The 123202-nt window shown below is 39.2% G+C and overlaps 1 protein-coding gene and 2 long non-coding RNA genes across 6 annotated transcripts; 2 read left to right on the forward strand and 1 right to left on the reverse strand.

The window, feature by feature from the left end:
• Positions 1-2325: 2325 nt before the first annotated feature.
• On the reverse strand, positions 2326-60895 carry ANO5 (anoctamin 5). 4 transcript variants are annotated; one of them, XM_064426206.1, is made up of 22 exons: positions 60726-60895; positions 50917-50961; positions 48556-48620; positions 41987-42034; positions 35292-35405; positions 29089-29157; positions 27866-28150; positions 27396-27509; positions 25672-25787; positions 24212-24346; positions 22899-23004; positions 22749-22809; positions 20314-20465; positions 17531-17605; positions 16679-16901; positions 14170-14339; positions 13496-13593; positions 10720-10850; positions 8951-9156; positions 7927-8108; positions 6883-6988; positions 2326-6047 (listed from the first exon to the last, which is right to left on the reverse strand). In XM_064426206.1, exons 1-22 carry the CDS (start codon positions 60784-60786, stop codon positions 5826-5828), a joined length of 2784 nt encoding a protein of 927 aa, XP_064282276.1. In that variant the 5' UTR covers positions 60787-60895; the 3' UTR covers positions 2326-5825. The 4 variants fall into 4 exon arrangements, with proteins under 4 accessions (XP_064282276.1, XP_064282277.1, XP_064282278.1 ...); XM_064426207.1 differs by lacking the exon at positions 50917-50961; XM_064426208.1 differs by lacking the exon at positions 41987-42034.
• A 4327-nt stretch (positions 60896-65222) lies between these two features.
• On the forward strand, positions 65223-76762 carry LOC135303926 (uncharacterized). Its single transcript, XR_010365340.1, has 5 exons — positions 65223-65867; positions 69607-69685; positions 74192-74300; positions 75497-75583; positions 76608-76762. It is a non-coding gene; the product is annotated as an uncharacterized LOC135303926 (long non-coding RNA).
• A 1523-nt stretch (positions 76763-78285) lies between these two features.
• LOC135302203 (uncharacterized) lies at positions 78286-83441 on the forward strand. The gene is made up of 3 exons (XR_010363904.1): positions 78286-78358; positions 79624-79771; positions 80132-83441. It is a non-coding gene; the product is annotated as an uncharacterized LOC135302203 (long non-coding RNA).
• The last annotated feature ends 39761 nt before the right edge of the window (positions 83442-123202 follow it).

Consider the following 123202-nt stretch of genomic DNA (forward strand, 5'->3'; position numbering starts at 1 on the left):
GGTTAAGGAAGGGCCAACATAACAACAAGGCTCATTTATTTAGTGCCTCCCGGTGACAGAAGCAGTTACTATGGCCTCTGCAGCTTTCAGCACCAAAACTGAAATGCTGAACAGTGTTGGATGCTTTGAACACCCAAGGGCCAAGCAAGGTCAGTCAGTGATTTAAATACAAATGTTTCTGACAAGCTAACAGCACTGGTTGGTTGAGGAGTCAAAAAGAATATTTAAAAAAAATCCTACCCTTACCAAATGGCTCAGACTGACTCATTTCTGACTGAGAAAGCATAGTCACTAATTATTGCAGGGGAATGTGCGTATGCACCTTCCAAAAATTGATATGGCTGCCGAATTTCACATCCTACTCATCATCTCCCAGCAGATTTCTCAGTACTTGCTTTAAAAAAACCCTTCCTGAGTTGCATCTGAATGATGTAAGTGTTGTGTTAAGACAATGATTATTTAAAACCAGAATGAGACTTAATTTAGCTACTCCTTTTTAAGGATGCCAAGGCAAGAACTGTTATGACCACCCTTAAGAAGGCAGACAGACAATGAAAAGTAGCTGTGGCTTAATGAGGTTACACAGTAATTCATACAGTCTGGAAATAATTTTGTTATCCTTCATATGGCAGTGATCATCCGTTTCCCCCCTTTACTTCTTTCCATCTGTTTAGGGAAGGAAGGCTTTTTAAATAAGTCCTTTGTGAGGGCTCTCCTAACCCTCTCTGGATACAATCTCTTGCCACACCAGATGTTAGGACCCCGACCCCTCTCCTGTGCATCCCAGCACTGTGCCCTAAACATTTAAGACAATATTTTGAGAAAAACTGTTTTTTATTAATTTTGAACATTTTGAGGAATATTAGACAAGATTTTGTTTCCCAGCCTACACATCTCAACCAAATTGCAGACTTCAGATGCTGGCATATTGTTTCTCCCACATCTTGCTGTTCTTTCCCACTAATCCACTGATTATGGAATGGGTTTCTTATTTTTCTACTCCTGTAAGACAACATATTTTACACCATTTGAGATGCAAATGTTGGAAAAATGTCTTCTATTTCAGTGCTCCCTGTATTTTTTTTCCTTGTATAGAATAAACATAGACTTATTTTTCAGAAATACTCTTTAAGCTGCATAGATCAAATAGATGCCTTACCTATTTTTCTGATTCAGAAAATAGAACCACTGAATTGTGGTGTACAAGTTTAATGAAGAAATTAAGACTTTTGAAGGGTAGCTACAATTTCTAACCATGTGGAGAGCCAGGTGGTACCAGAATTTGTGAATGTCTTCTCACAAGCTACCATGCTACTCGCTTTTATAAAATATACTTGACTTTGGCTGACATTGTACCCCCAATTAAACTTTAAATTTAAATTACCCATTTACTACAAGCCTCAGTGGAGGCAAGGTTTAACCTCTAAGAGCAAAGCCTGAATGCACCTGAAAACTCACAACTTAATATATTAAATGTCCCTATATCCTGCATATCAACAGCACCTTCCTCCATCTTTTTTTCCTCCCTCCTATCTTTATTTTGCTACCAATTTCTTCTCCTTTTAACATTTTTTCATACTTAATTACCCTCTCTCACCCAGTAGGGAGCACAGTAGTGGTACCATATTATATAATTACTCCTTGCTTGTTTTGGCCTTTTTTTTCTTCTCTGCTTTTTAATACAGAGAAGATTTTTATTCATTTAATACCTTTCTTTAATTTGCTTAAACTGCACGTGTCTTAATTTGTAATTTCAAAGTTACCAAGGAAATTACCTACCAAGTCTGGGAGGTGACCCTGTTCCCAGAATCCTGACAAGGTGATACAACAGGAGAGGTGACATGCTGAGATAAAAACATCTCTTGGGAGCAAGTCAGAAACTTCAAGCCAGATTTAATCCAAAGCCCTTCACTGGTCCCAGAAGTGACTTTTAAGAAGGATTAAAATATGTATTGTAAGACTTGACCAGTCCCTCAGGAAAGCTTCAGCCCTGCCATCTTTCCCAGTGTATGTACTCAAAACAACTGAAAGCACATGCATGTGAACCCCTTGTGCTGTGTGTGGAAATTGCATGTGTGACTGAGAACTTGAGCAGTCACCTCAGGTCCTGGCACTGCAGGAATGAAAACTATCCAGATAAGGCAGGGAAAAGGAGCCTGGCTAAAAATGGATCTGTATGAAGACAACACACACTGTGAGCTGCAGAAATCTGCATGGATATTCTCTTTCAGGAGGTGCTCCAGGTATTTGACTTTTACTTCCTCTTTTTTTACTTGTACTTCTTCTCTCAATTCTTGGAATTTTCACACACAAGTGGACAGCACATTAAAAATGAACACAGCTTTATTTGCTAGATTCAGATCTTATTAAATGTGCATATTAAATGTTAGCAGAGTATTAAAAAAATTTATTCTGACATTAGTGTATCATATATATCAGCAACATACATAGCAGACAAAAACGCCACTCAGATTACACAACAGTACAAGTCAAACAAGTGGTACATGTAGAATAGTCAGAAACTCCATCTATTTTCATTCCATTCTGTTGCCTCCAACTGACAGCACTTCATAAAAACATAAAAGCATCGTAAAAAAATTTCTAGGAAAAAATATGATAGTGTCTCATAGTAGCACTCTTCTTTTGCAGTCCTTTGCTTAGAACATACCACACTAAACCTTCCCAAGGTAAACAACCTAAATTTTAATTGCAAAAAAAAAAAAAAATCCCTGATTGTATTACATCTGAAAGGTCAATTTTGTTTTGTGTAACTAATTCTAATAAGACAATCTATTGTTGCTTAAATTACAGTAATTACAACACAGAACTTTATTCACTTTGGTTAAAGGACACTTTTAGATACTTAATCACATCAAAATAAATTATTCTGACAGGAAGAATCAGCACATCTCCAAACTGACCAGGCCTTCCTTACTTTTCTCACTTTTCAAGAACTCTTCAAGAAACTTATGTTAACCATTATAAACCCAACCATACCCAACCTTTAGTCAAAATACTGCTTAATAGCAAGTAAAGGCAAACTATTACATAAAAAGGTGTCAAGACTAATTTTTTATGTGATATTAGATTTTAGTATGACAACAGATTCTCTTTTCAACAGTTTCTCTATATGAAGAAGTAATGCTACGAATGTAATGACTTGTTTTTAAGATGCTTATTTCTTTCTAAATAAGCTGATCCCAGGGGTTTTTCCACTTTCTACTGCATGATACAACACGTACAAAACATCTGTAAATAGCAAGTGATCTTAAAAAATAAGTTTGTAAGAAGCACAAAGTAGGAGTCAAAAAATCAACTCAAATTCAGGGTCTGCATATCAATGCTGTATCCCAAACACATGGACTTCCTTATTTTCCTCCATCTTGCTCTTAAACAGCATTGTTGATTCACAACACATCTATCTGACTGTTATCTTTTAAAGGGTAGTATATTAGGACACTTTATTACTTGAAGAAAGTAATCTTCCATAAGCAGAAATAGTGCATCTAAAGCTGAATTTCCAAATCTGCTTTCAGCTTCAGTCAGGTTGTACATTTTGCACACAAATATTCTTTTGCATCTCATCACCTTTCTGTTTGAAGCATCTGTCTGCACTGCAAACAGTAACAAACCCACAACATCTAAATTAAGCAGTTTAATTAACAGTATATGTGCAAGATGCAGCACAGTGCTTTCATTGTGCAAATTGTGGTGGTTGATATGTGATTATCACTGATGGTTGATACTCTTCTTTGGCTTACACATTAAGCAGCAGAGCTAATTTATTTACACATGCATTCCTCCAACAGATCCATCGCTTCAAATATATATGAATATTCAAGAACATGATCAGTTCATCATGAACATAAATTGCGAACATGCTTGATTGATCAAGCAATCTTAGAGAATGAAGGTGAATAACTTACAGTAACAAGAAATGTACATCGGCATCAGCTCCTTGACTGGCAGCCAAACTGTGTGATGTGTGCTCGAGGTAGGCACTTAATCCTTTTGCTAAGAACAACAGCTCCACTCAGGACATGGGTTTAACACCGTTACAACATTAAGGTCACTCGCCAAGTACTCCAAGACACAGGCGAGGTTTGCTAAAACAAAATACCCTAAGTTGTGGTACTAGTAAACAGTACATTATTCAGCTGATATGGAATACAAATCTCAATTTTTCTGTGTATACTTGCGAGGAAGTATAACTTTCAAAGTGCAAATAGAGCAAAGTAATCTTGTCTACCTTGTGTATTCAGCATGAGAGAGCTCAGTAATCTGGTGTTACAATAGTCTGCAGTCTAGGCATGAACTGCTCTGCAACAGTCCACATGGCACTGAAACAGAAGTGTGCCAAGGCAGGCACGGCTTCCTAACACGGAACAGCTCTGCAGGCAGGTTCACAGTATGCTAATGCCTGCAAGCACATTTTGGAAATAGGCACTGCCCTGCAGAGATCATTTTCACACCTCTTGCCAAATGCAAAAAAACAAGGCACTAAGCATGGAAGCGTTGGTATGTTTTAAATATACAGCAAAATCACAAAAATGCCTACCTGCTTCAAACTAGAAAATGGGGATACATTCTTAAACAGCTGGAAGCTACTTTGCACAATAGGTATTACATATTTATAAACTCAGAAACTTTGTAGAAAAGCCTCCTAACAAAAAAAAAAATTAAAAAATCCTTCCCAAAAATTCAAAGGGAGAAAAAAAACCTCAACAGAACAACCCCCAAGCCTTAGGATACTATGTATAAGGAAAATAACAGCATAAACATACGTTATTTGGCATGCTTAAAATCTTTTGGATAAAAATCCAAGACCAAACCATTCAGCTAAATCAACTGGTATGGTGGTCCAGCTCCCAACCCACTGCCATGGAGTGCAGGCACGCTCCATAGTATGCATTGAGGACAGACAGACAGCTTTAGCCCTTTGCTGGCATTCATTGAGAATCCAAACAAAGAAATAAATAAACAGGCAGCTTTGGCCAAAAAGAAGTCAAACATAATCTTCCAATGGTAGTTTTTGAGAATGAGAAATTAAATAACTGTTATTCTCCAAATCACATATTTTCAAAACCCACTGCAATTAGGTGATTCCACAATATCTCCATGTAGAGAGTAAACTCTTCCATAAACTGTACCTTTATGAAAACTATGGCTTTTTTTCCCTTTCACAATTTTTTTATTCCCTTCACTATTGTATTAACTGAATTTTGTGCCTATAAATAATTCCAAGTGGAATTAAGCCAATATAACTTTAAAAATCAATTCCTTCTACAAAATGTATAGAAGTTCAAACCAATGTTTCGTAAGACATAGTGAATATAAAAAAAAGCCCCAAACCTTAATCCTTTTATCAGAAGTGTTCTATTTAAATTACTACATAATAAAAATAATAATTTTCAGCATTTTCCACAGCAGTGGTCCTTTGTGGTATCCTTTTCAGGCAGCTGGGATACAGCCTGGAATGTTGCAATTAGCAACAGGGAGAGGGCTTGGTGGTAAATCACCTTATCATGTCCTGTGAGCCCTTTGAGGTTAACAGTCCCTATACCAGGAGTCCAAATTTTAGGATTACAAGATTACATTTACTATTCAAAGTCATGGGTAAATAAAAACCAGTGCAGAAATCATACAGTTCAGTAGATTTCTTAAACTTTGAAAGCCGAGTAAAACTTTTAAAGAAAACTCTAAAATCTTTGGACTGAAAAGAGAAACGTTGAACTCTCCTACAGCTTTCAACATGATGCATACTGAGCAAACCACAGACAAAAAAGCTAGAACAAGCTAAATCCCAAAACAGCTGGGTTTTTTGGTTACATTGCTCTGGATAGCTCCATTCTCCCTTCTGTGGCAATGAACTCTTTTTCTGTGGCTCGTTTATCACCTTGGCACAGTCTCTCCTTCAGTTTTTCAAGTTCATACTCATGTAGGATCTTTTGTGTTAAATACTTTTCACGTTTTATTTTGGCTTTCACATCTGCAGGAACATCAGGGATCATCCACGCTACAAAGAATTTGACGATGAATACAACATGCTAAAAAAAAACCCAGAAAAACAACTCATTACCAAAAGAAGCACCTCTTTTATTTGACACCAAATATGTCACTTTTTGTTCACAATAAAATACATTTTATTTGGCTGTGCTGGAACAATACACACCAAATTAATGTGTATCTAAGATGTGTACGATGATTAAAACCCATCTTCTTATGCAGAAATTTTAATTCCAAACCATTAATGACTTAGCAAAGCCAAGAGAAAAGTGTCAGGGCCTGAATCTCAACCATCACTTTTTAACTCCTCTGTGTGGTTTGTTAGAAAGTTCACACAGCTGTGCTGATAACACTTAGCTATTGAGAGCTGATGCAACAGAGCAGGAAAAGTGATGAGATGAGCACTTGAACTACTTTACTCCCTTCTCCCTTCATAACTTGCAAAGCAGTGGCTTAATGCTGATGTGCCAGTTATCCAAACTATTGACTTAGCTGTTTTTAACCAATATACATCACTGCAAAATGCTGTCTGGATTTTGAACACAGTCATCTCACATATAGCTCCTTAATGCAAGCAAGAGGAGTGGAAGTGGTGGCTTTCATCTCTTACACTGGCATAAAGACCTTTTTTATTTTTCTGATTATTTTGATCAACATTTGCAGTCTCCTCAGCCATTTTCAGTTTTCCTACTCTGAGGTCAGCTCACTGAAGTTAAAAGGCCCAGTAACAGTAATCTTTTAGGACATGAGTCCTTGGTATTATCTAGGGAACAAATTGTTTTATACTCCTAGCAATTCTATGTTCTGTAGCATTAGTAACTATCTAGACAAATCACAAGGTACCAATGTCAAAAGGAAATTTTGTAGGGAACATACCTCCATAATAATAATAAAGGCCAGTTTTGCAGCAAGAATGTGCCAGAACTGCATAGTGTGTAAGTATTTCCTCTCATGATCTGGAGGATATCGATAGTCTCTGTACCTGTAGCAATGACAGACATGCAGAGGTGAAATGTCACATTCAGCCTGGGACAGATTACAAGCTTAGTGACACTTACAAGCAAGTACAGTTGTCACTTAAGGAACCTTTTCTTGTTTTAAATGGTCTGTTTCCTTTTGCAGAAAAAGGTTGCTTCTCAATTTGTTTCTATCTTTGTGTTTGCTTGAACACCCTCACACGCAGCAACAGAGCAGAGATGAGGATGCGTGACGTGAAATTTGGTACACAGGTTACTTGTTTTTCAGGCAATGATCAAATAATGCAGGACAGGATGATGGGATGTATCACAGGGTAATGAATAAATGTGACACACATGAGCAGATTATGGACTGGACAGATGCAGGGTTTCATGAAAGGACAGACTTGAGTGCATGTTCTACACCACCAAACAAATGTTGCTGTTTCCAAAAGTGCTGGGGTGGTTGGTCTGGGGGGTTTTTTGTTTGTTTTGAGATTTTTTCATCCAGTCAACACTCATTTTACCATTTCCAAATGGTAATAATGGTTTAAGTACCATATCTTATTTTCAGCTTTGCAATCTAAACATTTCCTTTATTCTGCTTTCTTGTCCACTTATTCAGCCTAAAAATCTTGAACATATAGGCTGAAGTTTGCAACTTTAGGGACATAAATCTCCTTCCTCACTCAAAAATCAATAGTGTAATTAAGTAAACAAAAAAATCCAATGAAGAAAAAGCAAAATGCAAGTTAGCAATGAGACTTTTAGTGGTGATTTTTTTTTGAGGTGACTGTTTTTGTTATTGGCTTGATCTTTTACCACCTCAACCATCACCTTATCAATAGTGTAAATATTACCTCTCACAGTTTAGAATTATGAGAATGACATAATTTATTTTCTAATGGACAACTTAGACTTTAGTTGATTTTTTATGCTGTATTCTATACAAAGTGACACCAACCTGCATATGACAAAGTTCTCTGGATTCTCTTTAGGTTCATTTCTCGCAGGAAAATCTGAGATTAGAAACACTGACAAACTGTTGTTTATGTATCCAGACATTGGCGAGTCTTCATTTTCAGAATAAGCATAGTAGTAAACTAAACGAGGAATCATATCGGACGTGAATGCAACAATGAAAGCCTGAAAAGAAATTGGAGAAAGAAATAAGGAAAGTGGCACACAAAAATTGTAAGCAGATTTATAAAGGTGTTGTGGTTCTGTGACTCTGGCACTACCCATAATCTTTTAAGAAAGGGTGAGAAGCATGATTGGAGCACTTCACCTTGGTAAAAGATGCTGACTGCAGCCTCAGCACATTTTTCCTGGAAGCTTGAGATACTTAAGGTACTGAGGTATCGTGCTACTATGGCAGTGGGTTTGTTGCCTGAGACACACTAAAAACAGGCATCTCTTGTGCTCAGTAGGCTCCTTTACAGTATGTTTCCAATAAAATACTGGCATAGCATTTAGTTACCAGTTTATAAAAAATACTTGGAGCCACTGGTCCCATAGATGCATCCAAGAGCAGACCAGAATTCCCACAGAACAGGCCACATAGCAACAAGGACGAAAATGCATCTGGCCCACAGGATTCATCCACCTTTCCCCTACAGTTCCCTCTGAGCAATCAGTGTGCTTTATCAGACTAAGCTTCATACTGGCTTATGCCATTCCAAAAGGCTGGAAAACACAGACAACTGAATGAAAGGTTACAGCCAATAAAAGGTGGAGCAAGAGCTGCACACTGCCAACATATGGACAAACCAAACCACTGAAATGGTTTGATGGTATCTTTGTAGGTTAACATGATATAGTGTTGATGAAGGAGAAAAAGCATCAGCTGGTTTTTAATTCTTCACATTTTGATTAACGGAAGAATCAGTGTTGATGTAGCACAGCGCAGGGGTTTTGGTTCTCCAACTTGAGATTTCCCAGCTAATGCATCACATACCTAAGTAAGTAATAAGTATTAACATGCTTACATTGGTGACAACAGACAGGATGGCCATCCCGTTGAGGATTTCCTGCCATACTCCTATGCTATGTGCTTTCGCAGCCACAGGCCTTCTGTACTGAGTGGTCAGTTTCCAGGAGTCTACACGAATCTCCAGGATATTATTCATCAGAGCAAGAAGGGGAGCCAGGGGAAAGGATGCCACAAAGAGAGTAATGAATCCAAACTGAATGACTGCAAGAGAGAAGAAAAATGTGTCAAAATCTGCCCTTCCAGAAGTATCCTCAGAGTGACAGGGGTCTACCACTAGCAGACAAATGGAAAACTTCTGCCAGGGTGCACAAGTCATCTTCATCCCTGGCCTGAGCTAAGTGACAATCAGCTCCATCCCCAAGACTTCTCCAGTTTCTTCACGCCCCCATTCAGCAGCACCCATAGAAATTGGCACTTGGATCCTGCGAATTGATGCTGCCAGCAGTGCTGGATACCAATCCTTTCAGGGTGCTGCAGTTCTCATATGAATGGAGTGTAACTGTAGGGGAATTGGGATGTATTCATCAATCAAATTTCTCAATTGTTATCAGGCCAGTTTTGTTCTCTTGCAGTTTGTATCATCTTGCTCTTCTTTTACTTATTGGCTACACACCTCACAACCTTATCTCCACCTGTTGTTACTGATTTAATCAAAATATTCATAACAACTCTATGCAATAGTTCCATTGGTGAGTGCTGACATTAGTTTAAGAACTGCAAACAGAATATATAAATGAGTTGTTACCAAAATTAAGTGTCTCAGTACAGAATGTGATAATCCTCAGTACACAGCCAATACTGCCACTATAAGGAAGAAGGAAATAGAACATTTTTTCTGGTTTAAGTAGTGTATAAAATAAATTCCCATACAGCAGTCATTCACTCTTCCATTATTTCAGTGGCAAGTTCTTCACCTCAGATAAGCAACAAAATTCCTACTAGCTTAGCAGCCCTTGGACAATGCTGGAGCATAGTTCTGATTCTGGAAGAGCAAGGACATGACTGGCAACAGTGTATTCTGAGTGTATTAGTTTCACAAGACCACAGCCCTGTATCAATTAAAGTGATAATAACATTATGCATCTCTAGAACACTCCAAACTATTTCTGCAGAAATAAAACAATACAAAGGTTCATTTTTCAACAAAATGTATCCTTGTAACAACCAAATATTAATTTCTTTAAAGTATCCTTTAGATTTAGCTTGCTTCAGTTTTGGTTTCAGTTTCTCAGGTTTTGTAAACTACTGTTATAAACTGACATGCTCACATTACCTTTGAAAGCCCATATTCCCTTGAGCACACTCCCTCTGCTGGTCTAAGGGAAGCACTGATCAGTGACTAAAGCTGAAGGGATTCTCCTCTAGCCACTTCCTAGATCTCATGCCTGCAGTACCCATCCTTACTGCACATTTGGCACTCATCCCATACTTAAAATTTCCACTGACATCAGCTAAGAAGATTCTTTGGAACAAGAAAAGAACAGACACAGAGGCAGCTGGCTGCACTGAGAATAATGTTCCCCATTTGAATGAGGAAAACAAAAAGTCTTTGCAGTGTTTCTGTGAAATTGCCAGCAGTTCAAGATGCAAAGACAGCTTTTTTTAAATTGAGCTGACCTATTTAATGATTCCCAGCAGTTAATCATCCTGTTATGCAGATGAAAGTGGTGGCAACCCACAACAATTAATCGAGAAAATGTTCTTTTGGAAGTGTCAGTACAAGGTGTCCCGTCCTCAATTCCAAATGTGTAATTTTAAACTTACCCATTTCTAAATATTCATAGAACAGGCCTAAGGCTCCAAATGTCTGCAGATCATGGTCTTGCTCCCAACGACTGTATAAATTTTCAGGATTGTTTCTGGCTTTCCGACGACCCCACCAGTTACAAATCCAGCTGTATATACAGAAAAATGTTAACAATGAGAGAAGCAGATCAGATTGGCTCACTTGGTTAGAGCACTGTGCTAATAACACCAAGCTTGTGGGTTTAGTCCCTGAATGGTTTAGGCCATTCATTTGAGATCTGGACTCAATCCTTGTGGGTCTCTTCCAACTCAGAATATTCTGTGAAGTCAGAATCACAGAATGACTGGCCTTCAAGATCACTGAGTCCAACCCAGCCCCAACACCTCAACTAAGCCCTGGCACCCAGTGCCACATCCAGGCTTTGTTAAACACACCCAGGGATGGGGACTCCACCACCTCCATAGGCAGAGAACTTTATCACCCTTTCTGTAAAAACTTTTTCCTAATATCCAACCTGTATTTCCCCTGATGCAGCTTGGGACTGTGTCCTTTTGTTCTGTCAGTGCTGCCTGGAGAAAGAGCCCAACCCCACCCGAGCACAGCCACTTCCAGGGAGTTGCAGAGAGTGACAAGGTCACCCTGAGTCTCCTTTTCTCCAGGCTGAGCACCCCCAGCTCCCTCAGGGGTTCCTCACAGGGTTTGTGTTCCCAGCCCCTCTCCAGCCTCGTTGCCTCCTCTGGATGTGCTCAGTGTCTCAATGTCCTTCCCAAACTGAGGGGCCAGAACTGGACACAGCACTCCAGGTGTGACCTCACCAGTGCCAAGTACAGGGGAAGAGTGACCTCCCTGCTCCTGCTGGCCACACCATTCCTGATCCAGGCCAGGATGGCCTTCCTGGCCACCAGGGCACACTGCTAGCTCATGTTCAGCTGGCTGTGACCAGCACCCCCAGGTCCCTTTCTGCCTGGGCACTGTCCTGATGGGCACTGTCCCCAGCCCAGAGCATTGCAGGGGGTTATTGAGGCCAAAATGCAGGACTGGGCACTTGGACTCATTAAACTTCATCCCACTGGACTCTGCCCATCCATCCAACTATTCCAGGTATCTCTGCAAAGCCTCCTACCTTCCAACAGATCAACATATGCTCCCAGCTCAGTATTGTCTGCAGATTTACTAATGAAAGACTCGATCCCCTCATCCACGTCATCAATAAAAACACTGAACAGAGCTGGCCCCAGCACAGGGCCCTGAGGGACAGCCCTGGTGCCTGGCCCCAGCTGGATGCAGCAGCGCTCACCAGCACTCTCTGGGCTGCCATGCAGCCAGTTCTGAACCCAGCACAGAGTGCTCCTGGCCCAGCCCTGGGCTGCAGCTTTTCCAGGAGTGTGCTGTGGGAGACAGTGCCAAAGGCCTTGCTGGAGTCCAGACAGACACATCCACAGCCTTTCCCACATCCACCTGCTCACAAAAGGAGACCAGGTTGGTCAAACACCACCTACCCCTCCTGAACCCCTGCTGGCTGGCTCTGACACCCTGGCCATGCTGTAAGTGCTGGGTATAAACTCAGTATAAACTGTTCCATTTCCTCACTGGGTACTGAGGTCAGGCTGTCTGGCCTGTAACTACCAGGATCCTCCTCCCCACCCTTGTTGTGAATGGGTGTCACACTGGCCAGCTTCCAGTCACCTGGAACCTCCCCAGTGAGCCAGGACTGCTGGTAAATGATGGAAAGTGGCTTGGCAAGCTCATCTGCCAGCTCCCTCATTTCTCCAGCCCTGGGGTGGATCCCATCTGGTCCCATGGATTTATGAGCATCCAAGCAGCTCAGAAGTTCCCTGACTGCCTCCTCTTGGATAATGGGGGGACCAACTCTGCTCCCTAACACCATCTACCAACCCAGGAGGACAGCTGTCCTGAGGACAAGTCGTCTCCTCACTAAAAACTGAGGCAAAGAAGGTGTTAAGCATCCTCACCTTCTCCTCATCTGCAGTTTTTAAGTTCCCTCCCACATCTAATAAGGTTTGTTCTTACCCTTCCTTTTGCCATTAATATATTTGTAAAAAACATTTTTTATTATCCTTTACAAATGTTCCCAAATTTAGATCAAACTGAGCTCTGGCCTCCATAACTTTTTTCCTACATGCCCTAGTGACCCCCAGAAATACTTCCTGAGAGACCTACCCTCCTTCCAAAGATGATACATCCTCCTTTCATTCCTAAGTTCCTTCAAAACTTCATTGCCCATCCTGGCTGGACGTTTGCTTCATCAACTTGTCTTTCAGCACACAGGGACAGTCTGTCCCTGTGCCCTCAAGATCGCTGTTTTGAAGCATGCCCACCTTTCCTGGAAGGTGGGCATGCTTTCCCTTTGTTTTTAAGGGCTGCTTCCCAAGGAACTCTGAATAAGTCTCTTAAATAGCCCAAAGTCTGCCCTCTGTAAGTCCAATGTAAAAGTCTTATTGTTCTTCCTGATTTCCCCAAATACTAAAAACTATGTAATTTCATGATTACTGTGCCCCAAGCAGCCTCAAACCACCACATCTCCCACCAGCCCATCTCTATTTGCAAACAACAGCTCTAACATAGTCCCTCCCCTTATCTGAGCCAGCTTCTTAATACAACATGCTTTTACAAGCATGGCTTTCACAAAAGAGACCAAAAACCTTTGTGAACTAGGTTCAGAATTTGTGCTTAATTCACAGAATTCTCCTTATCTTCCTCACATGGCAATCACTCCTCCCAAGAATTTCCTCTGGCTGTGAGATGGGCACCTCGGTGTCAGAGAGAACTTACGGAACAATAGCCTCTTGGATATTTCCCCAGATCTGTTTGCCAGCCATGACTATGGTGAGCTGTGTCGTCAGTTCTATCAAACAGCCTGCAGGATCACACTGGTGGAGACAAACTGAGTGTCAATGGACGGGAACAATGGCTATCACCCAGATAAACTATATTCTACTACTGTATAAATGCAAGAAAGGAGATCTTAAAACTTGTAAGGAAAATACTTAATTTCCACATGGACTGCCAGCTAAGACACTCTCTCAGGAAGGGCTTTAAGTATTTCAAGTCTGAGACAAAACACACACCAAAACACAGCAACCATATGAAGATAGAGTAATTCAGAGAGGCTTCAGCAGGATCTGTGTGCAGCACACACCACTCAGCCCCAACAAGGTGAATCTTTTGCACTCAATGAGCTCTCAGCACCAGATATTTTTTTAAGACCCATGGTGAGACCCCCTGGTATTTCAGAACTGGGACCAAGAAAAGCTTTATGATTTTTCACTCTTGTGACTGACAGATGTTGATATTGCTGATATTGCCCTGACTAGCAACAGCAGGAACTCATTGGAAGCATCACCTTTAGCCAGATAGCCAGCTGAGGTCCAGCTCAGATCAGACCAAGCCTGCAGCTGGAAATTTACAACTGTGGAGACTGAATTCAGAAATTAAGAAAATCTTACCTCTTCATTTCGCCAGCGATTAAACATGTATGTGTAGGCACCTGGGTAACCAACAAACTTCCCTTTGAAGAAGGCAACATAGAAGCAGGATGAATAGTAGTTGACAAACTGGAACAAAAACATTTTCATAGTGAGCCTGTTCTCATACTCCATGTGAGTTCTGGGGATCTCTGTGAAACCACAAAACAAAAATTTTATGTTCCTTTATTCCCTTTAAAAGGATACAGATTCACAAATATTCATTAAGTGACCTTAAAGGAAAAAAAAAAAAAGGAAAAAAGAACACCTACAAACACTTCAGCAGATGAAGTTCCTGCTTTCAGACATCCCACCCTTACCTTACAATGCAATGTTTGTTGCATGCAGGCAAAGGAAATTCATATTTAAAACCTCTATAAAATTTAATTTCCCCTTCTTTGTCCTGTCATTAGCACTTGTCCATCCCCAAATGTTAAACTATTTTAGGAGATCTGAGATGAATCTCACACAGTAACTAGAAGGATCTCCTGTAGTATGAAGATTTCACTGTTGGCAACACAAGTTTATTTCTTAAATTTGTGGTAGAAAAGTATGTTACAATATTTTTTTCCCAACATACCGTATGTGCATATAATGAAAATCAGCAGAAACTGCATGGCCCATGTGCCTCTGAAAGATGAGGCTCATAAAGTGCAGAAGAATAGGGGCATCTTGGAGCTACTGCACATCACCAAACCTTTGCTTAGGGTTTGCTGCCTTTTGCTGCTCATTGTCTATCACATTTACATTTTTGAAGGCAGCAGGAAGCCCTAAGCATATTATTGTCAAACGTCCTGTTAAATTATAACATATAACCAATTCAAGTTGGGAAGTAGCATAAGAAAATATACCACAAACATTCAATTCCATCTGAATTGGTGAGGACCTGGCAGACATGTTGAACTCATCTGCCTTAGTTTAAAGTTGTTTCATATAACTGCTAAAACTGTTTCCAAGCTTGATCCAAGTTTGCCAGAAGAACATGAGGTATTTACTGAGAGCCTGACATCACAGTGTAGGACAGAGGAGGCAGCTCTCAGGTGAAGCAGTCTGCCTAGCTTGCAGCTCCCTAAAATATTTTTATTTTCAGTGAGTTGTTAAAATGTTGATGTGAGGCACACAACGTTCAGAGCACCAGAGGCAGGCTATCTGCTTGTCTGAACACCAAATCTGGCCTAACCATTTCAAGGAGTTCAAGAGTGAATAAAGTTTGGGCAGACACTTCTGACAGCCCAGGCCACCCGAGGAGGGCAGCAGTCCTCCCGACACCAGTGAATTGTTATGCTCCCCCTGTAACCCACAGCCCCAGGTAGTGCTGCCACTTGAGAAATTACTCATCCACACTTGCAAATCAGCAAAATAACACTGCTGAGCCCTCACGCTTACAGTTCTTGCTCCTCAAGAAAAAAATATTTAAAAAATTATGATATTCTGTTTGTTTCTGTGTTTGTTAGGGCAATTTTAGTTACTAATAGTTCTGTTTCAGTTTGGTCTGATTTGGCCAAGAGAGATAAGCAATACAGATCTCAGAGATGGTCCATGGTAAATCAAAATATACCAAATTCAACATCCCTTTGAGATTCTGCAAGGAACACTTTTCAACTCTTGACTCGACTTGCAAGATCTCACAAAAAAAAGATCAACCAACTGTTTTTATGACAAGTGCACAAACTGCAAGTACCTAGTATTTTCAGCTCCCTTCCCAAGCTGAATATATTCTGCAATTATTTCTTTCTATTAAACACCTTCAGGGACTTCTATTTCTAAATCATTAAGGACATACAAAATGAAATAAAATTTAAAGAAAATGTCTAAGAAGGGCTCTCAGGAATGGTATTTCCAGCATGCAAGCAGAAGTCAAACATAAAATACACTACAAAAGTAGGCACTCTTTCTGGGCCTCCAGCTCTGGAGCAGGGATACTGCTACCAATAGCTACTGCCACAATAACACATCTTGGACATAGCTTTTCATCCTGCTCAATCTCTGCCTTCCATCTTTGTAACTACAAACCTGTACAGCCAGAGCTAAAGGAAAAAACATAGAAAATGTACTATCCCATCCTATCTTTTCCCCCAAACTAAGAGTCATGATTATTTAGTCTTTTTTATCTTCTAAAGATTGTGATTTATTTTTCCAAATATATTTGCAGTATTTCTAATTGAAATACTGCTAGTTCAACACAGGCTGATCTCTCTTTGGTGACTCAAGATGATTTTTAACTATGTTCAGGTCTGTGATTGTTTCTGTAGACTAGTTCTAATATAAACAAGCATTATATGAGGAGAAACTAGGCTATGAGAACTAATGAAATGCAGGGAAAATGTTCAGTACAGCCATGGATACTCCTGAGTCATTGCTGCAAGCTACTGCAAGCTATAGAGCTCCCACTGTGCCTGAGCTGCGAACAACAGCCTGGAACACCCTGATGGTGTGCAATGGAATCTTCAATGACTCCTTCCAAGTTCTGCCTTCAAGTACCCTTGCTTACCCATATCAGTAATCCAGATGGCTATTCTCTCATAGAAGAAGTTCAGTATCATGATGATGACGAAATTGAGGCAGGAGGCAGTGACAGAGGTTGCCAGCTGAGGGGTCAGCAGGCCGCTGATGGGCTGCAGCGTCTGAGTGTTCTCCATGAGGCTGGCGAAGGCAGCGTACACCGCAAGGCGGTACACAATGACAGCTATCATGCTGGCTATGATCAGGGACACCTGCACAAAGGAGGGAGATCTGAGATACACTGCACACTGTAGCTATGTGCACGCAGCTTTAAAAACAAGATGTACCATCACGCTTTATATATTTTAAATTTTATTCTTTATGGGCATGAGTTTAACAGCACCGAAATGCAAAGTACACAGGCAAAAATACTTTGTTATATTTTTAAACCAACAAAATTATTTTGTTAACAAAAGAAAAGCCAACAATCTAATACCAACAGCTGTGCAGAAAAGTATAGACAGGAGATAGGAAGGATGAGTTAGATTAAACTGTCCACTCTGAAACTCACTCTGCATTCATTGTTGTGAATTTTTTTTTTTGTTTGCCTTACCACAGTTTTCTCAGTATGCCTATTAACATCAAATAAGTCATAGAGAAAGTTATCCCCATGCTAAAATATCCAATCAAATGAATAATTAATGACAGATTTCCAGTGCCTTTTTGAAAAAAATTCTTAAGCAGAATTGAAGTGCACTTTTACCAACACCATGAAATCTGCAGAACAATAATAAAGTCATGTGTTAACATCATGATTAAAAGTAAATTGTGTTAATGTGATGATTAGTAATGAACAGCATCTCTGATACATGTCAAAACGATGACTCAAAAAGATGCTCACCCAGAACAGCACTGTAGCTCCTGAGATGCAGAATCGCACAGCCTGGCTCGTTAAAGGCAAATAAGGCTCCATCTCCTGAAACAGTCAAGTACAGCACAGTTCACGTCATTCCCACATCTTACTTTAACATCAAGCAGCACACAGAGCTTTCACCATCTGTGTGAAAAGTGCTCACATCCATGGGAAACCATCCAGAACCCTGCCCCTTTTAAATGGCAGACAGAACATAATTTTGAGTGTGCTGGGATGGGGAGTGGGGAGGGTGAGGCAGGGCAAAAAGATCAGGACAGAAATGGCCATTAAACTTCTACAAGACAGTACTTGGAAAGAATGGTTGAACTTTTGCAAAATCCATCAGTAGCTAAAGGAAAAAGACCAACTTCCTGAGATAAGCAGGCCACAACTAATCCTGTAATGCTAGGTTAGCTGTCAAAGAGCTCTCAGTCTACAACGGGACTCCAGTTTTACAAATTCTTCGTGCTGAGATCCCTTAAAACTTGTCATTTGGATGTGCCAGTCAGACAGTGCTTTTCTCCACTCCTTCAATTTTATTTGCTTTTTTTAGTTGAAGTAATGGCTATGAATGTAGCTGCCAAGCTCTGCTGCAGCATCGAGCAACTGGGTCATGCCAATATCCCCAGACAACATATGAACAATTTTCAATGCTCACGTAGCTTGTGCAACCAATTCTAGTTCCTAAAATATTAGAGTACACGTTCTATGAAAGAATCTTCTCTTGAAGAACTAATGCCAGTGGAAGAAGATATAGTGAAAAATAACCTGAATTTGATAAATCTGTGGGACAAGGCACTGTAGAATGCTGAGATCCTCTTGAGCAAAGTGGCACTGACTACTACAGAAGCTGCAATCCCAAATGTAATACAGGCAGTAATGTGCAATGACAGAGCTAAAGTTTGAATCAAATGCTTCATTATTTATGTAGATTACAATTCTATTGTGATCAGCAAACCCAGATTTTAGCTACGATCTTGTTAGATAGTTTAGCACCATGAACAAGTATGTTAATGATAGCCTCAAGAACAGCAATTTTGGTTTCAGTGCACTTAAAACTTTGAATCACAAATAATGATGAAATAATTTTCTGAGTGAAGCAAAACCAGCTGTAGGACACAAAGTCACTGTCCTGTACCCACATAACCTTATTGGTTCCTGCAGAATTAACTTATTTGAAAGCACTGGCCTATTGTGTTCACTATAGGACATGCTCTAACAGAAGGAAATTACTATTACCTGTACAGGTTAGCCTATAATTAATTGGGTGCTGACAAGGATCACTGTTAAACCCTACTGCAAAACAGCCTCTGAAAAACCACTGAGACCGTAAATTGAAATGTCATAATATAAAGGCTTGTAGAGTCATTGAATTTTTATGGAAATTGTTAATGCATACTTAGAAAATACAGATGAGTGCAGTATCTCACACTGAGATAAGTATATTACAGTCCATTTCTACTTCCTAAATAAAGTTCACAAAACCCTGTCTCACCTAAGGGATTTGGATTGATTTAGAGAGAGAACAATCTTCTCCCTCAGGACAGTATACAAGCACACCTAAGCTTTTGGCTGTGCTCTGGCACAGCTGATTCACCTCCTCAGGCTACAGGTTTTGGTCCATGCTGTACACAAGCACTGCTAGCCAGTCAGCCCTACTGCCTGTCCTAACATGATCACCACCCTTGCTTGCAGAGCACACACGGGCCAGCAGCTGCCTGCTGGACAGAGCTGCCCTGCTCCTTCCCTCAGCTGCAGCACAACCACGCCAGCCTGGCAGGGTTTGGGCCTGCAGCCGTGGAAGGGGGGGTGGTTTCAGCCTGAGCATACACAGGGATGCAAACCAGCAAACAATGCATAACTGGCAGGCGTGTGTTTTCAATTAGTAGAGCTAACTAATGAAAATTAATTTACCTGAACATGCAGAAGGTAATGCTTCAGCAGAGCTACACTCTTAAACATAGTGCACTGTTATCAAAGAGCTCTGTGCAAGGTACACAGCACTAGTTACAACAGCAGAACTAATGCTGTGTATTTGGAGGGGGAAAAAAATCTCTCTCATGAGAAAAAAGATTAGTATATGTATTTCCTAATGATTAAGGAAACAAGCCTTGAAAGACAAGGCTATAGTTTTTAGAACAAAGACTCTTCCCACATTCTGGCTAAGCTTCTCTTTTTTTCTGAAGACTGTATTATCTAAGTATACTTAGGACTAGCAACAATAAGCTATTTATATGCAATTCTGTGAAAGGGAAAATATGATTTAAAAATACATCAAATGGGTGTGGTAGATATTGTGTTGCAATTCAACCAGCTGATCCTGAAATTTGTCAAATAACTCCTACCTAAAATAAATTTAAATGAAAGCAATTAACATCTAATATTTATATAGAGTGTTTAACAGAGTTAAGTAGGGTAACTAATTGTATCTCAATTATATTTCAGAGAAAGGACTGTGGCCACTTTCATCCCTCTGGTGTTCCCCAAACAAAATGGTTGTGTATCAGAAGCTAAACCACAGCTAGACCAGCTTATCACTGTAGATCAAAGTGACTGCTTCTTCATATGTTGTGTAGGGAGATAAGAATGAGTGGTTTTAAAGGTATGAAAGTTCCAGAGACTGCTACCCTGTATTGTGAAAGATGCTGTAAAAACACATAAAAGCTATAAACTTTGCCCTTATTTTCCCGATTTAATATATCAATTTCCATGTTACGAAACTTTCAGCGTACAACTGGATTTGAACACTCATCAACACAGCAAGTTCATACCTGAGTTATGGGATTCTTCTTCTTTTGGGTACATTTTGCCTCATACTCAGGCCTCAGCTGGAGCTGCTGCTGTTCCTCTTCAAAATCAACCAAATCCCATTCATATTTTAGTCTTGCTTGCCGCCTCTTCCAAAACTCCAAGAAAAGTGTAACTACAATTTGAAAATATTAAAATAGAGTCAAGGAAGAAGTGAAAAAGTTTATGAACCAAGTTAAACATCTGGCTTATTTTCTGTGGTTTATTATTACAGTGCTATTATTACAGTGTGACTCACTTATTTTTACTGACTACCAACTATAGTTCACAGATAAGACCACAATATGGATCCAGTGATTTATCAGCTAATTGAATTCCAGAAGTGGATAACAAGGTAAGATGCCAAAACAAGATATGGGTATTTCCATGGTTATGGTGACCATGTTCAATTAACTATTCTGTGTAGTCAAAAAGCAACATGGAAATAAGAACCTGATAATTCAACTAATTACTGTGTATAAACCTATAACACAAAAATATTACAACAAATAAGCAGAACAGCTTTCAAATAATATGGTCAAACACTTCTGTTGCTTTTTGATGCTTATTTGACATCATGGTGTCCTAGGTTGTCTTTATGATACTGAATTGTGTCCCCATTCATCTGTTTTGCCCAGAAATAAGTTTTGTGCCTTTAAAACTAGATCCAAGAGCAATGGAGGGGAGAAGAAAAAGGGGTGGAATTTTTTCACAGCTGTATATTCAAAACACAGAGATAAGAGCTTCAGCTCTCTCTCTCTGCAGCACGGACAGGGAGCGGGAGAAAACTCTCCTTTGCTTTTAGTTAGTTTTTTAGCTAGCTGAGGCAAAAAGTTCTCCAGACTGTGGCTTTTCTTTCTCTTGGAACTGTTTGAACTTGCTCTGGACAGAAAACCCAGAAAAACACCTGGAGCTCATGCCTGCGGCCCACTGGAGCCCAGGATGCAGCATTTCCAGCAGAGGAGGGTCTGATAAGAGACAGAGCAAGCTGAGCTACAGCCCCTGAAAAGGATTTTCTGAATTTCCCACCTCTTCAGAACAACGAGAGCTTCCACTGTTTAATATCATTCATTTTTCCATGTTTGTGAACACTTTGCTTGTAAATGAATAGTTTTTTTCCAATTTTCTCAAAGGAGATTTATGTCTTCCCCAGCTGGTGAGGGGAGGGGCCACTCAAATTCACTTTCTAGAGGGATCCCTTCAGAGGTTTCCTCCCAAATTTGCCCTAAGCCAGGACACACAGTCATTTTAAAGACAGTGAACATCTGACGATTTTCATACAAACAACAGTTGGGCTGGCTTAGGAATTTTTTAAGACATTAGAGGGAATTGATTTCATATATAAACAACTATAAAATTTATAATATTATATAACATTCTAAGAACCTTTTATAAATTATTTTAAAATGTAAACATTTTGTAATCAGATTGTTCTTATTTGAACTGGGGAAGTTTTATGGTTTAGACAAACACAGGAAAGCTTATCTTTTGCAGTTCTAAACTCTTTGGCTGGTACTTCCTGAATGACTAATCCATGTCACGCAACTGCTAGGTCTTAGAAACCAAGAAAAGTTTAGTAAAACAGCCATACAACAAAAATCTTATTAGATTTCAAACAATTCTATATTAAAGAAGTGAGTGATTATATCCTCTGATTAAAAATACACAGGTTTTCTGTTAGCACACAAGAATCTCTGCGAGTTAATGAACTATCTATATACAAGTTGAATATTTAATGACAACATTTCATACAAACAGTATGAAACAAGAGAATTGTGTTTAAGGAAGTAAGAAGCAAGAACTATGCTATCCAGAATTTATCAACCTTCATAGAGTTGAAGAAAAGAACATGTATTCAACACAATGTTCCTAAAAGTCTGAAGAGGTATCATTGGTGTGAAACTGTAATTATAGAGGCCAGAAATCCACCTACTTCTGTGTCATCAAAACATACTACAGTGCATGAAGTTCACTGGAGTAGATCCCAACAAATTTACCCATCCCAAAAGAACAGGGAATACAGCAGCAGTGATGGACCACCATCCATCCAGTGAAAGGGCACAAAACTCCCCACGCCCTCACTGGGGCACTGATGATGTGACGGGCTGAGCAGAGAGGACTCTTATATGGGCTGCATAAGGTTGGACCCCTCTGGTTACTATGGAAAGATTCAAATATTAGCAGTTAAGAATACACAATGCTTATGTTATTTTTATGGTATCCTAGGTGCCTGCTTGGGTTTTTTTAAGTCCTAATTCCTCTGTAACTTTAAATTATTTTCACTCATTCATCACTTCTGCATCTGAGGCAGAATACGAAGGTGAAGCCATTATTTCCCTTCTTCCCACTCCCAGTGTCCCTCAACAACTTGGCCAAGATCTCCTTATTGCTTGACATAAATCTTATCACATGTACTCACCCCATATACCCATGAAAATGGCAAAAAAAAGAGTTGCCACGTTGTCAAACAAATGGGAATACTGCAAGAGAATACCAAGGAACAGGTCAGCAGCAAGACAGTTTTCAGGATGAACAGCAATGACCAGTGGCTGCAGAACCAGATACAGACCTGTGAGGACTCACAGGTGGTGTTCAGTCTCCAGTATTCACAGTCTCGGTCACAAAGAGGACACATGATGATCTCTCCTCCAATTGCAGGGTCACAGATTTCTTTGCTAAGCAGGAAAATGTTGTTAAGTACCTGTTTCCACATCATCTTAAAAGCTGTTATACAAAATTTGTTTAAAAAATAAATAGAAGCTTCATTTGTTCAAAGCTCAACATTTGCAGCTTCACAGCAAAGATGCCACATCTTGTCACAATCACTGGTATTAAACAGTGGCTCGTCAGGGCAACCCAAGAATGAAGCAGCTACTACAAGGAGTAGAATTGATAATTCCCTTGATATGGGCTTTTTGGCTCTACCAGCAATGAATCAGGTGTCTGTCAGGAGCTGTACTGCACATGCACTGGAAGATATAAACCATGTCATTTCTCATCTGGTTAGCAATGACATCAAAACACCTCTTCTAAAAGCAGAGAGACCACTTCCACTTTGACAGCTGCAGTAAAATTTCCTACTTCAATTTAATGACTGTGGGTAAAATTTAGAATTCTATGACAGTCCTTCGATATCCAGACAAATCTCAACATGTACAAAAATATTCCCAGATGAATTCTTAACCTAGCTAAAGTACAAGTCTCAAAATTGTATTATTCAACAGAATAGATGAGAATTGTAACTTGTTAGTCATCTCTTATAGTTAAAACTCAAAATTTTATGGAAACCTTCTTACAAAAAACAGTGAGCAATGAGAAGTCAACCCTCTTTTCCTCTCCCCACCCCCAATCCCTGAATACAATAAATCTCTGGACTTCTGCTAAAACAAATACTATGCTTACTTAAAAAAACCCCACCAAACTGTGGCTTCTAAGATACTGGATCCCTCTTTGATGGCTGAACACTGCTGATCTGCTTTACTCATGCTTTTGGTTAGTATAAAATGATGACCTACACAAAAAGGCCAGTCTGCTCTGCAAAACAGATTAAATAGACATGCTTAATGCAACAATAAGCACTCAAACAATTTTGAGAGATCTAAGGGGTACTCTCAGGACTTCATATATCGCATCTTCTCCAATACAGAAAGATATGGCAAACAAAATATTCCTTTTCACCTACAAGTTGAGTCTTACTAATTGATAGTGACAAGTTCTGCATTAGTGGTCCACCACCTTTACAGTCAATAAAGACAGCTGTCTGCTCTGACAAGCTTTGAAAGCTTGTTACCTGTTGAGCAACAAGAATAAAATTGTTTTTGCAAGAATAAAATTTTCACATTGCTTAGCTTTTGCCCAGGAGATTTTCAACATTATACTTACCTGCTCATATTTTCATCCATTGTAAACAAGCCATAAAGAAAACAGATTAAGCCAACAACTGCTGCAAGGAATAACATCTCGGTGTAAAATCCTAGCCAGGCAAAATAGATTCCAATCTTCTCACCATAGTACTTTCTGAATACAAAAAAAAAGCAATTAACAGGAATGCAAAGCAAAATTTAAAACTGTAGTAGAGCAAACTGGCCAGAGTAAAGTGACATACTTGGCAAAATTCTCTTTTAACAGAAGAGTAAATGGATTGAGATACTGTGGAAAATGAGGGCTGAAACTAGCCATGAGAAGTTACTCAAGCTGTATGAACAAGGTGAATGATCAGGAAATATGGCCTCTTTTGTCCCTTTTTCCCTCCTAGCAGAAACTAACATTAAAATTACTCTTTTCTACAGAATAGTGTAAGTGAAGATTTACTTTCTGATTTTTCCAAGGATTTACACAAATGAAACAGCACAACAGTTTTGACCATATGGTTAAAACAAATAGGTAATCCACAGAAATACAACCACCTGTGTAACCTGTGAACAAAGCAACATTCTGTTGTATCACATCAGCTGAATCTAAGAGGTCTTAAGTGAGTTTAAATTTGGAGTTAGAACTAAGAATCAAGCTTCCAAACTAATTTTATCAGTATTTTTTCAAGTGTTGAAGTCTCAACATTTCAAACAAACCTTTAACATTTTTTTTTGCAGAGATTGATTAAAGAATCTGAGGCATTCTATGTATGTGTTTCTTTAACAGCTGAATTATCTGTAAAATAACCCCAGGAAGACTGGCTAGATGGAAAGAGGCTTCATTTGAGATAAAGCATTTTGCCACATCTCAGTAGAAAGCTCTGTCATGTCCTCCCAGGACATAGTGCCCAATGAATATCCATCTCTCACTGGGTCTTAAAAGAGGCAAACATTTCCTGATGCCTTAAGTTTTAGCTTTTATATTTTTCAGATTCTGTGCTGCTTTAGTGTGTAGCTCTGAGGTTGATATTAAGCAATGGTAAGCTCTCTTCACAGAGTAGGTAGATGAAACAATCCTTTTCTAGCTAGGGACCAAGGACAGCCTATACAAGTTTCAGGCCCAAGTGCATCAACAATGTGGACTGAAGAGAGAAAACAAGAAGGATGGGACTTTGTAACCTGAAGCTATAATTGAACAATTAACACCAATATGCAAATGGACCAGAACATATAAAAGTGTGAGATCCCGTGACCAGTCATCCATTTTGTGACCATTCTGGGATCATCCTGGGTGTAGCCCTGGCTTGGCTCTTGTGCTGCCCAAGGTGTATCCATTGAGGCCTGTTAATAAATCCCTACTTTACCCCTGTGTACCTGCATTCTAAGTCAGCCTTCTCAAGGCATCATTCCTAGCAGCATCAAGTTACAGATGAATGTCACTGTGTGACAGTGAAAAGCAAGGACACAAGCCAGCCCCGAGGCAGATCTCACCTGATAAGGACCAAAGGCTGCTCTTTGTAGAAGCGCAGGAAGCGGGCCCACTCCATGTAGAGCGTGTACCTCTCGCTGTCACAGTTGGGGTCGCTTGCCTTCTTCCAGTACTGGCACTGTGAACAATCAGAGTAAGGGGAAAACACCTCAGTGACAGGCCCAAATACCACACTGAAACAGACAAACAGGAATGATGATGCACCCCCCTTGAGACTGTGGCGTTGGTCATTACCAAGTATCTTAACTGTCAAATACAACAAAAATTTTGGAACTTCATCACTTTCCTACAAATTAAACAGCAAAATAACCACAGTTTCTGACAACTTTTGCAATTTTGTTTTGTGCCACAGAACTCCGCTTCTAGAAATATTTGGCTATGTCAATGATTCACTTTGTGTTCTTGGTTTTCCTTTTTTCTGAATGCCTCTTGATCACAAAGAAAAGTATGAAAATTGGTTTCTAAGTAGGAAGCAACCAATATAACTTTAAGCAACCTAAAGTTTGCATTTTGAAAATATTCTGAAAAATTAAATAATTATTTTTACACAAAGGCTTTTGAGTCTGGCGCACAAATGTTAGAATTTTTTCATAAGATTTCTTAGCATTTAAAGTTGGTTGTAGTTGTATAGAAGCGATTCTTGCTTTTTACTGTCTGTGGTTTTGGTAATCCCAACAGTCTCCCAGACAATTACCCAATTACTTTGGGTAATCCCAAAAGTACCTCCCAGCCTAGCATTCTAGATCTTAATCAGCCAAACTTTCCTCGTGAAAACATAAGGAATGTCCATTCACTCAATTTTTTTTTTTTCCCTAAGGAAAATAAAATATTTTCAAACATTTAAAAATATAAATCTATATATAGTATTTAAAAATGTCTTATGGTAGAATTCAGAGATACAAAAATGCAACTTAAATTCACTAAAGCATAGTGGCATCTAAAATAACCTTTAAAAACCAGAGAATTTAAGATTAAAGCAAAAAATTAAACACAACATTTATGAGGAAAAAAATTTAAAGCTAAAAAACCCGTGTAAAACACTGTAACCCATCTCTCTCTTGCTTTCTCCATGGAATTTCAGGACTAAACCCACACGTTATATTAAAAACTGACCTTACAGCAAAACTAAACACAGTTATTTGCTATCCTTACCACATTTCCAGGATTACAGTATTACAAAAATGTCCATCTCCCAATGACCTCTGCAGCCAAAGGTCACTGGGAGATGGACAAGTCACCATCCCACACTGAACTGGCAGGGTTCAGGCAACTTACCTGACTTCATCCCAAAATGGTATGACCCCAGGAGATTTTCTCAAACTGCAGGTAGTGTGCACCACTGTGTAACTACAGTATGTGTGTGTGCACACCCACTGCTGAACGTACACATCTACAGCAGAGATTCATTCCGTGTTATAACCTAAGGTACTGCTGCGTGGTCTGTGCCATCAACATTACAGGAATACGATGGAGCAAGTCTCTACAGAAATGATGTGACTGACACATACTCTAAAAACTCATCCGTAGGAAGAAACATTTCAGCACATAAAAGCCAAATAGTAGGGCTGACAGCTATGTCTTGCATGTTATAAAACAGAATCAATTACTGGGACAAATTGAAAGGTTTGAGTGTATTTTCATATCTCCTGGAACAGCAAATGTCACAGAGGGTAAAGAGTGCAAACACTGGGAAATGCTCAAGGGAGCAGAAAGCTGAAATACTTACATCATGAAGAGGATATGCAGCTGTATACGTGCCATTGTTTAGCAGTCTCTTAATCCCAAATTTTTTCTTCCCTTCTTCTGTTCCATATGGGCAACGTGTAAGAATATAATTAACCTGAGATTCAAGAATGAGAATTTCAGACCTCTCCTAATCTAAGGCTATTCAACAGAAACCTATGATAGATGTGCACTGTGTATAATCTGCAGGAACAACATGCAAAAGCACAAAGTATTTTTTCAGAAGGCCTTATCTCATATAAGAATAGTGGGGGCACAGTTGCCTTGCAGACATCCAGAAGATCAGTTCCAACAATTATTTTATATTTCTATGCAAGATGCACAGGTACCCAGGCCTCTCTGTATTTACCTTGGTTACCAAGGTTTCCATGCTCACTCCTTCCTTACATCAATATTTCCACGGGGCCGTGTAAATCTACCTGTAAACATAAGTAGCCAAATTCACATACGTACTATTCTGTTTCTCATGGATGGTGAGAAGAAAGTGCTCTCATCATTAATGAGGTACAGCTCCTGCTTGTCCTTGCTGAATGGTGCTGTGAAATAATCCGGCTCAGGGTGCATCACCTTCTCGGGCAGCCTCAGTGGGAAAAGCACACAGTCCAGGGGGTTCTCCACCATGGGGGGAATGTCGTTTTCCCTGATGGGAACTTTAATGTTCAGCACTTCTGCATATGTGATCAGAACCTCCCATGGTGCATGGATCTTCACAAAAAAAATCTTGCCATCTTCAGATTCCTGCTCCAGAAAAGTTAAATCAGACATTACACCACACTGTGTTTTATTGCAAGATTTATGGGAATATTTTTCATATAAAACATCTTGCCTTTTACATATTTTTAGAGTATTTAAAAACAAAGTAGAAGGGAATAGAAGGACTTTGCGTGTGTGTAAGCTTATCTGAGTGGTTGGTTGTTCCTAAAAATAACCTTTGCACTACTAAAAGCTCACAAAGGCTTTTCAAACTATAATAACCTCATACACTGAAGCCTAACAATTCTCATTATACTGGAAACATGAAGAATAATCTTGTCACAGGCCTCATGTAACATGTATGTTCTTCTAGTGCTACTCTGCATTCACAGCAGAAGTTGGCAATCAGAAGGGTTTTTAATATTGCTCAATGAATTCCCTAGCTATGGACGTTACAGAGCCTCAACTTCATCAAGAGTTATTTTACTCAACTCAGCCTCTGGCATGCTGACTCCACCAGTCGAAATCGCACAGTCCTCCAGTTATTACAGCAAACAGTACCACTAATCAAACATGCTCAAGGTTACAGGGTCCTTCCTCATAATCACAACATCCAGTGGGCACAGCTAATCCATTCACTGCCTTCCAAACTTGTTACTCATTGTTAGGTTGGATTAAAATCAACTGCAAGCATACCTCCCATTTATGTGGATATAAACCAAATCACAGCTATTTTGCCTTCTTGTTATGAAAGCAAAAACAAAAGTTTCCTCTTGAATCAAAATTATTCTGCTTCCACAATTCTTATCAATGTATCTGGAAAAAGCACTCAAATAAACATATTAACCTTGTTTCCCCTAAATCAATCACATGCCAATGAAATCCATGAGTATAATTTATAATATTTCTCAGAGAAAGAAAGTGGTTTATTGATTTCCAAGTCCTATTCTTTCTGGTCCTAATTTTTTTTTTTTTTTTGTTACCTTCTTGTCTTCGGTTTCTAGCTCCAAGCCAGCCTTTTGCAGGTTGCTCTCAAATTCTTTTCTCCTTTCCTGAAGAGAAACAAAGACACTTTAGTTACTGATGAAGTTAACAATTAATTGATCACTCACCGATGACCGACTGGGTTTCACTTCTCTCAGCTGCCCTGATGACAACCCCTTAAGGCTACATGGAAGCAGACAAAAACTAGCCAACACATACCAGGCCACTTTCTAGTGAGGACCAGCTTTGTGATGGGAACCCACCAGGATACTGACTAGCCACAGGGCACCCACTGGGGAGAAAAAGGCTTCTTCTGGGCTATCTGGGTCAGCAGAGAAGCAGCTGATGTCTTGTGTCTTGAGCACTTCTGACTTCAGGGGGCTGGTATGTGGGGTGTGTTTAAGCTTAGCTATATTTCCAAGAGAAAGATGAGAAGAAAAATTCTGGAAGCACGTGGAAGACTGAGTGCTTACAGCTTCATCCATCTATTTCATCTATTTATTTTGTATATTTAGTTATACAATTACATCCGATACAGACATTCAAGTACTGATTACAGACAATTCAAACAGTATTTCACAAACATCACTGATAAGACCAACAAATCACTGCATGTGCTTAGCTTGCATGAAGTCAGCATGGACTTCATGCAGAGATAACAAACCTGCCCCTGGCAGTGTGTGGTGGCTGCATGACCTCTGTGAGCTTGATATTCTTCTTGAACTCTTTTTTTTTCCAAAGTAATTCCTAAGTCATGTCTTTAGGCAAGAACATTTTCTTCCTCTCCTTCTCTGTATAATTTTTGCTCATATTGAGAGACTATTAATTTCCTCTTAATTATAGAAAATTTGCTAAAGAACTCCAGAATAACAATACATTAAGCCAAATATTGAGCCCTATCCTCTTTAAAATGCACAAGCTAGACACAAATTTATTTCTAGCTAAACCCTGCCATGCTGTCTAATGTTTCTTCTACTGAAAATCTTAAATTACAGTTTTCAAACATACTTTAAAAACCCCAAAACACAATAGTTTTCAACCAGTTTTCTTTTCCTGCATGTCAGTGAGGAGTAGACTGCCATTTTTGCATTTCAGTTTGCATAACCCACTCAGACAAATGAATGCAGACTGAAGAATAGCTTTCATAGCCCTCAGATGTTTTCCTGTGTCAGTGGCCTGGACTATATAAACTTGTGAATATGATAACTCCTGAGTTCTAGCACATGTTGGGGGCAAAACCAGTTCTGTGCACTATTTTTCCTACAAATCTGCCTAAATGCACCTGTGTAAACATGTCAGAGAACTCTGGTTTGCTGACATGATAATCAGATAGAGAACAACACAACTAAAAGGTGATTTAAGAATGTATGTTGTTATAGAACAGCTGACATCCAAGCCTAGTATCCAAAGCTATATGCTACGCTGGATTACCTTTTCTCCTAACAAAGCACACTGGTGTGTATTCTTTCTCCAGCAAACACTGGAAGAGAGCCAAGCATGTCAGCTCAGAGGCTGCTCTGCCACCAGACACCAGCCAGCTTCTTTCCAGCTGTGCAGCACAGCAGCAGACAGAGCCAAAGGGTCTGGCCCCATCTTATCTTTCCTTACAATACACTTAGTGTGACAAACTGCAGTGCTCTAATAGAAATTATGCTCTTTTAACAACCTTGCTCTTCTCTCACAAGCCCTCTCCTGAAACCCATGCAATGTACTATACTTTACAGTTAATGGGAAAAACATTTTTAAAAGGAAATCAATCTGCTGGAGAAAAAAATAAAAATCCTCCCTCTTTTCTTGCCCAATACTGGATTTCTTCATGTCACCATCAAAGGCTTACAATGGACAAAATGTATCCTTGGATCAGAGCTGGTTGTTCTTAATGTGTACTTAGAATTTTAAGCTTACTGCCCCAAACCTGATAAACTATCTCTGATGCATATATTTCTGACTCTTCTGTAGATGCCAATCTGCAGTCAAAGAGGCAGGAGGGAAGCTCTGTAAGTCATCCCATCCACCATATTATGTGGGTATCTCACATAATGTGGGATAAGCACAGACTAACTTTATCATTTAACATGTGCTGGGCTGTAATGAACCATCCCACTAAGATTAAAAAAGGAAGATCCAAAGTCCAGCAGTACTATTATGCCCAAAGCAAATACAACACTGCATAATCAGGTACCTAGGGAAGAGAGATATCTTCTATAAACCTGACTGTGATAACAGTGCTGGTACAACAACAGCAAGGTCCAGCTCCTGGTGGGTCCCTTCTGACTAGCATATTCTGTGATTCTTTAACTGTGAATTCCTGGCCCTGCACAAGACATTCCAAGAGTGACACTGTGCTGGGAAGCCTGTTCCAGTGCCCAACCACCCTCAGGGTAAAAAACTCTTAGCTCCTAATACCCAACCTAAACCTCTCCTGACTCAGCTTCATGCCACTCCTTTGAGTCCTGTCACTCACTGGTCTCAGAGAGAAGAGATCGGTACTTCTCCCTCCTCTGCCTTACAAGAAAATTGTACACTGTGATGAGGTTCCCCTTGGTCTCCTCTTTTCCAGGCTGTACAAACCAAGTGCCTTCAGCTGCCTCTCATAAGGCTTCCCCTCAAGGCCCCTCACCAACCCCGTGGCCCTCTTTTTGGACTCTCTCAGCCTCTGTCTTTTTTTATATTATGGTGCCCAAAATCACACACAGAACTCAAGGTGATACTGCCTCAGCTCAGAGCAGAGCAGGACAATCTCCTCCCTTGCCTGGCTGGTGATGCTGTGCCTGATGCCCCCCTAAGACAGGGCTGGCCCTCCTGGCTGCCAGGGCATTGCTGACTCATTGAACTTGATTGTTGTGGATCCCTTCCAACACAGAATATGCTGTGACTCCTTCTGCACTACCAGCCAAACTTCTGCAAAGCTGCATGGTGTGGTCTGAGTTCAGACTGAGCCCAGCTTCCAGCCACTCCTGCAGACCTGGGGGTGCACCTGCTAACAGGGCTAACAGCAGCAACAAGCATCTGATACCTGCTGCCCGTGCCTCCCTAACTCTGGCCTGGCTGGTACCTCTAAGAAAGCAGAGGTTTCTGTCTGAGACGATGAAAACCGGGAAAACAACTCAATAAAATTTCATTCTCTATCACTGTACCCCACTGGGGACAGGGGACTTTGCTTCCAGGCAGCATAGGAGTGGAGTTACTTTGCACAGAGATCTATCCTAATGCTCTGTATTTCTTGTGAAGACATATATTTATGGACAATAAGGATTATGTCATGGTCATACATCAATAATTTGTTAGATACTTTTATAAATTCTATTAGTTTTTTCATGTTCATATACATTTCATATGGTGGTGAAGCACTTCCACAAATGTTTGAGGCTTTAAGGAATAATATTGTCTCAAAAAATTGTAATCCTAATTTTTGTTCAGAGACCTTTGTGGTTTGGATCTATTGATGTAGCTTATAGAATGCAAGTTCAAAACAGCTGAAGGCAAGTTCAAAACAGCATTCCAGCTGAAGCTGGAATGTATCTGGGAATATCAAAAAAGTTGAAAGTTGTTCTGCATGAAACTAAGGGAGAAGATGAACAGACTGTCTCTTACATCTGTATCAGGGCTATGCTGAAACACACAAAGTTATTTACCCCATTCTTAGAAATGCAGAATAAAGCTGTTTCCTTGAGACTAGGAAAAAAAAACCCTTTGTCACAACTGTTATTCCCCTCGTATAAACACTTCTATTCTTAGCTGTTCCATTTTACTGCATCATTGTACTACCATAAAAGAAACATTTCTTTCTATGATAACTGTACAATAGCAAGCACAGTGTATGTCAGACAAATTCCAGAGGCTGCAGTTCATCAATATTTAAATCTTGCTACCACAAAGACAACAGCACAGTACTTGCATGCTAAGAAGTCTCCACTAATTTATGAACTTCCTAATTTCATAAAGACCTATGGCGAACATAACTGTAGGGCATATGCAGATGTCCCATGAACTGTGTAAAAAAAATTGCTATCTCCATGACTGTTTGTCCAGCGACCACAGAATTTATCTACACAGCCAATGACCTTCCTCCATGAGGCCATAAACTATTTTGCAAGGAACAAACATACACACAATTAAATATCACAAGACTTAATGGGGATGTTAATGCCTTCTGAGAGACAGAGATATTCTCCAAGGAAGTGCATTTTTATGTCAAAGAGGAAGGACAATATTAGCTACTAACTCTTGGGCTTTTTCCCACGTGAATCCTTCAGTCAATAATGACACCCATGGACATGGAGTCTGGTTTGGCAGAGATTCCTACTATCCCCTAATGAGCCATAAATCAGTGAGAAGGAAACTGCTGCACACAACATGAGTGAGTGACTAGACGACCATCTGACTCACTTTCCTTCCCACTTGAAACATAACCTGAATAGTATTCATTTCTTCCCTCATTGTAATTAATTCTAATATGATTAAAGGAAAAGTTTAAGAGTTGCTTTGACAACTTTTGTTTGGGTATCTTTCTTCTCTCTGCACTGAATGGACTTCTTTTCCTTCTTTTTGAAATGCATTTTGCTCCAGGGGAGAAGAAAGCATCTAGCTAGGGGGGGAAGAAAACAAGGAAACATCTAGCTAGGAGTACAGCTTGACAAAGAGTCAGAGTGAGTTTGAAAAGCATGCTTGCATATAAACCTATGGTATCATAGCTATCAGATAACCTGGCCTCCCAAGAAAATCTTTGGAATATGGCTAGCTGAGCAAAGCTGACTGAGATGCTTACTCTGGGAAAAGCATCAAACAGAGACATGACAAATTTTTCGATATTTTTCCGTAGTAAGAGTAGGATAGAGGGGCTGTGTTCTTACCCTAGACTGTATTTGGATGCAAGGACAGGCAGCAAAAGTTCTTAATGAAAACAGTATTTTTTTTCATCAAAGAGTGAAAGCAATATGCAATTTTTTTAACAACCTAATCCTGTAGTATTTTTCCAAAGGAAATTTGAATTTTTAATTATGAAATACTTCAATATGACAAGATGAAGACTGTAACTGTTCCTTGCTTCAAAGACCAATAGTTTTGATCATGATTTTGTCATAAGCATTGGTATAATTAGTTTTCTTTGGATACCCTTATCTTTCAGAAAAATACGATTACCTGAGAATGTAATTTTTTTGTATCTCTCCTTTTTAATTTTTTTTTGATCATGAATAAACTTTGGAATTTTATATTGCAGAGACTAGTTTGTAAATGTAACCTCTCCTGACGCTGAAAGAAGGCAGTGAATACAGAGAAAAAACAAATTTAAATCCTTATTTTTAAAAAATATTGTGCTTTATATAAATTTTTTTGTCTTGACTGCCTCTTGTTATACTGGATTTTTTACATAGCTTGAACTTATGTTAGCCAAGTGAGACTTTATCTGTCAGTGTGAGCATGTAACAAACAGGTGTCATTAACTGATTCCATCTGACCTATTATTACCATTCAGGCAACTGGGTCTTGCTGGCAAGTTCAAAGATAATCACTAACTGACATTTTAGAGAAAGTTTGGTTTTGTGCTCTGTTGCATAGGAGGGCTCTTATCAAAGTCACTTTAAATATTCTTCTAGAAGAATGAACACACATATGCAGACAGTAGGTCAAACACAGGGAAAAGCTCCAGGAGGACATGCTGTGTTTGTGTTACTCAAGAGTACATTTTAAGAAGAGTCTCAGAAGTGTTAAAGAAAAACTGCACTGAGTCTTGGAGCTAAGAATCTATTTCTCCTCTAGCTACAGTCAAAGGGTATGAAAAATTAGTCATTGCTGAATCTTGTTCGGATGACCTTTGCTTATTTAGACGAATAATCCTCCTTTATTTGAAAGTATTTACAGGTGCAAGTATTTACAAATATTTCTCCATAGTCTTAGCTAGACTGTTAAATGAAGAAGCAAAATAATTTGGATTACTTTTCTCCATTGTATAATATATTGCTCAGCCTAAGAAATGAAGAGTGATCAATTCAATAAACATAAACGCAAGAATCTAATAAAACTGGATCCTGACAAACAACAGTAAATTACACAGAAATGTTCATACATGGGATTGCTTTTCACATAGCTACAGATTTTTAGGTAAATTCTATTCCAGATGAGTCTAGTGATCTGAAAGGGTTAGTAATTGATATCCATCTTATTATAAATAAAAATGAAGACTTCAAAAAGACAAACTTACCAACTTTTTTTCCCATTCCTTATTAAGATCTTCCACATAGGAGAGAACAAAATCAATTCTCCTGACACCATCCCTGAAGAAAATAGAATCTTTGCTTTGATGTCTTTTATCAATCTGTAGAAGATACAGGCATATGAATTAAAAAAACAAGCACTGCTGTTTCTCTAAAATATCACAGAATGCAAAGGAGTTCTCCCATATTGCCACAGTTCTTCAGTTTCTTTACAGCTGAAGATATATCTGGGCAAGCTTTAACAAGGGCTACATCTAGTTTGAGTAATTGCAAAATTAACTGCATATGTCTGCAAGCATTACATGTAAATAACTGGTACAGGAAAAATAAATATATATATATGTTAGTGTAGCAATACTTGTGAATACTTGAAGCAGGTAGCAAAAATGTAAATTCCATGCATTTTCCTCTACATAGCAACATTCACTAAATCAACCACCACAGAGACGTATGTCCCAGCAATGACCACACATAAAGATAGTTCACAAAAATACAGGGGTGATGTTTCAACATTGAGTATTTAGTTTCATGGGAAAAAAACCACACCTAATAAACGATATCAAAATAATAGGGTAATTAGTATTCCAACTGATCTATTAAAGGTCGTATTTTAATTTACCAACATGCCAGAATGTCTTAGTAACAACACCCACTTTTTTCACTATTAGGCCACGGTAATTAATGTTAGGCAAATAAAAGACCCCACTCTCCTAGGGAAGTTAACTCATTAGGTAATATTGTTTATTATCGCATCGATATTCAGCTCTATCAAATCACATACAAGACGTACAGCAAAGCGCCTTCTATAGAAGTGAATATTCTAGTTTAAATGTAACTCGGTGCTGAGGAAAATTGCTGTTACTTTTTCAACCACACCTATCAGCAAAAGTGTATTTGTATATGGCTGAATTGGGATTTTATTTTATTAGAGCAGGACCAAAAGACAGTATTATGTCTCTGTCTTTTCCCTCTCATACCATGCATGTGTTCCCTGAGAAAGCACAGAATATTTATTTGTAACTGTGAACCTTGCTCGCAGTTAACAGAAGGCGCCACACAGTGAAGCATGTTACTACTGCAGCATACAAGCCACTTGCAATCGCATTGATCACTGCTTTACCCTCAGACGTCGCTTCAGGAACAGATTATATTTCCTTCCACTCTGCTGGAATAACCAACAAGTAGTTAGCAGGCCCACTGTTTCTCTCCAAGAATCAACTGCTTCAAGCACGTACACCCCCCAACTACAGTGAGCAAGAAATCCATGTCCTTTAAAGCTAGGAAAAGCCTCTAAACATCAGAAAAACACAAGCGCCTGCAAATAATGTGACTATCATGTCTTTTTTATTAAAGGCAAGCTGGGCTGGAATCCGTTTGGACAGTAAATGTTTTAAGACAATGGCTTCTATAATACTACTTGCTATCATCTGCATACTTCAGCAGAATTTAAAAAAAGCACTAAGAAAGTGGTTATGAGTGTAAAGCAAAGATACCAAAACACTGGCTCATGAACAGTGCATGCATGTTTCTGTAATTGGCTGGACCCACTGGGACATAAAACAACAAATGACAACCGTGTAATTCCAGAGCTGAAAAAATTACAAGTAATAATATCCACATAATTCATGAGCTCATTTTTAAATAGGCTGAAATTAAATAAAAATAATTGAAAATCCTATTGTTCCACAGTGTTGCACAACTTCATGCATCTTCACTAGACACATTAGTAACTGCTGAAATTAGACACTTGAAGCAGCCATGTATTATCAAGAACTCCTGTATTCCTATCCTAGCCCTGGGGGAGCTACAAAACACTGTCGCAAATCAATGCAGCACAAAAAAAGCTAAAACAAATTACTTCCTGAAAATGCTGCCGTCCATTCTTTGCTTTGCCTCTTCAGCAATTTTGTTAAGGTTTTTTGTTGTTTATGTTCTTGAGAAATATTTACAGCAGATCAATTAGACTACTTTGTATGGCTGAAATCAGGACAGCTACCACAGAAATGCTTTTGCTTCCAAATGCAGTACATCATCTTTCATGATTAAATGGCTCACAAAAATCATGGAATCCAAGAGCAGAAAAGAAAAAGCATTTTTCTATTCTATTTTGTACTTACAGGTTTAGGTCTTTCTTTGCAAATATGATTGTGTTTACATGCAAACTGCAAGTTCAGATACTAAGTGAACCAAGTTAAAACAGTGCACAGAACTATGCCAACATCTGTATAGAATCACCAGTACTGTAATTATTCAGCATTACAGTAAGTAAACACCAACGTACATTCTAACAACTTAAAATGTTAGCTATTGCCCCAACCACTGATTGAAAAAAGACAGGGACTTCACATGACTTCATTCAGTGCACAGAAGTTGTTCTAGTGCACTAAATTCATATACACAAAGAAGAAATAAAAAATAAGCAATACTTACAAAAAAAAGCTCCTGCGGAAGGAGCACCCCAAATTGTTTGACTTGCATACGTATAATTAGACTATTCAATACAATTGAAGAAGTATTTTATCTTTACTGCCATCAAAATTTGGTCATTTTTTAAGATGGATCAGAATCCTCAGTAATTAAAGGTCTGACTATCAATTTAAGAAGATGCAGTAGCCATTGTCAGATCTGCTTTTAGAAGGGTAATACTTATCACTTCTTTCTCCTTCTGGAGATTCTCCTTTGAGATATAGGATTATTCATTGCGGATAGTGACAGGCCGGCTTATTAAACCCATAAATTATTCCTTTCCATTTTGCTGCATTTGGATTTCACAAGGAGAACAAGAGCAGTCTTGCACATTCATGAAGGATTGTGCATACATGTGCGCTTACATGTTTAATGTGTATAAAAAGCTTGTAATTTGCATTGATTCTATCAGTGAATCATTAAACATTTGTACATCTTATTTCTTAACAGCTCTTTCCAGAACTACATAAATGCAGTTAGAGATCCTCAACAACCTGCAGTTATTAAATGAAGGTACACCTCATCACAGAAAATATTCAGAAATATCTTCCTCCTGCAATACAAGTAACCAAATTAAAACTTCCCAACACAGTACAGATAGCAAGCTAAAGCTTTTTAGTAATTATGTTACACCCAATAAGGAACTACAGAAGAGATGGAGCCCCGAGGCATATGGTGAAAACTCAAGAAGCAACAACCACAAGTCACAACAGGAGAAATTCCTACTGAACAAGAGGCTGTGGTTGAGTACATCAGATTGGGTACAACAGATTGCCCAGAGTGACTGCACAATCTCCATCCTCAGAGATAGCACAGCCTGATTAAGCTAGGACAGGACTGATCTGCACTGACTGTGCAACCTGATCTACATTTGAAGCCAGCGCTGCCTTGAGTAGCCATCCAGAGGTCCCCTCCAATCCAAGGTCACTGTACAATTCTATGCAACCACATTACTGCAAACATTCAGCATTTACAATGGCTTTCAAAATGTCAAATAAATCCATCAACTACAAAGCAAGTTACAAAACCCATCTGTTCAAAACACAAATAATGCCCTCCTGTTATCCTGTAACAGCTTTCCAGACTCATTAGTCTAGTTATCTCACTAAGAACTGTGACCACCCAGCTTGTGGACAGATGCTAATTGACTGCTGTAATGGTTTATCAGGAAGAGATAAATTTTCTTTTCATGTGGCATAAGTGCAAACTAACAGGATTCATATGGTATTATATCAATAGCTATAGTTGTTCTATATTTGATGATTTCTCTCTAGACACCCAGCAGAGGCTGGGGTATTGGACCATGTCCAAGCACCTAGGCTTGCAATCCTCACCTCAGACACAACCCAAAGCCCTGCAGTAGGAAACCCTGACTCAACAGGACAGGTAACAGGACAGACCAAGATGTCAGCAAGCAAACAAAGCGCAGCTCAAGATGAAGTAAGGCTGTAAGAGCCCATGGTCTGTTCTGCCCAGACTGGCTTGGGCACGGTGTGTAAATGCTGGCTGGCAGCCCCACACACACCCAGATCCCCGAGACCTGCTTTCAGCGCTGCTGAATGCTTGCTGAGGAGCCCTTGGCTGCCCTGCTCCACAGGTGCCTCTGAGACACCGCCCGGGGCCAAGGCAAACAGTCAGGCACAGGAGCTGGAGAGGCAAAGCAGCTGCTGGAAGTGGCAGCAACCACCAACACTGGCACAGATGCTGATTCAGTGCTTCAGAGAAGGACTGCGGGCTGCAGCTGAGCCACGGGCACCGTGCTAAATGCCTCTGCGGCCTCGCCTGCCGCCCTGGCACACTGACAGTGCGCCTTGGCAGTGTGGGCAGCTACCCCGTGAGGGGTTAGTGGTATCACAGTACCCAAAACACAAACATGCTTTGCAGATCGTACTTTAATTATTTAATTCCAGATGTTTTTATGGGACTCTGAGGGATTTCTATTTCTGGTTATCCATCCAACAGGAAATCTATCCTTTCAGGTCACTTAGCACACCCCTCACCTTGGCATGGAGCTTCCTACAAAATACACTCTGCCACTAAATATCCCAGCCCTCTCTATGCCTCTAAGACAGGGAAACTTGTCCTAGAGCAATACCTTTCAGATTATTATTTAGTCAGAAAACTGCAAGTTCCTTATGTTTAGAAGCACCCTTCCCAAATTCAGTGCCTCAGACCTCAAAGTTTCCCAAGTGTCCAACCCCACAGAGCAGGGACGGCAGGCTCAGACCTGAACACCCTTCCCCTTTTATTTTTGTATCTTGTACCTTTTTTGTGGGAAGGTGGTTTAGAGCTGCATTTTCAGTGAAAAAAGCAGTAACCAATACCAAGCAGAGATGGAGGAACCCATTAGTTTCATTAATTACAGCACAGGGAAGCACCTCTGGCTGTAACTAATAAGACAGACTAGATGTCACATTAATACCATGGAATGATTTTTATGATCCCCCATCAGCATATCAAGGCATTACATTATCATAGCTGTACATTACCAGGCAAAAAAACTACCTGAAACTACAATATTCAACTGATTTATAACATTTTGCTGGCTTAAAAGATACACTCTGCAAACAAAATATTTATTTTATTAACTGCATACGTTTGATAATCACACAGCAAGTTAGATGTAAAACAGACACTGTAAAAACCCCAAAGAACTACATTAAAACACAACTAGGTAATTTATGAATTAGCAATCTGCAGCAGAAGAACTTGCAGAGTACAAAAATGGGCAAAAATATAAGGTTTGAAAGCTGAATCAAAATACAAGAAAAGTCTCCATAACCGAAAGGGCAGAAAATATTCAATGGCTTAAAAAACAAAGTTATCACCTTCATTTAGCTACCCAGTTTGCATGGAATATTTTTATACTCCTTCTTTCCACTGAAATAAAACATGCTACAGGAAAAACACATGGCTTTAAGTGCTGCTATGCTAAATATGAATATATATATTTATGCATATATATGGACTTAAACATAACTTTATAAATGCATATCAAAATTATATAAATGTATTTCCATAAGTCAAGTTCCTGGAAATACATTTACAGAACAAATATACAGGCAACTCTCCAGAAAATCAAAATGGCATATTTCTGGTTCATGCACTCAGTTCTCACTTTACCACAGACCCTTTCCATGAAGTTCTCATCATTATTCTTCCTTGAAGGAATCCATGCAACTGAAGAGCTTACTCACTTTAAAGATGTGTATTACCAACACTCTTAACACCACCCATCCCAATTTCTAGTTATACTTCATGCAGGCTATAAGGTTGCATACAAAACTATAACCTTTCCCACTCAAAGAAACACAAAGTCCCATGTATTTCTTGTAGCTAAAACTTGCAAGCTGCTTTTTTTACCTTCGCTCATGTTTCAATTTTGAGCCACATTAAAATCTGAAAGCTTGAAAACATGCATTTCAAAGCAGTTTAAGACACCAAGATATTTGCACTGAAATATGAATGCACATAAAAAGCCTCTCAGGATAAAAGAATACATTAAACAAGAACAGAACCAAGAAAAATAAAAAGTAAGCCAGGAGAGCGTACATGTTAATGGAAGACACCAGAGCCCAAAGTAAGCAAGCAGACAGTTTTAATACACCTCAGCATGTACTTCTTCAGTTATTTTAAACAACCTTTTGTACTTTTTCTCCATAAAACAATGATTATTTTAAGTTTTCTGATATATTTGAGAATTTATATAGTTATCTGTGAATTTCAGTAAGTGGCTATCCTGAGCCTTTCCTTATTATTTAATAAAAAAAAAAAGACGCAACATATTTCAAATGATGTCAGTGTTTGTTTCTTGCTCTTTAAAACATTTTAAAGTATCATGCTGACTCACAGAACCCTCAGGCCATCAAGATAAAAAGGAATCCCACATTTGTTAATAACACCAGAGTCAGAATACATCCTATATCCCATCAAACCAAAACAATGATAAAAAAAGCAAACTTTCCAGTTTTCACCACCCATCTCAACTTTTCAATTTTGTCTATTATCCTTTTGATTTATTTGAATTTATCTCTTAAGTAATCTCTAGAAATAAATGCAAAACCATGTTCATTTTTATCAACAGGAAAAAATTGGTTTTAGAAGGATGGCATCCTTGAAACTGGAAAATTTTCTGGTGAGGGACGTTTTGGCATACTGTAATAGAAGACGCCACACAAATTCATGCAAGGAAGCATGAATACTTCTTACTGCTTACCACTTGATGTTCAGGGATGAGTAAAGTAGTCTCAGTGCTGTTTAGGCCCTGCCAGTGGCATCACGGGAAAAACAATGTTGTTAGCGATGATGCAAAGGCTAATTCAGATTTAAAAGTAAAGGCTAATTCAGAAGAAACAGTGTAGTTCCTGGTGTAAATTGCTGAAAAGCTCTTCTGAGTGACACATGGATTTTCAGTCGAGACAGTCAGAATTTAAACCAACCTCAATTCTGCAGAGCAGGTTGGTCTCTAGCCTACAGTAACAACTTTTACATGGTCCATACTGATTTTTAAGCAGTAGTAATTACAATTTTTGATAAGAGCTAAACAGTATTCCTCATAATTTCCATTAGAAAAAATACAGTCTAAACAAGTTGGTACAGATTACCATTTATAAACTGGTGAAGAACACCTATTAATAGTACTCTTATTTATTTTGATCCCAAAGAGAGAAAATGTACACAGCATAGATGACTGGGCATTTGGAACAAATGTGATGCCCCTTACTTGGCTATTTTTTAACTACAAACTGAAATTATACAGTGTACACTAAACAAAAACGAATGCAGTGAGCCAAAGCCTTAATCTCACAGTGTAGACAAGGTAAATTGGTACCATTAATTGCAGCTATACCTAATGAGACTAGTGAGGGCTTCCCAGACTCCAGTTCTGATCCACAGCCAGTGAGGCCCTACCCTGATTTTAACTGTACAAGATCTGGGTGCTTACTGTTTTCCTGTATGTTGGTGTGGAGGCTGCTGCAACATCCTCAGGCCAGACTCCACACAGGTATGACAGACAGGACAAGAGCAGATCCTCTGCAGAGCACAGCCATCCTACACACACAGCCATCAGCTCTCTGGGGTCCTGGCCCACCACTGGGGCCTTGCAGCACCGATGGGCTTTGAGATCAGGTGCTGCTATTGGAATGGATAATGGCTTACAATACCTCAGCAGTTTCTCAGTATCTAATTCTGTTAGGCAATATCTTACCACACTTTTCTTTTGCCTTGCTTTTGTGTGCTTTAAACACAAACCATAGACAGATTTAAACAGTGCAACCAAACAGTGCAAGTCCATTATGAAAACACAATAACTCTCTGTGGAATTAAATTAACTTTCAATAGAAGCAGAATATTAACAGCATTTTATTATTATTGTATCATTTACTGGTTTAGAGTTGTAACATTTCAGAAAGTTTATTACTCCAAATGTAATTTTCATAAAGTACTGTTGATTATTTTTTAAATAATATTTTTGACTTTTATTACAGTTTTTCTTGAGAGAAATCACTAAGGTCCATTCCTGTCCTGGTTACACATCAAATACATCTTTACATTCTTTTTAAATGATGCCATGTCTGGGTATTTGCTTATCTAAGTCAAAAATGTCCTTTCAGAATGCAGTAAAATAAACAGAAAGATCGATCTGTTTTTTGGCAAGGAATCCCCCTGAGAAACAGTGCAAATATAAATAGCTGCACTGTGCTCTTACCATAGGATAGTCTGAACTGGGTTTAGAGGTCTAATCCTCCTGTCACTGATGTTACAGGAAAAATTTGCACTTTAGTAGAGGACTGAGGGCTGACACACTTAACTGGGATGTTTTTCTCCAATTATACACCATAAATACTTGCCATGGAAAGTACAGTACAAACTTAAGCCCGATGAAAGCACAGCCTTGCTTTTCAACGCTGCCCTGCGGCCCCTGACCTCTCCATCGCACACATTCCCCCCCATCCACTGGTACCCTTCCATCTGCCTTTATCCAGCCTCTCCATCCCCTACTCCTCCCACCCACTGCTCACCACCTCCCCCATGGTTAGATGCAAATACAGGCTTTAGCCACCCACTGGTCCTTGCTGCCCACACTGCTTCACTCACAGACATAATTTTACTGCATCTAGTGAAACACAAAGCTGTGAGGTGAAGACACACAGCTGGGAAAGGCCTTGTACTTTCCTATGCGTTCTGTTAAAAGCTTTCCTGTTAGTCATGGGATCGTACCCTGCTCAGTATAACTGTCAGAAATTAATTAGCTCAAGTCATTAGGATTAACTATTTTTAAACTGGTGCTCATACCTTCTCCTGCGCATTTCAGGCACTCTGATAGAAACACACTGCATTTTCATGCTATGCCAAAGTCTGTGTACAGCACAAAGGAGCTCCAGTGTTGGTAACACATGACATGCAAAACAGGAATCAACTCAAATAACCCATACAATTTATTGACATGAAAACTGAGAAGGTTGGCAATGGTGGCAGAAATATTGGACTGGTCCCTCTCACTCTGGAATCCACTCTCTTAAGTCTTTAATGCACTCTGGCTCTCCCCAAAACAGCTCTCATGTGTTTTTGTTAGACTTGGAAGAAATCTAGAAGTCTTTCTAGATTTTGAAACCAATTTGGTCCATCTTTGCAATATTAATAATGGTATCTTATGTTTCTCTACTTGAAGATCCACCAGTCTGAACTGAAAAATGAACGAGTATGGTAAGTAATGCACAATGTGATGGTGTTTCTTCAGAAGAAAAAACACATCAACCAATTAATTTGGAACACCTGCAGCACCTGCTGCTCTAAAGAAAACACAGCCTATGAGTCAAGCCATAATTGTGGTAAAAATGCATTGCTTTAATAAATTTGCCAATTTACTTCTGCTAACCAGGCTTAAATAAAGACAGCTTGTTCATACATTTTTTTATGATCAAGTGACATTATGGAAAATCCTGATTAACAGGAATTTTTAGCAAGCATTTTCTTGGTGTGAAATTAATAGAAAGGTAAACATTTAATGTATAACCGTGTGAAATCAATTCCTATCTCCTTACAGGCAGAACAGGGCACAGTTCCTGCAGTCTTACTCAGACAGTAGTGCCATCACCTGCCTTTTATGAGGTAGAGTCCACACGCACACCAAGCAAACATCTCAAATTACTCTGTGCTTCTTAACTGGAATAACAAATCTAGTATAGATGGACCTCTACAGATGTTGATGAACTACAAACTGGTGATTCAATTTTACACAAAAGCTCTACTAATTTTACATTTATTCCATCTGAATGGCATGAACTTTTACTATTAGAAAATGTAATACAAATTCAAATTTTTAACCTTTCCTCCAATAGTGAAATAACTGAGTGATCTTCTTTCCTCTAAGGCACAGGAACTCTGTTTTGCCAGTGTGTTTCAGCTTCATTTACTTATTAACCTGAATAACTAATTACAATCGCTGAGCAGACACACCGTTGTATATTTTTCTAGAGTGCTTTCTGCACAAATAGAAAGCACAGAGGAAAAAAAGTTTCTCAGGTTTTATTTCATTCATTTTCCAATTTGGTTGAAAGGACTTTCAGAGGCATTTATGTATTTCTTGGAACAGGATCCCCATAAAGACTGATTCAGGTAGATCCTATTCAGGGATTGACTGAAGACACTTACCTATCCCTAACAGATGTGGCTGTCTATGTATTACTGATTTAACAAGGACATAATCTGAAGCAGTCCCCATTGCAGCACTTATTTGAAAATACCCCCTTTATATTAATTTTTTCTTCCCCTTCTCCAGTCTGCTCTTTGTGGAAAACATCTCCTTGCCTCCCCGCATGACAAAGCATCTAGAAATTATTTATGCTATAAGTCTTGGAATATGAGAAGCTGATGAAGTCCAAGTGATCTTATTTCTTTTGGTCCTGTGGGAGATCTAAGAATAAGAAAATTGAGACTCAAGAAGAAGCAGTTTTAAAAAAATTGAAAAAATCCAGGGTGAAATAGGCAAGAATGCAAAATCATGAAGGACAAAATGCACCACTGATTGGTGCTCCAATGCTTTTTGAGTCCTGGATTTCATCAAAGTTCTGTATATATTCTGGCAGGCTTCACTACAGACTGTTCCTCACTTTTTATTTTACTTGCATTGTTCCTTATATCCAAATCACACATTCCTTTGCAGATCACAAAACAAAGAAGAAGGAAAACAACCAACCACTGAATTATGGCCAGGTAATGTTTCTGCTCTCCATATTAAATCTAGATTTATTTTTTTCCCTCTGTTGGCAAAATCAACAATAAGGCCTTAGCTTTTTCTCTGTGCTGCTGAACAGAAGCATACTGTTACTGGATGTTGTGTCTTTTCTCTTCTAAAAGAAATTACAGCCTGAGCAAGATGAAGCAGTGACCTGAAAGGAAGTTGTTTTTTTCAATTAATTCAATTTCTGTTTTAAAATTATTTGACTTGAATTGGTTTAGGAATTCCAAATGTTCATATTTTTTACCTGCAGAAACATTGCTAAGTGACAAGGAAATCGCCAGCCTATCACAGAGGTGAAATCATTTAATAGAGAAATGTGCTACCTATCAAGCCAAGAACAAAGCATATTGGCCTGAGCTCACAAGGGCCTTGGTGAAAGGAGAAACCATGCTGGGATAAAAGATCCTGCTGAACTCCTACAGGAATGCATCAAGGATGTTAAAGACAGCCTAGCAAAGAACTGAGTGAAAAGAAATTCTTCCAGTTTATGCAGAAGATACAGAAGACAACTGAAGCTGTGACAACACATGAAGATAAAAGATTAGCATAATATGAAAAAAAATATTAGGGGCTATCTTACTATTGCAAATAATTAATAGAAGAACTCTTAAATATAGACTTAACCTGAATTCTAGGAAATTAATCATCAAAAACTAAGCCTGTTATGGCTGATAAGAGTGTGAAACTGGGCAAGAAGATCAAGAGTAACTCTGTAACTTTATATCTGGCTGATGCACAGAAAGTAAAAATCGTAAAAATGACAATGTCTTAGGGTTCATTGGGTAGGACAGGGCAAAACAAGAAAAGTACTAACTTAAATGTAAGCAAACATCAGATAACCACCTGATCTGCAGAAACAAACTAAGGCCAAACAAGCTGTCTCAGGGAGAACATTGAAAGCAAGAAATAAAAACCCCCAAGTTATCAACTACTTTCTGACATTGCTAATATGACAATCACAATACTTCGTGATATTTAATAGCAGCGTATAAAGAAAAATAATTATGTAAGGAAACATGTAAGTAGAGAACAAGAGAAAAGGCTGCATGAAGTTACCAAGGAGAGATTTTTGAAAGGAAAACCAGATTAACTTTTTCACAAACATGAATGTGCTGAAGATCAAAGTCTTCTCCTTTCCCACCTCATCATGAATCTTTCATCCTTCAAACAAAGTTCAAATCCCATTTCCCTACACATATGACACATGTTGCACTCTTCCTCCCATGCTTCCTGCCTTTTCATATGTCCTAAGTCATGAACTGACTTCTTCCAAGCTTTTGGTCATCTCCATCCACTCACATGTAAGTAGCTCAGAATCAGCTTATCAGGGCATGATGGCCATTGTTCAGTGAAGCATTTGATATGGCCATTCACTGAAAGTTTTCCTGGGGAAAAAGATGATTACAACTTCTACAACAGATTCAGAAGGGAACAGGGTGAACATATGAACAAGTTTTAAAATGGAACTGGTAAATTTATTAAAACATTGGGATGATATGGCTTAATGTTCTAAGAAAACAAAGATCTGTGTAATCTAGGAAGCCATTCTGAGTTCTGCCTTGATGTGATCATCTCCAATCTGGTCCTCAGAAGATACTGAGGACATGTTTTACTTCTAAGAAGCTCAGCAGAACAGCTGCAGTTTTTCAACACTCAATTCAACAGACATAATCTTTGATCAGTGCCCACGGCCAGTATAAGATGACGGAACGGCTGTTTCTTTTCCTATCTAAAACTTCCTATCTCCATCTAAGCATGTAACAACAATAAAGAAATCAGACAATAAGAATGAACATAAAATACCAAAGTAGAAATGCCATTTTCAAAATTCATATTGAACTAGTTTCTCAACTGGCCACACAGTGTTACCTCTTCAAGACAATGTGTACTGTACATATTAAGCAATGAGACACCTTGAAAAAATTTATAGCTGATGATGCTTTTCATGTTGCACATAATGAGGTACCCTAGTAACTCAAATCTTCATTTGCTTTCTCATGAACCTTGCTGCACTGTCACAAGGTTCCTAGAGCTGTGGAACTCTAGTGTGCCTTGACTTCCCCAGCAAGCCAGCAATATGATATGCTATTTCATATTAGCATGATATGCTATTTCATACATATATTATGGAATTATATATATGAAATAATAATATTATTTCATATATTAGCATGATATGCTATTTCATATTAGCTGGAAAAACATACTGGTTCTGCACAAACCAGGTACAGAACCAGTATGTTTTTCCAGCTGTCAAAACATTTCAAGACTGATACAGGAAACACCATTAAGCTCATATTGTTTTCTGCCACTACTGTGTTGTAGCACTAAAACTGGTAATTCTGAGACTCGGTGAGTGTCATGTCATATTCATGGCTTTGCTCTTTCAAAACAATACAGAAAGAAAATTTTTACATGGATAAAAAGGAGGTATAAGACAATCTAAAAGAAACAGTAAAAACTAATTGTCTTTTTCACAACAACCATTCTTCTTCCCTCCTACCAAGTAGTACATTAACACCATTCATACTGTACCTTACCTCAGAGCTGCTTGGGATTTCTGATCCTGCAGTTGAAATAGTTTCAGGTCCATTGCATTCTTCCCCTAAGGAACATTGAAAAAGAGATTCACATAAACACATCCCTTTTTAAAAAAACATTGCTATATCTGAAAATTATGTGGACCTTGAAGGCGTGGAACTAAGAAGAAATAAAGGATGGAAAATAATATTCATAATACATAAAATCTTCAAGAATGGTTCTTTGGAGGAGAAAAAATGCTGCAAGACACAATATACTCAGCCTGTACTACCTTGGTGTAACCTTGCATTCACAGAAATATATTTTTATCTGTGACAGAAAAAAAAAACAGCTGACATCACTTATCTTTCTTGTCTCAGGTATCTGCTAGGTCTAAGAGGCTTTCAACTCAGAGCTTTGCTGCCTCAGTTATGGAAGTCCAATTACCTATGGAAGTGTTTGCTAGAGATCAAATTAGGGTGTGTTTTTTTGCTAAGGAGTCAATGATGCATAACCTCAAGATTACAAATGCCCATGTAATGGAGGTATGACAACAGGATCAAGAATAGTAACATGAATTTAATTACTTAGCTTCTTGTTCAAAAAACAAACAAACCCTAAAAAAACCGAGCTCTAAAACAACTGATAAAATAAACCAAACAAAAAAGCCTGCCTTCATTTTAATGAGAGTAGTGAACTCCAACATGACTTTCCTACAAATACAGCCATTTCATCAAACACTGTTACTAAAATGCTAATACTAAAGGGAAAATCCTATTCAGTACCATCATGATCTTAAATTGGATCAAGACACTGGCTGAGTTTGTGCCTCTGAATTTACAGTCACCAGTTTCCTATGGAGAACAACTCTGAGCCCATAGGCTAGGCTCCTGCTCCAAGCAGGTTTTTGTAAACAACCACCTCTGCTGATTAGGCACACCAGTCTCTTCAATCAGGCATCTAAATTACTCCACCAGAAAAGGATAAGCAGTTTTGTAAATAGCTGATCAAAATCTAGACCGTGCACTGAAAAATGATGTCTCTTTTTTTCAGAAAAGAGGATTCATCTTCTTTCTTCATTAAGGAAGCATTGCTGAGTATAGCTACGACTGGACAGACTTACACTGGACCACTGTCAAGACAATTACATTATTTCTGCCAATAAAACAAGCCTACTATTCTTTTTATAATCTGCAAACATTTGATATCAAAATTGCATCCAGGCAGGATTTAAAGTGCTTCTTCAAAAATATATAATAAGCTACTTGAGTACAGCTTGAGTGCATTTTGTTTCCTACAATTTTTTTTTCTTTTTCGAAGTTCACTTACAGAAAACGGTCTCTGTAATTTTTACACTATACATATGATATGATGAGAAACCAAGCAATGGTATGTAAAACACAACAAGTAAGTTTCTGAATGCCAAGACAGTTAACACTGTTGCATGCTATTCTGCTAAAGAAAACTACACCTGGAAAACTGTATTAGTAGATACAATCTGAACACCAGGGTAAAGAATGGGAGCATCCCTACCATGCTCTGCTACCTGTGCTGCCTAAAGCCCTGGGAGGCAGCTGGCTACTGCAGACTTGGCCAAAGGTACCAGCCCAGGGCCCACCAGCAGAAACCCAAATATTTTGTCACACAACTCTCCTATTCCAGGCAGAAACAGTCTGGCATCTTGTCCCTGCAGCAGGGACATTTTATTTTCTATACTGCTGAGGGAACTTGAACTCATTCAATGACCTATAACAGCTTGGGGCGGGGGGGGGGTGTTCTGGATTTTATCCTCTCCGTAATTGTGTAAGTCTAATCTCAGAATAATTATAATTCAGAGTTGCAAATTTTAACTGCTTTCCCAGTACCACAGCTGATTACTTATGCAACTTGTGGAAGGAAATCCTCTTGATACCTCTGCTCCACTGGAATAAACCTGAATAACCTAGAGCAGCACATGAGAAGGTAAAAAGAGAACATAACACATGTATTAACTGAAAAGTACAACATACTCAGTATGTCCACTCCTTGTAAAACATGTAATCAGATTCCTGAACATGAGCAGCACAAGCAATGCACACCCGAATCCTGCAGGAAGGTGTAAAGAGGCCCCATCCCAGAACTGCACCAAGCACCACTAATGTAAATGCACAACTAGATCTTAACCAGGAGAGCTGCCAACAGATAGCCAACAACTGACTTGCAAATCACGTTGCAAAAGGCCTGGCTCATATGTGATACCAATGACTGACATTAACTAAAGTCTGATTTGCAAGAGGCTCCCAGCAGGAAAAAAAAAAGAAAAAAAAAAAGAAAAAGAAAGGACAAAAGGACAGAGGAAACAGACAAAAATGAGGACGGTAAAACATGGGTTAGTACAATACCTTCTGACTGTGATGGCTTGAACTTGGTGAGAATCGCAATGTCATCTTTGAAAGGAAAAAACACTTCAGTAAGAACCAGAAGTAAAATTCACTTTATCATGAACCCATTTCATAATTCTTCTCTATCCTTTCCAATACAGCCACCATATAAAGCAAAAGAATAAGCCTTGGACACCAGAGACTGTGACCCTAGACAGAAAGCACGGCACAGGCTCCTCCTGGAACACCAACATTCACCATTCAGTCCAGGCACCTTATTCAGCAACATAAATAAGGATGTCACTTCTCCTTAGCAGCAACAGACAGGACCATAATAGTTTCTACTAGTCAAGAAAGTACTTTAAAAATTCTTCATGAAATTACTGCTTGATATCTCAAGATGGGAGTAAAACAATAATATTCTGATAAAATTCTGTATTTAAGGGTATGTCCTTGTTCTTCAACACTACATGTTTTTATGTATATAAATAGACCTAGAAATATCTGCATGCCAAGAACAAACAAGGACACTTCCTAAACTAAGTGGCTCTTTATTATAAAATTTGTATAAATAGCAGAAATGCTTTGAAATGTTTTTTGTTCAAAACTAACTCCAGTACAACTCCATGACTATTAAAGCTTACTAAATTATTTCAGAAATGTGTCATTTTAGTATTTGGTCAAATCATTGACCTTTATGGGAGTGCATATATCCTACCCAAAAGAAATGGCTCTTTCCCAATAAAACTGATGTCTTCACCAGCCACACAACTCTTCACACAGCTATTATGTGCAACTCCTTAAACACATGTGCCTTGGCACTGTGCACGTTACTGTAAATAAGCAACATTTATATGGCCTATAATTCTGCAGTAAAAGGCAACATATGCTGTCTCAAACTACGCCCAACCACAGGGAAACCTACTTAGAAACTTTTGGTATGCCACCCCTAAGAATTACAGACCACTTCTACTTCGATTACAGACCCGAATGACGAGAACAACAGTAGCCCACAACACAAATTAACATTCAGTACTGAAGACTGAAGAATATAATCAAGACTGATTTTATCTCTTAAAATATAAGTAGTTTACTCACAAAACAGGTACCTTCATTACTGTAATATTATTTCTGTAACAAGCATAAAAAATGACTTCTTGTGTAATTAAACAATCAGAAATTCTACAATACTTCAAATTTGTTCACAGTGCCAGAATCACTTTATTTTTCTTCATGGAAAAACTGATGAGTTAGGAAAAGGCAAAAGTACATGTGTTCAGTGCTACTGCAAAAAAGTAATGATGGCATTGTAAATCAAGGCCTCCCATAGACCCCGTTTTCTGATAATAGCTGCAGCAAGGCAAGCGGCACCAAAAAAGGAACTGTACATTCCCTGGGAGAAATACAACCTGTCACACAGGTCATGTCCTGGCCACAACAGCAGTGCCTCAACTAGCACGTAAAAGCCCAGGACAGACCTAACCACAGGACTTCTCATTCAACTATGGGTGCACTTTGAAAAATGGTTTCAGCTTTGAAGAGCGTTTTCAGCTTCCAGCACTCTCCTAGATGGAGAAGAAGCACACTCTGGAGGACACTGGAATCTGGTCAATAAAACAGTATTACAGAGAAGTCTGCCTTGCTAGGGAGAGAAGGCATTTTAGCCATACAAGTGTGGCTGGACTGTGCTACTCATCTTCAAAAGCCAGTGAGAAAATCTTTGGCTTTTATAATAACTAGCACAGTCACAGCCATGGATGCTCCAGCCCCTTTAACTGTACCTAACCCAGAATTTCCCTGGAAGATGACAATCCTTTTACTTCAGCACCCTCAGTAAGTCCAAGTGTGCTGGGAGATGGCAAAGAAAAAAGCTTGGCTGATGATGCTGCACTTGAGGTACAGCTAGTGTGAAGATGCTGCAGTCTGGCACAGTCCAGAGTAACTCTGCATCAGAAAACAGAGCAAGAGAAGGCTTTTAAGTTTTCCTTTCTTCCAACTTCTACAACTCTGATTCAAGTGCACCAAGTACAGTTCTTAACAGATTGTTTATACCACTAAAAACATTTACGTATTAGGTGTATTATTTCTTTTGCTACTAAAACTAGAAAATCATCTGCATTTGCGCACCTAAGATCTGTGACAAAGCTATTCCAAAGGAATAGCTATGCCAAAGGAATTCAAAGGAAAAGCCACAGACAGGATTCTCATGCAGGTGTTGATAAACTGCATTGTTTAGCAGCAGCAAGACAGTATTACTGTAGATTCTGCTATTTCAGCATTGATTCCAAAATTCTGCTTTCAATTATTTCCACAATTTTCTTAGACACAATAACAGCATCCTTTTCAGCCAACAAAACCAAGCAAGGAGCTTTCAGACCACTGACACTGTTCTACATATGTCTGACACATTGGCATATTAGTTTACACACATGCCTATCCCTAAAGCAAAATTTTGATGGTCCAGGTAAAATGAAAACAAACAAACAAACCAACAAAAATCCTAACAAATCCTGAAACTTACATTGCAATTGTTATGAAGTAGCTACTATGTACTTATGAAGAAAATTCCCAATATTCATCTTTAACATGCTATGAAAGAAAACATTATTCCTAGATGTCATGAAGTTACCATCTTAATAAACCCCCTGACATTATTCGATGACCAGGCCTGGCCAACAGGAAAGAGAAATGAGTCACTCCCTCCAAGCAAGCATCACAATGACTATGGCAAGTGCTTCCATATCTAAGGAAAGCAGCTTTACAATGACTTCTCAACTAAACTTAGGCACATACTGATCACATCCTCCAGAGCTGGATGGAGCTGCCACTGGGAACTGGAAACCCACCTAACTGACTTGTAAGAAAGCAAGACAAGGTTATTACTCCAGCTGGTATTGTCTGAAGAGTAGTAACTGTGCTGCTGTGCCAAAGGTTCAGCCCTAAAATGATGTCTGAGATGGTGATTCATGCACACACAGAGATGCTTCTAAAAATTTAAAACTATCTAACAATGAAAACATTCTCAGTGAATCCAAGAAAATACATTTGGATTATTTTGAAAGAATCTTATTAGTCCCTTAAAAAGAAGACTGCGTTCAAGTATAGGCTGCTTCACTGATATATTAATTTTCTTCATGTGTTTTATCATTAAACAAGTACTTCCAGAGAACAGGTATTTATCAACATGTCAGAATTAAAAGAAAAATAACTATTTTACACAGGCATAAATATTTGGAAATCTGTTCTAACTTTTTTTTTGTTCCTAACAGTAAAAAAATCTCATTTAGCATTTGGAAAAGACACGTAATCCTAGTCCTAATCTCCAGTATAGTAACTGGGTATTTTAAATCAAAATGGGATGTTTACCTTCAGCTGCTTCCCTTTTAAAGAACCACAAAACCACCTCCCCTTTTGATTAAAAGCCACTGGAATAGCAAAAAAGGGAATATATTAAACAAAAAGAGAAGTTGTGCAAATCTATTTTTAGCAAAAAACCCCACATAGTATTGTAACACAGAACTTGAAGGGCATGTTAATGCAATTCAGGTAACAACCATCACTGTATTTTATGTACCAGCACAGGCAAGACTCAAAGCACACTGTGACATTCCGACCTCCCAGGTATCATTGTTCTGCAGAATGACAAGACACAAACTGATTAATAAGTTCAAATGCAGTTTAAAAAGAAAGCCCAGACTAGGAATAGTCAGATAAAGTCAGGTATTTTTAAACTGCACAGCACTGACATGCATGCAAGTAAGAGGGACTAGAATGACAAATATCAGCAGAACAGGGTGGTAGAAACACCAGACTGCAGGAGTTCTGACAAGTCATGAAGCACTGGGGCTGTGCTTGTCTGCCTTTAAGAGTATTTATATATTTGGGGCCAGGTTTCATCAGCACTACTGACTGCAGAGGCAAGCAAACAGCTCCAGCAATGGCCTTGCACATCCATGGAAGTGCCAGGTGCTCTTGCCTCTCCTTCAAGGTACGATGAAGAAAGAGGAACTGTGGGAATGTTTTTCATCACAACCCAATGGAACCACGAGCACACCAAGAAGTGTTAGGCACAGACTTGCTTTCCTAGCGTGCCCAGAGATACAATGAACAGCATCATTCATTACTCCATTTCTCCAGCTTCCACTGAAATCACTGATGTAAACCCTTAGGCAACAGAATCTCCAATTTCTTTCCACATTTGCCATACACAAGCACCCAAAAGTAGTGCAGGGCCCAATGAACTATTCATTCTGTGCACACACATTATGTTCCTACCCTTGTATGAGAGGTCTTCTATAGATGTTGTAAATGAAAAGGGATAAATAAACTAGGAAACTAATGATGCAAATATAGCAACATATTTTTTTTACAAAAAATCAAATTTACTGTCCTCTGCTATTCCTCAATTTCATGTTATCCACACATATTAGATGGCCAATTTAAACAGTAAATTTTTATTCCTTCTGGTTCTTTATGCTCTGCCTCACTCAGTACTTTTCTGGTTATGCTTCCAGTGAAATGCATCATTGTAAATTTTGCTATTGTATTCACCAAGTAATTAATTTTTTCACATTACACAACATAAAAATATATCAGTATAGGAAGATGTTTTATAAACAAATGCAAGACTTGCAAGACTTACAAGAATTGCAAGAATTGGCATTTTGTCCAAATTACTTTAAAAATGATGGAACATATTTGGAATTCCTATAGTGATCCCAAAGAGAAACTGTTCCTATCAATCAAGAAAATGATCAGGGCAATGGGCCAGGTCTTCCATTGCCTAAACTTTTTTTATGTAAGCACCAGTCAATTAACAGAATTAGAGTAGGCAAAGTGGTTGGCAGAACCAAGTGGCCTGGAATCCACATCTGCTAGCCATTACTTGCTGGCATGGTATATTTCTAGCACACTATAAATGGTGCAAACATAGACTTTCTGATTTCCTACCCAACAGTTAAGACAAATCCTTTGAATAACAAAACCACAGGGCCCTTTCTAATTTAGGGGTATTACAGCAAATGAAAGGACAACCATCTGCATCAGGAGTTCTACCCACATGGTTTGCTGGTTTTCTGCTATCTTGCCAAAGGCCTCAAATTTCATATTTACCCTTTAGAGCCTAGTAAAGAAGAAGAGAGTCCCTTGGGATTTCCAGTTAGAAGACTGCCCTTCATGCAAAGATATATTCACTTCCTAAAAAAATGTGTTTGGAACTTCACCATGTCTATTGGTCCTCACTGAGAGCCACTGGTGAACAAAACACCACACCTTTAACAGCTTTAGGCTTCAATGAAAAACATATATCTATATAGTAAAATTCAAGTAAACAAATCCCAATAGACTCAGCTCCTCCCACACAGTGTTTAATCTAACACAAAATGTTGTTACAACAAAATATATGTGTACACAATGTGTAACTACACTCAAACTTCAATCTGTAAATAATTTCTGACATGTTATTCAACTTTAGCACACAGCAAATAACAGTAAATCCCTCCATAACTATGTTATAACTGCAAGTACTATCCCTAGCAATACAACACAAGAACCTTCCTTCCCCTTTCTGCATTTACACACATATGCACGTGGAAAGCTATCACCAAATATAATAAAATTACTGCTAGATAAGAATATACAACCTGGTAATTACACTGCTCTTTGGTTCAATCCCCAGATCACAATAAAAACTAGTGCAAAAGTTCAGTACATTATTACCTGACCTCCTAACATCTGATCACATTTTCTCATTACCTACACCTTCCTGATGACTTGTTTAGGTTAGATGATTATTTGTCTCCTCCATGTGCATATGCAACTCATGGCTTTGAAGATACAAACTACCAAGACATGGTATTTGGTTTCTTGGTGGTTTTGTTCGTTCTTTTGGTTTTTTGGTTTTTTGGTTTTTTTTTCAAATTATATGCCAACAGTTCTCCAGCATGATTTTTGAAGGACATTTTCATCAATGCCCTTTTATCTTATCCTACTGTTTCCTTGTATCACAGTAATTATTAAGTCTTTGTTCATAAAGGTTAAAGTGTACTTCCATTTTATAATACAGTTATCAGTTTATTTCTGTAGGGAACACCTCAGAACAGCACAGCACACCAGGCAATGCCTGAGCAGCAAACTGATGGAGAGGGACTCTGCCTTACACCAGAAGAGATGCTGGTGGCTTTCTTGGTGTTTATTTGGCATTCACAATCCAGAATCTCTGCTCCACCACTGAACCAAACCATTCCTCCAGGAGCTATTGTGAGGGAGAGACAGCTGCAGAGCATTTTCTTTCATATTCTGAAGGAGAAGGTGAAATTCTTCTTACAAACAGACTAAAATGCTTTCACCTCTGATGGCAGAGCAATCACTCAGTTCAGACCTGAGGGATCTTAGAGGTCTTTTTCAACCTTAATGATTCTATGAATCCACCTTTATTTCCCAGCTTCCCAAAATGTGGCCTGAATATCCCACATAATTGCTACTGGATTTAAATGGCATGCAGGGGACTTAATCCTTCCTTTGCTACTTACTGAACTGCAGACAGTGAGTTTAATCCCATATGCAGGGTGCTCACCTAAAATGAAAATGCTGGCCAAGAGTAATTTTTTTTTTGACTGACACTATCTTTGGAAAAAAATCTGTATTTAACAGCTGCAGTGGAATGGGCTTGATGTTTTCATTTTTGCATTAAAAGCGCCAGAGCTATACAGTGATATGATACAACTTGTTGGGATGAGTTCCCAAAAGCAGGTTTTCCTACTACAAACAGGAGTTTTCTGTTACAGAGGTTTAACTTCCAATAACCAACCTGTATTTACACCGTGCCCCTGCAGTGACGAAATTCCACTCAGAAACCAGACATTGGTTGGGCTAAGAGAGTATTTTCTCCCCTGCCTTTTATACTATGAACTATGTCTAAATTCCTTGGAGCTTTTATTTCATTACCTAGGAGCAAACTATCAAACAGCTTTCCTCTTAAGAAACCCTTTGGTTTAGGCCTGTGGGAACACGATATCCCATTCAACGTTTCCACAAATAGATCAGAAATTACTACATACACTGCGCCAGTAATTAGAGACAGACGTAGTTTTGAACAGAGGCCTGTATTTTATGTTACTGGTATGAATTCTCATAAAAAAGTTCAGTATCATTTTATTAAATAACAGCAGGATTTGGCCCTGACTGCTGAGGTATTGCAAGGTGCCAACACAGCGGCACAAGCACTGTCGTGGCACAAGCACCACTGGCTTTCACCGGTGTTTTTCCACCTTTCTCAGAGGGAAATAAGCAAGATGACAACCAACTTAAGTAAGCATTTGAATTAAGATAACTTAGAGCGTTTTGAACACAAACCAGGCTCCTGGAAGTTCTGGAAGAGGAGCCATGTGTACAAAGGCAGCATACTTCAAATCAAAAAGCTGTTGGCATGGAGCCAACAGCAAGCTTCCAAAAAAAGCAGGCTTGGGACAGATCCCACAACACGCTACTGCAGCATTAACATGCTGGGGAAAAAAAAGCTCCTGAAAGTGAATGTAGACATAAGTAACCCTAGCAACATATTACAGTCTTCTTCCTCTGATATTTACATTCCAATTTTGTAGGTTCAGTTTTCTTAGGCTTTCATATTTGGGGTATATGACACACACCTTCCAACAGAAAGCAAAATTACAAACACAAAATTGGAATTTTTTACCTCACACAGATGTAATTCAGCAGGAAGCCAGGAAGCTTCCTTCAAGGTAAAAGTTTCAACACACAGGCTCTAAACAGGCAAGTTAAACTTTCTGTTGCTGGTAGACAGTTTTGCACCCCATAACCTGTTCCCCAGCGTTCAAGTTTAATGAAAAGCAGTAGTAAACCAGAAATAAATACACACATACTATCCAAATACAAACACATCTTTAAAGAAAAAAAGTAGCAGATGTTTTCTCTCCTGCCTTGTTCCTATTGACTTACACAGGCCCTGCCTGTACACATCTAGACCCTTAAGAGGTTTTTCCTAAAAGGCACAAAGCATATATTTAGGTCTATAAGAAGTTCTGCTGTTAATTTTTCTAAACAATATTTTAATTAATTTTCTGTGGGGTTTTTAACCTTGAGAGACTTTTGGGCAACAAGTTAACACAACTTTTAAAAAGCCTACTCACTTCACCCCATATTCAATTTGTTTCTGTTTAAGAAAAGTGGTTAATTAAAATTGAACTGCATTAGAATATGATCTGGTATGGAGAGTTATGTGCTACTATATGACAAACCCTTCTTAACCATCCTTGAACACTGAAACCCCTCAAATCTCCTTATAGTCACTATTTATGACTATAAAACCCCACAATGCTCATGGGAAAACTGAATAATATGGAATGAAGTTTACAAATCTGACTTCATAGAATCATTCCGTAAATAGGAATATTTTGTGTGTTCTGTAAATATTTTTTAGTCCCAAGGTACTTCAGAAGAATAACCCATGGAGAGGGCAGCTTAGTCCTAGCACTTTTCATCGCCCCCAGGCAGTGGGATGGGCAATGACTCAGGTCTCTCACATCCCCTTTGGAACAGGATCGCTGGCCAAGAGGCTGTAATATCCATCTGCTCGGGTTCCTAAGAAGCCTGCCAGCTCCATCAGGCCTTCCCAGAGAGGGCAAACCTTCGTCTGACACTTGCTGCGGACGCCTGCCTCCCCACAGCCACACATCCCTCCTTGCTGTCACCACAAAGAGCTTCTTTTGGATAATTTCACAGTCAATATTGCCATCACACCTCTCTGAAACAAGACTGCCAAATATTTTGAAAATTATGATTTGCTGCTAGGGCTCAAGGTGTTTAAAAGGGCACTATATATGTTTTTCTAAAAGAGACAGCGCAGTCAAGTTGTGAAGGAGAACAGATAACCCGAGAAGCCAACACAGGGACTTAGTGGTTCTTTCTGGCTTTAAGATTTTCACTTCTAGGACTAATGGCAAAGCATTATTTCCAAAAAATAAATTTTTCTAGGTCAGCATTTTCCTTTTTTAAAAAAGACCCTATACAGTCTTATTCTGAAAACATCAACATGCTCTTTCTTCTGACTGTTGATTCACGTTGCCAGGTGAGGGGCTGATAAACATACACTTGCATCATGTTATTTCACAAAATCCTAATATGACCACATTTATTTTAAGTAATGACATACCTTAGTGACATGAAGTGGAAACTGTAACATGGCTACAGCAAAAAAGCAAGGTCCTGACACAAACCCACTGGCTGCACATCCCCTGCCGCAGAGTCTATCCGAAGCTGAGGGGTGCCAGCGCATCTGGGACGGGGCGAGGGGGAAGAAGGCTGCTGGCACCTCCCGAAGCGAGGGGACCCGCTCTGCTCGCAGCCTCCTGGTAAGGGCAACCTCAGCTCCCGGGAGCCAGCGCCCCATCCCCGCCGGTGCTTCGGGGGAGGCTGGAAGTTTGCTGTCCGGCAGAGGGACCTTGGTATCTGCTGGGTCTTTTAAGATAAAAATCAAGCGGATTCTCTAGTTTTTGTTCTTGGCAGGGTGCTGATACGAGAACCTTCAGCTTCAAGATTTTATTTGAGGATTATAAAGATCGAGTCACAGCTGGATGGTGCTCATGGAAAAGTGGTTTTGTTCTGCTCAAGTGAAAGCCCAAGGATTAAAAGCTCGATGGGCGAGAGATCAGGATTCACCCGGGATCAGCCCCACCTCACAGACGCCGGCCTGCAGATCCTGGGGAGGAACCGGAGCCCCCCCGACCCCCCACACTACGCTCGCCTCCGCTCCCCGTGCCCCGGGGGGCAAGGGCGGCACAGAACCACGATCCCCCCTCCCCGCCCTCTCCTACCGTCGGCCGACAGAGCCATCTCGATGAGGGTCTCATTCGCTTTCTTCCCCAAGCGGTTCATGGTGGCCGCCTTTCCGCTGCTGCGGCTGGGGAGCGGCCGCGGAGCGGAGCGGTGACTCAGGGCGCGGAGCCGCCTCCTGCATGCGCACTGCCGCGGGGCGGAGCGGAGCTCAGCGGAGCGGGGCGGCTCCGCGCCGCGCCGGGCCGGGCCGGGCCGGGCCGGGAGCCCCGCCGAGCCGAGCCGGGCCGTGCCCCCGGGCGGAAGGGCGGCGGGGCCAGCGCTGTGCTGGCCTCTACGGGACAACCCCAGAAACTGGGCAGAGTGCCTGGGAGCGGCGTGCATGCTGTGTGTGGTATGGGTTCAGCTGTCCCGGCTGGGTCCCCCCCAAGCTGCTTGTGCACCCACAGGAGCAGGACGCGCCTGGACTCAGCGCAAGCGTTTCTTGCTCAGCCATATCTAAACCAGCCCTTTGCTATCAACACTGTTCTTATCACAAACCCAAAACTTAGACCCATAAAAGCTGCTATGAAGAAATGTAACTCTTAACTCGAGAGGCTCCGCTGACAGCTGCTGTCCCTGCTCCTGGAGCTGCTACCATTGCCATGTCTAACAGCCCTAGCTTCTTATTGCTTCCTTCAATCATCTGAGACAGTTTCCAACAGTCTTTGTTCAGTATATGTATTTAATACATTTTTTTTTGTTCATTAATATAAGCTCAGGCCTTGTTTCAAATGAACTTTTTGTATATTCATCTTCTGTTACCTGAGTAATCGTATTACATACCAAACTGACAGGGAGTTTTGTTACTTAGGCAGCTGTAACACAACAGCACATTCATGACCAATAAGAATTAATGGAATGCTTAATAAAAAGTTAATTAAGTCAGTCAGTTGAGTTGCTGGGCTTGTTTTCAGATCTATGTACAGTACTAAGCCTTTATTTGTGCAAAATAACTGCTTCAAGGAGTGTATTTTTAGTCAGGAGCAAGACCTAAAAATCTTGTGTCTGCTTGCTCTCCAAAGCCTAAGATGTTTAGTCGGGGTTTTAATGTCCCAACGCGGGATGGTGGGAACAAAGAGGATGGGCTTGGTGCACCAAAGGGTGCCCTGAAACATCTTGTGACTGCATACAGTGCACCAGATCACTAGGCTCTATTTAAGAGCTGTACTTCTAAGCCTTTAATTTCCTCCTAGCACTACATATCTTGGATAAATGCGTTTATGCCCACAGAAGATGCAATTAGAGTTGCTATTCAACAAGAGCCAGAAACAGCAAGAACTGCCATGGTCATTGCTCAGTTTTCCTCCTAATTGCACGCTCGGTGTTCCCAGCTCCACCCAGGAGCAAACCCAACCATACCTAAAACTGTGTAAATGCCTCAGCCAGAACGCCAAAGAAGATTTTAATGACCCTTGTAATTGCACAGGCTGATAGTGTGTTGAGCACTGGCTTTGTGCAAATTACACAGTGGCCTGTGGTAGGGGTGGGACAGAAGGATGCTCCTCCAGAATGAGGAATCTGTGGAGGTGCACAGGAGATCTGTGCAATGTCCAGTGTTGAATTTTCTTGCATATACAGAGTTGAACCAGTCATTGTCTGACTCAGTGGTTTCACAGTTTGCCCAAGTGATCTAGGACCACACTTCCTTCCCAAGTGCACACACCTTTTTTCCCTCCCACCTTCCAGTTTCACTCTGAATAAGGAATGCTGATAAAGTGATGCATGACTTATGTCAACAAATTGAACCAAATAATCATGTTATTGGTTTGTGTTTTTTGGGGGCTTTCAGTTCTACAAATCACTCCAAGCAACAGGTAAGGCCAAAATAAAGGAAGAGATGGTGAACCACACAATTTTATTCCTATAATATTAATGCAGTAGCCAGATACACCATAATATTTCTGCTTTTGGAGTACTATTTCTAATACAGTGCACACATAAACCAAAAAGCAATAAAATAAGTAGAAAGCTGTGGGTAAAAGTAGCAAGCCTCACCAAAACTGCTGGCAGTGAATATACTTAGTATATTCAGTGGCAAAGGGTAATCCTTTGTTAGTGCTAAAGGAGAACAGGTCGTTTGTATCTCTTACAAGTCTTCCTTTCCATTGATTGGCCTTTTCCAAACCATGCCTTAGGCCTTCACATTTAAAAAAAAAAATTAAAATGAAACACAAAATTGGTGGATTGGAGGACAAGATTTAAAAGATATCTCAGTGCCTATTGTTGTCTCAGGTAGACAGCCCAAGGCTGTTCAAAAGAAATCCTAAAATACAACCTGAGATGACAACTTTAAAAATTCTACTTAGAAGATTATCTAAAACTTTTGGCACTGAAGCATCTGTGAAAATATAGCCTGAGTTTTTTTGTGAGAGGTAGCAGAATGGATGCCCACGTTCGCCACCAAGAAATTCTCATGGTTTGAAGCTCGCCAAATGCCAGGCACCCATAAAAGTTGCTCGCTTGCCCTTCCCTGCCATAGCTGGGCAGAGGAGAGAAAAAAATTTGATGAAGGCTTCATGAGTTGAGATAGCGGCCAGAAGAAAATACTCCAAGGACAAAACAGCCTCAACTTAGAGGTACAAAGTGCATTTATTATTAACAAAACAGAAGAGGATAATGAGAAGTAAAAGAAGCCCTTAAACCACCTTTTCTTTCCCCCCAGCCCCTGCCTCCTTCTCACCAACAGCACAGGGAGACAGGGCATGGGGGTTTTGGCAGTTCATCACCAAGGTTTTCTTCCAGTGCTCAGGGAGAGGAGCCTTTCCCTGTGAGGCCGTGGGGTCCCTCCCACAGGAGGCAGTTCTCCATTAATTTCTCTGTCACGGTTCCACTGTCACGGGCAGCAGGCCTGCCACACCTGCTGCAGTGTGAATTCCCCCCACGGGCACACAGTCCTCCCAAAACTGCTGTGGCATGGGTCACTCTTCCACGGGGTGCAGCTCTCCAAGGACAGGCTGCTCCGGCCTGGAAGCAGGGCCCCTCTCTGCACCGGGTCTCCCACTGGATCACAGCCCTGCCCAGGCATCCCCCAGCTCTGGCATGGGCACCTCCCCAGGGGCTGGGGGTGGATCTCTGCATCCCCCTGGATCCCCGGGGGCTGGGGGTGGATCTCTGCATCCCCCTGGATCCCCAGGGGCTGGGGGTGGATCTCTGCATCCCCCTGGATCCCCGGGGGCTGGGGGTGGATCTCTGCATCCCCCTGGATCCCCGGGGGCTGGGGGTGGATCTCTGCATCCCCCTGGATCCCCAGGGGCTGCAGGGACACAGCTGCTTCACCATGGTCTCACCATGGGTGCAGAGGAATCTCAGCTCTGGCACCTGCAGCACCTCCTCTGCCTCCTTCTCCACTGACCTTGGTGTCTCCACGATCTTTCCCTCACATGTTCTCACCTACTTCTCTGGCTAGAAAAACATTGTCCATGCCCCACTTTGTTGTGATTTGCTTCTTAAATTTACCATGACAGAGATGTTACCAGCCTCTCTAATTTCCCAGTCTTGGCCAGCAGCATGTCCATCTTCAGAGCCATCAGCCATTGGCTTTGTTGGACATGGTGGAAGCTTCAAGGAGCTTCTCACAGGAGCCACCTCTGTGGCCCCCTGTGCTCCCAAAAGCCAGGCTGTGCAAACCAACACACCTAGGCAATGACATCTGTTAAAGTTTCAACACTCTGAAGTGTGTGAGATCACAGGACAGCTGCTGTGAGTGGAGGGGATCAGCCTCTCCTGGTGTCAGGCTGCCACACCAGGGCTGCTGTCGGTGTGGAGAGGGAGCAGCCAACTAGGGAGGACTCAGGGATGGATGAGGTACCCTGTGCTCCCTTGGAGCTTGCCACTGCAAGGAAAGAGTGTAATTTGTCGAAAGGGAAAGCCCAAGGGAACTCCCAGCTTGTCAGTGTTTCAGTCTGCGCTCCGCAAACTCTTCCTGCACATTACTCAGTGGCTGTTTGAGATCTGACTCGTTTCCCATTACACGCAGCTCCTCAGGGAAACCCAGCTGCTCGAACACCATGGTCAGAGGCTCAGAAACACAGCAAGGCTTGCCGATGGGCATGTGAATTTGTGTATGGAGAGACAGCTGATTCTTTGTGCCCGCTACAGCCCTAAATCCGTCAGGAAACGGAAAGGGAGTGTCATAAAGAGCTGTGGTGCGACGCGGCAGAGTGCCAACGCTTCTCAAGGGAAGTAAAAACTTTACAAAGTATGCAAAAAGGTCATCATTAGTCACCGCATTTTTTCCTACGTCATCACTTTTCAGTCAGCTGAAATTGCAGAATGCAGCGCAGACAGCCATAAACACTTACAGTGTCTAAACAAACAGATGACTTAGATAGGTGTTTCTCTTGGCCAGAGTTACTACACACCGACAAAAGCAGAAGTAGAACCCAGCGCTGGGTTTGCAGTGTCCGCAGGGGAAGGAAGGCGCAGGGCGCGGCCCCCGGCAGGAGCCGCGCTGAGGCGGCCGCGCTCCGCCCTGAGGGCACAGCGGGACCTCGGAGGGGCTGCTGGGGAGCTGCAGGCCTGCACGGCCGCCCGGGTCCCCTTTCGGCAGCACGCAGACGTTCTAGTTCTGTAATCTCGCAGTTACGCTCCCTTAACTGGATTGCCCGGTTTACAGCTGCCATCAAAGCCTTCTTAAAGCGACAGTTCAAAGAAACCATCTCACCCTCCACGCCCCAACCCCCTCAACAAAACCCCACAAACCCAACAACGACCAAAAAAACCCCAAAACCAAAAGCAAACAACCCTCCAAAAAAACCCCCCACAACTCTCCCAAAAAACCAAACCCCAAAAACCAAAAACAAACCAACCCACCCAAAACCCAAAAGAACCCCCAAAACAAAACAAATAAAAACAATCAAAACCCACAAACAAACAAACCCCAAACAAACAAGCAATAAACCAAACAAAACAAAAAACCCCAAAACAAACAAAAAACCCCCAACCCTACAAGAAAAAATTGCTTTGGTGTGTTTTGGGGAGTCGAGAGAAGGAATGTCTTTCTTGCTGGTAGAGAGATTCTTAAGGGTGCTTGAATATGTACAAAATCTGCTCAGTAACAAAGTGTGAGGCTTCATACTTCGCTCTCGTCATGTCACCATGGGCATAGTTCCACTGATTTTGCTAAACTGCTCCTAAACAGTGTAAGTGAAGTTCAGTGTTTAATTGTGACGGGTTGTGCACTGATGTAGGTACACTCCCAGAACAGATTACCGAATAGGGTGGGATTGGGAGAAGGCCACTCCATCAGTTCTGGCTCTTAAATTGCAATGTTAAGATAAGAAATTGCATCATACTAAATTCCTGTGTCGTTCTGGTGAAATCATGTGTATTTTGGCTCGTCCCGTCAATTTGGTTTCTCAGGGTTTAGTGCCCTCTGGTGGTGATAGTCTTGTCTCCTGTGACGATAGGGGTGCTGGCTCCTAACGCTTCATTTTGCTTTTTTATCTGGTGTCTGTTGATCATCCCAAGGTGATAAGTAGTTTGAATAAAGTCACATTACAGTATTTTTTTACACAGAGGATTATAGAATGAGTCACTGAGTCCGACGTGTGAAGTCAAAGCATTGAAATGATGCAGGGAGGTCAGTAGCTCTGGCAAAAATATTAACAAAATCAGTTTAGTTCAGTGTGCATTAATACCTCAGAAACTAAAGCAGAACTGAATTATAAAGATTTCGTGAAACTACAAGAGAATGAAAAACCTACAGTTACATAAGAGAGACACACAAAATTCTGTCATCACAAGCACATTTTTTAACCACAATTTCTTGTATGCAGCTTTTAATAACTTGTACATCTCTCACAAATGCCCATTTTAAGCTGTCCTTACTTACATATTTTATTACAAAGTGTATTAAATGATATCAAGAGATATCATCTTTTTGGCAAAAAATTCTAGAAAAAGCTAAACCTCTCAGTATGCATATTAGTATATTACTTTTTGCAATATTCAAACACAGCTTATGTAGCTGGCAGGGTAGTGATAGTGACAGAAATAATTGTACAAGTGATTGTCTATTCATAAGTACAGTATTGAGTGACCTCTTCTTCTCTGCTGTTTTTAACATTTTCCATGCAGAGATGATAGCTATAGTAATAGTTATAATATGAGCTTTAAGAACACATTTCATATTTGCTGTTATAAACGTTTGTTAAATTCTGTATATTTGATAGACCAATATTTGGTTTCCAAAGCTTCCATTCATTGCAGTACACATATATAGCACTCTTATAAACAACATAAAATAAGGAAGCATCCTTTCCATGTTAGCTTCTTGAATATCAAATTATCAAGCTACATATCTCTTTTCAGCTGATTTTCTTGAGTAGACTCTGCACTTTAGCTCCAATGCCTTGGCTGAAGGTTTTCATCCTTTAAAACTTCATGCAGCTTCCAAATTTGACAATTTTTGCCATCAGTCCCATTCTCCTTGTCCCCTGCAAAAGCAGAGGCATGAAGCTGCAAAGGCCTCTATCTGTGGTGGTCTAGTCGTAGGTTCACAGGCACCGCCTCTAATCAGAAATTAGTGAAGATAGATGGGCCAGGGAAAAAAAAAAGTGCAATTTTCTATGGAGATTAGTGACGAGGAGAAAAATAGCATTTCTAAGAGCAAGCAAATGAAGGTGTGTAGGGCTGTCTGCCTCAGGGAAGCCTGTTGGCTGGTCGCAGAGAAAAAGGAAGGTGACTAAGGTGTTTCTGCAATAACCTACCCTACCCAAACACACAAGTTTCCCTAGAGTCTTGGGGATGGTCATAGAGAAAAAGGAAGGTGACTGTTGGCTGGTCATAGAGAAAAAGGAAGGTGACTAAGGTGTTTCTGCAACAACCTTCCCTACCCAAACATGTTTTCCCAGTGTCTTGGGGCTGTGCACTGGCTGACACCATTTCCTAACAGCTGCATGCTTCAAGGAGCTGTTGTCTGGCCTGTGCTGGCCTGTACCCCAGTGGATGTCAAAACGCTGATATATGCTGGAAGGCAGCACAGGAGGTAAATTAATTATGATGATGGATGATGTCAGCCTTGATCCAGTACTACTCAATACAAGTTTTGTTTCTCTTTCTGACAAAACTGAGGAGTGGAAGCTCTTAGTTGCTGCAGCACTTCAGTTTCCTCCTCATTTTCGCAATTTCTCCATGCAGCTGTGTGAGGTGCAGTGCCTGTATGGTTTCCAGCCTTTCCTCAGTCCCTAGCTATAGCTGAAACCTATCCCAGCTCCTGTCTGAGTAATGCAGCACTTATTTCTCCACCCAGGGGGACCCTTAGGCAGAGTTGTCAGGGCTGCCCCAGCTGGCCTGGACAGAGCTCAGCCTGGGCATACAGATCAGTTGTGTGAGTTCTGCAAACATGATAAGCATCCAGGAGCAGCAGGAGTCATTAAACACACAGGCACCCGCAGCCACATCAAACAGAATTGGAAGCATTGAGCAAAAAGTAAGGTGGCAAATTTAAAAAAAAAGAAAAAAAATCTAAAAATGAGTACTTTAAGATCAGAAGCATAAATAGTAGGATGAAATCAATATAACGTAATAATTTATGTACAGATTCTAAACAGAAAAAAGCAGAGCCTGTGAGGAACGGAGTGAAAAAGAATAGAAGCAACAAATAAGAAAAATGTAATATTAAATTAAAATGTTAATTTAAAAGTTCAGGGGAATACCTAAAAGCCCTCAAAAATGCAAGGTGATTCATCTCCTTTCAAAGAGGTCTACTGGTGCCATCAATAAAATTTCCTTTTTTGCTGTTTACCTCTGACTTCAGGTAGGAAAGCCAAAGTGTAACACAAAGAGGCCAACATGTTATTCTGTAGTATCTGTAGAGCCAATTTGCCATTTGAACATTTTTTCAGTGGCTGCCTCTCAAAATCTTAATTCTTCTTTGTTGTCAGTTGGCTGAATACATTACAGGAGTTATGTATCTCTAATAAGAGTCAAATCTCTTTTCTTGAGATCATTGCTACTGTCCATAATACAGTTCTTTTCATGAATTGCAAATTGTATTGCTTAGTAGAAGACAAATTAATTGGGCTTTCTAACTGTTGCCTCTTGGATATCCTTTCAATTGCATAATATACGAGGAAGAGTCTCATTTGTCATTTTTTGTTCCTCTCATTTTTAAAATTCAACTTTTTCACACCAGTTCAAATGTGAAAAGAGGCAAAAATGTTCCATGGTAGTTACTAATTGGTTAATTTCCGAAATTCTGAAATCCTCAAGTCTTACTATGTTAATTGTTGACGATTTTTCCTGATTGCTGAATTTGTTACTTATCGTATACTTTTGGATGGTTTCCTTTGAGTTATATCTTCAGGTAAGTCAGTCTGCTAAAATAACTGGTATTGGTTTACTTGTCAAATGCTTGAGATTACTGGGCTTATCCTTATCTTTGAACATAAAAGATGAACAGACAGGTACTTGTTGATAGACCAATGTATTATAAAGGAGAGAAAGTGATATTTGTATAATCTGATAAACAAACTGTGGTACTGCGAGTATGTTAGTAGGTCTATTTTTCAAGAACTCCTGTTGTTTTTTCCCCAAGCTAGGCCTTAAAGTCTAGTCTTGATTTTATTTATTTATTTTTTTAATCAAACCTCAGTTTTCTCACTGTTCTCCAGCACAATCCTATACAGCTTCTCAGAGACATAGTCTGGGCTTCACGCTTTTAAACTGTGCATGGGTCAAGAAATGAGCTAGTATAAAACAGACAGCACTTTTTGGCTGGGCTTTTAAAACCAGTCGGTTGCATAGGGAGTCAGTGATCATATTTTCCTCCATGCTATTCTGTGAGTTACTGAAGAAGCTACAGTACCAAGATTTGCTAGCGCAGTGGGCTGATTCTGGCTCTGAATTTGCTCATCCCTTGTCCCATCTGTTCCAAAGGGTGCATCAGAGGAGTTAATGTGACATTACATGGGAGGGATAACGCTGGCTTTCCTGAACCATTCCTACATGAATTAAGGCAAGTGATGCTACTTCATTTTTCTGTTTAGCATGTTTTGACAAAAGTCTTTAATTATATGAATATTCAAGGCCATTTACATTTTGATTTCCAGGCGATCTCTGGAAATAGAGGCAAAGCCTTATGTCTCTTAGTGTCTCTAAGTAGAATAATTCTTAGCTCATTTTTCTCTGATGTTCCCGTAAAACTCGTCTGACTCAAGTTAATGGAGTAGGCTTGTTTAATCTCTTTACTAAAACTTTTGAGGAAAAGTTTCATAAAAGTTGACCTTTCAGTAATAAGTCTGTGGCTTCTGATGTGATTTAATTTTCCTGAGTCTGGCACATTGAGAATTAAAATGGAATGACATTTTTTTTAGAACTGTCAGTATTGCTGCTGTTATCAATCATTAGCCAACGAGGCCCCATCTTCATCAGCAAACCTTGCCTTGGCCTGCCTAATTTTACCTTTTTTTTTCTTAACTTTCACAAAGTGATGGCATTCTTAAGCTTCATCCCTCTGTTTCTATTTGTGAAATTGATATTCTCCTAACACATTTCCTTGTCATGCTCAAATGAAAGCTGAAACTGGCAGAGTATTTCTCTTTTACCTTTATGAACATCCATGTTATTTTAAAATAATATTTCTGACTGTATTTTAATATCTCCATACTACAGACCTTAGTGGTCTGTGAGTCCATCATTGTTTTTCTATCTGCATGCCCCAGAACTTACGTTTAAAATCTTTTTTTCCTTCTTCTGCTATAATGCCTTTTGTAGACATCTGTTAATATTTGTTCTGAATTAATTTTCAAGATCCCGCTTTGCTGCTAAATTTGGGCTCATATTCTCTAATACAGTGCAACTGCATATGTTTTCAGGGTTAACAGCAGTTGCAGCATGTGCTTTAATCAATCTTTCTTAACACTGGTCCTTTTAGCAGTCTTACCAGGTAGTGGAGAATTGATTATTACTATTGTTTTACTGTGGTACATCTTACTGAACTGTACAAGAGAGCTTCCTCCTCCAAAGACCAGCAACTTGAATACAGTCCTTTCCTGAAGCATGGTCGGTCTCCTTTGCTGCTTCAAGGGCACTTTTTTTTACATTTTGAGAAACCCATTTCACATTTCTCCTGTATTCTTCCACAATTTTTTTCCTTGTTAATGCCATTCATTGTTTTTAGAGCTTGAGATTTTGTAATTCTTTCTATTGCCTTTCTCTCACAAGGAACTCTTGACACATAGTTACGTTCCTCAGTGTGTTAATCTGTTGAATCAAGCGCAGTGACAATGCCTGCATGCTGTGTGAGTAGCTGGATTTGAAACTTTACCTGTGTGGATTCCTAACACTGGCTGATTTTAAAACAGATAAAAAACCATTGCAGTGCCAATTGTCATCAACTACTCTTCTATAACAGTTCTCCTTGTCAATACTCATAATTAATTTGATTGAAACAGTCCAGTGATAATATATCGATTCAAGTTTCAGTGATAAAATTATTAACAACAGGAATATCACTCTGTTTTTACACTATACACCTCAGCAGTTGCTTATCTAGCAGGCAAGGACTGTCATGAAATAGGGTCTGGGGTGAGTTGCATGAAAAATGTGCAGAGACTGTCCTCAGTTTTATTGTATGTTGTGAACTTCGCCAAATGAGCTTGGCTATGTGCAACAAATTGTTTCTAGTGATACATTTCAAGATGCTATCATTTTTGCTAGGGAAATAAGTTGGGTGTTCAGCAGGGTGTAGATGTATCTGAGCCAAATCCAAACAAATGGCTTGTCTAGGACCCTGGCTGTTTCAAAATGCAAAATAACCAGCAGGAACCATGAACAGGAAGGGGATCACAATTGCCTTACAGTCCCTAACAGTGGTGTATTTAACTCCTGTCAGAGTAACCTGACCTTAACTTAGTATTCTTTTCTATCTTCATTTGTACTTTCTTATCCTAAAACTGAACTACCTCATGTACAATTTAATGTCACCCAGTTATAAAAACCTGACCTGTTCTCCTGCTAGTTCCTTTCTAATTTTTCACTCTTGTGAATTCAAAAGGCACTGCTTTGATGTGGTCTAGTCAGCCTTGGTCTTTAGCAGCTTTGCTTCTGGACCACCTTCCAGCTGTCCTGCTGTGTTGTTGACATGACAAGAGGTAAGACTTCTTTTCTGATGGCAAGAGGCTTAAATAACAATAAGTTATTCATCCAGTACAGAGCCTGAACAAGACTTAGATACCATAGCTGGCAAGGTAGTGATTCTTATATGTGATGGGCACACTCAATAGCTAGGGCTTATTAGACATATATGTCTAAAATACACATTTAGATGTTGAAAGTGTAGTTGGAACAAGGAAAAGGGACTGGAAAGACAGACCACAGAACAAGGTATTAATTCAAAAGTTTCCTTCAATTGAGACTTTTTTTTCTTCTTAATTGATTTTTCTTAATATTTCAGAATGAAAATGTTTTCCTCTCTGTATGTAAAAATATGATTTGAGAAAAACAAGTCATCTCTCTACTTTCCTTCATACTTTACAACTTTTATTTTGTTAATTTCCTGTTTCAGTCTCACACTTCTACATAGACTGAAATTATCTATGATCCCAATAATGATTCGTGTCGGTTTGTACCATATCACATACAGTGTTTTATGTCAGTGAATGCCAAACTTTTTTTTACCAAGAATTCCTCTGGCATGTAAGTCAACTTCCCAGAGCCTTCTTTATTTCTGTTCTCTCTTTTTATCCTGCTGGTACTGCCTAGCTCTTCTTACCCACCTCCAGATCTCTTCCCCTTCCACTGGATCCTCATATCACCCTTCTTTCAATTCCTCCCTGAAGAAACCTTCCCTCCTACCCTTATGTTTGTTCATCACTCTGTCCCTGCCAGCTCAGAATATATTTTCCTCTTGAAATTTCCGTGGTTTTCCCTTAAGAAGGAGGTGAGGGCATGGTGTCAGTAAAGGGTTTTTCCTGCTTCTGGCCTTCTGCTTTTCTTGCAGAAAAGCAGACACATGTTCTTCCTTTTCCATCCCAGCAAAACTAGATTTCCTGCTTTCTGAATCAGAGATTGATGGTTCAGGAGATAGGTGCTGTCACGGCAGTCTCCTAGTGTCCAGCATTTACCCCTGGGGAGGAGGAAGCACTTTATGTCACCTTTGAATACACCTCTGTCTCTTTGTCTGCAAGTATTTGAAATTTAACGTTTGATTATATAGAAAGTTTCACATCAGACTGCTGTGGGTTGTTGCTGATCCTGTCATCCTTTGGTCCCAACATGTTCCCTTTTGGAAGTATTGCGATATCATTCAGAGAGAAAAAATATTTATCCATTTGAAACTAATGGTGGTGCAAATTCTATGGACCTAATCCTAATATGTTTAGTTTGCCCATTTTCAGATAAAATTTGCACTGAAGTTAATGGCTCAAGGTTTTTTGTTACTGTTATAATGCCATTGAAAAAGAGAAGAAACTTGTCAGAAGCATTTCTTTTGAGATAGCAATGCATTTCTTTCTTAGATGAGGAGAATCAACTGGAAAACAAATATAATTGAGAAGATCTTTAGGCATTACAGGCATTGCACAATGAATAGAGATGCTTTTCTGTAAGGGTTTGATATGACAAGTTAGAAATAATTTTCATTGCTTTTAAATTAGCTTCTGACATTTCCAGAGGTTTTGTCTTGTGCCTAAAAAGCACAAAGAAGAATATTGTCCCCAGAAGAAGATGCTATCCTATGTAATTTCTTTCTTCTTTGCTTGCAATCAATCATTCTTTCAGTGATGCTCATCTTTGCTGCTGCTCCTTGGCTGCCAGATACTTCTTGCCATATGACACCCATGGCTGTAGCTCACCATAAAATGATCATCCAGTTTGCTCGGTGCAGTCATCTGTGTATAGGGTCTGGAAAATGGTGTTTTGATTTGGTTTAATGTGAAGAAGTGTGTTCTTCCTTTCCTCCACTGTTAAATGCTTTTCAGGAAGTATTAGTGCCTTGTTTCTGGCTCTCCCAGCACACAGCCGTGTAGAAGGATGGAGTTGCACAGCAGTACCTCATGCAGCTCCCTTGAATTGCTCCTCCTGGGCACAGACTAGTTAGAAAGATGCACAAAGCTCTCGTTTGGGGAACACTCAGCAATATTTTTTGTGTGTGTTTTATCCACCATTTAGACATTCACAGTCACTGGCCTTTTTTTGGATTCAGATCTGAAATAACAGACACATCATTCAAATTCAAGGCCCAACTTTATTTTCAAGGGCTAGTGTTAATCATTTGAAGTTGATTCTTTTAGTAAGAAGTTTGCTATTCTTGAGACCTTTTTGTTCTATAAAAATGGTTGCTTATATTCTGACCAAAACAAGAGAGAATTGGCCCAAGGTTAATTATATAATGCAATGATGAAGATACTAACCTGGCAACAGAGAAATGCCAGATCAGCAGAAATGATGAGTTAGAGCTATTGCTTGAGAATATCTCCTACCCCATGGAATCTCTTGCTGTTAAACATGTTTTGTTCTACAGACTTGTTAACAGAGTCAAGATTAAGGAAAGTGACTCTAATCCACTGGTTTGGACGTTCATCTGGTGTATTCGAAAGCCAGCTGTGTTTTTCAGCCCCACAGGCATACAGGTTAGAATGGCAGGAGTGAATTATGGATGACTACAACACACTACCAAAAATTATATTAGCATATGTAATACAGAGAGAGATAATTGCAGTAGCTATACACAGCAAAGTGTGGGTGAGTCAAAAAACAGTGAGACAAATGCTATTCCTGCTGAATAATATTTGTGTGCTTGGAGAAAGAGATTTCAGTCTTCCTTTGGTTTGTATAATCTTAATATTTGCCTGGCATAATTTTTTGCCAAATCCCACTATGTAGTACAGATGTGGGATTAATGATCAATTCACATTAAGGCACAGGTGAAATCTAGGATTCAACAATTCAGATTTTATGTGCCCTGAAATGCTAACAGACTGAATGAAAATTCTTTGCTTCCTTCACATGGTAATATATTAGATTCTCAGTGATTGCAGGTTGGAATAGTAGAGATGATCAACAAGGTTGCCACAACTATATGTTTGTCAGGGAACTAGGGAGTGCAAAATAAACACATGAGAAGAGGGAACTTTTAAAACCATAGTAGAAAAGTATTACAGTGTAGTTCTCAGTCTAGAATACATATAGCTGCTGCCCTGCCAGCAGAGAGAGTTTCATCTGAATTGAAATAACTGACTTTTGGAGGCATTTATTTAGGACATATTTAAGTCCTTCTAAAAAGAAATCTTCAGTTTTTAATTTAAGCTTCAGATAAGTTGATCTCAAGCACCTCTGTGTACATAATGTCCCTCCATCAATTGTTTCTTGGTGTAACAGAATATTCAACATTTTCTTTGAAAAGGGAAAGCCATTTTGTCAGCAGCAATACAACTTTGGAATACTGACTACATCTAAATGAGAGACTTAGGGGTTATGGCAATTAGCAAATGCTGCTGCTGATGTAATCCTGTAAAACTCGATGCACTTTTGCTTTTCTAAAATTTCTGTTTATCAGCATATTAAAGGAAGCTGATGTCTATACATAGCTCTATAAATGCTGTAGTGTCTGGGTCAGTTTATTAACCTTATGGTCTTTCCTGTCTCCATTGTCCTAGCCTCTCTCTTTCTCAGAAAAAAAAAAAATTAAAAAAATTGTCTTATCAGTGCTTAACTTTGTGTTTAGTTACTTGTTGGCTAGACTTGTGTTTTGTATTTTAATGCCAAGACTACCACTTAGATTACATAACTACCTGACTCTAATTCACTCTGTTTTTATATTTGCCAGAATGCTTCTATTGTTTCTATATCCTGCTTATACAGGAATGTTCACTGGTTTCTTTGAGCTGGAAGAAGGTTATTCATGAGCTTAAAGGTAATAGAAATCTTTTTCATCGTTCCTTCTTTCTTCACCTCACAGCCACTGTGATACATTAGTGTAGTGATTCTGTGAATATCAAGTATCGAAGTTGTAAGGTTCAGCCCTAGTGCTTCCTTCTCAGAGAAATCCAGCTGCACATAGTAATATTGATGAAATTAATTGCTTACTAGAGCAAGAGCTGTGTGCAGTGCAGGGCTCTAGGTTGTGTCACAGCACCACAGTTGCTATCCATTCTGTAAATGAATCTGCTGTATTCTTTTAACAATGGAAACTAAATGCATCATGCTAAAATCAAATCAATGCCATCCCAATCAGTCACCAGGGGTCTCTTGATCTCTTTCTATCAAGGCTTTTGTTATTCAGACATTCCCTACAAGCTGTCAAAAGGTTCTACTCAATAACAACCAATAAAGTAATCACCCCTTAAAAATTTCCCCAGGGAATCTTTTTAAATTGAACAGGGAGTAATATATCTTGTAGTGTCAATAATGCTGAAAATGTTAATTTGGTTGATGCTACTATGTGCCTCCTCAAGTCATATTCCAAATGCTGTTCTGGGAAGATGACTTCTACTTGAATTCTCTCTGTTGCTCTCTGCCTGCAGCACCAGTTTCAAATCTGTGGCAAGGGCTCTCTGAGATAGGCTGTGTAACGGAAGAGTGTTCTGGTGACCTGACTGCTTTCTCAACCTTTTAAATCTAACTACTGGTAGTGATGCTCTTAAATGAAAATCAGATGGCAAGGATGAATGTGCTGATAAGACGTTCGCAGATGGCTGACTGATAGAGTCCCTACATGCAACAGAAATGTGTCCATCTGCTGAGCATAGCAGGAGTCTGATTTACTAAGCAAAGCTGATTTAACACAAGTATCAATAATGTAATTTTCTGTGTTATATAAACTGGGTAGAAAAAGATTTTACAATGCAAATTTAGTCTATTAAGGACATATCTGTGAATAAATTGTACTAGATGTTCTTTTAATTCTTGTTAATACAGGTTTGGGTTTTTTTTCACAGATGTCATTTTTGGGCATTAGAAAATATTTTTCTCTCCTGCTGTTGTGAAAGAAGAACGGCAAGTACTGACATGAAACATTTTGAGAAATTTGTTCTGTTCTTTTTATAAAAGGGAAAGCAGTCCTGCCAAAATTAAAACCTTCCAGTGACTTAAATACTTGTTTTACTGTATTATTTCTTAGATGCTTGATATTACCCTATATAAACTGATTAAGGGACTATTTCTGAAGTTCCAATTGCATAGTTATACTCTATAATCATGCTTTTATTTGTTAATTTATTAAAAAAAATTCTATCTACAGTGGACACAAACTGACAGCTTTATGTTTGACTACTGAAATGTGTTTTCAGTATAAATTTGTGGATGAGATAACAAATGCTAAAAACTTGTGATTATGAGATGTTCATTTCAGGGTTTGGTTGGGCACCAGAGCAGACTAGAATTGGTGCATTTTTTTACAGTGAGGGTGATGAAACCCTGTCACAAGTTGTTCAGAGAAGTTGTGGATGCTCCATCCCTGGAAGTGCTCAAGGCAAGGTTGAATGAGGCTTGGAGCAACCTGATCTAGTGGAAGATGTCCCTGCCCATGGCAGGGCATTGGAATGAGACGAGTTTTAACATATCCAACCTAAGCTATTCTATGATTCTGTGTCCCAGGCTGGCTTCAGCCCATCCCCATCCCCATGGAGGTGCCCGGTGCCCAAGGCTGGGCTGCCCCAATGCCCTGCTTCTGGCTGGGATGGTAGGGCTGGGCCAGCTGCCAAGGATCCCCATCGGGCACCCTGGCTGTAGCCATGCAGACAGAACAGGTGTTAGTTAAACTCCTCTCCTCACAAGCAAAACGCTGGAGCGAGGAAAGGCCATTTGCAGCAGTGTGCGTGAGCGTGGTGCCAGCTCTGCCACAGCTGGGTGAGCACTGCTGTGGTTGGCACAGGCACCTGCGGTCGTGCACGTGGTGATGGACACACTGCTCTGGGAGCCACTGGAAAACACAGAGTGGGCACAGACATAGGAAACTGTGCCCAGATGTCATGGTTTAACTCCAGCTGGCAACAAATTACCACAGAGCTCTGACTCACTTCTCCCTCCGAACCTGTTTGGACGAGCAGAATTAGGGAAAAAAAACAGTGAAACCAGTGGGTTCACTTTAATAACTGAAACAAAGTAAAATATAATGTATAATGTAATAATAATAGTAAAAATAGTGATTAAAGGGGGATGGGGAAGAAAGAAATAAAACCCAAGAAAGACAAGTGATACATAATAGCATTACATGGATCAGCACCTGCTGATCCATGCCAAACTCATCCCCAAAGCACAACCAGCCCCACTCCCAGGTAACTCCCCAGTTTACACAGTGGGCATGGCGTGAGTATCCTCTTGGCTGGTTCAGGTCACTGTCCTGGCCACGCTCCCTTAGCGGCTGCTTGTGAAAAGATGAGACACCGAGAATCCTTGACTTACGTTAAGCCCTACTTAGCAACAATAACAGCACCAGTGTGTTATTAGCATTGCCCTTATACTGAATCCAAAACACAGCCCTCTACAGCTACTAGGAAGAAAATTAATTCTATCTCAGCCGAAACCAGCGCAGTATATAAAGCGGAAGCAGCGAAAGCCCCTCGGTGAGTTTACCGCTGTTTGACGGCAGGGGGCGCTGTCAGCCCGCGCTCTGTGGCAGGGAAAAGCCTCGCGCTGAGGCGGTGGGAGCTCTGTGGGACACCGTGAGGGGCCGTTCCTGTGGGACACGGTCCGTGGGACACCGTGAGGGGCTGTTCCTGTGGGACACGGCCCGTGGGACACCGTGAGGGGGCGTTCCTGTGGGACACGGCCCGTGGGACACCGTGAGGGGCCGTTCCTGTGGGACACGGCCCGTGGGACACCGTGAGGGGCTGTTCCTGTGGGACACGGCCCGGGTGACACCGTGAGGGGCTGTTCCTGTGGGACACGGCCCGTGGGACGTGGGACACCGTGATGGGGCTGTTCCTGTGGGACACGGCTTGGGGGACACCGTGAGGGGCTGTTCCTGTGGGACACGGCCCGTGGGACGTGGGACACCGTGATGGGGCTGTTCCTGTGGGACACGGCCCGTGGGACACCGTGAGGGGCTGTTCCTGTGGGACACGGTCCGTGGGACACCGTGAGGGGCTGTTCCTGTGGGACACGGCCCGTGGGACACCGTGAGGGGCTGTTCCTGTGGGACACGGCCCGTGGGACGTGGGACACCGTGATGGGGCTGTTCCTGTGGGACACGGCCCGTGGGACACCGTGAGGGGCTGTTCCTGTGGGACACGGTCCGTGGGACACCGTGAGGGGCTGTTCCTGTGGGACACGGCCCGTGGGACACCGTGAGGGGCTGTTCCTGTGGGACACGGCCCGTGGGACGTGGGACACCGTGATGGGGCTGTTCCTGTGGGACACGGCCCGTGGGACACCGTGAGGGGCTGTTCCTGTGGGACACGGTCCGTGGGACACCGTGAGGGGCTGTTCCTGTGGGACACGGTCCGTGGGACACCGTGAGGGGCTGTTCCTGTGGGACACGGTCCGTGGGACACCGTGAGGGGCTGTTCCTGCGGGGCATGGTCCTTGGGACACCGTGAGGGTGGCATTGCTATGGGACACCGTGGCTTGGACACCATGGCAAGGGGTGTTCTTATGGGACACGCCCGGCTAGAGCTGCCACTGCCACCGAGTACTTCAGCTTAGAAAGTCCTCTGAAAGCATCCAGCCCAGCCATTAGCCCGATATATACCTCCAGGGTTGGTGACTCTGCTGCTTCCCTGGGCAGCCCGTGACAGTGCTTCACAATGGTTTCTGAGAATTTTTTTTTCTTAATTAAATACCCTTTGCAGGGTAAAACTAAACATTCCTTTTTGGTTTAAAATATTTTGAAGGCCTGAGGTGGCTCAAGGATGATGAATAATTCTAATTCTAACTCTAATTCTAATTCTAATTCTAATTCTAATTCTAATTCTAATTCTAATAGAAACCCTCTAATCTTGTCACGTTTCTCAGATGAGAAGGGAGATGGTTCTACCCAAAGAGTGAACACTGACCGTCATTTATGGAGCAGGCGCTGTTTCCAGGAGAGCTGAGAGCAGTCCTGCCAGTAGTCTTTGTTATTTTTAGTTGCACCAGGGAATGCCAGTGCCTTGGCTAGGAGGTGAGATTGCCTTGTGCTTAGTGTTATAATAAACAACCCTTCCGAGAGGGACTTGGTGGTGCTGGTGCATGAGGCACCACCCAAGACCACCCATCTGCCCTTGCAGCCCCCAAAACCAGCCATGTCCTGGGCTGCATCTGAAAGCAGCCTGGGCAGCAGGTGAGGGTGAGGAAGGGGATTCCCCTCATCTGTGCAGCTCTTGTGATGCCCACCTTTGCATAAAGGGTACTTTCTGCATGCACAGAAATCTCATCAATAGTAAAATACCAGCAAAACCTTTTGGGAAAGAATTTCTTAAAATTCTGGTAGCATGATGCTACAGAGGACTCCCTGTTTGTTTCCTTGCCATGAAATCACCAGTCTGAAACCATCATCTGTTTGCTACCCCAACCTTCAGCCGTTCATCTGGGACAGAAAGACTTCGATGTGGACTTTCACCAAGTGATTTTCTGCAAATAAATTAATACAATACCTGTTTCTTCTAATGTGGACCATGGCAAAGAATCACAGTTAGTTGTCCAGACATTGTATAAGCTTGATACGCATAATGTGGAATAAAACAACAAAGGAAAAATACTTTTAATTGAGGGAACCCTATGTGTATATGGACTCTTTTCTGTATTGATTATTTTCTCGCCCTCCATTTTAATCCTATCTGAGCATTTCCCAGATGTCAAAGTACATTTACCCCTGTAATGCATGGAGTTTTCTCTTGATTTTGGTTCTGTAGAAAAGTTCTCTCTAAGTTTTGTTGGTTCATTTTTGAGAAATCCTGCTGTGTATTTCAAAGATATACGTCCACTCTTCCTCTGGCTGTTTCATCAGCAGCTGAAATGTTGCAACAGCAAAGATTACAGACTCTCGTCAGGGAAAGCAGGCACAGGCAGGCACTTAATTGTCTGAAAGGGCACAAACATCATCAAATTCCAATACTGCAACAGCCCATTGATTTAAAATACACTATTGACAACCATTGCTATTAGGAGCATTATTCAACAATATTTGTTTAGAAGTGTATATTTATTTACAAGTGTAGATACTGTGAGGGTTTTTTCCCCTGGAGTAACTTAGTACTTTGAGTGATCCTGTTGAGTTTGCAAACATTGTATCCTAACTTCCCATCTTCCAAATTCAGGTCACTAATGACTATATCACTAAATATAACTATACCAGAATGCTGGTATTAGTTTATCACAGCGTGTGTGTGATAAATGTATGTGTAGGTTAGATGAGTGCAGTTCTTCTAGACAAGGTATCAGATGCTGTCTGGAAACAAAATGAGAACAAAATAGAGCCAGATTGGTTTCTGTGAGCCAATGTATTTCTGCCATTGTCTCCAGAAGATCCTTAGAAATCTGCTAGATCCTTAAATGTTGTGCTTTAGCATATTTGTTTTTTTCTTTTAGAATAATAAGTTCTTAGAGACTTGGCACAGATGGAGATGCCCAAGTCTCTTACAGACTTTAGAGGCAGAGGACCATTAATATAATTAGGCTCCTATTGTGCAAAGCGCTGTGCAAAAATTAAGAGAAAGGAAAATCTGTCCTCAAATAAATAATCATCTCCAAAACTCAGCAGTTTGCTTAATGTTAGAAAATGTCTGGGTAATTTTTAAAAAATACTTATTTAATGGAAAGTCCTTTTGATACATTAAGGTATTTCTGGATGCAAGGAAAAATGCAAAATTGAAAGGCAAGTCCCCAACAGGCATCTCCATGTTGAGGCTGAGGAAGCTGCAAACTGCACCTTTATAACCCAGGAGAGCAAGGGGAGAAAATATGGGTTTTGTGCATTGTTTCCCTTGCAGCCCCCTTAACTGGCAGCAGGGGAGTGGGGCTTTTGTGATAAGATTTTGGCAGACTACTTTGAATGGGTCTGTAGAAGGAAACTAAAATTTTCTTTCTGTTTCCCAGCTAGCAAGAGGTGCAAACACTTGTATTGCCACCATCTCTCTTTTCTGCTAATCCCTTCTGGTGGAAATGACTACTTAAATTGTTTGACTAAAAGTATTGCTTAATATAAACATTTCCACCATAAGCAGTTGTATTTTCTAGTTTGGTTTTGGTGCTCTTTGAGAAGTCTACTATGAACTGCACACAGCTATGGAAGCCATCTTGCTCAAATAGATAGACAAGAATGCCCTTAACCAACTTCAAGATGGAATAATTTCAGATTCAGACATAAAAAATATATTCTGGAGATGGTGTATATAATCCCTTTATTTGCTTGAATAATGGTAGAAAAAAAGTAGTTGCCATTTGCAATAATTCTGTGTCTTGAAAGATAAAAAGCTTAATTCACATTGGATATATGCATGAGAATTAGGGGATTATGGTGTTGAGTCACATTTTTAGAACAGTTGAGCTTGTCAGTGCCTACCTCACTTTCAAAATGGGAACTTCGGTTTTTAAGTGATCAATGTGCTTATTAAAGTTTGATTATAAATGGCTTTTTCAAGCACTCTGCCTTTGGAGTGTGACCATCTCTGTTACATCCATACTCCTGAAATTCCTAGAAAGAATAAAGATGTCATCTAAGTGGACCAGCTGCTTATCTTTTCCTCCAGGAAGTTCCAATGAATTGTTTTTTATTAGACTAGATTTGATTTTGGCCTTGAAAAAATTGCTGCATAATCTGCTAAGCATTTCTCAAAGGCATTTTGTACAAAAACACCTGATCTGTTTTTCAAGGTATTTTCTAAAGTAGGTTTATGGTTGTCTTGAAATCTAATCTGGAAATATTCTGGAAAAATATGTCTAAACACTTTTTACATATATTTTTACATATGTAAAAACACTTCTAAAAGAGTGTGCCATATTAATAAGACACAAGCTTTTCAGTCTTTTCAAAGTCAGGAAAAGGAGACAGTAACTCATGTTTTTAGATGTGAGATCAGTTAGTCACTACCACTCCTTATCACACTGACCTGGGAAGCATACTTGTGTCTGACAACCTGCAATTAGAGAGTACAATTTGCTTCTTGACTTGGCAGTGGTGATTTATGTGGCAAAAAAGGAGATTGTTTTTCTTATGCTTTGTTCTGTAGAATAACCTGACCATTGCCCTTCTTCAGGCAACACAGCACTGAGGCATTGAGGGTAGATCCTCAAGGGGATTTCTGTTGCTGCAGCACTAACCTACATAATTCCTAGCTTTGCATACCCAGAGGGCTAGATGAGTTCATGAAGCAGAAAAAAGACTATGAATTCTGTCACCCAGTCCTTGCATCTTGTATTTTATCTTTATATTTATCTTATATTTCATCTAAAAATGGGTTTGTAATTCAGCATGCAGAAATGGCAAAACCTGTAGGAGATGGGGAAAAGCTACCAGAGGGGGCAGCCCTGAAGTCAGTGCCTTTGGGGAGCTCCCTGTCTCTCATGGCCCTCCCCAGCTTCTTGCTACTTTTAAGAAACAAATGTTAATTTCCTCTAGGACTTAGATTAATTTTTGAATTCCAAGGATCCATATCAACCTAATGGTAAATGGTTTTTAATTTTTCTATGCAAAGAAGAAGTTCACAGGGAAGATTGAGAACAACTTGTCTTTTCGTGGGATACTCTCCTGATGAAAGGTTTGATAAGTCCAAGTTTTATAATGTGGTGAAGTTTTTGACCTGTATTTTCCAGCTCCTAAATAAATATTCCGATGACTTTATGGAGATTTCCTATACTCGCTTTCATTGAGTTGAAATAGAATGTATTGTTAGCTGCTGTCTGTGAGAAATTAAGGGGAATGTCAGTGTTACATGTAACAGGAGTTTTTAAGTAGGAAGTGTCCATAGACTTGTACTAAAATATGGAGAAAGGAATATGTAAAGGAATTCCAACCTCAGGGTGGTCAGAAGAGTCTTTATCTGGCATTCCGTAATGAAGTCTAAATAAAACTCTATAGATAGCACCTATTTTTCAGGTTGGAGTTTGAAGTGATAGAAGAGGAAACAAAACATTAAGACAAAAAAGCTCTTTCAAATAAGAGAAGAATAGCAAATACTGTCATTTTCAGAAGTGTCTGGCTAACTGCTAACTGTTACTTGAAGCCTTGCTATTTCTAAAATAGCAGAAACTGGTATTTTGTTTAGTCTGGGAAAAGTCATATGTAAGTAATTCCTTCCTTCTTACTGTGATTGTTTTTACTCCCTTGTACTTCATATTGCTAATTTGGTGTTATTTAAATCTGAACTGAGTTACCCCAGTTAAGGAGTTGGCTTAGAAACTTGAATTTGATTTGCACATCTTAATCTATTAAGTATTAACTTAATTTCCATATCATTAATGTAAGGGGGGGGAACCCCACTCCATGCCATATACTTAGTACCAGATTTATAGTATATTCCTTATATTCCTTCTATATATACTTAGTACCAGATTTAAGTGTTGGTGAGTTCTCATTTTTTTTGTAGATAAAATGGAAAATATGGATCAGATTGGTATCCTACGCTCATATTTTTAGGATCTGAGATCTAGAATAAAACTAGAGTGCTAACCATTTAAATAATGCCCTGTTTAATTTTGCATTAAATTTGTTGAAAAGAAAGGGCTATCCTTAGGATATGCTGGATATTGCTACAGTGGATATGTTTTCTGTGCTGTCCGTGGTAATTCCAGTGAAATGCTATTAATGGTGAGAGATTACTCTGTACAGTTTATGATGGTAGCCTTGTGATAGAAGCAGATACTTTCTATTACATTAATGTTCCATTTAAGTGGCAGTTTGCCAGACACAAACTTTGTATGATCTCATTCCCCATACGTGCAATATATGTGTCTCTGAGTATGGCTTTGTAGATTCATTTAGCACCTAAGGCACTTTTAATGAAAGATGGTTTTTAGGATCTCTTTGTAAAGCTTGTGATGCAATGATTTTTCATAGTGCTTCATAGAAGAGGCATTTGCAAATCTGATATTCGGTTTACTGGAGGGAGAGGGGAGAATAAGCAAAAATGAAAGTGAATTAGGTCAGAAAGCTCACATACAATCCAGTACAGCCTCATGACATTTTATCCTGCTCTTTCTGCTGAAAGTATAAGTTAAACTGATGAGCTGCTTCTGCTGAAGAGCTCAGTTGCAGAACTAGTAAAATATCCATCCACCAATGTAAGTCATCAAAACCTATTTGACAAAATACTCAATCAAGGCCATTGATTATTCACAATTCCAGAAGAATGGCATTAAGTGTGGAGAGAAATTAGTTCTCCCACAGAATAACTAATGTTGAACAGGATCCAGAAACCAGTTGTGTATCTGCCTTTGTTGGGCCAACCAGTATGAAGTGGTTGCATTGCATTGCATTGCTTGCATTGCAAATTCGTGCTTCATTTCTGGTTTAGGAAATGTAAGGGGGTGGTGGTCATGGGAAATTTATCTGAGCAGAGCAGTCAAGAAGAATGGAGGCAGTCTGAGGGGTTTGCATATGACTTTAGAAATTTACACTGAATTAGACAGCTGAAAAACAGAAAACTAATGAATGTCTTGCTTTTCAAATACAGACAGTAGTTACAGTGGTTTGGAATATTAGAGCAGACCGTCAGCTAAAATAAAGTTAACTGGAAAAAATTGTCCTAATAGTTCTGTAGCACTATTTAAAAAAAAACTTGTCAAAGCTGGGGATCTAATTAATGCATTAGATCACATTTGTTGGTAGCAGATGGAGAGCAGACTGTTTCTCAATTGGTTTAACTTACGTTAGTGAACTGGTATAAAGCAGTACAGGAGAGAAATATTGTTTAGGAATATATGAGTTGAAATGGTTCACTATTATCCAATTATCAGAACTAAAATTGGAAAACCTGACAAATATTAATGGGATAGAATATTTAAATTATTATAAACCATTATATTTCAGGAGGTATTAATCCTGAGCTTAAGCCAGTATTTTCTTACTGATCCTGCTATTCCAAATTTTTAGTCAGAATTGCTTGTACCTCTTCTGTCCATCCTGTTCTGTGTCAGGTAACTCATATTGACTACCATGCAGAACAGGACATAAAATTACATGAACCTTTGGTTTGGTTCAGTAAATATTATATTTTTCCTCTCTGGCAGCAAATGCTTCCAGAGCGTATGGAATGAAACGGCAAAAAGACAAGTGGGAAAAAAATTCAGCCAAAAATCTGTAGCAGTTCTTACTTTTCAGAGAGATAAATTTATAATGGAAAATTCTCTTGTCTGTTTCAGCAGATCATGAGACAGCAGGTAGGTATTATTAAGATGAAATATTTAATAGCTTTTTCCTCTATTAAAATACTTCTTAACCATCTACAATAGGGGACAGCACTAATGAGCATTGTTCCCTGTGGAATTTTGAACCAAGAATTTACTTAATGTATTCACTAGTGAACCCACACTTTAGATCCTTGCTTTGGTGGACCACACTTATTTAATAAGAAACCTAAAAAATTGTACTGCTTGTGACATTTTTATGTAGTTTCCTTATTTCCGGGCAAGGTTTTTTTGCTTGGTTGGGTGTTTTTGGTGAGCTTAAATATGCCATGAACTTATGCTTTTCCTTCTACATGTCAGGATCTGGATGCTGGCCCTTTGTCTGCTGTAGGCTTTTGGAGAGTCACTGTAACTGATTATCCTTCAGTAAGCTTTCTTTTCCCTCTATCCAGAGTTCAGACTTACTCACCTGTGTCCAGACACCAAGATAAAGTAACAGTGAATTCTTATCTTGAGTTTCATGGGCTTCACTTTCTAGCTCCACTAATTAGATAATCCTGTAATTAAATCTCAGAAGTGATTCCAGCTAGTGAAATGCCTTGTGAACTGGAAAGACTGGACAAAATGAAGAATGATGTGTCAGTTTCCTTTAGAAGGAAGATAGTTTCACCCTGCCATTTCCTTTATATGTCATAGCCTGTAATTGGAAAAAAAAATTATGTTCACCTTTCTTTCCTGTCTCATGAGACAGGGGGCATGAGACCCACATGCCCCATTCTCTTGCCAGGTTTGGGTGTCCATGGTCACTGGGCTATATACATGGGGAGTGCTCGTCAGCCATCCTGTTGAATTTAGATTGTTGTGTAGCAATGAACTCGGGATTCACTAGTCCAGTAAGAGAATAGAGTGGGACATGGCTTCATGGGTAGGGCACTGTGTGATAGATGGATGGATAGCTTCTGTTCTGCTCCGAGGATTCATATTTCATTCAATGCTGTTTCATCATGTCCCCTTTCAACTGTGTTTTAAAAGGAAAAGAATAGTTCCTGCTTAGCTATTTCAAAGACAGGTCACAGACCCCTTCTTTCAGGAAAGAGCTAAAAGCTGTGAATCTGCAACAGATAAAAGCATTTTCCTGCAAAATGTGAAGCACAGAGTAGGTCATGGTCACATTTCAAATGCATTCTTGCACTTACTGTTTCCTAAAACAGCTGCTTCTTTGCCCTCCTTCCCCCACAACAGAAAATGAATTCTGGAAATACTTCTCAGAAGCAAAGGGAGGCCTAAGGAAAGATTACTGACTCTACCTTTTTCTTTGTCCTCTGTCTTTCTCTCTGGTAATCTTGTGAAAAGTGTACACTTGTTACTGTAGGCTAAGCATGCTGGAGGAAGGCATGAGCAAGGCTCAAGGTTCCAGTGTGTCTTATCCTCCTGGGAGCTACTGGGTGAGGATGTTTAGTCTCTCCTGCCCCTCTCCAGCCTGCCTGGCTCTGGCCTGGCTCCACCACCACCTCTGGCAGATCTCTTCTTACCTGGTGGGATAATCTAAGTGAACCCTGACTGTGAGAAAAAGGCCATTTCCCAGTAAATGTCTTTGTGAATGGGGGAGCAAGGCCTAAGGTTAGTGATGGGAGGCCAAACAAATCCTCTTCAGAGCAAGTTTGGCAAGAGCTGAGCTCTCTTGATCTCCTGACAATAGGAGTCCCAGATGAGTCCCCTCCTGCAGGAGCTTGGGCAATTAAGAATTTTTGTGCAGGATAGAAACAGTCTGGCTGTTTATGCTAGAGGATCATCAGTGAATGAGGTGGAAGATAAGGTGAATAGCTAGAGCAATCCTTAGAAGGGAAGAGTGAACACAGAAATCAAGAAGCTGGAGAGAGGAAGAAGACCAGAATTGTCTTTAGACCAACAATAATACCAGTGTCTATCTTTAGTACCAAGAATTAATGTCTCTTTGGATGCCCTTTTAATCCTCCCTTGTGGAGCAGTGGTACCTTGAGCAGGGATCTGGAGACCCTTCAGAAAGGCGGGTGCTGGAAAGTGCAATGGAATGCCTGACTATGGAATACCTGACTTGGAAGTGCTTGCTCTTCATGTTAGCGTTGGCCTTGATACCATGGAAGAGAAAAAAGATGCAGGTGAAAGAGAAAAAAGCAGCACAATTTAGCAGCAGACATTTTCATTGTTGGGGTCCTACTTAGTGCTGGTTGCTGGTTATTTTCTTCAATTTTTTGTTTTCCCTAAAACTGCCTGGTGGTCATTCTCCAGCCTTACAAAACCCAGTTATGGTATTTGTGATTTGTGATGGAAAGCAATACTTTCTTTCCTACATTTTTTGCAAGCCAGCCCTCCCTAAATTAGATATTCTTCCAGCCAGCAGTGAAGACAAGACTAATGTGTCATCTTCAACCTGGTAGCTGACCTTCATCTTAGAAGTTAGAAAAGGATATTTATGTAATTTACTCTTTTGGCATGGTGGTGGGGGATTGTGGCTTGACTGCAAAGCTGTTTGAGCAATCTGAGAAAATGAGTTGAATGGTTCAGCTGACATGCATGTGTAACTCCAGGCCATCAGGATATTCAAATGAAAACTGGGTGACTTGAAGTGTGATAAATAAGAAAAGGTTTTTCATTGAGGAAATTCAAACTTCACTGCACTTTGATTTAGTCTTTAAATAGTTACAGTAGGTAAAAGTGCATGGTAACAGACAAACTGCAGATTTTTTCTAATTTACTTTTTGTTCCAAAATTATCGCATTAAACAATGCAATGGGATATGATGACCCTGCAAAATTTTTATGATACCACCAAGACATTTTATTACAAATTAAGGTTCTCTGACAGAAGCATAACTATATGCATTCAAATCCAAACGTTGATACAGACACAAGTGTAATAATGAAAGTTTTCAGGGCTACACTGGTCTTGAAAGGTGATAGAACTGTGGGAAGATAATTTGGTGATGACAAACAAATCCCATGTGTCTTTCTGCATAGGGCTGGGGAACAATCTGAAGTGATATAATTTATCTAGTTATATCATAGAGAATAGTGATATAATAGAGGGTGTTGGAATATACTGCCTCTCATTCTTGCTGATTCTTCAGTATTGCTTTCTCGTAAGCAAATCTTCCTTTCCCACTGTCCTTCCTCTTTCCCAACCTCCAATACAAAAGGAAGAGGATGCAAGACATTAACTTCTTAGAATCAGTGCATGATAAAAGCAACATGCAAAATATAGAAACTTACTAGTCTTGATATATTGATTTATTTAAATAACATTTGAGTTTCTTATAGTCCAGTTTCCACACAGGCATAATGTGTTTCAGCCTTCACTTTATAAAGATTGCTTCATGGGTATAAGCAAAAGGAGGTGAAAAAAAATAATATAAAATGCATTGTCCTGTTACTCATAGTGTGTGAATAATGACTTGAATGAGACTATATCAGCACTGAAATTTTCTGTGCCTGGTTTCTGAATTTCTTTTATCAGGGTTTTGCTTTTTGGGACAGCTTTTCCTGTATTTCGAGTGTCATACAGTGACTCCTTTTCAGTTTTAGTTTTGCATTTTTATTCACTTGCTTTCCTTCTATCTATTTCTCTTTAGGTTTTTATCAGAAAAGCAAATGCTTGACTTCTTTTCTTACCTTAATTACAAATCAGTTTTGATACTGATAGGCTATTTCATGAATATTTGGCTTGCAACAGTGGCAAGATCAAAATCAAGTTTTAATAAATTTCCAGCATATTTTCAGTATGTCATTGATCCTGTCATCTGATATTACAGTTGTCTCCAATGAGCAGAAACACGTCATGTCACAGTTCAAATAATATATTGCCTGTTCTACTTTGTGTCTTTTCTGTACATGGACAAGGCCTCTGAACACTAAATGCTAGTTTAGGCTGTTCAGAGGCATTCTAGTACCACTGCACCTCAGGTAATGAAATCTTATCTGACTCATGGAACTGGCAGAAGAAAAGATCCCTTAGGGTCTGGGGTTTTTTTGCAGTGAATGCATTATTGTCTTCTGCTTTTGAAGAAGTTTTATCTTTCAGTGTTTCAACTGCTGAACAAAAATACCCCTAAGCTTGCCTTTCTGAGATTATTCTGTAAATTCATGCAATTTACAATCAGGACTTTTTCTCATATTGGTCCCTGCATTTTTCCCATTCCAACTGCATACCTTTATGATGCCAAGTTTCACTTTTTCTTTTGAGAAAATATAAATCCACCCATATATTAAAAGTGATTCCCCTGTTCACACTTCCCTTACTCTTTTCCTGAATCTAATGAAATGGCAACATTTTGAGGTATCTTTTTGGTCTGCCCCAGTACCAATTTCATCCTGAGAACTCCCTTGGCCTCTCTTAGGACTTGTGGTTCAATTCAAGCCAGACAGACGCTTGTTTTGCACAGTTGTATTTTATGCTTTTGAAACTGAGTCCAGCCCAGGTCTTAATTAGCAATGACATATTCCCTGAACTCTGGGTTGGTAAGAGAAGATAAACAACTCTAGGTTGGTAAGCAGAAGATAAACAGCAGTTGCAGCATTCTTGGCTAGGAATCATGCCCTCAATGCCTATGCTTGATATGCAGGCACAGTCCCTAAGCTGCTTATGCTCATGTCCATCTGCTGAGATGGCAGAGTGCCTTGTCGCAAGTTGTTTGGACTCCTGCCTTGAGCACAGAGGTGCCAGGCAATGATCAGCAGCCTGCATGACAATGCAAGCATCATTTCTTCTAAAAGAACAGCTCCTTTAAGCAATTAGTGTACTACAGGCTGCTACCATGGGCCTCTTAGAGCATGGCTACACCTGTTGGTAATTGTGTGCCAAGAAGAGAATCCATGAACCGTACCAGAGAGCAGTCCAACCAGCACAGTGTCATTTTTAGCTGCCAAGGAGACAGGTTGCACTGCTGCAGGGGTACAAAAACTCATCAGTAGTTCTCAGTGTTAAAAAAGGATCTCAGCAGGCCAGAATCGCCTGGAGGCACATCCGAAACAGTCACTACAATGGCCCCCAAGTAGCAACTAAAACAAAGTAACAGTAACAGAACCTGTGTGACAGCTTTCCTCCTAGAAGTGGTAATTAAATCAAGATAAAACAGGATAGCTTGGTGCTACCTTCTTCAAAGAAAAATAGAAGACTCTGACCTTATTCTTTCCACTGAATAAACACCTGTGATATAGAAAAGAAGGTAAAATTCAGTTTTTGTCGGCCTAATTAAGTAACCCTACAGAGTAGTGGAACTCAATATAGCAGTACTTAACTACTTTGCTAGCAGAAAAAACAAAGGGCAAGAAGGAAATTCTGAATAATGCTCCGTTATTCAGAATACTCCAATGCAACTGCAATAGAGAGGAATGCCCTGATGTGCAAGTCCTTTTTCAATATTTGTTTAGTCTCAAGAGTCCTGTACCCTCAGTTTAGGGTACAGCAGCTGCCTGACAGCAGGAGCAATTTCATCAGCTAGAGTTACTAAAAGTATTTCTTCTTGAGATGTTTTTAGATCACCACAAGCCACTTGTTTTGAAGATGAGTCCAGAAGAAGCTTCTAACACATTCTGCCAGCCTCGTGCTATCCAGAAGTAAAATCTACAAAAAAGAAGCCAGAATTTAAAAAAAATTATATTTTTTGGGAAGTTTTAACAGCTTTTATGTGCATTGTCCCAGTCAGCTCATTTCAAAGATGATAAATTGTTACATATATGTGTGTGTGTATATATATATATATATATATTCAATTTTTAATTTAAAATTTCTGTTTAATTAAAAAAGAATATTTTTTTCTTTATTTTTAAACTGCATTGCTAAACATTTTAAATTGAGCAGATTTTGACTATACTAGTAATTTTTAGAATTTTAGTAGTCTATAAAGTTAATGAAATATTCATCTAAGGGAATCTTGAAGCAACATTTCATTTTTATTTTTCTTATAGAGCAGAGAACTGAAATCAGTTGTAGCTTTACTTCCCAGCAAAAGCCTTGGGGTAATTTAAAATCTTTGAGTTGCTGGAGTGGACAAAAGGCCTTGTGAAAGCCTCTGTGTGTTTGCAAGGGCACACAATGAGCTGAAGGGCTGTTACCAGTCTGCTCTGGCTTACACGCAGCTGTCACAGTCTGTGTCAGGTCTCACTGCGATCAGTGGGACTTCTGCCATTAACTTCATTAGGACCAAGATTTGCCCTAAGCCCCAGCTGATGTTTTGTGTACACCATTGGGGTTATGCTGTTTTCTGCCAAATGATCATTTTGAGTGCCAGACGAAGGGATTTTGGAAAAGCCTGGTGAAAAAAGGCTGTTGATTCCTTATTATGGGAAAGTTTTAGTTCTGATACACGTAATAGCCTTTGGATTTGCACCGTACAGCTGAGTTCAGAAACTAGTCTCTTGTGTGCAGACCCATGATGAATGCCAGAGCCTGGGTCTTTGATACCTCCAGGTAACATCATGAACAGCAAAAAAGGCCTGTGAACATGTAGGTTATGTAATTTAAATGTAGATTGGACTTTGTGTGAACCTTTACCCTCTAATTGGAAAGAAATACAAAATTACCTCCATAACACAAGAATATTGAATTCCAAGAAAATAACCCATTGCATTTCTTCATGCTGTCCAAAAGAGTCTGGATTGATATTTCAACAAGATGTCACAGATTCATTGACTGCAGAACTACCTTATTTTTCAGGAAGCATCTTAGTCTGGAATTATTCTGGTTGGAAAGTAGGATTTACTCTACTCATTATACAGTTTTACATTTTTTGATCTAAAATTATTTTCTGAATAACAATTTAAATAGTCACAGCTCTACTATAAAATGCTGTCTGACAGCTTTATTTTGCCCTTGGGTCCATAAGTATAAATCTTACTGATAGTGATATAGTTTCTTTGTATAGAGCAAAGAATAAAGTTTGGTTAATGATATTTTCTTCTTACATAAGGTGTATATAAGTTTGTGCAGGTTTTTTTGGTTGGCCATGTTTTATGGTAGCAGCTGACACAAAAACTAAGTCTGATCCCTTTGCCAGCCTCTCAGGAAGGATGGTGGTACATGAGGAGCTGTTGCTCATATGACTAGCACCAGTATTCTTTTCTCTTGGGTAGCAGAAAACAGATGGAGATTATTGTACTCTGAAAAACCTGATTCTTATCTAGAAGATAAACTTGGAAAAGGAGAAAACACTTCTGGTTTTTTATTCTGCACTCTTCTATATCAAAACCTAATGCAGCTGTCCTTGAAGGTAACAAGCCCAATTGCATTGCTTATGATGGGAACAAAATCAGATTTTGGCCTTTCTGCTGAGATCAACCGAAAGTATACTTTAAAGGTGACTGTGGCAATGTGATGTAGTTATGATCTACAAGAATTTCAGAAAAGCATAAAAAACATACAGTAGTCATTGTCAGGACTATCCAGTGCAGCCTCTTATCTTTGAGAGCTGCCAATAGTGGGTGGCTAGGGGAAAGGATGAAGGCAGGGCAGATGGTGATACTTCATAGGATTTTCTCCAACATTAAATGAGAAACTCAAACCTCTGTGATACAGAACACATAGAGTCAAGAGAGTAACTATTTTCAGTCTCTCATTTCCTATTTTGAGTTCAAAATAGCAGAACACATGATAGCTCCAGATTCCATTACCACTAGCAGCTAGTTCAAAGCTTAAGCCAGGGTAAAATTATGGGCAAAGCATGCATCACACTCTACATTGTGTGAAAAGACTGTGCTGAAGAGCTTGAAGATTTAGGAGAAAGCTGGATGCAGATTAAAAGGCTTTTTAAAACAACAAATGGAAAAAATCCCTGGGAGCCTACAATCATTTTCAAATACACCTGACAATTAATTCCTCCTAAGTTCATATTTGTGTTTCATAATGAAATGCTGAAGTCCAGCATTTTACCCCAAAGAAATCTTTTACTTCCTCATTTTTAAGCATCCCTTGCTAATTAATAAACTCCACTAATAGAAGAGTTCTTTTAAAATTAAAGCTAATGTCAAGGCCTCTCTTGTTTGCTAGCTTCTCTGCAATTTACTTTTCACTGTTAGGACTCAGAATGAGACAGACATAATAAACCTCCTTGTGGTCCACAGAGCCTTTGTGCTGTAATGAAAGCCGAAAGCAAAGAATATGAGAAACTGGCAGCTTCTCAATGTAAGTAAGAAAAGCAGGGAGAAGAGAGGAACATAAAGGATGATGCTTCAGTAGTAGCGATAATAATGACTCCATCTCTATTTCCCTACTGAGCAGAGCAAGTTGTTGAATTAAGCAAACATGAAAAGGTCAGAGGAAAGAAGCCAACAGTATCTCTTTTTTTATCTGTAAGACATAGGTGGAGTTTAGATGCCCAGGGCTGGGAAACAATTCACAGTAACCCTAAAACCCCAGCAACACCTACTTTCAGAAGTAGGATTTTGAACATACACACTAACAAGTTTGCAAAATCAAAAAGAGAGGTTAATGCCTGGAACACCTGCCTTGCCCTTCCGAGGTTCCAAAAGCAAGGTGCAGGGGTTTCCCAGTTTTTCTAAATCTCCAAACATGTGTCATTGTCCTTCAGGTCATGACTTGCATACAGTTGACTACTTTCTGTCAAATGGAGAATTGTATGCTTTACTTCTCTTTGAAGCTAACTCATGGTATGGTTTCTGGTTTCTTTTGCCAGTGACTGAGCGATTTAAAATACACAAATAGTCATAGGAAAAATAACCCCAAGCATTTTGATTTTCTTCCTAACTTGCTGATGTGTTTATTAGTTTACATTTGCTTTGGTCCTCTGAAGTGTGATTTCATGGCCTCACAGTAGTTCATCTTCTGTGGAAAGGATCAAGTTGCTTTTCCTTGTTAGTGCATTAGTCAGTCATTATGTACTACATGTGGCAGTAGGATATTGAATGAAGTCCCTCCTGTTGAAAGTGGTAAATGTACCCAGATGTCTTGCCTGCCAGATAAATGGTTTATGTTATTTTTCAATAACTGAAGTCCAAAATGTAGGGGTTTTGATAAAGTTGGCTGTATGAAAATTGTAATTTTGGGATGTGAATTACTTTGGATTTGGTGACTTCGCATATGTATACATGAACAATTAACTCAGGAGTCTGTTTTTAAAGCAGACCCCCCAATAAGCTCTCATTTCACCATGCTGTGTTTTGTGTCACAGGATAATCTCTGAACACAGTCTGGTTCCCTTTCTGATGAAATTAAAGTGGTAAACATATCAAAGCTTTCCATCTATTGTACTGTAATCATAAATGGGCATTCACTTAGAGTTCCTCTGAAATAAAACTTTTGAAACTTGTTTAGTGTGGATGTCTGTTCTCCAGCAAGAATTGTTTGCTCTATAAATATGCTCTGGTTGTGCTGTACAACCTTTGAATTCAGGCATAGCTTTTTTTAAAGTTTTGACCTTTTATTCCTTTATGTCTACTGAAGAAATCTGGGGAAGAGAAAGGAAGGAAACCAATAGAGAGTGTTTCAGTGGACAAAAACCAGCTGCTGACTGACACAGGTAAATACATAGCTATATAACCCCTTCACACAACATGAAGAAGAGAGAAGAATGGAAAGAGAAATAGTAAAATTATTCTCTCTTTCTGTTTCTATTAAATGGATTCTAGGTTCTCTAGAAATACGAGGTTAAATATCATGTTTTCAGTCCACTTCAAAAGGACAAGGGTTAAAGGGTCAAAAAATACTTCCTAATGCAGCATTCACAGATATGATTAGGGAATAGGAAGCATTCAGCTCCTAAGGACTTTGATTCATGAAAAAATCTGATTGGATCCTGGATAGGCAATATCCTTCCTGTCAGTCTGATCAGGAACAGCTTGGAGTCAGCTGTTTGATTGCAAAAGCAGGCTAGGGAATTAGAACCGAGCTCAAGAAAGTAAGTGAATAAATACATAAGGTGACCCTCCCCACTATGCACTCTACAATACTAACTAAAGAAAAATATGACAAATGAGCCATATTTATAATTAATTGTGAATTTATGGCTCTTTTAACTTTAATAAGGTAAAATTGTGAAGGCAGTATATTTTTTCCTCCAAAACACTTCTCTTAAATCTTTAAGGCTGTTTACTTTTGCAACAGTTTCTGTCATTTACCAGGAATACCAGGATATTGTCCAAAACCGTCAGGAAAACAGTGATTCTAGCAGCAGGTTCCCTATATCACTTCTTCCAAAAAGAGTAATTAAACAGGCTCCCCAAAAAAGGCAAGAAAAAGAATATGTATTCTTTGACTTTCCACAGAGTATTTTGAGTTGGAAGGGACCCACAAGGATCATTGAGTTCAACTCTTAAGTGAAAGGCCTGTACAGGGATCAAATGCACAAGTTTGCTGTTACTGGAACCATGATCTAACAAAATGAACTCAGGCTTAGGATTCTTCAAATATTATTGGATAAACACTTGCACAAGTAACTATAAGCGAAAACATTAGATATATGACAACAGTTGATAATCTCAAGAATTCACAGAGTTGTATCATGTACTGGTTTTGAATGGCCTGGTTTTCGGTAGCAGGGGGGTCACAGAGGTGGCTCCTGTAAGAAGCTGCTGGAAGCTTCCACCTTGTTCAGCAAAGCCAATGGCTGATGGCACTGAAGATGGACATGCTGCTGGTCAAGACCGGGAAATTAGAATTAGAGAGGCTGGTAACATCTCTGTGGTGACATTTAAGAAGATCAAAACAAAATCACCCCATTTTTCTTCTAGCCAGAGAAGAGGAGGAGTAGCTGAGAACATGTGAGACCCCAAGGTCAGTGGAGAAGGAGGCAGAGGAGGTGCTGCAGGTGCCAGAGCTGAGATTCCTCTGCACCCATGGGGAGACCATGGTGAAGCAGCTGTGTCCCTGCAGCCCCTGGGGATCCAGGGGGATGCAGAGATCCACCCCCAGCCCCTGGGGATCCAGGGGGATGCAGAGATCCACCCACAGCCCCTGGGGATCCAGGGGGATGCAGAGATCCACCCCCAGCCCCTGGGGAGGTGCCCATGCCAGAGCTGGGGGATGCCTGGGCAGGGCTGTGATCCAGTGGGAGACCCGGTGCAGAGAGGGGCCCTGCTTCCAGGCCGGAGCAGCCTGTCCTTGGAGAGCTGCACCCCGTGGAAGAGTGACCCATGCCACAGCAGTTTTGGGAGGATTGTGTGCCCGTGGGGGGAATTCACACTGCAGCAGGTGTGGCAGGCCTGCTGCCCGTGACAGTGGAACCGTGACAGAGAAATTCATGGAGAACTGCCTCCTGTGGGAGGGACCCCACGGCCTCACAGGGAAAGGCTCCTCTCCCTGAGCACTGGAAGAAAACCTTGGTGATGAACTGCCAAAACCCCCATGCCCTGTCTCCCTGTGCTGTTGGTGGGAAGGAGGGAGGGGCTGGGGGAGAAGGTGTTTTAAGGGCTTCTTTTCCTTCTCATTATCCTCCTCTAATACTGTTATTAATAAATGCACTTTGCAACCTTAAGTGGAAGCTGTTTTGCCCTTGAAATGCTTGTTTCCCGGTTCTTACCTCACTCATGAACCCTCCATTAACTTTTTTTCTCTCCTCTACTCAGCTGTGGCAGGAGAGGTTGAGCAAGCGACTCTTGTGGGTCTCTGGCGTTGGGCTGGTGTCAAACCACAGCATAAGAGTACTCTGGTTGTCAGGAGGGAACAATATAGTCTTGCAGATCTGTTCATTTTTTTCCCTGGGACCAAGAAAAACATAAAGCAATGCAGACAATTTATTGGAGTGATGACAGGGAACAATAGTTTTTAATTTAAAAATGGCAAAAATCCTTGCCTTTAGCTTGTAATCACTGAAGTTTTACCCTGCTTTTCTTGCACCTTGACATATGACTTGTCTGTGTTGATAAAGTAACTAGTGAAGTTTGAGTTCTCTCTAACTTTATGGAGATGTATTTTCATTATAAAGTTTCAGGATTATTTATCTATTTTGCACTTTTAACCTCTGATGATTGTTGTACTCCTTCTGAGGTAGTCTTTGGCAGCCTTCTTAAAATGTGTAAGTCTTAAAAAAATTGGACAACTAAATGAATTTGTACTTCAGGTATTTTATATTCCTCTCTCTCCTGGGTGTTGTTTAATTACATTATTCATCTCAGTACAAGTCATAACAGAAGATCTCTGATTTTGTAGGAGTAAACAACAACTAAGAGATAAGTGTCTTATGCATGCAAAAAACCAATGTATGTGTTAATCTGTAGATAGCTGTCTTATCATGTGGGAGCAGAAATACCTGGAAGTACAGCCATAATGAAGATCAAGTGAGGGCAGTTTTCCTGTGCTGGAGAAATCACAGCATATAGAATATATACTAAGATTGATCCTTTAAATTGCATCCAGGGAAGATGACGACATCTCAGAGTTGGGTTAGATACAGCCCTATAAGAGATGGGGATCTTATCACTGGAGGTTTCATTTGAATCCATTTAACGTTCTCATTAAAATCACTGTAATGAGAAAGAAGCTCTGTTCTGTTTATAATGTTTCCTGTCAGCCTGTAGCATGCAGCCTGTTAGAAAGAAAGCAGCAAGGCACAATTTTTGCACCTGTTTTCACTGTTGTTTGTTTGCTGAAAGGAGGATGGGAGGAGCAATAGGGCGCTGCAGTCAATGAGTGTTTTAGATCTGTGCAGTGCAGTTCATCCATCCCATGTGTGTGACTCTAGCACTCAGAGGATGAAATGGCAGGGCATGGATTGATAACTGACAGAAGAGTCATAGAATCATTAAGATTGGGAAGATCTCTCAGATCATCCTGTCCAATATGATTATATGAAGTTGTATTCTGTCTTCCCTCTCACTACTTGATTCTAAGAGAGTCATGCAGGTGGGAACAGTATGCAGCAGATAGCACTGGAAGGTAAAGTTTCTTTACAGAAAAAGGCTACAGATTCTGCAGAGGGAATGTGAAGTTTTAAATTGTTTCCACTGGGGGACAAACCACTTATACAGCGGCTTGCTTTCCTATTCAAATATGTCCAGCTTCAACTTTAACATAAACAAATGCAATGCTATGGATTGACGAAAAGAGACAATGTAGGTCACCTTGTCAGACTTGAGGACTGTGCTCAAGACAGTATTGACTCTGGAAAAGATTTCAGGTCATACTGGATAATCAACCCACCTTGATTCTGCTTTGCAAAGCTCCAGCTGTGAGAACACGTGTGGAGAAGAAGGAACTTTCCTTTGGGAGCTTGGAAATTATATTACTTGTGTGTGTGGCATTAGTGAAATTACAACTACTCACATTTTTAGATGAGTTTATAAACTTAAAAAAACCATTGTAAGACCTTTTGGTGATTTTTTTTGAATTTGTTGTCTTCAGTGAATCAGTGATCTATATGACAACCTACATATTCATTACGTGCATCATAATTCTTCATTATCTCCAAATTAACATAAGGGACAGTCTATGTTCTGTTATCCAAGAACACATTATTTGAGTGATAGTAGGTATTCCCTCTTGTCTTCAAAATGTCTGTCATTAAATTTACTCTGCAAGAACCAGATGTAGGTGGAAGGTATAATGTTGTTATGTAAAATCAGTGTTTGTACTGACATTAAGGAAATCTTTGTGTGACTGGTGTGAAATCTTTGTGCACTAAACAGACACTTACCTATTTAAAGTGCAATGAAAATGTAGCAGTACCTTGTTGTCTTCAGCACGGATGATGGAACAAGGAGATCTCAGTGCCTTGAGCTGGAGGACCATGACTTCATGAATGATCACCTCCCAGCTGACCCTGAAATTCTGCAGGATATGCTGCTGCAGCTGGATTCCAACAAAAATCCTATGAGCCTGATAAGATTCATCCAAGAATCCCTCAAGAAGCAAGCTGATGTAATTACAAAACCTGTCTAAATGATTTTTGAGTGGTCTTGGGAAGCCAGAAAGGTCCCAGCTGACTGGAAACTGGTGAAAATTGTTCAGATTTTCAAGAAGGAGGAAAAAAGAAGGACCCCAGAAGCTATAGGCCTGCTACTTTCACTTCAGTCACTGGTGAAATTATGGAGATTATTCTGGGAGATATTGAAAAACACCTGAACAGCAATGCAGTGATTGGTCACAACCAGCATATGACACGAAAGTCCTGCTTATCAAAACTAATTTCCTTTAATGACAAGGCAACTCACCTGGTTGATCAAAGGAAAGCAGCTGATGTAATCTTTTGGGATTTCAGCAAAGCTTTTGATACTGTCTCTCAGAGTGACCTTCTGGACAAAATGTCCAGCACACAGCTGAATAAACACATCATGTGGTGGGTGAGCAACTCATGGGTTGGGTGGAAAGGGTGACAATGAATGGGGTGGCATCAGACTTTCACTAATGGAGTTCTGCAGGGCCCCATCCTAGGCCCTGTGCTCTTCAACATCTTCACTAATGACTTGGATGCAGGACTGAAAGGAATACTAACCAAGTCTGCAATGATACAAAACTGGAAGGAGCCTGCAGGGAGGCCCTGCAGAGAGATCTGGACAGGTGAGAGGACTGGGCAATCACCAACCACATGGAGCTCAACAAGGGGAAGCGCCGGATTCTGCTCTTGGGATGGGGCAGGCCTGGATGTACAGAGACTGGGGAATGAGACACTGGAAAGCAGTGCCACAGGAAGGGACCTGGGGGTGCTGGTGGATGGCAAGCTGAATATGGGTCAGCAGTGCCCTGCAGCCCTGGGGGCATCAGGCACAGCATGCCAGCCGGGCAAGGGAGGGATTGTCCCGCTCTGCTCTGAGCTGGAGTGGCCTCACCTGAGTCCTGGGGCAGTTTTGGATACTACAAGGCAAAAAAGACATGAAGCTGTTAGAGAATGTCCAGAGGAGACCACGAGGATTGTGAAAGGCCTTGAGGGGAAGCCGTATGAGCAGTAGCTGAGGGCACTGGGTCTGTTCAGCCTGGAGAAGAGGAGACTGAAGGGAAACCTCATCACAGTCTACAGCTTCCCTGTGAGGGGAAGAGGAGGGACAGGCATTGATCTCTGCTCTGTCACAGGTGACAGGACCTAAGGGAATGGCCTGAAGTTGTGTCAGGTTTAGGCTGGATATCAGGAAAATGTTCTTCACTCAGAGGGTGGTTGGGCACTGGAACAGGCTCCCCACAGAAGTGATCAGAGCACCAAGCCTGGCACAGCTCAAGAAGTGTTTGGACAGTGTTCTCAGGCACATGGTGCGATTCTTGGGAATGGTGCTGTGTATGGCCAGGAGTTGCACTCAATGATCATGGCAGGTCCCTTCCAACTCAGCTAGTTCTGTGATTCTGTGATATATACCCTTCTTTCTATGTGCCTCGAGTGTCTTTGGAGGATATGCATTTCAGGGCCAATAAAGTGTTTGTTGTTTTACTTTGAAAAAGATCTGCAGGAGATGATCACCTGTCTGATTTAATCTAAATATAATGCAAATATTTACTTAAAATATTGTGAGGAAGGATAATAGAAAATATTTTTCCTTACACATTTATAAGTTTATTCTGTCAAAAAGGATTCATGTGTGCATATAAGGGAAGGAGAAATTTTGCTGGTACCATGGCAACGGTCTCTTTATTTCATGGAGTAAAACCTTGTAGCTTTCTTCATTTTAATTGAGTAATTTTGTCTCTTTTTTTTCCCCTTCCCATGAGAACATCTGATTCTTTACCTGCATCCATTCCTCTGCCTTAGCGAACGTCTCATTTTCTTCATGTACATCATGCAAAACTGAGCACTTTGAAACACCTATTTATGAGACACACTTAACTGAAAAGTATCTGAAAACTAAAGCCTTGAATTTCATCTGCCTAATATACATGAATCTTGCTTTGTTGAAGTTCTCTATATGAAAATTATGATATCAAACTATACAGAACAAAAGCAGATAAAATTAGCTCTAGGTTCCTAAGTCAATGGTCAAGTGCAAAGAGAACAGCTTTACAGTGTATTATGTTCCTGTCATGTAAAATATTCTGCTTTTTAAATAGTTTGTCTAGAAATAGAGTTGTTACCCATAGAAAAAGCTCAAGTTTCAGCTGTAAACAACCTGGGACAGGCATAAAATCTGACAATCGTACCAATAATTTCAAAGGTTTTTCAGAATAAAAATACTTATAGAAAATAAGTAGTTGTTATTTGCTATTCCAGCTTTCTAAAAATTTCCTAGAATTTACCTTTGTCAAAGAGCATATATATGAATTTCAGGACACTAAAGAAATTCAGTAATGACTGAAAGTTTTCCAGGAAGAATATATCCTTCCCTTCAATTATAAGCATATATATAGTGCCATTATAATTTTTTCTATTTATGCATCACTGCCTGTTCTTCAACTGGAGAAACTACTCTCCTAATTTATAATTATTCCTACACTTGTTCTTTTACAGGTTAACAGGTCTGAATTTGAGTCAGAAAGGCAAGAAGTGATAGTGTTCCTTTTGATATGACTTCAGCTGCTGTATACATGGCACATGCATGCTTATATAATTTCTTGGATTGGATTCATGAATATATTACTGACTTTAATTTCCAGTATAATTAACTGCTTCACTATATTTGAAGCACTTGGTGAGTTGATAGTCCAGAGACAGGATGGGATGGTGGAAAATGATGTTGTAGTTTTTCTAGGAGAGACTTATACAGAATTTGACTGTGTAAGTGAAAGGCTAATCTGACTCCATAAATTTTAAAATTTCTGAAAATATCCCTTTATGCTTGCCAGTAGATTTGAAGGAGGAGGGAATGTATGTGATATAGAAATTGTCCTGAAAAGTAAATATGGGGAGAAAGCCATTAAGAATGAATCATGCACAGAAGACAGATGCTGAGAAATCAGCCAGCCTCACAAAAATTTCCACAGTTTAAAATGAATCCTGCCAGTCAAAAGAAAAAGAAAACCACCCCAAATATTTCTCCTCCATATTGTAAACTACAGGCATATCTAAAATATATGCATTTCCTTAAGTGAGAATCCTTAAATTTGCTCAGAATTATAATCCAATCCATCTGTACATTATGGCTAAAGCAGGCATACATGTTTCAGAGCCACTGCAGTCTTGGGCAGAGAAAGGAGCATACTACTGAGACACAGGGAAGCTCTCCATTTGCAGAGTGTTTCATAGCTGGATTTGAATACCTTGCTCCAGAAAGGTCATATTTTATGATAGAAGTCATCCATATGTAAAGGGTTGATGCACCACTGCATAAAAAACCTGTGTAAGACAAAATTTTTGCATGTTTTCTGTTGCTGGGTACTGAAAAAGAGACTTCTAAGGTTAACACATTTTTGGAGTTGGGAAGAATAGCCACTTGCTTATTGTGGACTGCAGGCAGCAGCAGCCCTGTGGAATGGAGGAGCTAATGTCCATGCTGTGTGAATTTCAGAACGTTTTATTTCCCCGTTGTCTAGCTCTGGTTCCTGTGGAAGGAATGTGTGGAGGTGCTGTGGTGTTGCTAGGTGTCCTCCCGGAGTGTGCCTCTGGATTTATTTCTACTTGAAGAAGAACCAACTCATGCAGTCCAAAACTGCAGTGCTGTGAGAATGAAAGTGCAGTAAATGGGAATGTTCAACAGACTGACATAAAATCTGCTCCCCTGATGTACACTAAAATGCTAATGCAGAGGTGCTCTCTGTATTACATGTTTCTCATCAAAGGAAAGAGTATGTATGCAGACAGTGTACAGCAAGTGCAGAAAAAACTGCTGTCTCTAGGTTTAGTAGTGCAGGCATTTATTTTGGTGCTCAAGGTCTCTTTTGTATAAAGTTATTATCTGAGGGAACATAAGCTGATTTAGAATGGCAAAATATTTAAAAGCAGGTATCATTTTCATCAGACTAATAGGCAGAGTTTATATTCTATATTTATATATTTTAAATATTTTATGTTTATATTTTTTGACATGTAGCCCTTTATCAGGTCATATTTGGAGATGTAAGTATTCAACTGTAGGGACCAAGGTTTTTACTAAGTACCATACAGTGGTAGTTTTCATTGTCTTCAAGTGAAGCTGTTGGTGTCAATTGTTGCTAAACAGGGCTGCAAAAATACTTCAGATTGTACCCAAGGCATGAGGGAAGCAATTTGAAGATTTGGGTCTAAAAACCTTAAGACAGAAATGCTGCCTGAATGAAAGAATTTTGATGACCAGAATACTGTAATGTGGAGCAGCACCATTCTGCCCTCAGAAAGCATGATTGGCCCAAATTATTCTGTATTTTTTTATTGTTAATAATAAATGTTTCCTTCACACATTTACGATAATTTACCAAATCACCATAATTTAAATGAATGATGAATCAATTTTAATGCATCATTCACCTCAGAGTAAACCTGAAGACTTCTTAATCAGCAAAAGATTATGTTTACCCCAGGGATATTTTGAGTAGTTGTTTATGGTATGTCAATGCACTGTACCAATAAATCTATGAAAAAAATGTAGTGCTGTATATATCTATAGCTATGTCTATTATCTATATCTATATTAAAAAAAACCCATATGACTAGTATTTGCAAGCAATCACAGTCAAGAAAATAGGAAGAAATCACAAGTCTCAGTTTTCCTATGTTGCATTTAGCACAGTCATGGCAGATTTATAAAGCTGAATTGTGGCCCAGAGTAGCCAGAATCTTAGGGCATAAAAAAGGACATATTAGGTAGAAACAATATAAGGAATTAAAAGAGGGACAATGAGGAATAAGAAAAATAAGAGATTTCAGGGAACCATGTGTGACAATGAGTTAAAGTGTTGCCAGTCTTAATAATGAAACAGAAGGCTACTGAGAAATTTGACTTGCTCCTTTCCACTACACTTCAATTCACATATGAATTAGAACTGAGAGGGGGAAAAAAACTTGCATAAAATGATCAGGTAAAATGGGTAGGTGAATTCAAGAATTACCTTGTGTTAATGCTGGAAAACATTGTCTAGAGGTATAAAATGAGCACACTAGGGTTAAGATGAAATGTGATGAATGGGATTGAAATCTGTGTGGTTTGTTGAGGTGAATGGAAGACTACTCAAGTACAAAATGCAATTCGGATTAAATGTGTGACAAAATTACAAATCAGATAGGAAAATTTTGGCAGCTGAAAATCTACAGTATTAATTGACCCAAAGATATGATCTCCCTATAAACATTGATTCTCTTGGTGGTTTTTTACTTCTTTTGATCAATAACTAAATATTGTCTATACAGATAGCAAATTTTCAATAGTTTTTCACTTTAGTAATTCTAGTAGTAATTATTCTAACTTGAGCTTCATTCAGGTTGCCTTAAATTGATTTGAATGTATTTATATTTCAGTAATCTCTGAAAACATCAAAATAATTAAGTCTACAATCCGCAGTATTTCAGTGGAACACCTCCAGAGTCCACAGTTCCTAAAAGAAATTGTTGTATTGTATTTTTTGGGTAAAAAATTCTAGAATTTTTATTGCCTGCCTCATGATATAATTCTTAATACAGGGAAATGCAAAGAGCATAGGCATTTATCTTGATTTTATCAGTCTCAGATTTTTTAATTTTTGACTTCTGTAGTATCAACTTAATAGACAAGATGTAGTGAAAAAAGGGTTTTCCTTTTTTCTCTATTTTAATTATTATTTAAATTATAGTATAGAATTTTATATTATTCAGTACTGGGACATGTGAAATATATACCAATTTAATTGAGATCTTGTATTGGGATTTATTTCTGGATTCAGTAAATGGTACTACATTACCAACTTCATGCATGCCATTTCCCCAGAGAAAATACGTAATGCCTTTTATTGCTGTGAGACACTCAGAGTGCTCCAAAAAAGATGCATTGTGTCAATGTGTAGTATTTTTATTATTTAAAGTGGAGGAAAATTTATATAGAAAGAAAATCAAAAGTGTTTCTTTGATGTTACGTTATACCAATATTCACAAATAGTTCTGTACAAGATCTTATTTACCTAAAGCAGAATAGAATTTAAATAAAGTGACAACAAGGCTTGAAAACTGTCAGCAATGGGGCCTCTAATTATCAATTTTTCTTTTAATTGTATTCTCCATTAAATGCCTTTGTGATGATATAGTAACAATGTATCAAGCTGAGGAAAATGCAGAACAAGACCAAGAGAGCTCTGTATATTTTTAATGACCATAGACTCTGATAAATGAAATGGCTACATTCTATGGAGCTAGGGGTAGATAAAAATCTAATTACTTTTGGCAATGTTCTCATATCAGGGAAAGGAAATATGAACACAAGATATAAAATTCTGAAGTTGATAGAATGTTGCAGTCCCTTTGGGTAGCTCTGAGGTTACCTTTATTTATGGTGGCTCTCTCATCCTCAATAGAGATAGTGGCTCCAAAGTAAAGGTTCTTCACTACATCAGGTCTCCATGGCAGGGCTGGTGCCTTACCAAGTACTAGAAATCCCTGTTTCCTTCTCTTCCTTACCTCTCAGTAAGAACAAGAGTAATAGAAGTTGAATATTTCAAAGATTATGGCCCAAATTTCTACCAAATAATGACAAAAGAAGCAATGGAAGCCAAGTTTTTCCTTTGTGCACTTGTAAACTTTTGAGGCTTGCAGCCATGTGGCTGCAGCTGCAAGGGTATGATGTGAACAGAAGCAGATCAGATTGAATCAGAGAAGATGTAAGAAAGGATAATGCTTGTGCTTCCCTGGACCACCCATTTCATGCCCAGATCTTGTAGGATTTATACTAGGGAAGAGAAAAGGCCTGTATGTAAAAAACAGAAAAGACTCTGTGTGTGTCCCTTTTATTATATTGCCTTCATTATATATCATAGTGAGTGAGCCCAGTGGTATCAATAATCATGGAAACAGTTTTGCACATAGAGCATCAAAGGTTGCTCAGAGTTGGTTTTCTCAATGGAAAAAACATTCTTAAAATTCTGCTCAGAGAATGGAAGCCTATGCATAAGTTACGTGAATTACACAGTCAGAGCCAAGAATTTCTCATGAAATGTTGATGAATCTTGAATAAAATGGAGAAAATAGCAGTCTTCATATAGACACATAATGTTAATTTTTGTACCATTGAAATCCTGTATGTCCTGACATTCTGTCTACATCTCATTGGCCTGTATTCAGCCAAAGTACCTCATGTTGTACCAAAGAACTATTCCTTGTGCGAGTTTGACCTTCTCACATCAGACCTGATCTTATTCCAATATCTTCTGAAACTTGATCTTGCAATCTTTGGATTGTCTTCTAAATAGCCTCACAGTGCTAAGAGTATTTAGTTTTATCTGCCACTGTGGTACATACTACTCATGCTCTAACTTTTATATTTGCATTTAAGAGTAAATTCTCCATCTTTGGGTTTTTTTTTTTTTTTATTTTTTTTTTTTTTTATTTTTTTGGTTGGTGGTGGTGGTGTTGGGTTTTTTTTTTTCCCCCTAAAACACTACATTCTACTTCCAGGGCTGAAATACTTAATATTCCCATGTTTCAAGTCAATTTAAGCCATTCCAAATTTTATTCTCCTACTGCTTTGTATTGACTGTTCCTAATTCTTACATAAGTGCATTTCAAGCTCAGTTTAGCAGTTTCTCAATTCAATGTTACATATCAGAAAACTGTAGGACACTTAAATCTATAAAGCTTGTATTTTAGAAGTGTTTTATTGCTTTAGCTTCAATGGATTGCACTGACTTTCACTTCAGTTCTTTGAATAACTTGGATAACTCAACTGAAAGCTGTCCTTTAAACTGCGATCTCTCTTGGTGGGGAAAAATATGATAAACTCAAGAATCTGGGAGTTGCATATAAGTTAACAAGTGTGATACAAAAATTGCCATTAAAAAGTTAAAAAAAATACATGGGAACTGTGACTGGCGTGGAAAAATTATTTATTCATGTATGTACATAAAAAATTAGTCTGCTTGACTGAGGAAACATGGAGAAAAAAAATAAAGGAAGAAGGAAAAGAAGATGACTTCTGGGAGTTTCCTAATGCCATCAGCCTGTGTTTGCTGGCGGTGGCAGCCGTAACGGGAGCCCTCCTTGTGCAGATATGAGCTTAAGCCTGTTTTGCCTCACCTATTCAGGCTTTGCCAGTCTAGTCTTCCTGGCAGCAGGCATCATGTTTAACTGTCATGCCTGAGCTCATGCAATTTGGATGAGTGCCCCACAACTGCATACTTGGTTTATGTGCTTGTCCGGAATATTCCCTATGGAACTAGAAGATACCACAACTCATAATAATGGTACAGGTCAATATTGCAGAGATCAACAAAACTATTGGCTTAGCATTTCTAAAAATCACATTTATTGCTACATTGTATGGTATGTGTAATCCAAATATGGATCCAATGGAAACAAGCTAGCAAAGGAGAAATTATTACAAATGTCAAAGTGCTTTCAAAGCAGTCTGCAGTTGATGGAAAATCTCCAAAAGGCTGTTAGGTTGGCGTTTTTTTTCTCTCCTAATCACTTACCCTTGTGTAATGGACTTGAATTGATATTGGGGAAATTAAAGATTAATCAAATGCATTTTTTCTCTTTTCATCAAAGCAGTCCTTTTTGTGGGTCTTCCTTGACCCATTTCCACTTGCAAGTTGCATCTTCAGGCAATGAATGCATGCCAGTAATATTTCAATGAATGCCAAGCTGAGTATAAGTGTTATTCTAGATGATAAAGGACTTTGTTTGATTTCCCTTGTCTTTAACTTGACTGGAATACTGGAAATGTACCAGACTGAAGAGCTGATATGGAGCTGACAAAGTAATGAATCACCATTTCCAAGTCTATTCAATTTTAAGAATTAAGAATAACTGCTAGATTCTCTCTTCTAGAGAAAATGCAGCATCAGAATGACATTAAGTCAAGATGGAAATTTGGAGACGATAATTCTGTTTAAATAAATCTGTTCTGTAGGAGGGGGACATGAGGACATGGATGATCTTCCTTCTGTGTTACAGCCTGAAAAATGTCATGGTGCTTCATGTTATCTAGCAGACGAGAGAGCTGTGTCATCCTGCTTACCTGTGATAGTGCAAGCAGTAGCACAGCACATTTGAGTACATCTTATGGAATATGACTTGATTTAAGAAGACTGGTAACAAATAGCTATGTGAATGCCACCCATTTGCAAAGGGAGAAAGATATATAAAGCATTTAACTTAGGTTCCTGTAGTGGAATACACTAAACAGTAGGTGCTTGCTTTTATTTGGTTGTGTCTGTGAACTTTTCAAAAATCTGAATTTTATGTATTATATATGCTTCTGTAAATCTTAAAAGTTATGGCTTATCAATATACTACAGGTTCAAGTACTGGAAACAAATAAATAAAAAGACAAATTAATGATTGGTAATTTTTTCAATCTCTGAAGTCTCTTCTAGGAGTTACATACGCTGACGTTCAAAAGATCTCATGGCGCTTTGATTCCCACAGTTTTAAATACATAATGTTGCATAGAGGTAGAAATCTTATAAAAGAAAAGTCTTATAATATCATGGCTTAGGCCTGCTGATTTGGCTTTTAGCAACCTGTGCTTTTAGCGCTGTAATACATTGGTAACAGGTCTTACATATCAAATGTGCATGAAATAATTTTTAAACTGAGAAAAAAATACTCTGAAGTACTGATAGCACAGATGCAGTTGGTTCAGTTGATGTTGGGCCATTTGCAAACAGTTTAATTCCAGTCATGGAAAAATAAAAATGGCTGTTGGCTTAAGTAACTGGTGCCTCAGCAAAGCATGAGCAGGAGGTACAACTGCCCAGGACTGGAGTTCTTACTGCTTGCGTCCTTGTGGCACTAACAACAGCTGCCAGGGTTTGATATCTTATGTTGGCTCAAGTATTTTAATATAACAGATACATGGAAAAAACTTGAGTGTGGTTTTGTTTTCTTTAAAGTCATAGATCAGCAACATTATGATTTCCTTAATAATGCAAGAAATTTTCATTTAATCCTAACACTCTTTCTCACCTATGTCTGTATCAATTTTACATGTGTATATAATTTGAGGAAGGACAGACCAGACAATATTCCAACATAACTTCAGAACAGAGGTGCCTACAAGCAAACATAACAATGTCAGTAAGTATGCCAAGATTTTTGGTTCTTTCAGAAATGAATCATGCTGCCTGTTATGTGTTTGAAAAAATCTCTGATTTATTTCAAAAGTGACATTTACCTTTGGAACAGCAATGCAGTATCTCAAACCCTTCTTTGTGCAACTTTTTCTCTAATTGAGACCTTAGGCATGCTTCACACATTGACCATGCTTTCAGAAGGCTCACCAGAAATCCTTTCCAAGTTTTATGTTGATGTAGGATGCCATAATCATATTTTTAAAGCAAAATAGCTCAAAGACAATTGTAAAATCAGGCTTCCCACTAGGTGGCAAAGAGAGACAGTGATTTGCACTGCATTTCTGCTCATGGGAAAATGAGAATGAAAAGCAGCCAGCTACAGAGCCTGGTTTATAAAAATACTTTGTGTTTTACTGGTCTAGCTGTTTGGAGTGAGGCTGAATTTGAATAAGTGTGATTCTGGAAGATGGGAAGGAGCAGGCTGATTAGGGCAGTTGGGACTAGGAAACAAAAGCAATCTGCATGGAAGGAAAATGTTTGAATTGCAGTTTGTCCATTTTAATAACCCATTTGAAAGATGTGTGCTTCTCCTAAAAATTTTTTTAAAATTCCAGTATTCGCTGTGGAGGACCATGATATTGGGGTCAGCTCAGCTAAATTGCTGAAGTAGTAAGCTTATAAAAAATAATATAGTTAATGAAGAAATTCCACTAGCCACACTACAGAATGTTAGCAGTATGGATTACCTCTACTGCAGCTGCTAGAATTATCATAGCAATCCATGGTTGCAGGTAAACCCATAAATAATCTGTGCATTTACAGCCCACAGCTGCACAGGACTTCCTTGGTCTTGCAAGGTCATACCACAACAATGTGGACTGGAAGTTTTCATAAAGAGTCAAAAATTTTGGGAACTTTTTCCTTTTCTTGTGTTTTTGTCTACCAACTTAAGGATCACATGAGGTTTCCATAAGTTGGATATGAGGTGACTGTGACATAATATTCATTATAAAACAACAGCTAGGCTGAGCAGTTGAAATTTCTTACCAGCATTTGTTGTTGCATTGTCAAAAAATATTTTACTTAGATTTATAAAGAATTTTAACTTTCCCTTGGAAGGAAAGGAATGCCAGTTTCATTTGTGCAATTTAAACAAAGCACTACTATTGGTATTGCAAAAAGGTATGATTTTTGGAAAAATTCAGCTTGTGTTTCAGGTATTCTTTCTGCTGGAAAGATAATGAAGTTCAAGAAACTCTATTTCAAGAATATATATATATTTTTGTTTCTACTTTCTAGTATAATATTTTTTGCATATTTTAAGAGCTGTAATATCTCAATGACTTATAGAAACTTGAAATTTGAAATACACAAATAATCCTGACACACAGGTAGTCATTTGTTCAGAAAAAAATCATACTTCTCAGGACAGATTCTGAGGTAATAATAAAAAAAGTTGTTTGCACTTCTTATATTTAATGGCAATGGATGATGGTGGGAACAGGTCATGAAGAAAGAGAAAACTAGAAGACTTCTTAGGAGAAGATAATCTTTCCAGAAGACAGTGACCAGGACGTTTGTTTTATGTCTTATGGTGGGACACAGGAATAGATAGGTACTTATTGCAGGGAGGCTTATTAATTAATTATTGCTAGAATTTCTGTGCTAGAAAGTTTAAAAAGTTGCATTTCATTAGGATCTTGGAGAAAAAAACTGAAAGTACTTTTCTTTTTCTATGAAAAGGTGTAAGGAAGCTAATAAAAAGAATGGGGGGGTGGAAGAAAGAAACAGTGGAGATAAAGAATATGGAGGATGGGAGGGAGACATGGAAGTTGAGATGTTTAAGTCACTTGACCTACATATATATATATATATATATATATATACACACATATGTATATACATATACACACACACACACACACACATATATATATATATATATATATATATATATATATATATATATAATGTTTCAGAGAAATAGGAGAATAGGAGGAGTTTATATTGGTATTGGGAGTGTCAGAAAGCCTTGAAGACACTTAGACAAGTCAGGGTGAAAGGATGATTTGATGGCAATGGAAGACCTACAGTTTGTAAAAAATAGGGAAAGTAAGTAGGAAAGGCAAGAGGTTCCAGTATTTGAGTACAAGAGGGTGAAGCTCCATTGTGTGTCCATGGAAGAAGAGAAAGAAACTACTTTTAGAACAGCCAAGTTAAAATTCGAAATGTTTGTTTGATTGTCTGTGTGGGAAATTATATTTAAGGACAAAATTTGACTGTGCCTGAAAAATAAACTGCCTGCTGAAGAACTTTCCCATATATTATATGGAATTAACACAATAGCTTTAATCCTATTGTGACATTGAACAGGTGGTTTATTATAAAGAAGATTGGTTTGGAAAGGCAGTGTCCATTTTTTTGCTAGATAAGAGAGAAAATGTTTGCTTGTCTTCCACTTCTATCTCAGCATCCAACAGAACTGTTCTAAGAGAATCCCTAAAATAACAAGAGTAAAGCTTGTGTGAAAACTCACTATTCTGTATAGAATAAAAGGCTTTTTTTGTGGGGTTGGTTTTTTTTTTGTGGTTTTTTTTTTTTTTTTTGGTTTGGTTTTTTTTGGTGTTGGTTTTTTTGGGGTTTTTTTGTTTTGTTTTTTTGGGGGTTTTTTTTGGTTGTTTTTGGGTTTTTTTTAAGGAATAACTGTAAAAAATACAACTATATTAAATAGTATCGGATTCAGTAGATTTTTTTGTGTGGTAAGGTTTTTTCTGTAGATTTTTTTCTGCTGGTGCTTGAAGGGTGTCAGCTATTTCACCTGCTTTCAATTGGTTTGGTCATCTCATTAATAACCAATTTCTTCAAATGCCAGTCAAGAATTGGAGAAAAAACAAGTTTCTCTGTGATGTGTTTCTTCATAGATAAATTTAAAATGCACAGTCTATTCTCTAAACTCCTCTAATGAAGAGATAATCTGAAAAGTCCAGAAGGTTATTTAGAAGCATGGTTCTGGAATTTCAGTTATGCTTTGGATGCTAATTTCTCAGGGTGCAGCAACTCTTTGGAGAACTAAATATTCAACACAGTCAGCATAAAAGTGTCTTTTATGCTTCTTTATGGGGCACTTCCGAAGGGTAAAGAAGGTCCAAATTCTTGACTGACTGAACACTTACCAGAAGCCCCTGGAAATTGCATTAGATTTTTCCTTTATATTTCACTTAGTCTAAGTTAATTGAACTCTGTTTCAAAGTTGGTGAACAAGGAGAACTTATCCAGATTTTTTTGGCTGTTCTGGAAAACAAAGCATATGCCAGCATTTGTGAGCTTAAGCAAGAAATTACCTATAGAAAACTGAGGGCACTGTCTACCTCAGATTTATATTTATCGTATGACCAGAACCATAACTTACACAGCCTCTTAAAACCTCCTAGTGATCTAAAACTTCTCTCTAAAAACGTTTGGTTGACAGGGTTCACTGCTATAGCTGCAGGTAACATACAGTATTTGAAGACATACTGATAAGTGGTAAAAAACATTGAATAGGACATTCTTGAAAAACAATAAAGCAATAAAGAATCACCCAAAAGTATTGTTTTTAAGTAATACCTATGTGTCACTTACACATCTATACTCAGCTTATGCTAGGGCTGTGGCTGTAAAAATACCATTGATCTTCATGGTACAAATTCTAATTAGTTACAGGGTTTTTATACATACATATATATATAAATAGACAGAGATTTAATTTTTAAATAGTGATTACATGCTTTCCCTTATACAAATATCTATGTAAATTAAATGTCTTAAAACCCAACCTTAATCAAATCAGTTTTAGAGTAGCTAGCAAAAGAACTTTCTGGATGGTTAGCACTGATTTGTTTAATACATATTGGAAAACACAGACATTCCAAGGGTTGAAACCAAGGCAGTACCATGACAGTTTTGTTAGTTTAAATTAACAGCCAGACATCTCACAGTGTGATCTCTGGCAAAATAATGGATGGATTGATGCAGGAGTGAGTCTATTTATAAAGACTTAAAGGACAGTAATATAATTAAAGTATTAAATTTCCTAAGAAAAGGCTTTTTAGTCAGGCAGTAAAGCCCAGGAAAACCAAAAGGCTAAAAGTGAAGAGGGAGAATGTAGAGAATGTTATGTTATTTTGTTTATATTTTAAATGTTGAGGATAACTAAAAAGAAAGGAGTTTACAAAGAGTTCTATATTTTTTCATCAGTAGGAAACAGTAAAATCAAGACTGGATATATTTCTGAAAGAAAATGTCTTGCCCACACCCAAGCGTGAAGCTGGAACTAGTGCATGAACATCAGCTAGTGTGAAATAGGTTAGAGTGTACTGTTAAAATGGGCTTTGCTAGACTTAAAAGACTGTAATCTGTGAAAGAGAAGCATTGGCATACCTAGCTGCAAACTCAGTAAATCAATTCCCTTTGTACTCTCTACAGTAACCAACAGTTCTGGCTTCAGTCTCATATTAAAATTATTTTCATGACAATTCTTTTATGTTGGAGTAAGTTAAATGGTGAAAGTCTGTGTTTGAAGAGGATACTCAAAATGTATGTATGCTTAAAAAAAAGTAGCCCTGAGGGTTTTGACTTTTTATGTTTGATTTGCAGTGGGAATCAAGCTTTTTATTATAGTTGGTACTAAACCAGTGATTTTCTTGTAAGCCGAGCAGAATTTAATTACATCAAAAATTGAAATTTCAAATTTGAACTTCAAAATTATTATTTGTAATGATGCAAGTAGTACGATGAACACAGGATGTCTTTCAGATCTTTCAGAGTATTCTGTATGCTAGAGATGACATTTTGAAATATTTTTTTTGCAAGCCCATTGGGTTTGATGTAGAGTCACTGGGCAACAACAAAACACAGAGCCCTATGAAGTAATTCCTGACAGAGTGCTTTTCTTAGTTGAAACACACTTTAAAGCTAATACTTGGCTCCATTGTGCTGTTGAAGCACCACTGCTGTTCAAGTGATGCTAAGATGTTTACTGTCAGAGCAATAGTCAAAGGAAAAAGCTGCCGGTGTCTCCAGCATGTGCTTAGATGTTCTTTAGCCCTGGCAGTGCTGAGCAGCCCAGTGTCTTCCTCATCCCTAAGCCTTGCTGGGACTCACAAAAAAGGCACTTCAGTACCCATCTCAGCCACAGAAAACACTTGATGGAATCCATTGGAAAAGCTCTGCTGAAAGCATGCCTGGAAGGCACGGGGGTAAGAGGGCTCCCGCTGCATGTGGGAGACACAGTTTGAGTCCCTTGACAAAGTGGATTGTAGCCCTTATCTCTATCCAAGCAAGAGAGTGCCCTCCCTCTTGCACAGAACAGGATGTTCTGGTTTTCAGACTCAGATGGCTCTTTGTATCTGTTCCTGACTGGGAGTCTCTCTCTTTACTTATCGAGTCATACAAGGCAATTTCCCTTCCTGGATTTAAGAAAAAGAAAGAAAGCTCACATGAATTTATGTCCTTAAGTCCTAAAGCTGATTTATGTCCAGCATTCATTAACAGCATGAACAGGGCTGCTGGGCATCCTTGAACAGCTGCTCAGGTATGCTGTGCATTACCACTCTGAGCCCAAGCCCCTGATTTTGAAGTCCTCGCTGTTTCTGTGCATGGTGGAAGGAGGACTAAATACTTTATTCTTTGCTGTGGCTTCCAGTTACTGTAATGGCAATCCTAGCAGATGAATCCTGCTGTGAACCTGGTCCTGTACCCCGTGTGTGCTTTCATCTGATCATCTGTTACAGGTCATAGAAATTCACAGTGGACCACTCGGGAATAAATATCATAAAATACACATTATAAACCAGCCGACCATAGCAATTGCATATAAAACATTATAGCATATCATTAAAATATTTACAACTAATTAGTTTAAAACAATAGAATACCATAATTATCACCCACTAAATAATTAGTATTAATTACTTAGAGGATTAATTAGTTTGCTTTTGAAGCACTTTGATGATGGAAAGCAAAGAATAACTGTCATGTACCATGACCTGTGTTCCAGTACAACTGAATGTAACATATTGTCTAAAATGCGTCTTTTTGTTTATACACAATTGTATTTCATTAGGCCAGTATGTGGCAGCATTATTGACTGGATCTGACAAGATTTTGTTGCTATGAAACCCATTCAGATAAGTGGTCCTTTCTCCAATCTAAATGAGTGATTGCAGCTCTCCTATAGAGAGATCTAAGACTTTGAGGAGAATGCAATTAAGATTCATCATGCATAGGGAGTGAAATTCTTCTCTGTACATTGATCTGTAATATATTTTTATATGCATACTAGCATTAAGAATCTAATTACTACATACTGAGAGCAAAATTTGCCCCTGAAAAAAATAGCTGTAACTAGTTCAAAGGTTCTGTTCAGGAATCCCTGTAGTTCTTGTGCCTCAAAAAGCCCCACATTAAAGTTCCTGATATTGTAAAGTACCAAATACCAAGATCTTCTAATGAACTTAGTAGGAGCAGTGGCTGCTTTACAAACCTCTGAATCCAACATCCTTTGCATAGACTCTGAATTTATCTAGTATGAAACAGAAATCTCCGTGTGTAAGAGATCTATTAGCTCATCAGTGCTTCTTAGCAGGTATGCCAGACTGTGCAGAACTAAAATAACAGTTTAATTATAGGGTTTTTTGTATTCCAGAGAGAGTTCTGAATGTTAGATATCTGTAAGGGTTTGTATGTTGGTCTCTAATCTAAATGCTGTAATTTTCTGAAAACTGAAAATAATCTGAATTGTCCCTTTCACAAATGGAAAAAAAAAAATCTAGTAATTAAACTGCATTGTGCATGATGGCAAATTTACTGCATGAATATGAATGGATGATTAATGGAGTTATAAATCTCAAAAACCAAGAAATGATAAGGAAAATCCTGTGATAAATCCCTAACCTCACAGCACTGGCAGACATTTATATCTAGATATTGCAACAGTCTTGATCAGTTCATTGTCAAGAGACAAAAGCCAACTGCACTATAGTCTTAGACATGAAGAGTCAGCAAGTGACCTTCAGCTCCTTTAAATATTTTTAGAGCAATTATGGTAATACTCATTCTTAAGCACCAAAAGCCTTTATGAGTTTCATTTATTCTTTCTAGAATTATGTCAAAGTGCACCAAAACTATATTAACTACAGACAAGTGATGAGCTATTCAGCAGGATCTTAAACCTCAGTGAAGAAGAGGTTTAATAAGCTGAATATTATGTTAGCATTATAATGCCTACAATCCTTAAATATTTCTTTCCCTTTCCTTCAGTTTTGGTGTGAAAGAGAGTAAAAGAAGAAGGGCCCAGTGTTGGCATAGCATGTTTCTGACTTATATAGCAGTTGCAACTGTATTAATTTTTTCAAGTGAAAGCATACTTCTCATTCAGTGGGAGTTATGATTTTACTTTCTCTGAGGAATTAATTAAAAAATGTTTGTTACATTTTGAAATTCCATATGTTCTACCATCTATGAGGACTAAACCATAAATGTATTCCTTGCTCTTTCCTAGTTTCAAGAAAGGTTGGTTATTTACTCTAGAAGTTTTTGAAGACTTAGATGGTAATGGATAGGGCCAGGAGTTGGACTCGATGACCCTGATGGCTCCCTTCCAACTCAGCATATTCTCTGATTCTATGATAACATAGTTATTGAAAAATACATTCTGAATATCTGTCTAGAGAGTATTTTAGCAGTCACAATCTAAGTTCTATGCAGTTAAACCATCTACCACATGCTTTTAAAGTAATTAATACTTCTGGGTTGGAAGGGACTTTTAAATGTGAGCTAGTTCCAGCCCATCTGCAATGAGCAGGGGCATCTTCACCTAGATCAGCTTGCTCAAATTAGCTGAAATCTCATTTTCTTTGCAGTTTGCTCCTCAGCAGAAGCATTTGCAATGCCTTTGTTCAAACCAGATGCCAGATGCATAGCTGGTTGTCAAAACCAGGAAATTCTGCTACACTTTCCCAGATCAGCCCAGCTTGGCAAGAGTTTCCTCTTCTATTTAAACAGCCTTGGGTCTGGAAATCCTGATCTCCCAGGTGAGGAGAAATAGGAAAAAAACCATCAGCTTGTTCTGAGATGTTTCTCATTGGCCTGTAACTCTGCAATCCTCACAGTTAGACTTTGGAAATTCCCACTCTGACCAGAGGATGTAGAACTCTCCTCTCCATCCTTCTTCCGACCACCTCTCCCCTATTCTGATCTGAATCTGGAAGATGCTATTATTTCTAAAGAGCAGCAGGTCTCCACTCTAAATGGCAAAGACACCCTAGGTGGAGAGGTCACCGCTGAAAGTCCTTACACATCTATTATAGGTTCTCAAATGTGGCTTTTGGAGCATTTTCCATTTTCTTTCAAATGATAGACACCAGTCAAGTTCTGCCTTTGTTCCAAAGGCAGCAGCATCTACAGAATTAGGCTCTCTCTAATTAACATTCGGTGGCAGTTTCTATAATGAGATCCAGAACTGAATAGGGCTGAAGATGAATACATGCCATCTTTTTCAGAAGAGCTGTTTCTGGCAAGGACTTTGCTGTAGTGGAAAAGAAAGTTGGATCAGGTTCTGCCTCTGGTGTGACAATCCCCTGAGTAAAATAAATATGTCTTCAAGATTCTCAGCTTGATGTTATCAATAAGAATTTAATTGGCTTTTATAACAGGTCATGAAGAAGGAAACTACTTCTTACATTAGCAAGTTTCCTGCTATCTGAAGCATTACAGGTGTTACAGGGAGAGCGATAACAAACCTGGTGGACAAAGATTTTTGGAGGCTGCCTGCAGCTTCTGCTGAGAAGGCAAAGATGTGTATATCATATCTTTGAGTCACACAACTGCTGAATGTAAATCAGCATTACTACCTCATTCTTCAGCATGATGTCTCTAATTGTGAAGCCGGAAGATTAATTTACACTCTGGACAACAGCCCAATTTTCAGGAGAAGCATTTGTATTAAATGATCAATGCAACACTGAAAAAGTGAGTGTGCATAACCCATGAATCTTTTTTTGAGCCAAGAAAAAAAAGCAAGTGCTTTAGCCATGGACAGTAATGAATTTTATTCCTTAGCCTCCTGGATACATTGAGATTATGATGTTATTTAAGTGTTACATAATTTTATTTGATGTCAAGTTAATTGATATTAATTTTTGTTGATTCAACAAACAAAAAGGGCAGTGTTTTAAATATTAAGCTATGTTAAGAGCTGGACAGTATTATTTTATTTCTTGCCTTCAGTCTTGCAAACATACAAGTTGTATTCTTATTCACTTAAATGTTATTAAAATGTTTATTTTCCTTTTGTGAATCCCCAACAGGACAGTCAAGACAGATCAACAACTGCACATTTTCTTTTGAGAATTAGTTGCAGTAATCTTTCTGTCCAGTCCTGTTCATACCTACATCTCTGAATGCAGTTCTCTTGTGATTAAAATACATAAAAATAATACCTGTATCCACATGTGCTAATCATGAGGATGGAAATAGAAAATATAAGTAATAAAACCAAGGAAAATATTTTCTTTTTTTCCCCTTTTAGAAAGCAGAATGTATATCAGGAGTCACCTGAAAGGCTCTTTCATATCAGTGCTTCCTTAGTCAGCCACGCCTGTATTGTACGCTAAGGATGTTGTTTCAGGAGACCTGGAATATAAACAAACAGCAGCTGAAGGGCAGTAGCTGTTCATGAGACCATCCTTCCAATTATCTGCTGGGTATCTAGTTGGTAATATGGTGTGACATCGTTCCCTTGGCACATTACTAGAGCAGTATTTTAACATATATTCTTCACTTTTAGGCACTCCATGGATAGGAAAATTCCTGCCCACAGTTTGGAAGGTATTTCTTAATATTTTGAGAAATGCTTTCATTATATCCTGAACAAACGGCACCAAACAAAGATGACACTTGTGTTGCCACTTTCAGGTTGTCATTTAAATGGGTGGAGGATTTTAACAGTGAGGAAAACATGATCCTAATGTGTGCCAGGCAGGATAATATCTGTCTTTTTTCCCCTGATGCTGTAAGCACAAAGGTTTGGTGGTTGTGTTCATTATGTCCATGAAACTTACAGAAAAAGGGGTTCCAAAAACTTTTAACTTCCAGCTTAGGCAACTAGATAAATTGAACTTGCTTTTTCAAGTTGACTCAGATTTTTTCCACTTTTTGGGCACCAGAAAATGGGCTTGATAAGTATTTGCAAGGAGTAAGTAATAGATATTTGACACTGCTGAATAATTGTTCAAAGACTTTTACTGTTATTTTTGGACTGGAAGTAAATCATACAAGTCACACTGCATTGCTGCCTGGGGAATTCTAGGTTAATCTCAGAGGAGAACAACTTTTCAAACATTAATGTATGTTTGGATCTTGACATTAGACTGCTTATAAGAAAAAAAAAAAGCACAAAAAGAATTGGCTATCTGGATTACCTTCTATTTTGTGTTGACATTTTTCTTGATTATTTTTTGCTTTAGACACTAAATACACATATAATTTTCTCAATAGCATCTGTGTTTTCTCTTTGTTAGGCCCTTGAAGGCTGCTGGATCAGAGAAAGCTCAAGTTTTCTCAGCATTCCAATCTCAGAACATGAGGAAAGCAAATTGGTTTGAAGTGCCTGGTGGGGCCCAGACCTGCAGTTCCACTTCAGTATAGACATGCCTTAAGTTTCCATCCTACTAATACTGCTGCAGTCATATCAGACATGTTAAATGACATCAGAAATGGTTTGGAAAAAGGAATTCAAGAGACTTGTGCCCTGTTCTGTGATGTTCATACAGGAAAAAAACATCTGTAGCACACTCTATCAGTCAATATGCAACACTGGCTTTTTCTGCAAGGAACACAGTATTAGACATGTCAGACTATGTACTGAAACCCATCACTATTTCTCAGGTGTTTTCATTAGTTTTAGAATAACTAGCTGATATTGTAGTGTTATAGACTCTTTTTGCACTTTGTTTTTTTTTTTTTTTTGCACAATGTTAATACATATTTTCCTTTACAAGTCCAGGATTTTATAGATAAGTGGTCTGCTCTAATCAATCCTTACCACATTTTCTCATGTCTTTCAGTTACTCCTCAGTCATGCTTTGCACTCTACTTCCTCTCAGTTCCCCTTTGCCATTCAGTCCTCTTAGCTGTAAAAATTCTTGTTGTGCTAACATTCTTCAGCGTTTTCATGTATTGAGGAAGAACACTGGAATGTGACAAACTCTAAGCCAATTCATTTTTAACTTGATAAAAATACTGTTATTTGCTTCAGTTTTGCCTTCCCTGTCTGCAGTCACCCTCTCTGAAATTTCTTTGATCACTACATAAGCAAGGCCCATTTACTATTTTGTCAAAAACCTGAAATCATACAGTCCCCATTTAATTATTTTCTGAATATTTCCCTAAATTTAGGTATCCTGAATAACAACTAACATGAGGTTCATTGCATAAGCTCTTTGCAGCCTTTTGGCTTGCAGTGTATTCCTGATAAGTGTTTATTTAATCTCCATCTATACACATACTGTGTGTCTTGTCATTTCCTGTAGATGTTTGTTCTGTTTGGCTTGCTCCAAGAAAGTGTTTTATGGGATTTTTAGTTTACCTGGAATATGTAGGGATTAATAATTTTTATGACATAAAGATACTTTTCTGTGTGTCCTCAAATATATTTTTATCTGTAGTTGTCTGTTAAGTATATTCTTATGTATCTGTATATAAAGCCACTAAAATGATGTTCTAGATTACATTATTGCTGCAACTGCAGAGATCTACCTGACAAAGTTCAAGAGAATGAATCCTTCATTATTCTAAACCCTAAAATAATATTAATTATTTCTATAATAATGTGAGTGTTGTCCCTATGAGTTGGGCCTATATGCCTTGCAAGTAACTCCAGCCAGTGACAATCCTACCAAATGAAATCATGAGGAGTCCTCATTCATATTCTTCTAGGAATGAGTCAGATGGCCTTTCCTCCAATTGCATTTCCTGAACTTTCATAGAAAAAAGATAATGTATATACTGGAAGCCAAACAATTATCACCAGACAATCCTGTTTCTTCAAGGTTCTGTATTTTTGTTTGAAATTTTCACTAGAAATGTATCAGATTTTTCATTATCATGATTAACTATCTCCAAGTTTTGGACATGGTCACTGTGTATTTTTAACAGTTACAACTGTTCTATAGAACAAGATTTTATTACTTGGATATTAATAGAATTGTACTTTGAAACAAACAAAAAACATTGGAGATAATATGTCTCTAATGCACAGAAGTGGAACTAACCTTTTCAAATTATTTTACTACTTACTGTAATAAAATAAATTATGATAGCCATTGAAAATTATAGTGGATTTCCTACATTTTTAAGAATTCTGCTATCATTTGATATAAAACCCCTTTGGTTCTGCTGCAAGATGTAAATGCAGTTTCCACAGGGTCACTGGGAGTTACTGTGAGCTGCCAGGGGAGGACAAGGCCTGGTACAGCCAGTTAGGAAATTTTATTGTCCCTGTGCTGAACGGGTAGCATAAAATGTGATACACAACAATGATTGCAGTAAACTTTTGAGGAAAATAGTCAGCTAAAGCCCTGTATGAAAAGCAAAGCAAAGCTGTAAAGTCTGTCTGCTCTATGAGGTTCACTTGTTTGAAACCAGTTTTACTCTTGCCCTTTCAGACTTGTATATGGTACACATAGGTGTAGACTTAAATGAAACTGGGCTCTAAGGTGTCATCCTCACTGCTAGGGAAACTACCCAAATCATCCATAACACCAAAGTGTGCTTCCTAGCAGAGGTGGCTTAGACCAAGCAGCAATGACTCAAAAAATGCTCAGCAAGCATCCGAGGCCATTTTACAGCCTGCAGTTCAGGTGTGATTACCCTGATTTGGGTAGCAAAGCAATTCATCTGCATGGACATGAGCCAGATCCAGAGTGAAAACCTTCATCTCTTTCCCTAAACTAGACCAGACACAGCCTGGATGTATTCACCTTTCAGCAAATGGTGAATATGTTGTTTTAAAAAGCTGAGAAGGTGTGAGGGGCACACACTAGCAAGCTTTTTACCTTTGCATGCTATAAATACTTGCAGCTTAAATTCCGTTTCTTGAGTGTTTGCATACTCTCTGGATTTGCAATTTTACCTCGATAAAATCTATCACTTAGAACTGGCAAACATTTGTTCTGCATTACATCATCTATAAACTCCATTGACATATTATAACTGTCCT

The sequence above is a fragment of the Passer domesticus genome, chromosome 6 (genome assembly GCF_036417665.1).
Source record: "Passer domesticus isolate bPasDom1 chromosome 6, bPasDom1.hap1, whole genome shotgun sequence".
In the NCBI taxonomy this organism is placed as follows: Eukaryota; Metazoa; Chordata; class Aves; order Passeriformes; family Passeridae; genus Passer; species Passer domesticus.

Excerpts from the sequence above, each read along its gene's own strand:
- ANO5 (XM_064426206.1), bottom strand. The coding sequence starts at position 60,786 with ATGAACCGCTTGGGGAAGAAAGCGAATGAGACCCTCATCGAGATGGCT. Across the intron at positions 17,606-20,313 it reads AGAAGAATCCCATAACTCAG|GAGATGGAGCCTTATTTGCC; the intron begins GTATGAACTTGC and ends TGACTGTTTCAG. Across the intron at positions 10,851-13,495 it reads ATCCAAGAGGCTATTGTTCC|CTGGATTTGTAACTGGTGGG; the intron begins GTAAGTTCTCTC and ends CTGTATATACAG.